Source organism: Euprymna scolopes, chromosome 19 (genome assembly GCF_053919585.1).
Source record: "Euprymna scolopes isolate OS-2025 chromosome 19, ASM5391958v1, whole genome shotgun sequence".
In the NCBI taxonomy this organism is placed as follows: domain Eukaryota; kingdom Metazoa; phylum Mollusca; class Cephalopoda; order Sepiida; family Sepiolidae; genus Euprymna; species Euprymna scolopes.
This window is the reverse complement of record NC_136500.1, coordinates 119948929-120093107: the sequence shown is the minus strand read 5'-3', so window position 1 is coordinate 120093107 and position 144179 is coordinate 119948929. Positions and strand designations below refer to the sequence as shown.

The window sequence follows — 144179 nt, the reverse complement described above, 5'->3', positions numbered from 1 at the left end:
TCAATTTTTCAGTTTTACTTTCGAAACCATAGTAGCTTTGATGACATTGTCAGTGTTCTGTATTTTTGCATCTGTAAAAAGTGTCCATTTAGCCTACCTTTCAGCATATTTCTTAAAAAGTTAGAGTCATTGTTAATTTTTACTGATGTTTTGTGTTCAAGTTTTCCTTGCGGGGAGAGTTGGCCACAGTCCAGCCAACTCTCCCCATTGTTCATACTGGTTTTATATCTTCATATGACTGGGTTATGAATGAATTTGCGATTGTTTTTTTATGCATTCCTTTGTATTAGGGTGTCTATAGAGAATTAAGTATTAACTCAAACACCTTTTAGCTAAAACACATCTTAGCTCAAACACCTAAATAACCTTGTTGCTCAAATTTCTCAAAGCTGTCTGTTCATTTTACTGCACAGGCTGTTCAAACCTCATCTGCCTAGTTCTTTATTAATAAAATCTTTCTTTCCACAGAATACAGAATACATAGATGACGGAGGAAAAATTTAAAAAATTATTTTACTTTGTTCTGTTCGCAGATCATCTTTGGAGAATCTAGATTCAACAATGTCTCGCCAATACAGTCGGAAAACAGACAATGCGCTGATTCCAGAGGATGTCTTACGGGTCGCATTGGTCAGAGTTCTGAATTGAGTATCTGCAAAAGTTGTATCGAAGGACACAGGAGTTCCCAGAACAACTCTCCGTCGAAATGAGAGAGAAAAACAATGTCAGCATCGCAACAGACTTCTAAAGCACAGATCTTTTCCAGTGCAGAGGAGAAAGATTTGGCAGCATATCTACAAAAATGTTCCAAAATGTTCTATGGCCTGACAACGCGTGCAGCAAAACAACTGGCATATGAAATGGCTGTAGTGAATAGCAAAAAGGTTCCTGCTTCATGGGAGGCATGCAAACAGGCTGGAAAAGAATGGCTTATTGGATTTCTCAGAGGACACCCACAACTTTCAATTCGGCAACCTGAGGCCACTTCTCTTGCCCGTGAAACAGCCTTCAACAAACTCAACATCAATATGATGTTTGACTTGTTAGAGGAGAAATACAAAAGTCTGAATGTCGAATGGCGACAAATTTTCAATCTGGATGAGACGGGCTTCACGACTGTGCAGAAGATGCTCAAAGTTATTGCTTCAAAAGAGGTAAAACAGGTTGGTCAAATGACCAGCAGAGAAAGGGGGAGCTTGTTACTGTTTGCGGGATAGTGTCAGCAATAGGTGTTGCCTTACCACCAGTGTTCATATTCCCCAGAAAGAAATTTCAGCAGCGTATGATGAACAACACTCCCGAGTGAAGCTTAGGTCTTGGCACAGACAATGGGTGGATGACATCAGAAGTTTTTGTCGGTGATTGAGCATTTTGTAAAACATGTGCATCCTTCTGAGAAAAACCCTGTCGTCCTGGTGCTGGATAATCACGAATGTCACCTGCCATTGCAAGCACTGACATACGCAAAAGAAAACCAAGTGCACATCATCACCCTCGTACCTCATACCAGCAACAAAACGCAGCCTCTGGATCGCACTGTCTATGGGCCAGTGAAATCTTTTTTCAATGACATGGCCACTTCATGGATGCTGAGCAACCCTGAAAAGACCATCACTATCTACAACATCTCTGAGCTGGTCAACTTTGCTTGGACTAGAGGGGCAACCCCAACGAACATCACCAGCTTCAAAGCATCTGGCATTTGGACCCTGAAGAGGCACATCTTTCTTGACTATTTCTTTGCCCCATCCGCTGTCACCAACCGTCTTGTTCCTGTAGTAATTCTCCCTTCCTCCTCCCAGCAAGGTGTCTCAACCGCCCCCAACCACCCCTCACCCACAACAGATCAAGCACCTCATTCTCCACAACCTTCCACATCTGGACTCAGCATCACCTCGTCAGGAGCAGCATCAACATCTAACCCAACTACACCAGATGGAAAAACCTGTGACCCTGTCAAAGAAACAACGCCACCCAGTTTTGTTTCCCCATCTCAGTTCAGAGGATTTCCTAAAGCTCCACCAAGAACAGACAGCAAGAGAGGTCGGAAGAGAGGCAAGTGCGTGATTGCCACTTCATCAGAATATATTGAGGAACTGACTGAAAAGTTTTGGTCAAAAGTGGAGAAAAGCCGAAACAAAAAAAAAGGAAAGTGATGACCAAGGCAGCTAGTCGAACTGTCCCCAGCGATGAGGATGACAGCGATGATATGGACATTGACACTTTGGTTCATGACGAGTCCTATGACTACAAAAGTGACAGTAACGAAGATGAAGACCGAGAACTGATTTTGGGCAGTGCAGACAGTGTGAGCTCTGGGGATTTCGTGATGTGTCAGTATGAAGGCAAAAAGTCAGCAGTTTTGTATGTTGGCGAAGACACAGAGGGTAGAATAGAGATTGATTTCATGAGAAGGAGCGGAAAAGTCCTGGGAAATTTCATCAAGCCTCAGGTTGAAGACATTGACAGAATGCCACTTAGCATCATCAAAGCCAAGCTGACTCGAACCAAACTCTCTGAAACAACAGAACGCACCAAGAACACTTTCTTCTTTCAAGAGTCGTTGGAGAAGTTGAAAATTTGCTAATTAGAACATATATGTTCCTCAGATTTGTAACTTGTGTGTGTGTGTGTGCGTGCGTGCGTGTGTGTGTTCGTGCGTGCGTGTGTTTTGTTAAAGAGAGCTAAAAAAAGTGACTTCTTTTAATGTGGCCAACTCCCCTCATGTGTGGCCAAGTCTCCCCACTGAAGAGGCCAACTCTCCCCAGACCCTGGTCCACTTTCTCCATACATGACATGTCTGGAATTTTGTTTTTTAACCTTTTTTTACATACTTACATGAATAAAACTGTTTCCATATCATGAAAACTGTGTGTTGTTTTTTTGTGCAAATTTTCAGTTTGATATGACCAATCACCTCAACATTAGGGAAATAAATATAAACAATGTAGATGTTGTGGCCAACTCTCCCCGCCCTCCCCTACTAACAAAAATAAACTTTTAAAGTTGTTTAAAAAATAATAGAAATATTAATTTAAAAAAAACAAAAACAGTGTTTACAAAGTGCCTGAGCGCGTTCATGCAGCCATGTTTTTTACGTAATGAAATCAATTGAATTTTATGAGATAATTTTTTTTTAATTTTCAAACTTTAAAAATCTATCAAAATTTTTCTATTCGTTCAATTTTTACGATATTTTCAGACTGAATGTGAAATTTTATGCTCTTTCAAATAAACTGAATATAATATTCTAGACAAGCGGTTTTTTTCATTCATCCCCCCATTTTGAAATGTCTATTCAAATGAAAATAATTAATTTTCTCGCCTCAAATTTATATATCACAAATAAACGATGCGGAGGCTCCCACCCGAGTGGAAAATATCCGTCATGGGGTCCCATATGTTCAGCTTGTGGGCGAAAAAAAATCATTGGGCCAAAGTCTGCATGATCAAAACTGAAAACGCAGCAAGGGATATGCCGACACGCACAACATGAAAATTAAAAGCTTAAAAACCAGGACGCATAGAAGTACAAAAAAAAAAAAAAAAAAAAAAAAAAAACAGAACAATCGCCAGAACCACAGCAACCGGATGCACTCGGTAAATGCCTCTCAGAAGGACAATGAAAGGATGTTTAACAAGTCTGAACAAATGTCTTTTGACTCTATCCAAGAACAAAGCGACGATCGAACACAAACCTTGTAATTAAGCTTCCTAACATCCCAGGCACCCATTTTCTGAAAGCTAAGGTTGATACTGGAGCCATAGGCAACATACTTCCATTGCGTACTTTCCAGAAGATGTTTCCACACCGGATAAGTGCAGCTGGATCGCTACTTCCCGGTGCAACCAACTGTTTTAACAGCATATAATGGTTTTCACATTACACAGCAAGGATCCATTAAAATAGCTTGTTCACATAAAGGAAAATGGAAGACCCTCAAGTTCTTTGTTGTGACAACAGTAGGGTTTACTATCATAGGGCTACCTTCGACCAGAGACCTTAAACTGGTAACTCTATACTATGCGATCCAGGAAACTTTAGTTTCACTAAGATCAACACAAGATCTGGTAAAAATGTACCCAGACCGTTTTGATAATATCGGCAATTTTGAGGGTGTTATACATGAAGAGAGAAAATGTCCCATACATATGAGGGAAGAAATCCAGACCCTGTTGGAAACTATGGTGAAACAAGTTGATCGAATTGAAGTCTTCACTGAACTAAAAATAAGGCTTCTAAATAGACTAGGCACCCATCTATTAAAGGCAAAATACCCTTCCCCTGCCAACCTTTCGTAACATGTTCCCAGAAAATATAGATAACCTAGGACAGCCACTCCCAGGCTCGACAAAGAGGAGCACACAATACTAACTGCAAACAACAGCTCAAGTATAATTCAGCATGGGTCAATTTGCATAGAATGTGCATACATGATAAGTAGAACATATGTAAATTCTTTGTAGTTACAACAGAAAATTCTTACAATAATAGGACTTCCTTCACTTAGAAACTTGGAGCTTATAAGCCTCCACTACACAATCAGTGAAAACCAGAAGTCAATGACAAAATTCATACCCAAATCAGCTTGACCGCACAGACACTTTAAAAGTAATTATCGCATAGTAATTATCACATAGCCAGATCATCATCAGTGATTCATGCACTCAGAAAATTCCGATCCATCTTAGAGATTAAATGGAAGAGGAATTAAAGTCTATGGAATCACAAGGCATTATCAAAAAAGTTAGTGAACCAACCGATTCTGTTAACAGTATAGTATACATTCGACAGAAGAATGGAAACCTTCGCCTATGTCTTGACGCAAAGAATCTTGACAAAGCGATCATTAGATACGATTATAAGACTTCTACAATGGAGGAGCTATCGCACAAGCTATCAGGGGTTCAACACTTTTTCGCTAAGAATGGATACTGGTCCATACCTCTTGACGAAGAATCGCAATTATTAACGACTTTCCACTCACCGTTTTGGTGCTTCTGTGTTCAAAGAATGTCCTTTGGTTTGATGATTTCTCAGGACGTATTTATGATGAGAATGGACATGATACTGGAATAATGCCCCATTAAAATTGGACTAATTGATGACGTCATTGTTTATGGGAAGTCGAAGAATGAGGCATGATCGCAACCTGCACAAGTCAATGAAAATAGCACAAACTGAGGGGTTTATGCTTTACCAGTGAAAAATGTGCAATTGATCAAAAGCAGATCAATTTTTGGGTGCTATTTATGACAATAATGATATAAAACCAGTTCCAAACAAAGAAGACGCAATAAAGCAAGTACCCAATCGTAACAACATCACGGTTGCAACAAAAAGTATTAGGAATTATCACCTACTTAGCACCCTTTATTCCGCATCTCTCTGAGTTGACTGCACCCATGAAAGATCTACTAAAGAAAGAATCTGATTACTAATGGACTGCCACGCACCACGAAGCACTGCAAAATATCAAAGACTTGGTTTGCCAGGAAATGCCCCTCACATACTTTGTCCCATCCAAAGAAACAATCCTACAATTGGATGCATCAAACAAAGATTTAGACGCAATACTCATGCAAGAAGGAAAACCAATTGCATTTGCCTCGAAAGCACTAACACGGACGGAGCAAAGATATGCAAACATAGAGCGATTGGTTCTAACTGTTGTTTTTGGCTGTGAGTTACTTACTTATATGGATGTGAATTCCAAGTGGAAAGCAATCATAGGCCATTAGAAATGATCAGCTTAAAGAATTTAATACCAGCTCCACCTCGTCTGCAACGCATACTGCTACGCATACAAGGGTATGACTTGAAAATCATCTCTAGCCCAGGCAAGGAGCTGACCCTGGCAGACGAATTTTCTCAGTGCCCCCCCCCCAAAAAAAAAACAAAAAACAAAGAAGAGATCGACCTCAATATAAATTTCGTTCAATTTTCCACAGAGAAATTATCACAGATAAGATAGCAACAATAGCTGACCCCATACTCTGTGCGCTTAAGCAAACTACCCTGCACGGCTGGCCCAACATATCCAAGGAAATAAGCAAAACATTGCGGCCATATTGGTCATATTGGGACGAGCTGGCCATCGAAAATAGTATTTTAATGAAGAGTGGTCAGATAATTATACCCAAAGTGATGTAGCCGGAAATGTTACAACATTAATAAAGACATAAAAACCGTCTTACAACAATGTGACATATGTCAACAACACTAAAAAGCACAGAGTACATTACCCATGATACCACATGAGATTCCTGTGAGGCTATAGCAAGTAGTCGCCACTGACCTTTTCCATATTGAAGGTCACAATTACATACTAATGGTGGACTTCTGTTCCAGGTTCCGTTTTGTGAGGAAATTAAAGGATTTCTCCAGTCAGGAAGTAATCAAACTGACTAAACAAATATTTGAAGAACAAAGAATTTCAGAGAAAGTCATCAGCGACAATGATCTTTACTATAGCTCTAGCCTGTTCAAACAACTTACAAGAGAATGATGATTTGAACACTACATCATCTCCTTTTGAACACTATACATCATCTCCTAGATACCCTCAGTCAGATGGTCTGACAGAGCGCTGCATGCAAGCCATAAAATCTGCCATTAGAAAGGGTACTTCAAGTGGTCGCGACTGACTATGGCGAATTAATATTGAACTGGAAGACTGTTGGAAACTTGCCGGTTTAGTATTTCAACAATTCGATCTAAAAAGAAAAGACAGCAACTTACCTGTATCAAAGCCAATCATACCAAAAGTCTCACAGGCGAGACTTACCGGAAATACGAGAAGGACTATACATTCGTATATATGACCCGGATTCCAGTAAATGGTCACACAATAATGTGCAGACTTCATTTGTAATGTCGCTTTGCCGAAACCGCAAGTATCTGAAGAAAATATATATCCGCAACAAGGCCGAACCCAGGAGCATCTACATCCTCAGTCGTGATATCCTATGAATGACATGGAGACTCAGCAGCCGGCATAGCAACAGGGAACAAACATTAATCGCAGACCTGTTCCAGATACACTGCACAAAATACGCAACACTCATCGCGGATGTCAAAGATATCCAGATCTGATGGTATAATAAAAAGTTTACTTATGACAACCAAGCTACGTCCTAATGTGCCGTAGTTTCGTTTGTGTTTTGACTGTGTTGTTGTTTAACGGAAAAGAGGGATGCCATAGTCTTAGTTATTGCCCTTAATAGCCCCTTCTCTAATAAAACTATAAATATATAGGCACTTCCGTCCCCCACCGCTTCTGTGAATAAAAACGGCTACACATGGCTGAAACCTATCCCGACTAATGTCTCTACCATTAATATATATCGCTTATCATCCAAAGATAATCAAATACCATTGCAATGCGCGCCTTTTGATGTTGATCGTTTCACGTTTTCTGCATGGGTGAATTACATGACACATCTCTACTTCTGATGCACGTCCATGACAGGAATCGATTTCTTAGAGTCTTACAACCAATATCTGCAACAGAGAGGCGAAACCTTAAGACTATGAATGCGTAAGCAATGTCATCATTTGGTACGCCCCTCAAACTTACTAATATCATTAAAGAACTTTTTGGTATTAAAATTACTTATATCATTAAAGAGCTTTTTGGTATTAAACTTACTAATATCATTAAAGATTGTTAAACTTTGTGTTATCATTGGTGTTAAACTTACTAATATTATTAAAGACCTTTTTGGTATTAAACTTACTAATATCATTAAAGACCTTTTTGGTATTAAAATTACTTATATCATTAAAGAGCTTTTTGGTATTAAACTTACTAATATCATTAAAGACCTTTGGCGTATTAAACCCAGAACCATTAAATGCCTAGAGATGATACATATCCTAGACAAACAATTTTCGCAGTAATAATTGTTCTTTATTATAAAATCAATAACGATTGAATGAATATTATAAGCAAAGTACTTTATTAAAAATAGACTATTGAGATTTAAAGCAAATGTACTTTATTTAAAACTATCAAATTTCTGGTTATGTTAAATATATGTACATTCTAACTAGGAGAATACAAAGTCTTTCATCAATATTTAAATGAGTCACTAATAAAATAATTGTAAGAAATTTGATAATTCCTACTAACGAATAATTTGAGGTATCGGTGAATAGAACTATAAAAAAGAATGAATCCACTAATGAAAATTGTAACATTTACGAGTGTAATGTAATTGCATAAATTTACTTTATGAACAACATTTTTAAAGAGTGTAATTTCTAATTATAAAGAAAAACATTCGTAAACAGACGTCAACAATAGTTTGATTATAAAAAGACACGCATGATAGTATATAAAAAGATTATAACTGTTTACAAGAATATACATTTAATTAAACCAATTTATTCAATTCGTGTCATCCATACGTTAGTTTGGAAAATATACATTTTTTCATTCGGTATTTTAAGATTAAAAATTACAAATTATCACTAAAATAGTTGCAAAAAGGTGAATGATATTTTCCGACATTTTAAATTTGATTTAACTTTGTTTTGTTTTTTGTATTTTTCTTAACAATAAAAATTTAAATGTAAACTAGAAAATGAATATGATAAATATCTTTTAAGAAACATAAACGCGTTTTATATCAGTCTGTACCCAAATCAAGCTGTACGTTTGTGAATACAAAATCTTCAAAGTTTTCTAAGTATTTCAAATATTATTTCTGCTTTTCAGCATGTAATAGTATTAAGGTTAATATGTATATGTTTTCCTAGTCAGAGATTAGTAAAACCGTATTATTAATTTGTTTCTTAGCGTAATTTTTCACACGTATTTAAATGTCATTTTCTTATATAGCAGTGTGGTCACATTTGGGCGGGTGCATCTGATACTAGTCTCTCGCTCCTGGACTGGGTTCAAAAGAGAGTCGCTCACCTGATAGGTCCTGAACTAGGTGTGTCAGAAATTTCGTGAAAATAGTGAATAATTCCACCCCATCTTTCCAAGCTTATAACTCCTCGAAAAATATAATTAAAGCCCTAATTTTGTTTTTCAATTAAAGGAGCAAGGACCAAGGTTTCATTAAAAAAAAACTTGCTTTTTAAAAAAAAAAAACTTGATTATATTCGGTTTATTGGAAAGAACATAAAATTTCACATTGACCCTGAAAATATCATAAAAATAGAATCAATAAAAAAATTTTGATAGATTTTTAAAGTTTAAAAATTGAAAAATATTGAGTTCGGAAAATTCATTACTGTTTTAAAAAAATCTATTACTTTTAAAACAACTTTAATAGTTTATTTTGGAAGTATAATCCATAAAGAAAACAAACAACCCACTTTTAACAAGGAAATTACGAGATTTTTATATTTTATTTGCAGTTTTGTGTTAGGGGTGTCAAAAATTCCTACAAAAATTCTGATACGCCTACTCCTGAACTGACACCTAAGCATAATTCTCTGTCCCATCGACGAACTCTTGTATCCCTCTGCCTGGTCTACAAATATTTTAATGGTGGATGTTCCGACGAAATACAAGCCTTGTGCCCTCCGACGTAAATACCCCCGACAAATCCAACAAGCAGCTAAATCCCACCCCTTTACAGTAGAGATCCCTAAATGTAAGAAAGCCTTTTACTCTAATAATTTATTCTCCAGAACTGCCAGACTTTGAAATTACCTTACGGGTTTCTACTTCCCTGACTGTACTGACATGCAGAAGCTCAAGTGTAATGTGAACAGACATCAACCTGCTCAACTTCCTACATAGTCTCTCCTGCAACTTATGTCCCAGATAGAAGCCCCCTACACCAAAGTGGCACTGGGTTTTGTGTGGGGTGAAATCCTAATAAAATATATCTATAAAAAACAATATTATATATAATAAAATATATATTATAAACTATAAGGTAACTCCACTGTTAAATAGTTGAAAAATCTAATTGAAAACGAAAAATATAAAAATCTAATTGAAGTCGAAAAATATAAACATCCAATTGAAAACGAAAAATATAAAAATCTAATTGAAAACGAAAAATATAAAAATCCAGTTGAAAACGAAAAATATAAAAATCTAATTGAAAACTAAAAATATAAAAATCTAATTGAAAACGAAAAATATAAAAATCTAATTGAAAACGAAAAATATAAAAATCTAATTGAAAACGAAAAATATAAAAATCCAATTGAAAACGAAAAATATAAAAATCCAATTGAAAACGAAAAATATAAAAATCCAATTGAAAACGAAAAATATAAAAATCTAATTGAAAACGAAAAATATGAAAATTTAATTGAAAACGAAAAATATAAAAATCTAATTGAAAACGAAAAATATAAAAATTTAATTGAAAACGAAAAATATAAAAATCCAATTGAAAACGAAAAATATAAAAATCTAATTGAAAACGAAAAATATAAAAATCTAATTGAAAACGAAAAATATAAAAATCTAATTGAAAACGAAAAATATAAAAATCTAATTTAAAACGAAAAATATAAAAATCTAATTGAAAACGAGAAATATAAAAATCTAATTGAAAACGAAAAATATAAAAATCCAATTGAAAACGAAAAATATAAAAATCTAATTGAAAACGAAAAATATAAAAATCTAATTGAAAACGAAAAATATAAAAATCTAATTGAAAACGAAAAATATAAAAATCTAATTGAAAACGAAAAATATAAAAATCTAATTGAAGACGAAAAATATAAAAATCTAATTGAAAACGAAAAATATAAAAATCTTATTGAAAACGAAAAATATAAAAATCTAATTGAAAACGAAAAATATAAAAATCTAATTGAAAACTAAAAATATAAAAATCCAATTGAAAACGAAAAATATAAAAATCTAATTGAAAACGAAAAATATAAAAATCTAATTGAAAACGAAAAATATAAAAATCTAATTGAAAACGAGAAATATAAAAATCTAATTGAAAACGAGAAATATAAAAATCTAATTGAAAACGAAAAATATAAAAATCTAATTGAAAACGAAAAATATAAAAATCTAATTGAAAACGAGAAATATAAAAATCTAATTGAAAACGAAAAATATAAAAATCTAATTGAAAACGAAAAATATAAAAATCTAATTGAAAACTAAAAATATAAAAATCTAATTGAAAACGAGAAATATAAAAATCTAATTGAAAACGAGAAATATAAAAATCTAATTGAAAACGAAAAATATAAAAATCTAATTGAAAACGAGAAATATAAAAATCTAATTGAAAACGAAAAATATAAAAATCTAATTGAAAACGACAAATATAAAAATCTAATTAAAAATGAAAAATATAAAAATCTAATTGAAAACGAAAAATATAAAAATCTAATTGAAAACGAAAAATATAAAAATCTAAGTGAAAACGAAAAATATAAAAATCTAATTGAAAACGAAAAATATAAAAATCTAATTGAAAACTAAAAATATAAAAATCTAATTGAAAACGAGAAATATAAAAATCTAATTGAAAACGAGAAATATAAAAATCTAATTGAAAACGAAAAATATAAAAATCTAATTGAAAACGAGAAATATAAAAATCTAATTGAAAACGAAAAATATAAAAATCTAATTGAAAACGAAAAATATAAAAATCTAATTGAAAACTAAAAATATAAAAATCTAATTGAAAACGAGAACTATAAAAATCTAATTGAAAACGAGAAATATAAAAATCTAATTGAAAACGAAAAATATAAAAATCTAATTGAAAACGAGAAATATAAAAATCTAATTGAAAACGAGAAATATAAAAATCTAATTGAAAACGAAAAATATAAAAATCTAATTGAAAACGAAAAATATAAAAAATCTAATTGAAAACGAAAAATATAAAAATCTAATTGAAAACGAAAAATATAAAAATCTAATTGAAAACGAAAAATATACAAATCTAATTGAAAACGAAAAATATAAAAATCTAATTGAAAACTAAAAATATAAAAATCTAATTAAAAACGAAAAATATGAAAATCTTATTGAAAACGAAAAATATGAAAATCTAATTGAAAACGAAAAATATGAAAATTTAATTGAAAACAAAAAATATAAAAATCTAATTGAAAACGAAAAATATGAAAATCTAATTGAAAACGAAAAATATAAAAATCTAATTGAAAACGAAAAATATAAAAATCTAATTGAAAACGAAAAATATAAAAATCTAATTGAAAACGGAAAATATAAAAATCTAATTAAAAACGAAAAATATGAAAATCTTATTGAAAACGAAAAATATGAAAATCTAATTGAAAACGAAAAATATGAAAATTTAATTGAAAACGAAAAATATAAAAATCTAATTGAAAACGAAAAATATGAAAATCTAATTGAAAACGAAAAATATAAAAATCTAATTGAAAACGAAAAATATAAAAATCTAATTGAAAACGAAAAATATAAAAATCTAATTGAAACGGAAAATATAAAAATCTAATTGAAAACGAAAAATATAAAAATCTAATTAAAAACGAAAAATATAAAAATCTAATTGAAAACGAAAAATATAAAAATCTAATTAAAAACGAAAAATATAAAAATCTAATTGAAAACGAAAAATCTAAAAATTTTATTGAAAACGAAAAATATAAAAATTTTATAAAAACGAAAAATATAAAGATCTAATTGAAAACGAAAAATATAAAAGTCTAATTGATAGCGAAAAATATAAAAATCTTATTGAAAACGAAAAATCGAAAAATCTAATTGAAAACGAGAAATATAAAAATCTAATTGAAAACGAAAAATATAAAAATATGATTAAAAACGAAGAATATAAAAATCTAATTGAAAACGAAAAATATAAAAATCTAATTGAAAACGAAAAATATGAAAATCTAATTGAAAATGGAAAATATAAAAATCTAATTGAAAACGAAAAATATAAAAATCTAATTGAAAACGAAAAATATAAAAATCTAATTGAAAACGAAAAATATAAAAATCTAATTGAAGACGAAAAATATAAAAATCTAATTGAAAACGAAAAATATAAAAATCTAATTGAAAACGAAAAATATAAAAATCTAATTGAAAACTAAAAATATAAAAATCCAATTGAAAACGAAAAATATAAAAATCTAATTGAAAACGAAAAATATAAAAATCTAATTGAAAACGAAAAATATAAAAATCTAATTGAAAACGAAAAATATAAAAATCTAATTGAAAACGAAAAATATAAAAATCTAATTGAAAACGAGAAATATAAAAATCTAATTGAAAACGAGAAATATAAAAATCTAATTGAAAACGAAAAATATAAAAATCTAATTGAAAACGAAAAATATAAAAATCTAATTGAAAACGAGAACTATAAAAATCTAATTGAAAACGAAAAATATAAAAATCTAAGTGAAAACGAAAAATATAAAAATCTAATTGAAAACGAAAAATATAAAAATCTAATTGAAAACTAAAAATATAAAAATCTAATTGAAAACGAGAAATATAAAAATCTAATTGAAAACGAGAAATATAAAAATCTAATTGAAAACGAAAAATATAAAAATCTAATTGAAAACGAGAAATATAAAAATCTAATTGAAAACGAAAAATATAAAAATCTAATTGAAAACGAGAAATATAAAAATCTAATTGAAAACGAAAAATATAAAAATCTAATTGAAAACGAAAAATATAAAAATCTAATTAAAAATGAAAAATATAAAAATCTAATTGAAAACGAAAAATATAAAAATCTAATTGAAAACGAAAAATATAAAAATCTAAGTGAAAACGAAAAATATAAAAATCTAATTGAAAACGAAAAATATAAAAATCTAATTGAAAACGAAAAATATAAAAATCTAATTGAAAACGAGAAATATAAAAATCTAATTGAAAACGAGAAATATAAAAATCTAATTGAAAACGAAAAATATAAAAATCTAATTGAAAACGAGAAATATAAAAATCTAATTGAAAACGAAAAATATAAAAATCTAATTGAAAACGAAAAATATAAAAATCTAATTGAAAACGAGAAATATAAAAATCTAATTGAAAACGAAAAATATAAAAATCTAATTGAAAACGAAAAATATAAAAAATCTAATTGAAAACGAAAAATATAAAAATCTAATTGAAAACGAAAAATATAAAAATCTAATTGAAAACGAAAAATATACAAATCTAATTGAAAACGAAAAATATAAAAATCTAATTGAAAACTAAAAATATAAAGATCTAATTAAAAACGAAAAATATGAAAATCTTATTGAAAACGAAAAATATGAAAATCTAATTGAAAACGAAAAATATGAAAATTTAATTGAAAACGAAAAATATAAAAATCTAATTGAAAACTAAAAATATAAAAATCCAATTGAAAACGAAAAATATAAAAATCTAATTGAAAACGAAAAATATAAAAATCTAATTGAAAACGAAAAATATAAAAATCTAATTGAAAACGAAAAATATAAAAATCTAATTGAAAACGAAAAATATAAAAATCTAATTGAAAACGAGAAATATAAAAATCTAATTGAAAACGAGAAATATAAAAATCTAATTGAAAACGAAAAATATAAAAATCTAATTGAAAACGAAAAATATAAAAATCTAATTGAAAACGAGAACTATAAAAATCTAATTGAAAACGAAAAATATAAAAATCTAAGTGAAAACGAAAAATATAAAAATCTAATTGAAAACGAAAAATATAAAAATCTAATTGAAAACTAAAAATATAAAAATCTAATTGAAAACGAGAAATATAAAAATCTAATTGAAAACGAGAAATATAAAAATCTAATTGAAAACGAAAAATATAAAAATCTAATTGAAAACGAGAAATATAAAAATCTAATTGAAAACGAAAAATATAAAAATCTAATTGAAAACGAGAAATATAAAAATCTAATTGAAAACGAAAAATATAAAAATCTAATTGAAAACGAAAAATATAAAAATCTAATTAAAAATGAAAAATATAAAAATCTAATTGAAAACGAAAAATATAAAAATCTAATTGAAAACGAAAAATATAAAAATCTAAGTGAAAACGAAAAATATAAAAATCTAATTGAAAACGAAAAATATAAAAATCTAATTGAAAACTAAAAATATAAAAATCTAATTGAAAACGAGAAATATAAAAATCTAATTGAAAACGAGAAATATAAAAATCTAATTGAAAACGAAAAATATAAAAATCTAATTGAAAACGAGAAATATAAAAATCTAATTGAAAACGAAAAATATAAAAATCTAATTGAAAACGAAAAATATAAAAATCTAATTGAAAACAATCAATATAAAAATCTAATTGAAAACGAAAAATATAAAAATCTAATTGAAAACGAAAAATATAAAAAATCTAATTGAAAACGAAAAATATAAAAATCTAATTGAAAACGAAAAATATAAAAATCTAATTGAAAACGAAAAATATACAAATCTAATTGAAAACGAAAAATATAAAAATCTAATTGAAAACTAAAAATATAAAGATCTAATTAAAAACGAAAAATATGAAAATCTTATTGAAAACGAAAAATATGAAAATCTAATTGAAAACGAAAAATATGAAAATTTAATTGAAAACGAAAAATATAAAAATCTAATTGAAAACGAAAAATATGAAAATCTAATTGAAAACGAAAAATATAAAAATCTAATTAAAAACGAAAAATATAAAAATCTAATTGAAAACGAAAAATATAAAAATCTAATTGAAAACGAAAAATATAAAAATCTAATTGAAAACGGAAAATATAAAAATCTAATTGAAAACGAAAAATATAAAAATCTAATTAAAAACGAAAAATATGAAAATCTTATTGAAAACGAAAAATATGAAAATCTAATTGAAAACGAAAAATATGAAAATTTAATTGAAAACGAAAAATATAAAAATCTAATTGAAAACGAAAAATATGAAAATCTAATTGAAAACGAAAAATATAAAAATCTAATTGAAAACGAAAAATATAAAAATCTAATTGAAAACGAAAAATATAAAAATCTAATTGAAAACGGAAAATATAAAAATCTAATTGAAAACGAAAAATATAAAAATCTAATTAAAAACGAAAAATATAAAAATCTAATTGAAAACGAAAAATATAAAAATCTAATTAAAAACGAAAAATATAAAAATCTAATTGAAAACGAAAAATCTAAAAATTTTATTGAAAACGAAAAATATAAAAATTTTATTAAAAACGAAAAATATAAAGATCTAATTGAAAACGAAAAATATAAAAGTCTAATTGATAGCGAAACATATAAAAATCTTATTGAAAACGAAAAATCGAAAAATCTAATTGAAAACGAGAAATATAAAAATCTAATTGAAAACGAAAAATATAAAAATCTAATTGAAAACGAAAAATATAAAAATCTAATTGAAAACGAGAAATATAAAAATCTAATTGAAAACGAGAAATATAAAAATCTAATTGAAAACGAAAAATATAAAAATCTAATTGAAAACGAAAAATATAAAAATCTAATTGAAAACGAAAAATATAAAAATCTAATTAAAAATGAAAAATATAAAAATCTAATTGAAAACGAAAAATATAAAAATCTAATTAAAAACGAAAAATATAAAAATCTAATTGAAAACGAAAAATATAAAAATCTAATTAAAAACGAAAAATATAAAAATCTAATTGAAAACGAAAAATCTAAAAATTTTATTGAAAACGAAAAATATAAAAATTTTATTAAAAACGAAAAATATAAAGATCTAATTGAAAACGAAAAATATAAAAGTCTAATTGATAGCGAAACATATAAAAATCTTATTGAAAACGAAAAATCGAAAAATCTAATTGAAAACGAGAAATATAAAAATCTAATTGAAAACGAAAAATATAAAAATCTAATTGAAAACGAAAAATATAAAAATCTAATTGAAAACGAGAAATATAAAAATCTAATTGAAAACGAGAAATATAAAAATCTAATTGAAAACGAAAAATATAAAAATCTAATTGAAAACGAAAAATATAAAAATCTAATTGAAAACGAGAAATATAAAAATCTAATTGAAAACGAAAAATATAAAAATCTAAGTGAAAACGAAAAATATAAAAATCTAAGTGAAAACGAAAAATATAAAAATCTAATTGAAAACTAAAAATATAAAAATCTAATTGAAAACGAAAAATATAAAAATCTAATTGAAAACGAGAAATATAAAAATCTAATTGAAAACGAAAAATATAAAAATCTAATTGAAAACGAGAAATATAAAAATCTAATTGAAGTCGAAAAATATAAAAATCTAATTGAAAACGAAAAATATAAAAATCTAATTAAAAATGAAAAATATAAAAATCTAATTGAAAACGAAAAATATAAAAATCTAATTGAAAACGAAAAATATAAAAATCTAAGTGAAAACGAAAAATATAAAAATCTAATTGAAAACGAAAAATATAAAAATCTAATTGAAAACTAAAAATATAAAAATCTAATTGAAAACGAGAAATATAAAAATCTAATTGAAAACTAAAAATATAAAAATCTAATTGAAAACGAAAAATATAAAAATATAATTGAAAACGAGAAATATAAAAATCTAATTGAAAACGAAAAATATAAAAATCTAATTGAAAACGAAAAATATAAAAATCTAATTGAAAACGAGAAATATAAAAATCTAATTGAAAACGAAAAATATAAAAATCTAATTGAAAACGAAAAATATAAAAAATCTAATTGAAAACGAAAAATATAAAAATCTAATTGAAAACGAAAAATATAAAAATCTAAGTGAAAACGAAAAATATAAAAATCTAATTGAAAACGAAAAATATAAAAATCTAATTGAAAACTAAAAATATAAAAATCTAATTGAAAACGAGAAATATAAAAATCTAATTGAAAACGAGAAATATAAAAATCTAATTGAAAACGAAAAATATAAAAATCTAATTGAAAACGAGAAATATAAAAATCTAATTGAAAACGAAAAATATAAAAATCTAATTGAAAACGAAAAATATAAAAATCTAATTGAAAACGAGAAATATAAAAATCTAATTGAAAACGAAAAATATAAAAATCTAATTGAAAACGAAAAATATAAAAAATCTAATTGAAAACGAAAAATATAAAAATCTAATTGAAAACGAAAAATATAAAAATCTAATTGAAAACGAAAAATATACAAATCTTATTGAAAACGAAAAATATAAAAATCTAATTGAAAACGAAAAATATAAAAATCTAATTAAAAACGAAAAATATGAAAATCTTATTGAAAACGAAAAATATGAAAATCTAATTAAAACGAAAAATATAAAAATTTAATTGAAAACGAAAAATATAAAAATCTAATTGAAAACGAAAAATATGAAAATCTAATTGAAAACGAAAAATATAAAAATCTAATTGAAAACGAGAAATATAAAAATCTAATTGAAAACGAAAAATATAAAAATCTAATTGAAAACGAAAAATATAAAAATCTAATTAAAAATGAAAAATATAAAAATCTAATTGAAAACGAAAAATATAAAAATCTAATTGAAAACGAAAAATATAAAAATCTAAGTGAAAACGAAAAATATAAAAATCTAATTGAAAACGAAAAATATAAAAATCTAATTGAAAACGGAAAATATAAAAATCTAATTGAAAACGAAAAATATAAAAATCTAATTAAAAACGAAAAATATGAAAATCTTATTGAAAACGAAAAATATGAAAATCTAATTGAAAACGAAAAATATGAAAATTTAATTGAAAACGAAAAATATAAAAATCTAATTGAAAACGAAAAATATGAAAATCTAATTGAAAACGAAAAATATAAAAATCTAATTGAAAACGAAAAATATAAAAATCTAATTGAAAACGAAAAATATAAAAATCTAATTGAAAACGGAAAATATAAAAATCTAATTGAAAACGAAAAATATAAAAATCTAATTAAAAACGAAAAATATAAAAATCTAATTGAAAACGAGAAATATAAAAATCTAATTAAAAACGAAAAATATAAAAATCTAATTGAAAACGAAAAATCTAAAAATTTTATTGAAAACGAAAAATATAAAAATTTTATTAAAAACGAAAAATATAAAGATCTAATTGAAAACGAAAAATATAAAAGTCTAATTGATAGCGAAACATATAAAAATCTTATTGAAAACGAAAAATCGAAAAATCTAATTGAAAACGAGAAATATAAAAATCTAATTGAAAACGAAAAATATAAAAATCTAATTGAAAACGAAAAATATAAAAATCTAATTGAAAACGAGAAATATAAAAATCTAATTGAAAACGAGAAATATAAAAATCTAATTGAAAACGAAAAATATAAAAATCTAATTGAAAACGAAAAATATAAAAATCTAATTGAAAACGAAAAATATAAAAATCTAATTAAAAATGAAAAATATAAAAATCTAATTGAAAACGAAAAATATAAAAATCTAATTAAAAACGAAAAATATAAAAATCTAATTGAAAACGAAAAATATAAAAATCTAATTGAAAACGAAAAATATAAAAATCTAATTGAAAACGAAAAATATAAAAATCTAATTGAAAACGAGAAATATAAAAATCTAATTGAAAACGAGAAATATAAAAATCTAATTGAAAACGAAAAATATAAAAATCTAATTGAAAACGAAAAATATAAAAATCTAATTGAAAACGAGAACTATAAAAATCTAATTGAAAACGAAAAATATAAAAATCTAAGTGAAAACGAAAAATATAAAAATCTAATTGAAAACGAAAAATATAAAAATCTAATTGAAAACTAAAAATATAAAAATCTAATTGAAAACGAGAAATATAAAAATCTAATTGAAAACGAGAAATATAAAAATCTAATTGAAAACGAAAAATATAAAAATCTAATTGAAAACGAGAAATATAAAAATCTAATTGAAAACGAAAAATATAAAAATCTAATTGAAAACGAGAAATATAAAAATCTAATTGAAAACGAAAAATATAAAAATCTAATTGAAAACGAAAAATATAAAAATCTAATTAAAAATGAAAAATATAAAAATCTAATTGAAAACGAAAAATATAAAAATCTAATTGAAAACGAAAAATATAAAAATCTAAGTGAAAACGAAAAATATACAAATCTTATTGAAAACGAAAAATATAAAAATCTAATTGAAAACGAAAAATATAAAAATCTAATTGAAAACGAGAAATATAAAAATCTAATTGAAAACGAGAAATATAAAAATCTAATTGAAAACGAAAAATATAAAAATCTAATTGAAAACGAGAAATATAAAAATCTAATTGAAAACGAAAAATATAAAAATCTAATTGAAAACGAAAAATATAAAAATCTAATTGAAAACGAGAAATATAAAAATCTAATTGAAAACGAAAAATATAAAAATCTAATTGAAAACGAAAAATATAAAAAATCTAATTGAAAACGAAAAATATAAAAATCTAATTGAAAACGAAAAATATAAAAATCTAATTGAAAACGAAAAATATACAAATCTAATTGAAAACGAAAAATATAAAAATCTAATTGAAAACTAAAAATATAAAGATCTAATTAAAAACGAAAAATATGAAAATCTTATTGAAAACGAAAAATATGAAAATCTAATTGAAAACGAAAAATATGAAAATTTAATTGAAAACGAAAAATATAAAAATCTAATTGAAAACTAAAAATATAAAAATCCAATTGAAAACGAAAAATATAAAAATCTAATTGAAAACGAAAAATATAAAAATCTAATTGAAAACGAAAAATATAAAAATCTAATTGAAAACGAAAAATATAAAAATCTAATTGAAAACGAAAAATATAAAAATCTAATTGAAAACGAGAAATATAAAAATCTAATTGAAAACGAGAAATATAAAAATCTAATTGAAAACGAAAAATATAAAAATCTAATTGAAAACGAAAAATATAAAAATCTAATTGAAAACGAGAACTATAAAAATCTAATTGAAAACGAAAAATATAAAAATCTAAGTGAAAACGAAAAATATAAAAATCTAATTGAAAACGAAAAATATAAAAATCTAATTGAAAACTAAAAATATAAAAATCTAATTGAAAACGAGAAATATAAAAATCTAATTGAAAACGAGAAATATAAAAATCTAATTGAAAACGAAAAATATAAAAATCTAATTGAAAACGAGAAATATAAAAATCTAATTGAAAACGAAAAATATAAAAATCTAATTGAAAACGAGAAATATAAAAATCTAATTGAAAACGAAAAATATAAAAATCTAATTGAAAACGAAAAATATAAAAATCTAATTAAAAATGAAAAATATAAAAATCTAATTGAAAACGAAAAATATAAAAATCTAATTGAAAACGAAAAATATAAAAATCTAAGTGAAAACGAAAAATATAAAAATCTAATTGAAAACGAAAAATATAAAAATCTAATTGAAAACTAAAAATATAAAAATCTAATTGAAAACGAGAAATATAAAAATCTAATTGAAAACGAGAAATATAAAAATCTAATTGAAAACGAAAAATATAAAAATCTAATTGAAAACGAGAAATATAAAAATCTAATTGAAAACGAAAAATATAAAAATCTAATTGAAAACGAAAAATATAAAAATCTAATTGAAAACAATCAATATAAAAATCTAATTGAAAACGAAAAATATAAAAATCTAATTGAAAACGAAAAATATAAAAAATCTAATTGAAAACGAAAAATATAAAAATCTAATTGAAAACGAAAAATATAAAAATCTAATTGAAAACGAAAAATATACAAATCTAATTGAAAACGAAAAATATAAAAATCTAATTGAAAACTAAAAATATAAAGATCTAATTAAAAACGAAAAATATGAAAATCTTATTGAAAACGAAAAATATGAAAATCTAATTGAAAACGAAAAATATGAAAATTTAATTGAAAACGAAAAATATAAAAATCTAATTGAAAACGAAAAATATGAAAATCTAATTGAAAACGAAAAATATAAAAATCTAATTAAAAACGAAAAATATAAAAATCTAATTGAAAACGAAAAATATAAAAATCTAATTGAAAACGAAAAATATAAAAATCTAATTGAAAACGGAAAATATAAAAATCTAATTGAAAACGAAAAATATAAAAATCTAATTAAAAACGAAAAATATGAAAATCTTATTGAAAACGAAAAATATGAAAATCTAATTGAAAACGAAAAATATGAAAATTTAATTGAAAACGAAAAATATAAAAATCTAATTGAAAACGAAAAATATGAAAATCTAATTGAAAACGAAAAATATAAAAATCTAATTGAAAACGAAAAATATAAAAATCTAATTGAAAACGAAAAATATAAAAATCTAATTGAAAACGGAAAATATAAAAATCTAATTGAAAACGAAAAATATAAAAATCTAATTAAAAACGAAAAATATAAAAATCTAATTGAAAACGAAAAATATAAAAATCTAATTAAAAACGAAAAATATAAAAATCTAATTGAAAACGAAAAATCTAAAAATTTTATTGAAAACGAAAAATATAAAAATTTTATTAAAAACGAAAAATATAAAGATCTAATTTAAAACGAAAAATATAAAAGTCTAATTGATAGCGAAACATATAAAAATCTTATTGAAAACGAAAAATCGAAAAATCTAATTGAAAACGAGAAATATAAAAATCTAATTGAAAACGAAAAATATAAAAATCTAATTGAAAACGAAAAATATAAAAATCTAATTGAAAACGAGAAATATAAAAATCTAATTGAAAACGAGAAATATAAAAATCTAATTGAAAACGAAAAATATAAAAATCTAATTGAAAACGAAAAATATAAAAATCTTATTGAAAACGAAAAATATAAAAATCTAATTAAAAATGAAAAATATAAAAATCTAATTGAAAACGAAAAATATAAAAATCTAATTAAAAACGAAAAATATAAAAATCTAATTGAAAACGAAAAATATAAAAATCTAATTAAAAACGAAAAATATAAAAATCTAATTGAAAACGAAAAATCTAAAAATTTTATTGAAAACGAAAAATATAAAAATTTTATTAAAAACGAAAAATATAAAGATCTAATTGAAAACGAAAAATATAAAAGTCTAATTGATAGCGAAACATATAAAAATCTTATTGAAAACGAAAAATCGAAAAATCTAATTGAAAACGAGAAATATAAAAATCTAATTGAAAACGAAAAATATAAAAATCTAATTGAAAACGAAAAATATAAAAATCTAATTGAAAACGAGAAATATAAAAATCTAATTGAAAACGAGAAATATAAAAATCTAATTGAAAACGAAAAATATAAAAATCTAATTGAAAACGAAAAATATAAAAATCTAATTGAAAACGAGAAATATAAAAATCTAATTGAAAACGAAAAATATAAAAATCTAAGTGAAAACGAAAAATATAAAAATCTAAGTGAAAACGAACAATATAAAAATCTAATTGAAAACTAAAAATATAAAAATCTAATTGAAAACGAGAAATATAAAAATCTAATTGAAAACGAGAAATATAAAAATCTAATTGAAAACGAAAAATATAAAAATCTAATTGAAAACGAGAAATATAAAAATCTAATTGAAGTCGAAAAATATAAAAATCTAATTGAAAACGAAAAATATAAAAATCTAATTAAAAATGAAAAATATAAAAATCTAATTGAAAACGAAAAATATAAAAATCTAATTGAAAACGAAAAATATAAAAATCTAAGTGAAAACGAAAAATATAAAAATCTAATTGAAAACGAAAAATATAAAAATCTAATTGAAAACTAAAAATATAAAAATCTAATTGAAAACGAGAAATATAAAAATCTAATTGAAAACTAAAAATATAAAAATCTAATTGAAAACGAAAAATATAAAAATATAATTGAAAACGAGAAATATAAAAATCTAATTGAAAACGAAAAATATAAAAATCTAATTGAAAACGAAAAATATAAAAATCTAATTGAAAACGAGAAATATAAAAATCTAATTGAAAACGAAAAATATAAAAATCTAATTGAAAACGAAAAATATAAAAAATCTAATTGAAAACGAAAAATATAAAAATCTAATTGAAAACGAAAAATATAAAAATCTAAGTGAAAACGAAAAATATAAAAATCTAATTGAAAACGAAAAATATAAAAATCTAATTGAAAACTAAAAATATAAAAATCTAATTGAAAACGAGAAATATAAAAATCTAATTGAAAACGAGAAATATAAAAATCTAATTGAAAACGAAAAATATAAAAATCTAATTGAAAACGAGAAATATAAAAATCTAATTGAAAACGAAAAATATAAAAATCTAATTGAAAACGAAAAATATAAAAATCTAATTGAAAACGAGAAATATAAAAATCTAATTGAAAACGAAAAATATAAAAATCTAATTGAAAACGAAAAATATAAAAAATCTAATTGAAAACGAAAAATATAAAAATCTAATTGAAAACGAAAAATATAAAAATCTAATTGAAAACGAAAAATATACAAATCTTATTGAAAACGAAAAATATAAAAATCTAATTGAAAACGAAAAATATAAAAATCTAATTAAAAACGAAAAATATGAAAATCTTATTGAAAACGAAAAATATGAAAATCTAATTAAAACGAAAAATATAAAAATTTAATTGAAAACGAAAAATATAAAAATCTAATTGAAAACGAAAAATATGAAAATCTAATTGAAAACGAAAAATATAAAAATCTAATTGAAAACGAGAAATATAAAAATCTAATTGAAAACGAAAAATATAAAAATCTAATTGAAAACGAAAAATATAAAAATCTAATTAAAAATGAAAAATATAAAAATCTAATTGAAAACGAAAAATATAAAAATCTAATTGAAAACGAAAAATATAAAAATCTAAGTGAAAACGAAAAATATAAAAATCTAATTGAAAACGAAAAATATAAAAATCTAATTGAAAACGGAAAATATAAAAATCTAATTGAAAACGAAAAATATAAAAATCTAATTAAAAACGAAAAATATGAAAATCTTATTGAAAACGAAAAATATGAAAATCTAATTGAAAACGAAAAATATGAAAATTTAATTGAAAACGAAAAATATAAAAATCTAATTGAAAACGAAAAATATGAAAATCTAATTGAAAACGAAAAATATAAAAATCTAATTGAAAACGAAAAATATAAAAATCTAATTGAAAACGAAAAATATAAAAATCTAATTGAAAACGGAAAATATAAAAATCTAATTGAAAACGAAAAATATAAAAATCTAATTAAAAACGAAAAATATAAAAATCTAATTGAAAACGAGAAATATAAAAATCTAATTAAAAACGAAAAATATAAAAATCTAATTGAAAACGAAAAATCTAAAAATTTTATTGAAAACGAAAAATATAAAAATTTTATTAAAAACGAAAAATATAAAGATCTAATTGAAAACGAAAAATATAAAAGTCTAATTGATAGCGAAACATATAAAAATCTTATTGAAAACGAAAAATCGAAAAATCTAATTGAAAACGAGAAATATAAAAATCTAATTGAAAACGAAAAATATAAAAATCTAATTGAAAACGAAAAATATAAAAATCTAATTGAAAACGAGAAATATAAAAATCTAATTGAAAACGAGAAATATAAAAATCTAATTGAAAACGAAAAATATAAAAATCTAATTGAAAACGAAAAATATAAAAATCTAATTGAAAACGAAAAATATAAAAATCTAATTAAAAATGAAAAATATAAAAATCTAATTGAAAACGAAAAATATAAAAATCTAATTAAAAACGAAAAATATAAAAATCTAATTGAAAACGAAAAATATAAAAATCTAATTAAAAACGAAAAATATAAAAATCTAATTGAAAACGAAAAATCTAAAAATTTTATTGAAAACGAAAAATATAAAAATTTTATTAAAAACGAAAAATATAAAGATCTAATTGAAAACGAAAAATATAAAAGTCTAATTGATAGCGAAACATATAAAAATCTTATTGAAAACGAAAAATCGAAAAATCTAATTGAAAACGAGAAATATAAAAATCTAATTGAAAACGAAAAATATAAAAATCTAATTGAAAACGAAAAATATAAAAATCTAATTGAAAACGAGAAATATAAAAATCTAATTGAAAACGAGAAATATAAAAATCTAATTGAAAACGAAAAATATAAAAATCTAATTGAAAACGAAAAATATAAAAATCTAATTGAAAACGAGAAATATAAAAATCTAATTGAAAACGAAAAATATAAAAATCTAAGTGAAAACGAAAAATATAAAAATCTAAGTGAAAACGAAAAATATAAAAATCTAATTGAAAACTAAAAATATAAAAATCTAATTGAAAACGAGAAATATAAAAATCTAATTGAAAACGAGAAATATAAAAATCTAATTGAAAACGAAAAATATAAAAATCTAATTGAAAACGAGAAATATAAAAATCTAATTGAAGTCGAAAAATATAAAAATCTAATTGAAAACGAAAAATATAAAAATCTAATTAAAAATGAAAAATATAAAAATCTAATTGAAAACGAAAAATATAAAAATCTAATTGAAAACGAAAAATATAAAAATCTAAGTGAAAACGAAAAATATAAAAATCTAATTGAAAACGAAAAATATAAAAATCTAATTGAAAACTAAAAATATAAAAATCTAATTGAAAACGAGAAATATAAAAATCTAATTGAAAACTAAAAATATAAAAATCTAATTGAAAACGAAAAATATAAAAATATAATTGAAAACGAGAAATATAAAAATCTAATTGAAAACGAAAAATATAAAAATCTAATTGAAAACGAAAAATATAAAAATCTAATTGAAAACGAGAAATATAAAAATCTAATTGAAAACGAAAAATATAAAAATCTAATTGAAAACGAAAAATATAAAAAATCTAATTGAAAACGAAAAATATAAAAATCTAATTGAAAACGAAAAATATAAAAATCTAAGTGAAAACGAAAAATATAAAAATCTAATTGAAAACGAAAAATATAAAAATCTAATTGAAAACTAAAAATATAAAAATCTAATTGAAAACGAGAAATATAAAAATCTAATTGAAAACGAGAAATATAAAAATCTAATTGAAAACGAAAAATATAAAAATCTAATTGAAAACGAGAAATATAAAAATCTAATTGAAAACGAAAAATATAAAAATCTAATTGAAAACGAAAAATATAAAAATCTAATTGAAAACGAGAAATATAAAAATCTAATTGAAAACGAAAAATATAAAAATCTAATTGAAAACGAAAAATATAAAAAATCTAATTGAAAACGAAAAATATAAAAATCTAATTGAAAACGAAAAATATAAAAATCTAATTGAAAACGAAAAATATACAAATCTTATTGAAAACGAAAAATATAAAAATCTAATTGAAAACGAAAAATATAAAAATCTAATTAAAAACGAAAAATATGAAAATCTTATTGAAAACGAAAAATATGAAAATCTAATTAAAACGAAAAATATAAAAATTTAATTGAAAACGAAAAATATAAAAATCTAATTGAAAACGAAAAATATGAAAATCTAATTGAAAACGAAAAATATAAAAATCTAATTGAAAACGAGAAATATAAAAATCTAATTGAAAACGAAAAATATAAAAATCTAATTGAAAACGAAAAATATAAAAATCTAATTAAAAATGAAAAATATAAAAATCTAATTGAAAACGAAAAATATAAAAATCTAATTGAAAACGAAAAATATAAAAATCTAAGTGAAAACGAAAAATATAAAAATCTAATTGAAAACGAAAAATATAAAAATCTAATTGAAAACGAAAAATATAAAAATCTTATTGAAAACGAAAAATATAAAAATCTAATTGAAAACGAAAAATATAAAAATCTAATTGAAAACTAAAAATATAAAAATCCAATTGAAAACGAAAAATATAAAAATCTAATTGAAAACGAAAAATATAAAAATCTAATTGAAAACGAAAAATATAAAAATCTAATTGAAAACGAAAAATATAAAAATCTAATTGAAAACGAAAAAAATAAAAATCTAATTGAAAACGAGAAATATAAAAATCTAATTGAAAACGAGAAATATAAAAATCTAATTGAAAACGAAAAATATAAAAATCTAATTGAAAACGAAAAATATAAAAATCTAATTGAAAACGAGAAATATAAAAATCTAATTGAAAACGAAAAATATAAAAATCTAATTGAAAACTAAAAATATAAAAATCTAATTGAAAACGAGAAATATAAAAATCTAATTGAAAACGAGAAATATAAAAATCTAATTGAAAACGAAAAATATAAAAATCTAATTGAAAACGAGAAATATAAAAATCTAATTGAAAACGAAAAATATAAAAATCTAATTGAAAACGAAAAATATAAAAATCTAATTAAAAATGAAAAATATAAAAATCTAATTGAAAACGAAAAATATAAAAATCTAATTGAAAACGAAAAATATAAAAATCTAAGTGAAAACGAAAAATATAAAAATCTAATTGAAAACGAGAAATATAAAAATCTAATTGAAAACGAAAAATATAAAAATCTAATTGAAAACGAGAAATATAAAAATCTAATTGAAAACGAGAAATATAAAAATCTAATTGAAAACGAAAAATATAAAAATCTAATTGAAAACGAGAAATATAAAAATCTAATTGAAAACGAAAAATATAAAAATCTAATTGAAAACGAAAAATATAAAAATCTAATTGAAAACGAGAAATATAAAAATCTAATTGAAAACGAAAAATATAAAAATCTAATTGAAAACGAAAAATATAAAAAATCTAATTGAAAACGAAAAATATAAAAATCTAATTGAAAACGAAAAATATAAAAATCTAATTGAAAACGAAAAATATACAAATCTAATTGAAAACGAAAAATATAAAAATCTAATTGAAAACTAAAAATATAAAAATCTAATTAAAAACGAAAAATATGAAAATCTTATTGAAAACGAAAAATATGAAAATCTAATTGAAAACGAAAAATATGAAAATTTAATTGAAAACGAAAAATATAAAAATCTAATTGAAAACGAAAAATATGAAAATCTAATTGAAAACGAAAAATATAAAAATCTAATTGAAAACGAAAAATATAAAAATCTAATTGAAAACGAAAAATATAAAAATCTAATTGAAAACGGAAAATATAAAAATCTAATTGAAAACGAAAAATATAAAAATCTAATTAAAAACGAAAAATATGAAAATCTTATTGAAAACGAAAAATATGAAAATCCAATTGAAAACGAAAAATATGAAAATTTAATTGAAAACGAAAAATATAAAAATCTAATTGAAAACGAAAAATATGAAAATCTAATTGAAAACGAAAAATATAAAAATCTAATTGAAAACGAGAAATATAAAAATCTAATTGAAAACGAAAAATATAAAAATCTAATTGAAAACGGAAAATATAAAAATCTAATTGAAAACGAAAAATATAAAAATCTAATTAAAAACGAAAAATATAAAAATCTAATTGAAAACGAAAAATTTAAAAATCTAATTAAAAACGAAAAATATAAAAATCTAACTGAAAACGAAAAATCTAAAAATTTTATTGAAAACGAAAAATATAAAAATTTTATTAAAAACGAAAAATATAAAGATCTAATTGAAAACGAAAAATATAAAAGTCTAATTGATAGCGAAAAATATAAAAATCTTATTGAAAACGAAAAATCGAAAAATCTAATTGAAAACGAGAAATATAAAAATCTAATTGAAAACGAAAAATATAAAAATCTAATTGAAAACGAAAAATATAAAAATCTAATTGAAAACGAGAAATATAAAAATCTAATTGAAAACGAGAAATATAAAAATCTAATTGAAAACGAAAAATATAAAAATCTAATTGAAAACGAAAAATATAAAAATCTAATTGAAAACGAGAAATATAAAAATCTAATTGAAAACGAAAAATATAAAAATCTAAGTGAAAACGAAAAATATAAAAATCTAATTGAAAACGAAAAATATAAAAATCTAATTGAAAACTAAAAATATAAAAATCTAATTGAAAACGAGAAATATAAAAATCTAATTGAAAACGAGAAATATAAAAATCTAATTGAAAACTAAAAATATAAAAATCTAATTGAAAACGAGAAATATAAAAATCTAATTGAAAACGAAAAATATAAAAATCTAATTGAAAACGAAAAATATAAAAATCTAATTAAAAATGAAAAATATAAAAATCTAATTGAAAACGAAAAATATAAAAATCTAATTGAAAACGAAAAATATAAAAATCTAAGTGAAAACGAAAAATATAAAAATCTAATTGAAAACGAAAAATATAAAAATCTAATTGAAAACTAAAAATATAAAAATCTAATTGAAAACGAAAAATATAAAAATCTAATTGAAAACGAAAAATATAAAAATCTAATTGAAAACGAAAAATATAAAAATCTAATTGAAAACGGAAAATATAAAAATCTAATTGAAAACGAAAAATATAAAAATCTAATTAAAAACGAAAAATATAAAAATCTAATTGAAAACGAAAAATATAAAAATCTAATTAAAAACGAAAAATATAAAAATCTCATTGAAAACGAAAAATCTAAAAATTTTATTGAAAACGAAAAATATAAAAATTTTATTAAAAACGAAAAATATAAAGATCTAATTGAAAACGAAAAATATAAAAGTCTAATTGATAGCGAAAAATATAAAAATCTTATTGAAAACGAAAAATCGAAAAATCTAATTGAAAACGAGAAATATAAAAATCTAATTGAAAACGAAAAATATAAAAATCTAATTGAAAACGAAAAATATAAAAATCTAATTGAAAACGAAAAATATAAAAATCTAATTGAAAACGAGAAATATAAAAATCTAATTGAAAACGAAAAATGTAAAAATCTAAGTGAAAACGAAAAATATAAAAATCTAATTGAAAACGAAAAATATAAAAATCTAATTGAAAACGAAAAATATAAAAATCTAATTAAAAATGAAAAATATAAAAATCTAATTGAAAACGAAAAATATAAAAATCTAATTGAAAACGAAAAATATAAAAATCTAAGTGAAAACGAAAAATATAAAAATCTAATTGAAAACGAAAAATATAAAAATCTAATTGAAAACTAAAAATATAAAAATCTAATTGAAAACGAAAAATATAAAAATCTAATTGAAAACGAAAAATATAAAAATCTAATTGAAAACGAAAAATATAAAAATCTAATTGAAAACGGAAAATATAAAAATCTAATTGAAAACGAAAAATATAAAAATCTAATTAAAAACGAAAAATATAAAAATCTAATTGAAAACGAAAAATATAAAAATCTAATTAAAAACGAAAAATATAAAAATCTCATTGAAAACGAAAAATCTAAAAATTTTATTGAAAACGAAAAATATAAAAATTTTATTAAAAACGAAAAATATAAAGATCTAATTGAAAACGAAAAATATAAAAGTCTAATTGATAGCGAAAAATATAAAAATCTTATTGAAAACGAAAAATCGAAAAATCTAATTGAAAACGAGAAATATAAAAATCTAATTGAAAACGAAAAATATAAAAATCTAATTGAAAACGAAAAATATAAAAATCTAATTGAAAACGAAAAATATAAAAATCTAATTGAAAACGAGAAATATAAAAATCTAATTGAAAACGAAAAATGTAAAAATCTAAGTGAAAACGAAAAATATAAAAATCTAATTGAAAACGAAAAATATAAAAATCTAATTGAAAACTAAAAATATAAAAATCTAATTGAAAACGAGAAATATAAAAATCTAATTGAAAACGAGAAATATAAAAATCTAATTGAAAACGAAAAATATAAAAATCTAATTGAAAACGAGAAATATAAAAATCTAATTGAAAACGAAAAATATAAAAATCTAATTGAAAACGAAAAATATAAAAATCTAATTAAAAATGAAAAATATAAAAATCTAATTGAAAACGAAAAATATAAAAATCTAATTGAAAACGAAAAATATAAAAATCTAATTGAAAACGAAAAATATAAAAATCTAATTGAAAACGAGAAATATAAAAATCTAATTGAAAACGAAAAATATAAAAATCTAATTGAAAACGAAAAATATAAAAAATCTAATTGAAAACGAAAAATATAAAAATCTAATTGAAAACGAAAAATATAAAAATCTAATTGAAAACGAAAAATATACAAATCTAATTGAAAACGAAAAATATAAAAATCTAATTGAAAACTAAAAATATAAAAATCTAATTAAAAACGAAAAATATGAAAATCTTATTGAAAACGAAAAATATGAAAATCTAATTGAAAACGAAAAATATGAAAATTTAATTGAAAACGAAAAATATAAAAATCTAATTGAAAACGAAAAATATGAAAATCTAATTGAAAACGAAAAATATAAAAATCTAATTGAAAACGAAAAATATAAAAATCTAATTGAAAACGAAAAATATAAAAATCTAATTGAAAACGGAAAATATAAAAATCTAATTGAAAACGAAAAATATAAAAATCTAATTAAAAACGAAAAATATGAAAATCTTATTGAAAACGAAAAATATGAAAATCCAATTGAAAACGAAAAATATGAAAATTTAATTGAAAACAAAAAATATAAAAATCTAATTGAAAACGAAAAATATGAAAATCTAATTGAAAACGAAAAATATAAAAATCTAATTGAAAACGAGAAATATAAAAATCTAATTGAAAACGAAAAATATAAAAATCTAATTGAAAACGGAAAATATAAAAATCTAATTGAAAACGAAAAATATAAAAATCTAATCAAAAACGAAAAATATAAAAATCTAATTGAAAACGAAAAATATAAAAATCTAATTAAAAACGAAAAATATAAAAATCTAATTGAAAACGAAAAATCTAAAAATTTTATTGAAAACGAAAAATATAAAAATTTTATTAAAAACGAAAAATATAAAGATCTAATTGAAAACGAAAAATATAAAAGTCTAATTGATAGCGAAAAATATAAAAATCTTATTGAAAACGAAAAATCGAAAAATCTAATTGAAAACGAGAAATATAAAAATCTAATTGAAAACGAAAAATATAAAAATCTAATTGAAAACGAAAAATATAAAAATCTAATTGAAAACGAGAAATATAAAAATCTAATTGAAAACGAGAAATATAAAAATCTAATTGAAAACGAAAAATATAAAAATCTAATTGAAAACGAAAAATATAAAAATCTAATTGAAAACGAGAAATATAAAAATCTAATTGAAAACGAAAAATATAAAAATCTAAGTGAAAACGAAAAATATAAAAATCTAATTGAAAACGAAAAATATAAAAATCTAATTGAAAACTAAAAATATAAAAATCTAATTGAAAACGAGAAATATAAAAATCTAATTGAAAACGAGAAATATAAAAATCTAATTGAAAACTAAAAATATAAAAATCTAATTGAAAACGAGAAATATAAAAATCTAATTGAAAACGAAAAATATAAAAATCTAATTGAAAACGAAAAATATAAAAATCTAATTAAAAATGAAAAATATAAAAATCTAATTGAAAACGAAAAATATAAAAATCTAATTGAAAACGAAAAATATAAAAATCTAAGTGAAAACGAAAAATATAAAAATCTAATTGAAAACGAAAAATATAAAAATCTAATTGAAAACTAAAAATATAAAAATCTAATTGAAAACGAAAAATATAAAAATCTAATTGAAAACGAAAAATATAAAAATCTAATTGAAAACGAAAAATATAAAAATCTAATTGAAAACGGAAAATATAAAAATCTAATTGAAAACGAAAAATATAAAAATCTAATTAAAAACGAAAAATATAAAAATCTAATTGAAAACGAAAAATATAAAAATCTAATTAAAAACGAAAAATATAAAAATCTCATTGAAAACGAAAAATCTAAAAATTTTATTGAAAACGAAAAATATAAAAATTTTATTAAAAACGAAAAATATAAAGATCTAATTGAAAACGAAAAATATAAAAGTCTAATTGATAGCGAAAAATATAAAAATCTTATTGAAAACGAAAAATCGAAAAATCTAATTGAAAACGAGAAATATAAAAATCTAATTGAAAACGAAAAATATAAAAATCTAATTGAAAACGAAAAATATAAAAATCTAATTGAAAACGAAAAATATAAAAATCTAATTGAAAACGAGAAATATAAAAATCTAATTGAAAACGAAAAATGTAAAAATCTAAGTGAAAACGAAAAATATAAAAATCTAATTGAAAACGAAAAATATAAAAATCTAATTGAAAACTAAAAATATAAAAATCTAATTGAAAACGAGAAATATAAAAATCTAATTGAAAACGAGAAATATAAAAATCTAATTGAAAACGAAAAATATAAAAATCTAATTGAAAACGAGAAATATAAAAATCTAATTGAAAACGAAAAATATAAAAATCTAATTGAAAACGAAAAATATAAAAATCTAATTAAAAATGAAAAATATAAAAATCTAATTGAAAACGAAAAATATAAAAATCTAATTGAAAACGAAAAATATAAAAATCTAAGTGAAAACGAAAAATATAAAAATCTAATTGAAAACGAAAAATATAAAAATCTAATTGAAAACTAAAAATATAAAAATCTAATTGAAAACGAGAAATATAAAAATCTAATTGAAAACGAGAAATATAAAAATCTAATTGAAAACGAAAAATATAAAAATCTAATTGAAAACGAGAAATATAAAAATCTAATTGAAAACGAAAAATATAAAAATCTAATTGAAAACGAAAAATATAAAAATCTAATTGAAAACGAGAAATATAAAAATCTAATTGAAAACGAAAAATATAAAAATCTAATTGAAAACGAAAAATATAAAAAATCTAATTGAAAACGAAAAATATAAAAATCTAATTGAAAACGAAAAATATAAAAATCTAATTGAAAACGAAAAATATAAAAATCTAATTGAAAACGAAAAATATAAAAATCTAATTGAAAACGAAAAATATAAAAATCTAATTGAAAACGGAAAATATAAAAATCTAATTGAAAACGAAAAATATAAAAATCTAATTAAAAACGAAAAATATGAACATCTTATTGAAAACGAAAAATATGAAAATCTAATTGAAAACGAAAAATATGAAAATTTAATTGAAAACGAAAAATATAAAAATCTAATTGAAAACGAAAAATATGAAAATCTAATTGAAAACGAAAAATAGAAAAATCTAATTGAAAACGAAAAATATAAAAATCTAATTGAAAACGAAAAATATAAAAATCTAATTGAAAACGGAAAATATAAAAATCTAATTGAAAACGAAAAATATAAAAATCTAATTAAAAACGAAAAATATAAAAATCTAATTGAAAACGAAAAATATAAAAATCTAATTAAAAACGAAAAATATAAAAATCTAATTGAAAACGAAAAATCTAAAAATTTTATTGAAAACGAAAAATATAAAAATTTTATTAAAAACGAAAAATATAAAGATCTAATTGAAAACGAAAAATATAAAAGTCTAATTGATAGCGAAAAATATAAAAATCTTATTGAAAACGAAAAATCGAAAAATCTAATTGAAAACGAGAAATATAAAAATCTAATTTAAAACGAAAAATATATAAATATGATTAAAAACGAAGAATATAAAAATCTAATTGAAAACGAAAAATATAAAAATCTAATTGAAAACGAAAAATATGAAAATCTAATTGAAAATGGAAAATATAAAAATCTAATTGAAAACGAAAAATATAAAAATCTAATTGAAAACGAAAAATATAAAAATCCAATTGAAAACGAAAAATATAAAAATCTAATTGAAAACGAAAAATATAAAAATCTAATTGAAAACGAAAAATATAAAAATCTAATTGAAAACGAAAAATATAAAAATCTAATTGAAAACGAAAAATATAGAAATCTAATTGAAAACGAGAAATATAAAAATCTAATTGAAAACGAGAAATATAAAAATCTAATTGAAAACGAAAAATATAAAAATCTAATTGAAAACGAAAAATATAAAAATCTAATTGAAAACGAGAAATATAAAAATCTAATTGAAAACGAAAAATATAAAAATCTAAGTGAAAACGAAAAATATAAAAATCTAATTGAAAACGAAAAATATAAAAATCTAATTGAAAACTAAACATATAAAAATCTAATTGAAAACGAGAAATATAAAAATCTAATTGAAAACGAGAAATATAAAAATCTAATTGAAAACGAAAAATATAAAAATCTAATTGAAAACGAGAAATATAAAAATCTAATTGAAAACGAAAAATATAAAAATCTAATTGAAAACGAAAAATATAAAAATCTAATTATACATGAAAAATATAAAAATCTAATTGAAAACGAAAAATATAAAAATCTAATTGAAAACGAAAAATATAAAAATCTAAGTGAAAACGAAAAATATAAAAATCTAATTGAAAACGAAAAATATAAAAATCTAATTGAAAACTAAAAATATAAAAATCTAATTGAAAACGAGAAATATAAAAATCTAATTGAAAACGAGAAATATAAAAATCTAATTGAAAATTAAAAATATAAAAATCTAATTGAAAACGAAAAATATAAAAATCTAATTGAAAACGGAAAATATAAAAATCTAATTGAAAACGAAAAATATAAAAATATAATTAAAAACGAAAAATATAAAAATCTAATTGAAAACGAAAAATATAAAAATCTAAGTGAAAACGAAAAATATAAAAATCTAATTGAAAACGAAAAATATAAAAATCTAATTGAAAACTAAACATATAAAAATCTAATTGAAAACGAGAAATATAAAAATCTAATTGAAAACGAGAAATATAAAAATCTAATTGAAAACGAAAAATATAAAAATCTAATTGAAAACGAGAAATATAAAAATCTAATTGAAAACGAAAAATATAAAAATCTAATTGAAAACGAAAAATATAAAAATCTAATTATACATGAAAAATATAAAAATCTAATTGAAAACGAAAAATATAAAAATCTAATTGAAAACGAAAAATATAAAAATCTAAGTGAAAACGAAAAATATAAAAATCTAATTGAAAACGAAAAATATAAAAATCTAATTGAAAACTAAAAATATAAAAATCTAATTGAAAACGAGAAATATAAAAATCTAATTGAAAACGAGAAATATAAAAATCTAATTGAAAATTAAAAATATAAAAATCTAATTGAAAACGAGAAATATAAAAATCTAATTGAAAACGAAAAATATAAAAATCTAATTGAAAACGAAAAATATAAAAATCTAATTAAAAATGAAAAATATAAAAATCTAATTGAAAACGAAAAATATAAAAATCTAATTGAAAACGAAAAATATAAAAATCTAATTGAAAACGAAAAATATAAAAATCTAATTGAAAACGAGAAATATAAAAATCTAATTGAAAACGAAAAATATAAAAATCTAATTGAAAACGAAAAATATAAAAAATCTAATTGAAAACGAAAAATATAAAAATCTAATTGAAAACGAAAAATATAAAAATCTAATTGAAAACGAAAAATATACAAATCTAATTGAAAACGAAAAATATAAAAATCTAATTGAAAACTAAAAATATAAAAATCTAATTAAAAACGAAAAATATGAAAATCTTATTGAAAACGAAAAATATGAAAATCTAATTGAAAACGAAAAATATGAAAATTTAATTGAAAACGAAAAATATAAAAATCTAATTGAAAACGAAAAATATGAAAATCTAATTGAAAACGAAAAATATAAAAATCTAATTGAAAACGAAAAATATAAAAATCTAATTGAAAACGAAAAATATAAAAATCTAATTGAAAACGGAAAATATAAAAATCTAATTGAAAACGAAAAATATAAAAATATAATTAAAAACGAAAAATATAAAAATCTAATTGAAAACGAAAAATATAAAAATCTAATTAAAAACGAAAAATATAAAAATCTAATTGAAAACGAAAAATCTAAAAATTTTATTGAAAACGAAAAATATAAAAATTTTATTAAAAACGAAAAATATAAAGATCTAATTGAAAACGAAAAATATAAAAGTCTAATTGATAGCGAAAAATATAAAAATCTTATTGAAAACGAAAAATCGAAAAATCTAATTGAAAACGAGAAATATAAAAATCTAATTTAAAACGAAAAATATAAAAATATGATTAAAAACGAAGAATATAAAAATCTAATTGAAAACGAAAAATATAAAAATCTAATTGAAAACGAAAAATATGAAAATCTAATTGAAAATGGAAAATATAAAAATCTAATTGAAAACGAAAAATATAAAAATCTAATTGAAAACGAAAAATATAAAAATCTAATTGAAAACGAAAAATATAAAAATATGATTGAAAACGAAGAATATAAAAATCTAATTGAAAACGAAAAATATAAAAATCTAATTGAAAACGAAAAATATAAAAATCTAATTAAAAACGAAAAATATAAAAATCTAATTGAAAACGAAAAATCTAAAAATTTTATTGAAAACGAAAAATATAAAAATTTTATTAAAAACGAAAAATATAAAGATCTAATTGAAAACGAAAAATATAAAAGTCTAATTGATAGCGAAAAATATAAAAATCTAATTTAAAACGAAAAATATAAAAATATGATTAAAAACGAAGAATATAAAAATCTAATTGAAAACGAAAAATATAAAAATCTAATTGAAAACGAAAAATATAAAAAATCTAATTGAAAACGAAAAATATAAAAATCTAATTGAAAACGAAAAATATGAAAATTGAAAAAAACAATTGAAACATGAAAATGAAATTGATAAACATTACAATAATTATAAAAAATAAAGTTTTGTGGGGATATTCATGATATCCACCACAAACTTCAGTATATGTGTGGTATGTAAACCACATTGCATTACGATTATTGTAGATAAGTATTGTTAAAAATCGATATTCGCCGGAAACTTTAATATATGTGGTGTCTATTGAAAAAAATCCAAATCACATACCATTCGTGGCTTCCTTCAGTCTTGACAGACTATGGATACCCACTGTAAGCGTGCCTGCGCGGTAAATTCGTGTGGCAAGAGTTGCACAGTCTCCAACCACGTCTCTCCTGAGTCTGCATTGTTGCATACCCATGGCAAGTAGTGGTACATGACGACTGAAAACAATGCCGAGATAAGCAGAGAGCACATACCGTGCCTAGAATTCCCACATGGTCACCCATCTGCTTCTAGCCAGGTTCAATGTTGCTTAACTTTGGTGATCAGGCAAGAAACGGTGTTTCAACATGATTATGCCGTATACCATTTCAATAATAGGAAACTATTATTGTAAAAAAACGATGATAACCATAAAAATCTTCTTATAATCACCAATCACCATTGGTGAAATAACCATTAAAGTTGCGATAACGTGATACTAAATTCTTCAATCAAAAATGTGTCAGATTTTGTTATCTTGGAATACAGCCATTACTTTACAATCAACCGAATTGCTATAAAGTGATACTAATTATAAAGTTATGCTACCTTCTTCATCCAGAAACTTGCTGGATACTATATGCACGGATTTATACATTCCAAATAAGATATCATTTTTAGAAGATTCTCACTGTTCTTTTAAACACAATTATTAATACATATTGAAATTGATTGATCGAATATATTGACCAGTTCTTTTTGCGATTCATTTCTTTTGTTTTTCTATTTTACTTAAAAAGATCATCACTTGATTTCATTAAAGTTTGAATTTATATTCGACGTTTTTTTTTGTTTTTTTTTAGAATATTGTTCACTTTATAGCGGCTATTTATATTTTGATATAAATTCTCACATGTCTAGAATCCTGTAGAATGCCCCATCTCCAACTGGAACAAAACAAGATTTTTTATTAATCAAATATAAACAAGAGAACTTACATAATCAAGTTTCGTTATACATAATGAAACTTGATTACATAAGCTCTCTTGTTTATATTTGATTAATAAAAAATCTTATTTTGTTCCAGTTGGAGATGGGACATTCTACAGGATTCTAGACATTCATCCACTATCTTATACATTCCAATCTGAAGATCTTTTTTAGATTCTAATCGTCTCTCTGTGCGATTTTAAAAATATCTTTGCACTTGGTTCACGGAATATATTTGACAGGTAGTTTTTGAAATTATGTTTTCAATGTTTATCATGTGTATGCCTAAACTTGATTTCTTAGCAAAAACTATACAAATGTGTTGCAAGAATATAACTTGTCATTATTTTTTCACAAACACTTTATTTACTGAACAGGAATATTTACATAGTATACAAGAATATGGTTTTCTTTTTATTTACATCAGTTAGAAGAAAACAAATGATTCCCTCTTGGTATTACATATATAAATGAGTTTGTGATTATCACTTTTTCTCGGCCATATCTACGAAAAGTTATTTTCATTTTCACTGAATACAAGTGACGCATTTGACGATTTCAAATATGGCTTGTTTATTTTTCATTCATCAAAATACAAGCGACAATCACACATCAGAAAGCGACGGGTTAAGATGGAGGTGGCGTCTATTGCAGAACTCTCTCTCTCTCTCTCTCTCTCTCTCTCTCTCTCTCTGTTTGTTCATCTTTGTGTCTCCGACTCTCTCTCTCTCTCTCTCTCTCTCTCTCTCTCCTTTGACTATGTTGCTTGTCCTTTTATATTGTCAATATGACCTCATAACCTTTTTGCCTTTTGTTTATTGTTTTCGGCTGGTTTTGTTCTGACCAACTTTTCCATTCATTAAAGTACAAGTGACATATGGGTCGGAGTTCCCCTGGCAATTGACGTCATCATGACGCATTTCTCTGGTGATCCCGTCACCATGAATACTTCAGTCAGCTTTCTCCTATGGATTATGACATCATTGTGTCTTTGTGATTCCCAGGCTCACGTTGCTCTCTCTCTCTCTCTCTGGCACTCTGTAATCACATCAAAAAAATTTGTATATATATATATATATATATATATATATATATATATATATATATATATATATACATATATATATATATAACTTTACAATGATTCTAGAATTCATACATGTTTTTTAATGCAAAAGAAGTCTTTTCAATTCAACAATATAAGTAATTTTATCCTTTTGTCCACTAAAGTTAATGCATTTAATTTTTATAATTTATTTTCTAGTTTTTCTTTTCTTTTTCGTGGACATAATTGAACATTTTTAACAAAATTTAATTATTAAAAATACACGTTTTTTTTTCGTGAACATTTTTTATTACACATCAGTCAGAAGAAATCAAGTGATTTCTTCTTGGAGCTAATATTTGACTTCATTCTTATCTTAGTATATACAAGAAGGATCTTTTAACAATATCTGTCACTTTAAGCTGTTATCGTTTTTTTTTTTTTTGCAGCACAAAATAGTGTGTATTTCTTAAGGTTTTCATTAGGCTTTGTCCCTATAAAACAATATAATTTCTATATCTTACATAGTTTATGTCGTTTTTATATAATCCTATAGTTCCTTATATTAATCATTAATCTTAATTCATGAGAACAGGGATATTAACATACTGTGCAAAAATATGGCCTTTTCCAGATGTGAGTTCAAATATCGGTCAGTAAATATTTTTTTAAAAACAAGAATATCATCAATGTCACAAGAATATGTTTTTTTCTTTTTTAAATAATTTATTTAATTTAGATCAATGACTTTCTAATATTTGGATATATATCAAAGGATATTTTAAGGATAGACGTTATTCTCTTAATGTTTGCTGTATTTCGTCAGTGTTTTCCATAATTTTTATTCTGTCAGTTTTTCCAATCACAGACAGTATGTTTATTTCTATCAGTCGTTAGTGTGAGTTCTCATATATCTCAATAAACTAGATTATCCAGAAAATATACATACACAAAACAAGAATGCAAATTGTTGGTTTTTTTTTTTTATTTCAGTTAGTTATAAGAGAGGGAGGGGTTGTATTACTTGATTTCATTACGATTTTAATTTGTATTCAAGGGCTACCTTAAGGAAAGACGTTTTTCCCTTTACGACTGGCAACTGTATTTCTGTATCAGTTGTTCTCTAATATTCTTAGGATTGTTTAAAGTATTTTTAAGATGTTGTTTTATTAAGCCACTTGCTTTTATCACAAAATCAGTATAATGTTTACTTTATTCAAAGTCAATGTCGTCGTTAAATCTTTTTTATAATCCTGATATACGTTTCTCGTTCAAATCTATTTAGACAATAGACATTTTAAACACTGACATCAATAATAATCGCAGTTCTTTTGGATTTGTTTCATATTACAATGTCTGGCTTAATGGCCTTGAGTGTAAGTTATCATGTTTTTTTTTTAATTTGATTGATGAGAACAAGAATATCCACACACTTAACAACTATGTGACGTTTCTCCAGTGTGTATTTTCATATGTCTCACTAACTTTGATTTTTCAGAACAAGAATATCCACACACTTCACAAGAATGTGGCTTTTCCCCGGTGTGTGTTCTTATATGTCTAACTAAATCTGATTTTACAGAAAAAGAAAATCCACACACTTCACAAGAATGTGGCTTTTCGCCAGTGTGACGTCTCATATGTCTCACTAAAGATGATTTTCTACAACAAACATATACACAAAATTCACAAGAATATGGTTTTTCCCCAGTGTGAATTCTCATGTGTCTCACTAACTTTGATTTTTCAGAACAAGAATATCCACACACTTCACAAGAATGTGGCTTTTCGCCAGTGTGTGTTCTCATATGTCTCACTAAACTTGACTTTTCAAAAAAAGAATATCCACACACTTCACAGGAATGTGGCTTTTCCCCAGCGTGAGTTCTTAAATGTTTGACTAAAGATGATTTTCCAGAACAAGAATATGCACACACTTCACAAGAATATGGCTTTTCCCCAGTGTGAGTTCTCATATGTCTCACTAAGTTTGCCTTTTCAAAACAGGAATATCCACAAACTTCACAGGAATGTGGCTTTTCCCCAGTGTGCGTTATCATATGTTTTATTAAATTTGATTTTTGAGAACAAGAATATCCACACACTTTACAAGAATATGGCTTTTCCCAAGTGTGAGTTCTCATGTGTATCACTAGCATTGATTTTTCAGAAAAGGAATGTCCACACACTTCACAAGAATGTGGCTTTTCTCCAGTGTGTGTTCTTATATGTCTAACTAAAGATGATTTTAGAGAACAAGTAAATCCACACACTTCACAAGTATGTGGTTTTTCTCCAGTGTGACGTCTCATATGTATCACTAACTTTGATTTTTGTGAAATAGCATATCCACAAACTTCACAAGCATATGGCTTTTCCCCAGTATGAATTCTCATATGCATAACTAAAGATGATTTTACAGAACAAGTATATTCACACACTTTACAAGAATATGGTTTTTCCCCAGTGTGAGTTCTCATATGTATAACTAAAGCTGATTTTACGGAACAAGAATATCCACATACTTTACAGGAATGTTGTTTTTCTCCACTGTGTACATTCATATTTTATCAAATCTATCCTGGAATAAAGTTACTTCTGTACTTTTAAATAATCTGGTATTCTGACAATTTTTGTCTTAATTCAAAGATGTTTAAGCAACATTTAAAAACCCTACCTACTATATATATATATATATATATATATATATATATATATATATATATATGAGAACTATTTTTAGTGCTATAGTTTCTTGTACCGTATACTGTTTTTTCAAAAACCAAATACTTTTCTGCAACTCGTGATATGATCTCTTCATATGTTTTGATGTATTTGTACATTGTACACATATTTCACAAATATTATCTTCAACATGCAGGATTTTCTCCGCTATTTCAGTTACAATGTTGCATCATGAGATGTATTTTCTGTCTACTAATTGTATATAGAATTACGTTTGAAGAAATTGATGTTCAATAAAAGTGTTCAAGCTGGAACATCTGTAAATAAAAAATAATAATAATTCAATATCTTTAGTATCGAAATTTATTTGTTTATTGTTTAGAATATTATCGGAATAAACTCGCAATCGTTTGATGTATTTAAAATTCCTTACTTTGCTTTGCAATTAAACTCGCAGCCTTAAATTTAAGTCTAAATGACAGTAAGCAGAGTTCTGGGACTGAACTGAACGGGTCGGAATTAAGAATGTTGTAAGTATTACGAAATTGAAAAATTATCCATCTTTTAACGTTCACCATTTATCTTGGAATTGAGCATTTGTGTTGATTTTTGTTTTGTTGAACTAGATGTTTTCTCTAGTTTCTGAAACACTAACAGCTGTTGATTCCTGAGAAGAGCCCACTTCTGGTAATTTCTCTGTTTCAGCCAACTGTCGCCCAGGAACCAAAATAATGCAGGGATCGAACAAGAGCTGCCAGAAATATCCTTCATCTGCCTCTGTTGCACACATCTTATCAGTAATTGACAAAGTAAATCTAGTTTATCACAGAACAAGCACAATGATTTGCTTAAAGTGATGAAAGCCTGTGTAGACAATCTACATTTTTTGTCCGATTTTCTAAGAGAATCAGTGCAAAAATGAAGGCAGCAATCGTCAAGTTTTTTTCCTGACACCAGTAATAGATGAGTTACCGTATACAGCGCAGAAAAGATTATCCAATATAGAATTTCTGAAGTGTCTGATTATATATATATATATATATATATATATATATATATATATATATATATAATCATAAAACATAGCAACAAGTTTTAGTCTCCCCTCAATCAAATGTAAATGTAAATTTCAACTTACAATTTTAATTTCTTTACTCATAATTTCTTTACTCATATATATATATATATATATATATATATATATATGAGTAAAGAAATTAAAATTCTAAGTTGAAATTTACATTTACACTAAAACTTGTTGCTATTTTTTCAAATGATCTGAAAAAACAGCAAGGGAATACTTCATTCAAAATATTTCTCATACATTACATGCCTCTTTTTGGTTTTCATACATAAATTAAATTTCACGGAATATAAGGCTTATTTGATACTGATCTATTCATAATCACACACTATTTCCAAACATATGAGAAATATTTGGAATCAAGTATTCCCTTGCTGTTATTTCAGATAATTTGAAACCATATCAGCAAGTTTTAGTCTCACCTCCATCAAGGCCAGAGGTTTGGTAGAAATATCAGATATTTTGTAAGAAAACTAGGAAACAAATGACTATGACTGAAATATTGGTAAACATGCAGTATTTTTAACCCGCAAAAAATCTTATTTTTTAAATTACCAGTATTATAGGTTTTCGAGTGTGCTGAAAACAGTTAAAATCCCAGGAAACGAGCAGTTTCCAAGATAGGATAAAATTATAGATTTAAAATTTGAGGGATCATTTTTTTCTATATTAATTAAACGTAAAATGGACGCCCACTTCATAGCCACCTTTTTTTGGAGGGTGAAGGGGCGCCTATTATATTTTTAGTAATGTTTAGAAGTGTTTATTTGGTAATTTAGCAGTGTTTAGTAGTGTTTATTTGGTACTTATGGCCTGGTAGACCAACACAAACCTACCTTAAAAAAACTTGTTATCTATATGTTTACGGGTGTGCTGAAAAGGAATGATGCATTTCAATTTTCTGCAAATAAGTATTTTCCAGGTATTAAGAAATGCAATTCTTTATGTGGTAAGGGGTGGCCTTTACTGTACCTGCAAGCGCACATGTATTTTGCTGCTTAATTTGCGGAAAATTAAAATGAGATATTCGTTTTCAGCACACCCGAAAATCTATGAAAAACAAGCATTTTAAGGAAGGTTTTATGGTTGACTATGCCACAACAAACACCACCGCTAAAAATAACAGAACCAATAGAAAAGGTAGCCATTTTAAGTTAATACAGAAAAATGATCCCCCATTTTTTGAAACAATAATGTTCGACCTTAATGGCAATGTTACAGAGCAGGTAATTAGCTTTACAATGAGCATTCATTTGTTAAATTTTTCTCAATAGTCGCCCAGATTTCGAACTAATAAAATTGCAAAAAGAGGTGGTATATATATATATATATATATATATATATATATATATATATATATATATATGTTTTGTTTACAGAAAGTTTACATGAGATAAGTTATCGGTACCGTCGGTTTCAAACCCAATAATTAGGGATCAATTTAGATACCCATATGAAGCTCTCTTCAGCCAATACTCATCTCTTTTGTTATATCATAATACTTAATTATAATATAATATTTATATATATATATATATATATATATATATATACATATATATATATTAATGAAAACAAACGGATGTAGTGTTTACCTAATATATGCAATGTTTAACTTCAAACTAATATAAATAACAGCATTTATATATAGAAAATGCAATCCCAACCAAATTAAAAAAGCTCAATACGCAATATAGAGTAGAGCTTATTATAAGAGAAAGAAAATAAAAATTGTGAGTTGAACTTTACAATCAAAATTTATTGTTCGACTGAATACTCAAAAAAAACATTTACAAAATCCTTATTCCGCAGAGTTTCAAAGAATGCTATTCTTGTTAGTCTTCCCATCAGAGGACATAAAGAAATCAGGAAATTATATTTGTAGCAATGCTAGAGTTTGCTAGTTAAGACATTAAGTGAAACTGCAATTTATTGTAGTAATAAATTATCAAATTAAAAAGTGAAAGAATGTTGGACATGTAAAAATATATATAAAAACAAACCGCGCTTAATATTTCAGATTAATCTGAAATGCAACATAGTTCTTTAGATAGAATGGATTCCAAAATAAGTCCAGTGTGACGATGCATATAATCTGACTTGAAAGTCTTCAAAACAACTGAAATAATAAAATTGTTTTTTTTGGGGGGGGGGCAGTGCAGTAACCCAAAGAAAAGTCTGTCCCCAGTCAAATAGGACCTGATAGTAAAAAGAGAGAATACTACTATGAGATCTTCATCATTGGCTTAAAGTTCAACTTACACTTTTAATTTTCTTTCTCTTATATATCCATAATATAAAGCTGAATGTGTGTGTGTGTGTGTGTGTGTGTGTGTGTGTGTGTGTGTGTGTGTGTGTGTGTGTGTGTGTGTGGTCACGAACAAGCTCCTATATGGTTGACTCTTTTAAAAAAAACTGATTACGTATAATGATAGATGCATCGAGACACAGGAATGGGTATGTTTGATCTGGCAGAACGGTGGTTCATAAAAATTGTGGGGTCTGCATTCGCACCTGGTCCACAAAGTATGGAAATAAAAAATTAAAAAATTATAAAAAAACGTTTACAAGTATTTTTGATATAGATGTACATATGAATACTTTGATAAGTATGTTTTAACTTAAATAGGGATGGTATAATAAAATTGTGGGGTCTGAGTTCACGCCTGGCCTCCATAGAATGGAAATAGGCACAAACTTTAATAAAGACTTTTCATATCTATCTGCATAAGTATACTTTGATAATTATGTTTCAGTTTGAAGAAATATGGTATAATAAAATTATGGGGTGTTCGATCGCACCTGACCTCCATAGAATGGAAATATGTCACAAAGTTTAACAAGGTTTTTTAATATAGATCCACAGGATATTGTGATAAGTGTTTCAACAGGTATGGTATAATAAATTATGGGGCTTATCTATTTTATTTTTACTTTCATCATATTTTGCTTTGGTTTTGATACCCCCAAATTCAACCCAAATTTACAACCCTTCCTTTTCATAACCTATCATAATTTCATGAATCAGAGTCCATTTTCTGTAGGCTGTTTTTGAACCCAGTCAACAACGGGTACTTTTGCTAGTATATATATATATATGTGTGTGTATATATATATATATATATATATATATTTACTATAATAATTATTAAATACCGACAGATACTAGTCTTTCATCCTTTTGAGAATCATCAGTGCAGGGTTCATGATTAACAGTGGTCGAGAGATTGGAACACGGGAACGAAGCCATCTCTGACTCTATTAGCAAAGACCCAATCCATTCGGGCACTGTTAACCGTGAGAAATATCGTTGAAATTTAAACATTTATTTTTAACTGTGTTTAACGTCTGTCAGAGTGATCTAATCTTTATATGATGATCTGCGTGTATATATATATATATATATATATATATATATATATATATATATATATATATTTCTTGGTGCTCATGCAGAGAGTGATCCATGCTGAAATAATAACGTTATTATTTAAAAAGCCATTCTTAACATGGGGAGGGGAGGGTGTTTTGTACCTATTCTGTACTTTAACTTTACAATTGAATAAAAAACATATCATAAAACTTTAATTAAACGTGGAAATATGATTTAAAAAATAGTGCGGATTTCTCTCTGCATTAGCACCAATTTCTTCTTTTCTGATATTTGTCAAGGATTTTGAAACGTAATAGCAAAAAAGTAGATATTTATTTAAGGTGGGGAGTAAATAACGCTGGGTTCAATTGTAAAGATTTAGGAATATTTTTTCTACATAAAGTTTCTTCTAATTTGCGAGGGTCAATAAATGGGTGCTCATTTTATGTAATTTTTATAAAATAATCTGATCCCCATTCTAAAATCTTAAATATTGAAGTTTTGATATCTTAAAACAGTCTTTATGTTCAGTTGTCAAACAATTCGACCAACTTCAAATCAAATTATTGTTACGTTAAACTTATATAGGAAAGTAATCTCCCAGTCTAAAATAGTAAATGTATTTTTTGAGTTCCTTCATTGCGGCAATTGAAACTTCAGAATTATTTTCCTGCTGCCTGCTTCCCTGGCTGTACTGATATGCAGAAGTTTAAATGTAATATAAACAAATATCTTGTTAATATTTCCAAGACATGGCCCCAAATAGTAGCCACGTCAAAGTGGCGATATGCTTTGTAAGGGGTGAACATGAGTAAAAAAAAAAAAAAAAAAAATCGAAAATTTAAAAAAAAAAAATCAGTATATTTTGATTTTTAGAAGGTAATATTTTTTCTACATGAAGTTTCTTCTAATTGATGATGGCTAATAAATGGGTGCTCATTTTATGTAAACTTTATAAACGAAATTGATCCCCATTCAAATAGTAAACAGAATTCTCTAGCGACATAGATAAATAATAAATAGATAAAAAAAATTAAATTAATTAAAAGAAAATATCTATTTATATAGATAAAAAAATATTTTTGGTCGACCTAGACGAGAGTACCCAAAATGGCCGACCAGGACTGAGATATGACACGTGACCGGATGTAATGGAAGAAATATCTCATGTATTTAATTTAAGCCGTCGTTTCGTATCTTACAACATCGTATCTTACAACATATACAACAAATACTTTATTGTAACTTTTTCTTTAATAATCTATATTTAATAAATATTTATATAAAATTATCAGAATTGAAAAACATTAAATATAGATTATTAAAGAAAAAGTTACAATAAAGTATTTGTTGTATATGTTGTAAGATACGATGTTGTAAGATACGAAACGACGGCTTAAATTAAATACATGAGATATTTCTTCCCTTACATCCGGTCACGTGTCATATCTCAGTCCTGGTCGGCCATTTTGGGTACTCTCGTCTAGGTCGACCACGTTTTTTTTTAAGTTAAATATGAAAAGGCAGTTTTTGCGTTCACAATTGGACAACTTCGAAATAAATCATTGTCATTATTGTTGTATTCTGAGACATGTTATACTTAAATAAACACATTTTTGTCAAAAATATAAATGTCAGATTGAATCATATACTTTAGGAGATTTTTTAATTGAAGATTCATTTTTTATTATTATTCACGTCTGTTTTAAAGCATGGCGAAATCAATAGTGTATATTGGATTGCAATAACATTTTTTTAAAAATGTAATGTTTACCATTATTTTAAAACATATTTAATGGGCTTTTTAGTGTAAAAAAAACCCGGGTTTGTTTTACTGTACACATAGATTCGAAAACGTTGTGACAAAAGCAAATATATAACAAATAAATGTTATCAAAGGCAAGAGAAGTTACTTTTCTACCCAACTTGATAATTATTTAGTGTTTTTATTTCATGTAACATGTTTATTCAGCTCGACAAACATACAGTGTTTACCGATATGTTGGAAAATCAAAATGGCGCCGAACTCTCTGCTGAACACTGTAAGTTTGGGAAAATGAGTTAAAAATAAAAAATATACAAATACTGTTAGAAACTAGCTGATTATATGTTACCGTGACATACGTCGACATATATTCGGTGGGTTTTTAACAGTATGTGATATAGTTTTTTTTTATTTTTAACTCATTTTCCCAAACTTACCGTGTTCAGCAGGGAGTTCGGCGCCATTTTTAATTTTCCAATACGTCGGTAAATAGTGGATGTTTTTCGAGCCGAATAAACATTTTACATTAAATAAAAACACAAGAAAATTATCCAGTTAGGTTGAAAATTAACTTATCTTGCCTTTGATAACATTTATTTGTTATATATTTATTTTTTGACAACTTTTTTCGAATCTATGTGTACAATAATACAAACCCCCCCAAAAAAACACACAAAAAAAAATTACTTACCTTTCGTTTCCAAATTTTAATACGGAAAAAAATGTGATAAATTGTTTTTTCTTTTTAGTTTATTTTTCTTTGGTGTTCAAAACAAAAATTGTTTGGTTTGTTAAAATTTCTTTAGTAAATTGATACAACTTTTGTGAGTCCAATTTATTAAGAAATAAAATATATGAAAATATAAAATAATCAAAATTAAAAGATGAAAAACGCGATTTAAACGTGAAATTATTAACAAGAAAATCAACTGCTAAAGAACAATGAAGGTCACGATAACACGGTGTAATCATTATTTTGTTCCTTTTGTAAAAATGTCCGTTCGTTAGTTAAGTGTACCGAATTGTTTTCCTATCAAGTTTACATTATATATGTCAATGCGTCAGGCTTGTTATGATTTTTTTGTTAGTAAATTTCTCTTTTGTGTGACCTATTCATTAGAAATAAAATATATGAAGATGTAAAAATCAGGTTTATTTTTTAAGACCGAATATTTCATTATTATTTTGATTAGTCGAAATAATGTTAACATCTAAGATAAGAACGAAAATGTGAATAATCGAAATAATCCTCATAAAAATAACGCGAAACTGAATATTTCACATAAACATTTTAAATAAGAGGAAAAAATTGCTCAAATGCTAAGCCAAGCAAACACCAAACACAGATTTGGACAAAAAAGTAAACTATAAACACAGGATTACAGTTTAAAGCTTACAATTTATTGTTATCAAATCCGTCTAGTTAAACTACCGACGACTCTCTTTTATGATAACAGATTTAAATCTACTAATTATCTGTGTGAAAGACATATAATGAGCAAATAGCGAACAATAATTAATGTGTACTACCTGTTCCTGGTTTGTATACTCATTTCAGCCATGTTTTGTGAGAAATCCTGCAGAAATAAGCAGGCTCCTCATTGGTCGGTTTGTCCGTCCATGATTTTGTTTGAACCATTCAGATTGCTTGTTATTATTAATTACCGGGTACTCTTGGCACGAAATTTATCCTTTCAGATGGCCAGATTCGACAAACGCATGAGTTGAAATGGATGTTCGAATTCTCACTCACCGCTTGTAACCTCAAATCACTTTGTCACATTGAGACGTTTTAATGCCCTAATGTGGGGCGAGATGTTATTATCATTTGCAAACACCAATGCGATTATGTTGGGCGAATTATTATATATATATTTTTTTTTAAATCAATTTTCACCCCAAACAAGGTACAACGCCACTTTGAAGTAGGGATTACTATTGGGGACATAATTTGCAGGGGCATTATGAAGGGAGTTGAGTAGCAAGATGTTTGTTCATATTACACTTGAATTTCTGCATATCAGTACAGTTGGGGAAGCAGAATCCTGGAAGGGAGTTCCAAAGACTTGCAGTTCTGCGGAAGAAACTATTGGAGTAAAAGACTTTCTTACACCTAGGGATTTCTACTGTAAAGGGGTGGGACTTAGTTGCTTGTCAGGTTTGTCTGGGTTAGTCACGTCGAGGAGGTACAAGTGCTTGCAGTTCGTCAGAGCATTCACCATTAAAGTATTTGTAGAGCAGGCAGAGGGATGCAACATTTTGTCGATAGGACAGAGACTGAAGCCTAGATGACAGTTTAGGACCTATCGGGTTGGCGGCTCTCTTTTGAACCCTGTCCAGGAGTGAGAGACAAGCAGCAGATGCACCAACCCAAATGTGACAACAGTACTCCATACATAGGCGAATGGTGGCCTTATAGAGGTACAGGATACTTTCAGGCGTAAGTAATTTTCTAGCACGGTAGGGAGAGCCCACATTCTTTGCAGCAGCCTTGGCAATGCTCTCAATGTATCTATTCCAGTTCATGTTCCCTGTAAACGTTAGGCTGAGGAGTTTAAAAGAAGTACTTTCAGGTAATGTGTTCTTGGCCATTGCTATTGGTGGTAGTGGAGGTTTCTTGTGGTTATTGAAGGAAACAAGCTTAGTCTTGGCAGCATTGAATGTGACCATCCATTTTTGTCCCCATTCCACTACAGATTGGAGGTCATCCTCTAGTGTTTCTGCCATTTCCTTAGATATGTGTTCATTTGTTTCTCCCTCATGCCTGTTATAGAGAGTGGTGTCATCGGCAAATATACCCATTTCCGAAACAATTTCATCAAGGAGGTCATTTATGAATATCAGGAATAAAAAAGGTCCAAGGATAGACCCCTGAGACACTCCCGCATTTATATCATATTGTTCAGATGTACGACCGTCGAGGACAACTTGGACTTTTCTCTTACATAAGAAGGATTTAATTACATTATGTATTCTTCCAGTGATACCATGTGATCTCATTTTCCTTAGAAGACCATCGTGCCATAACCTGTCAAAAGCCTCAGATATATTAAGGGCTACCGCTCTACCTCCCCCTGTTTTGTCTAGTAAACGGTATATACGTTCAGAGACTACAGTTAAGATATCTGCTGTTGAACGGGCTTGCCTAAATCCATATTGTTTGTCGGTCAGAAGTTTAGTAGCTGTTAGGTGTTGGACTAGGGCTTGATTTACTAAAGACTCAAATATTTTGGCGAAAAGCTGGAGGAGGCTAATGGGGCGATAATTTAGTGGGTCAGCTCTTTCACCGGTATTCTTTAAGACTGGTACCACAGAAGCAGTTTTCCAACAGTCGGGAAAGCAAGATTCCTTAAGGCAGTTATTGTAAAGTTTGGAGAGAACTGGAGCAACCTCAGCAGAGCATTTTTTTAATAGCACAGCCGGAATGAGATCCGGTCCATATGCTTTTTTTGAGGTGTCTAGGTTTTTTATAATACCATGTACCTGAGAGGGGGTGATTTTCAAATCGTCTAGTGTGAAAAGTCGGGGAGGGACTGGTGTTCCGGGTCCAGTGTGGAGTTTGAGGCAAACCGACTTGCAAGCAGATTAGCGTTGTCTGTTACCGTGCAAGCAACCTCATGATTGTTTGATAGTGGGGGAATCGTTGACTGGCCATTATTTACTACACTGTTGTAGATTTTCCAGAAATCACGGGTTCCTTATTTCTCTTCTTCGGTTAGTTTTCTGGTGATTTCAGTGTAATTTGTCTTAGCTGTCGCTATTACTCTCTTGCAATTACTTCTAGCTTCTATATACTTCTGTCTGTTTGAACTGGACTTATGTCGGTTGAATCTGTGGAACGCATACTGCCTTTGAGCAATGGCAGCTGCATAAACCATTGGGGAAAGTGGGAATTGCTATAGAATTATCACACGCTTTTGTGTTCTCTGAATAAATTGACTTTCATCATTACAATATAATGTCTCGCAGAGACGAAATTAAGGTTTACAGTCCGCAATTTGGATACAGTTTACTTCTCGAGGCTATCGGACTTGAAGTATCCAGCTTGGATGATATCATTCAACTCTTCAACTTATTGCAGTGTTCTTTGTCAGGAGAGGTGTGTACCAAGTTTTCTCGAAGATGAACTATTACCCATTTGAGGTGTTACCAACCCATTACGGCAGATGCATATTTTGCAACTTGGATCTTTTTGCTTTAATAAAATTTACGTTGAAGTTTAACAGGTTAACCTGTTGTAATTTCTTATTGATTTTTTTTTCATTCTGCCAGGGCAAAACCTTGTGAGGGAAATTCTCCCAGTTTCGTGTTATAATCATTTGGCGAGTTAAAGGCAGGCTTTATTTATCATGAGTTTCGGGCATTAATATTTTATTATATTTGGAAGCTGCCATAGTAACTTATTAGAATTAACAAAAAAAATCAATTGAAACCATGGTTTTTATCTGCAAATTCCATTTACCGACTACAAAATTTCGTCCTGATAGTGAAGAAGCGCCTTACTATCTCTTTTGATACGAGATGAGCTAATTGGCAATATCTGATGCACCGCCACTCGATACTGCCACTGTGCACTTCTCGGCCATTTTTTTTTCAGGTCACAGGTTAACGTGTGCCCTTTTTCGGCTAAGTTAGTTGTTTCCACATTAAATGATCTTTTGCTAAATCTTGGCAGAATAGTAAAATCGTGACTGAGATTGTACAAGCCAGAAAGAAAGTATATTTAAAATCTCGAGTTGCGAGAATTAGCTCCTGCTTGCGTTTGTTCAATTTTAGTCTGCTACAATATCACACAGTATAAGTCTCTCTTCAAGAGCTTCGTTTCTACAGCAATGGTTCTTGACGTATCAAAGGCTTTTGATAGAGTATGGCATAAAAGTCTATTGCACAAGATCGCCAGCTACTGAATAGAATGAAATGTTCTCTTTATTATTTAATCATTTCTATCTAACTTGATGGGCAGAAATCAGAAACTCTTTTTCTGATCCCTGTTTCCCTCTATTCTTTTGTATACGGATTGGATTGCTAGACTCAAACATTGTCATGATGTTGAGGCCTTTTTAACTCTTTTCCTGTCTCATGTTATATGAGCTTCCTTTCCTGTTTTCTCCACACTTTTCTATTTAGTGTGGGAAAGGGGCTTACGTTTTAATGGATTGGTGCTTAGTCCTTCAGTTGGCGTGGTGTGTAGGTTCAATAGCCCTAAAGATGGATTTTTTTCCGATGCTTTGCCTTTACGAAAAAGGTGTTTTGGCAGCACTATTTGTTTGGCTATTTTCTAGTGATAATATTTCATGTTTGAACAGCCATTTCTTTGCAAATTTTCTCAATGTGTATGATGAGAGTTGAGGACAATTGTTGAAGGTCAGTGCCTTTGTAATTCCATGTCATGTGAAATGCGCTTTAATTCAGTTATAGCTTTTGATGTGGCTGTATCAGTTTTGTCAATTTCAAAGAAAGAAATTGTTAGTCTATCCATTGTGATTAGATAGCTGTTTCCTCTCCATGGTAGAAAATTCGCTGCTACTCCTTGCCTGCTGATATGATTTGTGCTTCTGCTGGTTGGCGATTTGCATAGGTTGTGCAGGTGCCACGGCCTTCACTATATTGTTTAATCTCTTTAGACATTTCTGCCCAAAATATGAGGACTCTCGCCCTTCGCAGGTACTTATGCCTAGCTGGCCTGTATGTGCTTTTTCTTCTATATAATGCAACAACAGTTTGTTGTTGGAATTTTAAAATGTCTTTTTAGTGAATTTCTCATTATTCACTTCTTCCAACTTTGCTATGATGTTGGAGTTCTCGTCTTTTGCCGAATCTCTGCAAACCTATGGTCTTCTATCGATTGAATTGACAGATTATTTATTTATTCAAACTTGGTTGTTGGTGCTCTTGACAGCGTATCTGCCAATGCGATATCTTTCCCTGTCTTATATTGCAGTGTGTAGTTGTATTGCTGGGCTCGCAGCAGGAGTTTTGTAGCAGTTTTGGTGCATTTGATAGGGTTTTTTTTTTTGCTGATAAGCGGAAGGATTGTGGTAAGTAAAAACCACCACTTCCTTTCGCGGGTATAGTGGTGAGATTTTACTAGGTCATCTACAACTGCTAGTATCCCCTTCTCAATTTTTGCATATCTTTGTTAAACATCTGATAGAGATCTACTTGCCAATGCAACTGGTTTGCCAACCTGTGTTAGCACTGCTCCTAACCCATTCTCCCATGCATTATTTTCGAAGGTAAGTTCTTTGGGGGGTCGTAGTAGTAAAAATGTGCGAGCTTGTGATTGCTTCTTTTAGTGTTGAAAGTTGCTTGTTGTGAATCTGACGATGTTTACGGAACACCTTTCATAGTTAGGTTCTGGATGGGGTTATATCATTGTTTCAAGATTCTGATTACATTTCCCAATATCATTTGACTTTCCTAAGAATCTGCGGATCTGGTTCTAGCATATCAGTTATAGCTCTCATTTTTTCTGGGTCGGCTCCAATGCTATATTTGGTGACGCGATGGTCCATGAATATTATTGCACTTAGTCCGGTCTGTAGATTTTTCTGGGTTAAGTTTTAATTCCATTGCTTGGTATTTCGGGAGTAGTTTGTGTAACGCATCTAGCTTTCTTGTGTATATCTCTGCTGAGGAGTTCAGGACAAATGGTAACTGACGCCAACAATATCGGCCAAAACATTTCAAATAGGTGGTCGGACACTGAACTTATGAGGATCCAGGCATATTCTCATTGTCCTATTTCTTTCTTGTAATAACAAGTTGGCTAACCAATAGAGTGGGTTTTCTACTGGTCTAATTTGTTCAGTCGATTTAATTCCTTTTCAGTTCAGACCATATTGCTCTAGTTATTCTCTGATTTGACATAATAATTAGTATTGCATCTGGTTTGAGCTGGAGAGTAGCAATACCCGGCAGTCTGGCGAGGTCATCATCAAACACCTCTTATAGTCTTTCTCTATGTTGATTGTTGCGACACGGTGGCAATTCTTCTGTTTTTCTCCATTTTATTGGCTTTATACCCTCATCACCTGAACTGTATCTAGTTCCACTCTTTGACTATGGGTTGAGACCATTTCAACCGCTCTATAAAAGTCGTTACTTGTAGAGCGAGGTTTTGTATTTTTCATGCTTAGTTAACTGGTCACGGACGCCTTCTACAATCTGCTCACGCAGAAGTGAGTCACAGTATCGAACACAGAAATTGCAAGTCATTGTAGAACTTACCAAAAGCCTCTCCCTCATCCTTCTGACGGAATGCAAATCGTTAAGAATTTCGACAGAATTGTCCTACAGTCCGTGTAGTATGTCATCCACAGTGCGCTCAATAACTTGGACCATCGTTTATGAACAATTTTCCAGAAGTCTGCCTTATTCTCACTAAATATTAGTCGTTCTGGTGTTTAACACGAACATATCGCCAGTCAGAGAGACAGTATCATTTGCTGTAGCCATATTCTTTTCGGCGAACATTGCCGTGAGACCGGCGTGTTCCATTTCGGAAATTACTAAACACAGAGACAAAAATGTGCAGGTAAAACACTTGCGACAGCAACCAAATAACAATAATAATAATGCAAATAACAGACTCTATAGATCATCAAAATCCATGCAGTGAGGGCATTATTATATCCTCGTGAGGGGGGACCGAATAGAAGAATAGGAAAAAACATTATATCAGTTAAAAACGAAAGCAATACGGCTTACGCGTTATTTGCCGATCTGTCATTCTGTCAACATACTGCCACCATGTTGCATTAATGGGTTAGTGTAGGAAGGAAGACAACACATAGCAACAAAGTAAAAAAGCAACTTTATTAAGCGGCCAGATTACAGAACCATCAATGATTTTTTTATAATGTCTTTCTTTAGTGCATGAAGTTATTGACATTACTTTCTCAGGCTAAATCCCTTTCCAATCTTATCAAAAAAGATATTTTCTGTTTAAAACAAAATAGAAAATTTAGTTGATTATTTGTTTTTTTTGTTTTTTTACATTAAAGTTAAGAATGCTTCCATTATTTATTTACTTTTTTTTACTGATTATACTTACAATAATTCTGTGTATAAATGATGTATTTATTTTTGTAGTTATTTCACTTTTACATATAATTGATCCATAGATTATTTACACAAGTTATGAACCCAGTAACTCAACTGGTCATGGTTTCATTAGAAATCGACTTTATTTCATGCCTCTACCATTGGCAAAACTGAATAAAAAATTTGAGTATTAGTACAGATCTAAACATAAATAAACGTGGCCAATAATAAATAAAGTTGAATTATAATTTTTTAAACCGGAAATCATACTATTTTTTTTTAAATATTGATAAAATAACGATGATAGCCATTTCTAATCGCAGTATGTCTGAACCCCTATTTAAAATAGTTTATACTGCCAGGTCTGCATGAACAGATACACACATATTCACAGAAAATTGATCGATAATCTATTTTAATATTAGTTATATAGGTGACATTGATCAGTTAGTGCTGTTCTGTTCTGTAACATTTATGTTTTGTAACATTTTTCTTTTGTAATATTTACGTTTTGTGATATTTTTCTTTTGTAATATTTACGTTTTGTAACATTTGCTTTTTGTAATATTTACGTTTTGTGACATTTTGCTTTTGTAATATTTACGTTTTGTAACATTTTGCTTTTGTAATATTTACGTTTTGTGACATTTTGCTTTTGTAATATTTACGTTTTGTGACATTTTGCTTTCGTAATATTTACGTTTTGTGACATTTTGCTTTTGTAATATTTACGTTTTGTAAAATTTCGCTTTTGTAATATTTACGTTTTGTGACATTTTGCTTTTGTAATATTCACGTTTTGTGATATTTTGCTTTTGTAATATTTACGTTTTGTGACATTTTGCTTTTGTAATATTTATGTTTTGTAACATTTTGCTTTTGTAATATTTACGTTTCGTGACATTTTGCTTTTGTAATGTTTACGTTTTGTAACATTTTGCTTTTGTAACATTCACGTTTTGTAACATTTTGCTTTTGTAATATTTACGTTTTGTGACATTTTGCTTTTGCAATATTTATGTTTTGTAACATTTTGCTTTTGTAATATTTACGTTTTGTAACATTTTGCTTTTGTAATATTTACGTTTTGTGACATTTTGCTTTTGTAATATTTACGTTTTGTGACATTTTGCTTTTGTAATATTTACGTTTTGTAACATTTTGCTTTTGTAATATTTACGTTTTGTAACATTTTGTTTTTTACATTTACGTTTTGTAAGATTTTGCTTTTGTTACATTCACGTTTTGTAACATTTTGCTTTTGTTACATTTACGTTTTGTAACATTTTGCTTTTGTTACATTCACGTTTTGTAACATTTTGCTTTTGTTACATTTACGTTTTGTAACATTTTGCTTTTGTAACATTCACGTTTTGTAACATTTTGCTTTTGTAATATTTACGTTTTGTAACATTTTGCTTTTTACATTTACGTTTTGTAAGATTTTGCTTTTGTTACATTCACGTTTTGTAACATTTTGCTTTTGTTACATTTACGTTTTGTAACATTTTGCTTTTGTAACATTCACGTTTTGTAACGTTTTGCTTTTGTTACATTTACGTTTTGTAACATTTTGCTTTTGTTACATTCACGTTTTGTAACATTTTACTTTTGTAACATTTACGTTTTGTAAGATTTTGCTTTTTACATTTACGTTTTGTAAGATTTTGCTTTTTACATTTACGTTTTGTAGCATTTTGCTTTTGTTACATTTACGTTTTGTAACATTTTGCTTTTGTAACATTCACGTTTTGTAACATTTTGCTTTTGTAATATTTACGTTTTTAAGATTTTGCTTTTTACATTTACGCTTTGTAAGATTTTGCTTTTGTTACATTCACGTTTTGTAACATTTTGCTTTTGTAATATTTACGTTTTGTGACATTTTGCTTTTGCAATATTTATGTTTTGTAACATTTTGCTTTTGTAATATTTACGTTTTGTAACATTTTGCTTTTGTAATATTTACGTTTTGTGACATTTTGCTTTTGTAATATTTACGTTTTGTGACATTTTGCTTTTGTAATATTTACGTTTTGTAACATTTTGCTTTTGTAATATTTACGTTTTGTAAGATTTTGTTTTTTACATTTACGTTTTGTAAGATTTTGCTTTTGTTACATTCACGTTTTGTAACATTTTGCTTTTGTTACATTTACGTTTTGTAACATTTTGCTTTTGTTACATTCACGTTTTGTAACATTTTGCTTTTGTTACATTTACGTTTTGTAACATTTTGCTTTTGTAACATTCACGTTTTGTAACATTTTGCTTTTGTAATATTTACGTTTTGTAACATTTTGCTTTTTACATTTACGTTTTGTAAGATTTTGCTTTTGTTACATTCACGTTTTGTAACATTTTGCTTTTGTTACATTTACGTTTTGTAACATTTTGCTTTTGTAACATTCACGTTTTGTAACGTTTTGCTTTTGTTACATTTACGTTTTGTAACATTTTGCTTTTGTTACATTCACGTTTTGTAACATTTTACTTTTGTAACATTTACGTTTTGTAAGATTTTGCTTTTTACATTTACGTTTTGTAAGATTTTGCTTTTTACATTTACGTTTTGTAGCATTTTGCTTTTGTTACATTTACGTTTTGTAACATTTTGCTTTTGTAACATTCACGTTTTGTAACATTTTGCTTTTGTAATATTTACGTTTTTAAGATTTTGCTTTTTACATTTACGCTTTGTAAGATTTTGCTTTTGTTACATTCACGTTTTGCAACATTTTGCTTTTGTTACATTCACGTTTTGTGACATTTTGCCTTTGTTACATTTACGTTTTGTGACATTTTACTTTTGTTACATTTACGTTTTGTGACATTTTGCCTTTGTTACATTTACGTTTTGTAACATTTTACTTTTGTTACATTTACATTCTGTAACATTTTGCCTTTGTAACCTTTACGTTTTTTAACATTTTGCTTTTGTAACATTTACATTTTGTAACATTATAGCCAGCGATGCACAACGCTATCTTGATCGTGCAATCAAAACGGACATTACTACTGCCGATGAAACCAATGCATTAATGGCGAACCACCCTAGACATTCCGAGAAGCCATACAGTCTCAAAAGTGACGAAATATTAGCCGACGTAAAGCTACAGCTACTAGAGTTAAACAAGCATCAATGGACCAGAGGTCATCACGTCAGCGTCAGACAAGGCCAAACTATTTGCAAAGAACTTTGCAGCTAATTCTACCCTATGCGACGAAGGCCATCAACTCCCCATATTTCCTCCTATAACACAGAACAAGCTAGGTAACATACAAATATCCGTGCATGAGGTCGCCAAGCTAATCAAGAACCTAGATTCCAGTAAAGCAACTGGCCCTGATGGCATCCCAATTATAGTGTTAAAAAAGCTTCAACCAGAACTTGCTCCCATACTTACGGAACTATTTAAGCGCTGCCTTAAGGAGAAATGCTTTCTGACTTCCTGGAAGACCTCATCAGTTTGCCCTGTATTTAAGAATTCAGGTGATAAGTCATCTCCCTCTCAGTACAGACCAATAAGTCTCTTGTGTGTTATGAGTAAGTTGCTAGAATCTATATTAAATAGAGTAATAGTCAACCACCTCAGCAGGAACAACCTTCTTAGTGACACAGAAGATGGTTTTCGCTCTGCAAGATCTACCGTAGATGTGCTGACGGTTATATCCCGCAGGATTAGTGAATCTCTTGACAAAGGCTTCCTTTCTAGGGCAATTGTCTTGACATATCAAAGGCCTTCGACAAGGTATGGCATAAGGGTCTACTTCACAAGATTTCCAGCTACGGTATAACTGGAAATGTTTTCTCAATCATTAAATCATTTCTCTCCGATAGGCTCATAAGAGTAGTGGTAGAGGTCTGCAATATAAATGCTGGAGTCCCTCAGGGGTCAATCCTGGGCCCAACTCTCTTCCTGATCTACATCAATGACCTCACTAAACACATACTTAAATCATTCGTTGACATCTATGCTGATGACACGACCATTTACGGCAACACATCAAAGGCTGTAAATGATAAAGTTCTCTCTGATTCTCTCTCCTCTGATCTCGGGCGCATGGTTCAGTGGGGGAAGACGTGGCTGGTTACCTTTAATGCATCCAAAACCAAACTCCTATCCTTACATCATCAACGCTCTGATCCCTATCTGGCATCAATTGTGATGGATGGATCTCGTCTGGGTGAGGCCCCGTGTTTTGACAAGCTTCTGGGTTTGACCTTTACTCCTGATCTGAAATGGAACACGTACATCAAGTCTGTTGCTAAGGTCGCTGGAAAGATGGTGGAATCCTTCTACCGCTCCAGAAGATATCTCACTACTGATGCAATTCTCTATCTATATAAAAGCCAAGTACATCCAAGGATGGAGTACTGCTGCCATATTTGGGCAGGAGCTGCTAAAAACAGCCTATCCTGCCTTGACAGAGTACAAAATAGACTTCGTGGCTTAGTGGGGGTGCCCTTTTCTCTACCCTGCAACCTCTCTCCCACAGAAGAGACGTTGCGAGCCTATCCTTGTTTTATCGTTATTTCCATGGCAGGTGCTCGTCTGAACTCCAATCTCTGGTCCCTCCTCACCAATCTTTCACGAAAAACACCCGTCTAGCTGAATCCACTGTGAAAAATTTCCCCCACTCTATATCTGTGCCTAAATCAAAACGTGGATTCCATTAACAAAGCTTCTTTCTTAGAAGTGCACGCCTGTGGAACTCTGTTCCGTCTGCCTGCTTCCCACCGGACTACAACTTGGATATCTTCAAGTTCAATGTTAAAACATTCCTAATGAACCGCCCCCTGAAGTAAACACTTCATCAAATCTCCACACTAACGTAATGTACTTGCAATAACCCTTATCCCTGAGTGGCTTCCGGGCCTTGATAAGTGGTGATCACTGTGTAAAAAAAAAAGCATCTGCGCCGAACGCATGGAAACAACCCATCCATTGGAAATAGGAACGATCGGACCGGCCCCTCCTCAAACATGAAGCACAGCCAGGCAAGAAAAGGCACTGGCCAACCCTGCCAACAGGCAGTGTGCAGAAACTTTTTACAAGGCCGTGCACGCTTCATGGGCGACAGGTGTTCGTATTTTCACCCTACCCGTGCTCAAGCACACATAGCGACTACTGACACTGGTTTACCTGGGACCGATAGTGATCAGAATAGCTGTAAACATGCAACGCTCTTCAACGAGATGTGATGACTCGTCCCCAGGTCCTTGACTCCACTAAACATCATCACACATTTAACCTCCAAATCCAACCTAATCTCCGATCACCACTTGTCCAGATCAACTTCCACAACAATGGCATCATGTTCTCCGACATGGGTATGCTGGATTCCGGATGCACAACTTATATCATCCCCATCTCCCACTTATCTGAAGATGCGAAAAAGCACATGTCCAGATTCGACATACGAATCAGGGGATTGGAGGGAACATCTCTATTTTGGGCAAACTGACCTGCGACATTACCTTGGGCGACGATACTTCCCCCGCTTTCCGCGACATCGACACACTGATCACGACAGCAGACATTCCCATCCTGATTGGTCAGAACATACTCAGCCACCACACACTGTCATCCTACACTATCAATAACCAGAAGGCTACTGTCCAACTTGCACGCACACTCCCGTCTGGCAAGCTATCACATACCGTTCCGCTCTCTACAGCTGTCAATCCAAAGAAACAGAATCACATCCTCGCACACAGCGACCAAGCTAATTCCAATGAGGAACCATGGGTCACTGCAAGATGTGGGTTGACTCTCAACGAAAAACTCCACTGGCTGAAACAAACTGTGAGCCTATCACTTCCAGACCATCATAACCATAATGAATTAGAAGCCACCGCCGATTTACTCATTAAATATGCGGACATCCTTAGCACCGATGATAATAAAAGGGGCACTTTCACCAGACCCATAAGCATTCCAACCAACGGCCAGTCCAGGAGCCAAAAACAACATCCCATAGCCCAAGCACTGGAGGATGAGGTGGATGCGGAAATCACCCGCATGGCAACTGAGGGCGTTATTGAACCTTGCGATAATCCTAAGGGATTTAACAGTCCCGTTTTCGCCGTCCGTAAGAAAAACGGAAAAATCCGAGTAGTTGCAAACTTTCAGAGAACCCTCAACAAGTTATTGGTCGATCTTGACCCATATCCGATGCCTACCATTTACTCCACATTCAACAAGATTGGCGAAGGTAACAGGTACTTTTCAATGCTCGACCTCCTCAATGGCTATTGGCAAATTGTTATCGACGAACTTGACCGCCATAAAATGGTATTTACTTGGAAAGGACGTTGTTTCCAATACACCCGTCTAGCCTTCGGTTTAACATCCGCTGGTCAAATCTTTTCCCGATGCATAGCCGATGCTCTAGACACAGTGGCTTCATGCGCAAATATATCATCATATATTGACGATAATCTTGTACATGCCAAAACCTTTGGGAAATATATAACTGCGCTGGAACAATTATTTATCGCTCTTCGCAAGCTTGGATTAAAACTAAACCCGGAGAAATGCATTTTCCTTGCATCCGAAGCAAAATTCCTTGGCCGCATTGTGAATAGCGACGGGTTCAAGGCTGACCCCAAATACGTACGTGCCATCATCGACATGAACCCCCCGACAACGAGAAAGGAGTTACAAAGTCTCATTGGACGCCTCGTATGGATTTGACAATTCATTGATACATGCTTATATAAGAGCATCCGAAAGGATATGTTCTCCAATCTGATGGCCCCCATAAACGAACTAAACAAGCCTGGACGGACATTTGTCTGGACCGAAAGTGCCAACAAAGCCTTCGAGAAAATTAAGAAGCGCCTTGCTTCACCTCCAATCATCTACTTCCCCGACTTCTCCGGACTCTTTACCCTCACCACTGACGCCAGTGATATCGCATGCGGTGCTATACTCATGCAAGAGGATGAGCACGGCCGGAAGAAAATCATAGCAGTGGCCTCACACACATTTAACACGACAGAACGCGACTGGTCAACAACTGAACACGAGGCTTATGCTATAAAATGGGCCATCACCAAATTCGATTATTTTCTGCGTAGTCGTCCATTCGTTGTCCTCACAGATCACCGGTCCCTTACATACTTGGATCAACGTGTATTTAACAATGCGAAGATACGTCGATGGCAGGAGGAAATCTCGTGCTACAAGTTTGTCTTGGAGTACGTGGAGGGTGAGTCGAATGTCTGGGCCGACATGCTCAGTCGGAGATATGGCCACAATAAGGACAAATTACTGGCAGACCCAACACCTGCAGGGAAGGTTTTCAAACTCCAAGGCTCCAGTCTAAACATCTACGTCCCATCCTGGTGCCTTGGCGAAATCAAGAGCCCACAACTACTCCCTAAGACACATACACCTCGGAACATCAAGCATCATAAGCAGGTCGTCGATGCATTCCTCGCTTTTCATACCACATCAACCATCCCGGTTGTAGAGATAGCTGAACACATGGGTATTGCAGCAAAATAAATCTCTGATGACACACTTTCAAAAATCATCAAGGCTCTTAAGTCAGCAACCTCAACACTGGACGCTACTCTACTCGACCCCAAAGACCATCGCACTGTGCTGTACAACAAACACATGCACCAATTCTACTTAGAACCTGGTACCTCTGTACTGATGATCAGGGATGCTATAAACACACCAAAATTGGTAGAACCCTACAAGCTCCGTGCAAAAAATCTCCACCAGGCCCATGACTGTATCAACCAGTCTGGGATTACCCGCATGCAGGAACACCTAGCCAGCTACTGGTGGGAATTTAAAGATCGCGAAATCAAGGCATATGTCCAGTCATGTCAAACTTGTGCTAAACGTAAGGGAAACTATGGCATGCACCAGAACTGGCCCACGGGCCATTGCAGGAGAGGAGGAAAGTCATTCGAAGTTGTGTACATAGACTTTGTCTCCATGCCCCTCTCAAAGGGCAAACGGTACATAGTAAGACAGCTTCAGCCGTCACCTCATGGCAATACCATGTGTGAGAGGCTGCGTAATCGATGCAGCTCGCGGGCTCTATCAGTTCTTTCTTCGTCACCGCGAGATTTCCCGCATCGTCTCTTCTGACCGCGGAACCCATTTCATTGGCGAGGTCTGCAAGGATTTCTGTGAACTAACCTCAATCACCCGGGGACTTCACTAGATAAAAATTGTGAATGGACGGACGTCCTCGAATCCGTAGTATCCTCGATGAATGCCACAGCCAACACTGCCACTGGCGCATCCCCGCACTACATTATCACCGACTGCCAACCACACATCGGTCTACCGTAGATTCCCCACCAAGACATTGTCAATAACAATCCAGATGCTTATGGTATGCAGATAAACGCTTTGCTTCGATAGGTACACCAATGGGTTGCCCTGGCGAACAATGCAGCTGACCAAAAAATGGAAGCCAAACTAAACCAAGGCACCTTTAAAGACCCTATACGGGTTGGCGACAGAGTACTACTCCACCGACCGAAATCAGCAATAGAACACATGTCACACCTGCTTTGGATAGGTGATTTTGTAGTCACCAAAACGAATGGTTTGGTGATCCAAGTAAAAAATGAAAACGGTGAAACAGATTGGGTTCACCGCGGACACATCCGCCGGCTCATACTGCGACCAAATAACCTGCAACACAGGGATCTACCACTTCCACCTCCGCCTTCATCCACACCAAGCCAAATTCCCAATCACCCATCGACTCAACTCCCTACACTTTCGTCAGGGGGGCATCACAGCACAAATGACTGCAGTTCCAGAGGTGGTGCGGAAAGTCAAAATCTAACGAAGCGAGCAACACACGGACGACTCCCAGCATGCTTCCAAGACTTCGTTAAGACAAAGTAAAAAACATGCACATGCAGGCGAGCGATGACCACATGGCAACAGTCTCGAATCATGATAAGATCTAAGGGGGCTGTTACAAGACGAGATCTTGCCCTGATGCAAGAAACGGAAGTTTTTGTCATATAGAGTGCGGAGAAAAGGGGATTTTGAACATCTGCGGGGTAGTCCGGGCAGCACTTCCAGGAAAAAGAAAAAAAGAAAGGAACTAGTGAAAAAAAGGCAACACGTGGCCGGACAGAAAAAATATCACAGCCGCTGCGGGATTTTCCATTCACAAGTGAAAGGTATTTTATTGTGTGTGTTTTGTGTTCATTCGATAGTTGCCGTATTACGCGTCATCTACACAACGTCACAATCAGACAAGCCGCGCCTATACCCCACGTCACGGAACAACCACGTCATAACAGACTAGCGTGTCTCTAAACCCTCAGCTCGCCTCTACACGACCCTTACAATTAACAAGACTTTATTGTGGCTATTATAGATGCCAGGAAGGATTCAACAATATCTCATCTGATTTGTGGTGAATAAATATATTTCAATCTACTCAGTTATCATATTCTCGTTTTTGCAACTATCGTATACTTGTTTTGCAACCATACGCATTTTCCGCCCACAATACATAGAATATAACACCGTAATATAGGTTGACATATCGATAAGCACTATGATTTCTGTGAGATGGGCATATATGCTGATGACACCACGCTCTATAACAGACACGGCAGGAAAAAAATGAACACATATCTAAAGAAATGGCAGAAACACTAGAGGATGGCCTCCAATCTGTAGTGGAATGGGCACAAAAATAGATGATCACCTTCAATGTTGCCAAGACTAAGCTTGTTTCATTCAATAACTACAAGAAACCTTCCAAACCAATAGCAATGGCCAAAGACTCTTTATCTGAAAGTACATTTTTTAAACTCCTCGGCCTAACGTTCACAGGAAACATGAGTTGGAACAATTGCATTGAGAGCATTGCCAGGACTGCTGCACAAAAGGTAGGTTCCCTCTACCGTACTAGAAAGCTACTAACGTCCGAAAGTATCCTGTACCTCTATAAGGGTACCATTCGCCCATGTATGGAGTATTGTTGTCATATTTGGGCTGGTGCATCTGCTACTAGTCTCTCACTCCTAGACAAGGTTCAAAAGAGAGTCGCCAACCTGATAGGTCCTGAACTGTCATGTAAGCTTCAACCTCTGTCCCATCAACGGAATGTAGCATCCCTCTGCCTGTTCTACAAGTACTTTAACGGTGAATGTTCAGACGAACTGCAAGCATTTGTACCCCCTATACGTAAAAACCCCCGACAAACCCGACAATCAGCAAAATCCCACCCCTTCACAGTTGAGATCCTTAGATGTAAGAGAGCCTTCTTCTTCAGTAGTTTTCTCCCTAGAACCAATAGACTTTGGAATTCCCTTCCGAGTTCCTGCTTCCCCAAGTGTAGTGTAATGTGAACCGACATCTTGCTGCCCGACTCCCCACATAGTACCCCTGTAGCTTATGTCCCTAATAGTAGCCTCCTACATCAAAGTGGCAATGTGCCTTGTTTGGGGGGGAAAATGTAATAAAAAAAAAATTTTTCGAACAACAAAAACATTTTACATAAAAACACTAAAAACTTATTCAGTTCGGTAGAAAAATAACTTAGCTCGGCTTTGATAACATTTATTTGTTATATATTTATTTTTGTTTTTTTTGACAACTTTTTCGAATCTGTGTATAGTAAAACAAGCCCCCCCCAAAAAAAAAATACCATAAAAATTTAACTTGGAAATACTATTTAAAATGCACGTGCGTACACTGCACAAGCACCTTTATCATCATCATCATAATAATAAAAATAATAATAATAATAATAATAATAATAATAATAATAATAATAATAATGATAATAATAAACTGCTGTAGATGTCATCAATTGGCGCCACATCAACTAGTTGTGAAGGGTAAGGGAGGATGGAAAGACCGAGGTGGGAGAGTACTAACCAGGTCTCCACTGGAAGTGTGCAGTTCAAATCTGGCACCTTGGGGAGGCATTTTGTCACCCAACCCCCAGGAAACGCCAATGGGCAATGCCAACAAGAAATCAAAGACAACGACTGCGATAACGTGCAATCATCTGCACAAGTGACCAAGAGGTGGAGAACACTGGAAATCTGTGAGACTTGTTGTCACTTGGTCTCCAGGAAACACCACAGGTCACAGTGGGTGATCACTGATGATGGCCTGTGAGATAACTCCTAATGAGTTAAATGATGATGATGATGATGATGATGATGATGATGATGTCGTCTCTTCCCAAATTCACCATTACCCTGACGTAATATCGTAGATGTTTAGTATATTTTCTTAGTTTTTAACCAATCTTCACATTATGGTATGATTGTCTCTTAGTAATTATGTGAACTTCATTTTCGTATTCATGTATTCTGCACTGATATAAAATGAAGACTATTGTAGAGTATATGATTCCTAACCATGTAACTGCTACTATTCGCTTTCTTTGAATGTCGATTGGATGAAAAGTCAACACGCTGTCACGTGGTACTGCTATGAACTACGTACTACGTTTACATAATTACTAAGATATGCTACATATTTTGATGAAAAACATTGGGGGGGGGGGAAATGAACATAGAATAACAGAAAATAAAGACTTTAAATAAAATTTCTGTATTTAAAGTAATAGTCATTTAAATATTTCAACATATTGTGGAGAAAATCCAGCTTCCCAATAAGGGGCACTCTGGATAAGAATAAAAATAATCTCAGTCATGAAAGATTTCTCCTCCACCGACCGAGGACAGAAAAGGTAAAATGTAGCATCAGGACAGACAGATACTACACTGTGATCTTGTTCGGAAGGCCAAGAATTGTTTGTGTTTAATATGTTTCTTTAATTGTTTGTTCCCTAAATTCATAATTCAGTTTTATCATTATTAGATTGTATATTGCTTTAAAATTACGTAATTTTGAATAATATTTTATTTTATATTGAATAAAGTTCAGTTTCATTATAAATCGAATTGGGTTCCTTTTATTTTCTTTTTTTTTATCATGTTTTAAATCTCATTTTAAAAATGCCCTCATATAGTATCGACAGTGATAGTTTGACAAATCTTACCTACATTGCCTGTAGGTATTTTTCAGTTTACAGCCCTTCTATATCTCGGTGGCCGTAGTCGAACTGGCCAAGTAATATTTTTAGTATTATTGTGATAGCAATGCATAAGCTACTGTTTGTCTGGCATTTCTGAGAGCTGCTAAAACGGTTTTTGTCCGTAGTCCGTGACGCTTTCATCCACCTTGTTTTGGGGAAATGTCAGTTGAGTGTATAGAGTTAACTCTTTGCTTTCCTTTCCCTGCGTAGTAAAAGGAGGAGTTAATATACTGGGATGATGCAATTCATTAGATTGTGATGAAGTATACTTAATTCCTAAACGACCTGCCTCCAACTCGCCAAAACGATGAGTACACAAAACATAGCTAGTATGATGGTACTTGTACAGTTTAGTCAAGATATTAAAAATGAAAATATTGAAAAAAGTTTAAATTGTACGTATCTATTATGGAATGAAGTTCTCTGAAAAAAAAATCACTTAATTTCATCAATTAGTTTTATTTTACAGCGAAAAAACAATTTGTTATGATACCGAGCAAAAGGTTCGATTTTTAGGAAGAAAAGCTAGTGTTAAAGATGGGAAGGGAGTGTCGGCGCTTTATATTGAGTTATCACACGTGTCGTTTCTAAAATTCACACCAAAATTTTAAACAAATCAAAGATGTCTGCCTTCAACGCGTTCCCATAAAAACGTGTTTTTCTGCTGTAAAAAAAAAAAAAAAAAAAAAAAAAAACTACTCGATCAAATTGAGTGAAATTTTCTTGCGGAGATCTTCATGGCAAAACGGATACGTACAGTATAACTTTTTTTTTTTCGATATTTTCATTTTTTTAATGTCTTGATTAAACTGTACAAGTTCCGGCATGAGAAAACACAAACAGATACTACACTTAAATCGCTGTTCAATAGATAGTGATTGTATGTTTAATACAAAAGATAATTATTAGGTATAGAATCATAAAGAAAGTTTAGCTGAATCGAGTTTGACAAAAATAAGTTGCAACTTTCATAATGTAATCATGTGATTATAATTTACTTTCTTTGTCCAAATCAAGTTATGTCATTTGACTTTGTTAGTTGTGCAATTCCTTCCTTTTATTTGCGTTGTTTATTGGAAATGTTGTGTTTTGCATTGTCTCCATATGAGGATTATATGAATTATTTGAATTCTGTTCTCATCTTGGCCAAATAATAATGAAATGTTTAGTCTTTAAAAATAAACTTAAGGTGTGTGTGTGTGTGTGTGTGTGTGTGTGTGTGTGTGTGTGTGTGTGTGTGTGTGTGTGTGTGTGTGTGTGTGTGTGTGTGTGTGTGTGTGTGTGTGTGTGTGTGTGTGTGTGTGTGTGTGTGTGTGTGTGTGTGTGTGTGTGTGTGTGTGTGTGTGTGTGTGTGTGTGTGTGTGTGTGTGTGTGTGTGTGTGTGTGTGTGTGTGTGTGTGTGTGTGTGTGTGTGTGTGTGTGTGTGTGTGTGTGTGTGTGTGTGTGTGTGTGTGTGTGTGTGTGTGTGTGTGTGTGTGTGTGTGTGTGTGTGTGTGTGTGTGTGTGTGTGTGTGTGTGTGTGTGTGTGTGTGTGTGTGTGTGTGTGTGTGTGTGTGTGTGTGTGTGTGTGTGTGTGTGTGTGTGTGTGTGTGTGTGTGTGTGTGTGTGTGTGTGTGTGTGTGTGTGTGTGTGTGTGTGTGTGTGTGTGTGTGTGTGTGTGTGTGTGTGTGTGTGTGTGTGTGTGTGTGTGTGTGTGTGAGTGATTAATTGGACACACAAAAGATAACTTTGGTAAAGAGATCCCAACAAGCCTTTAAACATCGACAAATATAATCTAAATTTGATAGGAAAACAATTCAGCACACTTAACTAAAGGACATGTAGCGACCCATCCCAGTGACTGGACAAGGAGCAGTCCGTTGTGCGCACATTCACATCTGTTATCTACACCCACGCAAATTATGCGGGTATAAATACTAAAACTTGGCAATTGCCACGGACGTAGTTCATAGCACTACTACGTGACAGCGTGTTAACTTTTCATCCAATCGGCATTCAAAGAAAGTGAATTTCAAAAATATTTTCTAACAGCTTCCGCTGGAGCCGGTCTGGCACCTATAAAAACGACACTATGTGCGAAACCCAACCAGTGAAGTCTCGCACCATTAAAACCGTTAATATGATTTTGTGCACCGCACTATGCACCTGAAAGTTATACAACTTCCTGGATTAATTACCAAAAGAAAATATGCAACTTTGTATTGCATTAGATATATTCATGGAACCGATTAAAATAACAAACTTGTTTTCCTTTTCGTAAAAGAAAAGAAAGATTTATGTTGCAAAAATGACATTCTGCCTCAATCAGAGAAATATTCCTTCTGTAAGGTTTTGAAGGGTTTAATATAAGAACAGAACAAAAAGAGAAATATGAAATACGACAGGATTTATTGACTCACTCTTAAAGCCCGCGTGGGGCTCGATTAAATTACATTTTACGTTCCAAAAGAGTTCAATAAGAGGAAAGAGGGTTAACAGTCCAACGGAGGTAATTACGATTATTCCACATTCTCTAGTTACAACTAACAATATCTTAATTCTTAATATAGGCAATTAAATAATTCTTAATATAAAAAGAGTGGGCTGATGGATATTAAGTCAGTCCCGGAAATGGAAGAAACAATTTACAAGGTAACATTACTATATTTATGTCTGATTTTAAGAATTGGGTTGGAAATATTAAGTCAGTTCCGGAAAAGGCAGAAACCGTTTACAAGTTAACATTACTATATTTCATGTATATTTTTAAGAGTGGGGTGGGGGATATTAAGTCAGTCCGGAAATGGCAGAAACGCTTTATGAGTTAACATTACTATATTTCATGTATATTTTTAAGAGTGGGGTAGCGGATATTAAATCACTCCTGGAAATGGCAGAAACCGTTTACGAGTTAACATTACTATGGTTCATGTACATTATTAAGAGTTGGGTGGAGGATGTTAAGTCAGACTCGGAAATGGCAGAAACTGTTTACGAGTTAACATTAGTATATTTCAAGTTTATTTGAAAGAGTAGGATAAGGGATATTAAGTAAGTCCCGGAAATGGCAGAAACTGTTTATGATTCATGTATAGTTTTAAAAGTTGAGTGAGGGATATGAAGTCAGTCCAGGAGATTGCACAAACAGTTTACAAGTAAACATTACTATATTCCATGTTTATTTTTAAGAGTGGGGTGAAGGTTATGAAATGTGTTCCGGAAATTGCAGAAACCATTTACAAGTTTACATTACTATATTTCATGTATATGTTTAAGAGTGGGGTGGGAGGTATAAAGTCACTCCCGGAAATGGCAGAAACCATTTACGAGTTAACTTTACTATATTTCATGCATATGTTTAAAGGGTGGGGGATATTAAGTCAGTCACGAAAATGGCAAAAACCATTTACGAGTTAATATTACTATTTTTCATGCATATTTTTAAGAGTGGGGTGGGGGATATTAAGTCACTCTCGGAAATGGCAGAAACAGTATACTAGTAAACATTACTATATTTCATGTATATATTTAAAACTGAGGTGGGGGATATTAAGTCAGTCCTGGAAATGGCAGAAACAGTTTACGAGTTAACATTATTATATTTGATATATATTTTTTAAGAGTGGGGTGGGGGATATTACGTCAAGCCCAGTATTGGCAGCAACAATTTACGAGTTAACATTACTATATTTTTAAGAGTGGGGTAGAGAATATTTAGTTAGGTGAGGGATATTAAGTCAGTTCCGGAAATGGCAGAAACTGTTTATGATTCATGTATAGTTTAAAGAGTTGGGTGAGGAATATGAAGACAGTCCCAGAGATTGCACAAACCGTTTACAAGTAAACATCACTATGCTCCATTTATATTTTGAAGAGTGGGGTAACGGTTATGAAGTCGGTTCCGGAAATTGCAGAAACTGTTTACGAGTTAACATTACTATATTTCATGTATATTTTTAGGAGTGGAGTGGTGGATATTAAATCAGTCCCGGAAATGGCAGAAACCACTTATGAGTTAACATTACTATATTTCATGTATATTTTTAAGAGTGGTGTGAGGGATATTAAGTCAGTCCCGAGTTAACATTACTATATTTCATGTAAATTTTTAACAGTGCGGTGGGGAATATACAGAAATTACCTGAAATGACAGAAAGTGATTACGAGTAAAACTTATTATCTTTCATGTATATTTTAATAGTGCGGTGGGGAATATAAGGTAAGTCCCAGAAATGGCAGAAATGGTTTACGAGTGAACATTATTATAAAATATTAGTTTTTTCTTGGTGTGTTTTTAATTTCAGTAATTTTATTTTTGTGTTTGTAATAAAATAAACAGCCCAGACAATGTATCAAAGTTATTATTTTAGTAAAAGGGGGGGTATTATGTGGGTTAAATCACGAAAAATTATTTCCGAAATTAGTAACATATCCAAGAATTATGAAAAATGGTGAATTGTGAGTTATATCTATACTGTATTTGTAATGAAGTAAAGAGCCTCGACAATGTCTTTAAGTTATTATTTTAGTAAGAGGGGGGTATAATGTGGGTTTTCTCATAAAAAAGATTATCGACATGAGTAACATCCAAGAATTATTAAAAATGATGCGATGTAAGTTACTTGATTGGTGTGTTTGTAATGGAAAACAAAAACAGCTAAGTCAAAGCATCAAAGTTATTATTTTAGTAAGAGGGTGCGATTATGTTGGCTAAGTCATGGAATATGATCGTCGAAATTAGTAACATATCCAAGAATTATGAAAACTGATGAAATGTGAGTTATTTGATGCGTGTGTTTGTAATGAAATAAACAGCCCAGCCCAGAACAAAAAGAGAAATATGAAATACGACAGGATTTATTGACTCACTCTTACAGCCCGCGTGGGGCTCGATTACATTACATTTTTGTCTCTCATTCCAAAAGAGTTCAATAAGAGGAAAGAGGGTTAACAGTCCAAGGGAGGTAATTCCGATTATTCCACACCTTCCTCTTGCATTTATTGCACATCATAGTTTAAATCCTGTCAAACTGTTTTAAAAATGTATATAAGTCCTAGCGACTATACATACAGTTACAAACTGTGCTTTTATCAGAAATTTCTTTCCAGAACACTTTACATATTAAAAATATCGGGCGATTTATTAATTTGGTACTAGTGCAGATGCAGACTAACGTTATTATTTAAAAAGCCATTCTTAACATGGGGAGGGGAGGGTGTTTTGTGCCTATTCTATACTTCAACCTTACAATTGAATAAAAAACATATCATAAAACTTTGATTAAACTTGGAAATACGATTTAAAAAAATAGCGCGGATCACTCTCTGCACTAACACCATTAATTTATTACTTTCTTGACTCGTGTACTGTTGCATCGGCCCAGTCCACACATAAAAAATACGTCAGCAATAAAAGCATTCATTACTCTTTGCTATGTTAAATAAAAACCATATTATTAGTTTTTATATTCGACTTCGTCTTGATGCTGACTTGGACACCTTTTTAATATTTTGTTTACGTCGAGGAATTATCTTAACACCGGCGAAAACTGCCGTTTTAAATGTTAACCTTTGTAGCAGTGAACGTTGATCTGGTCCCACGTCGTAAGAAACGGACATTTTTACAGGAGGAATGAAATAATGATTACACCGTCTTATGATGACCTAAAGCAGTAATTTTTTTTTAATGATTTCACGTTTAGATCGTATTTTTCGTAATTTAATTTTAATTCTTTAATATTTTCATAGATTTTTATTTCTTAATGAATTGAACACACAAAACAAAAATTGTATCAATTTACTAAAGAAATCTTAACAAACAAAACAGATTTTTGTGTTTTTAACACAAAAGAAACACGAATTCATCCCGTTTCTTTGTTTTTGTTTTGAATTCCTGAAAAGAAAGGTAAGTCTGTATCTTTTTATTCTTTTTTACACTAAAATTTTGTTCAAAATACTTTTAAAATAATCGTAAACATAAAAATAAATTCATTCTTATTGCAATAAAATATAATTATTACACCATTCTTCATAACGCACGTGAATAAAAAAAAAAGAATACTTCTGCAGTCTGCACGTATTGATCCCTGCTGAAATAATAACGTTATTATTTAGAAATCCATTCTTAACATGGAAGGGGGAGGGTCTTTTGTACATATTCTGTATCTTAATCTTACAATTTTATACAAACAGATATCTTAAATTTTTTATTAAATGCTATATATATATATATATATATATATATATATATATATATATATATATATATATATATATATATAAATCAATAAGAGCACCACTGCACAGAAGTATGAATCTCCAATTAAAAAAAAAAAAAAAATAGGTCAATGTCAAGTTTCTTTCTACTCCCCCCAAAAACTTTAAAATGACGACGTGTTAAAGGTTTTCGATGGTGATGAAAACGAATATCACATTTAAATTTGGGGCGGATGAGTAGTTTTCATGATATGAAGAAATTACTGTTTTTCCAAAAGTGGGGGATCACTTTTCTATATAAACTTAACCTAAAATGAGCACCCAATTTCTGACCAGCTAGTAATTTCTCATACCATAAACAAATTTAACTGATATTCGTTTTCAGCACCCCCGAAAATCAGCGCTTTGTTTTAATAAGAGATTTTTTCATTTTTTCATCTCATAATAATTTAGGACGCTAATTATGCTGTTAGTAAGTTTATAAAAGTATAGTTTTGTTTTTCATGCTATTTTTCATTATAGAATTTGTAGGTGCTTCTGTAGTTTAATATTTCACAAAAATTCTGTTTACATTAGGGAGCGATAGAGAGGGCGGGTGGTGTTGTGGCGGTTTACATTAGGAGGCGATTGAGGGGCACGTGCTGTTGTGGCAACACTACCTACTCCTCCATCGCCCCCTAATGTAAACAGAATTTTTGTGAAATATTAAATGATTATTCTGCTCGGTAAATGTTGGCACGTTACTTACCGAAAAATGGTTAATTAAACTACAGAAGCACCTGTTAAAAACTATACAAGTTCTATAATTGAATACCAAAAAAAAACAAAAAACGAAAAACAAAAGTATATTTTTGTAAACCGCTCATGTAAACTTACTGACAGCATAATTAGTGTCCTAAATTATGAAAAAATTAACGAATCTCTCAGTAAAAAACAGCGCCGGTTTTCGGGGGTTCTGAAAACGAATATCACAGTCAAATTTATTTTATGATATGAATAAATTACTAGGTGGTTAGAAAGTAGGTGCTCATTTTATGTTAAATTTATATAGGAAAGTGATCCCCCACTCTTGAAAAAGTAATGTCTTCATATCATGAAAAATACTCATCTGCCCCAAGTTTAAATGTGATATTCGTTTTCAGTACCACGGAAAACCTTTAAAAGTGGTCATTTTAAAGTTTTTGAGGAGTTGGAAAGAAACTTGGCATTGACCAAAAAAAAATGTTTTTTTTCAAACGCTACTTATGCATTTATGTTACCGTGCTAAAATAATAACATGAATCTCTGATTTAAAAAAATACCCTAAAAACATCTATATATATAAATCCCAAATGTCTGTGAGTTTGTATGTTTGTATGTAACGCTAAAACTTTTGAAACACACAACCAGACTTGATAAATTTGGTATCATATCGAAGCCCCGTGTCCCGGATGACAAATATCGAAATTTCACGTCAAACGGACGAGGAGAAAGGGGTAAACGTATCAGTTATCTCCAAGGGGGTCCCAAAAAAAACTGTCATTGTAATGCTTTTTATTACGTAATTCTTGAATGATCCAATGTAATTCATACGTAAAAAAAAAAAAGCTTAGTCATGTCACGTGACGTGACGTCAACGTCCACTAATGGCGAACAATTGTTAATAAAAAAATCTTTCTCCGATACTTTTGCATTTTTCTCTTCGGCTCAGTTATATCTTTCTTTTTACTTTATGCCAATGTTTCCATCGTTATTACCTGGTTAAAAATATTATTTATACAAGAGTTTTAACGAAAAATGTCAGGAAAAAATGTACGGTAATAAAAAAATTCACCTTTCAAAATATTAGACGATTATAAAAATATCGTAATATTTATGTAATGTAAAATAATTAGCCATTTTGTATATTACCACGTGACCTCATACCTCTTAAGCTGGAAGGGGGGGGGAGTAAAACCAACACCGTCTCTCTCTCTCACACTTACTCTCTCTCTCTCTCTCTCTCTCACTTTCTCTATCACCCTCTTTCTATTTTTCTATTCGTTTAAAAACACTTAGTCATGTCACGTGACGTGACGTCAACGTCCACTAGTGGCGAATCTAATTCATAACTTCAGTGTGCACCGGTTTGGTTACTATGGAAACACTTAATTTTTGTGCTGCTTCGAAAAGGAACAAAATTCATTATACACCGCTTTCTCTTCCCTCCCTCTCTCTCTCTCTCTCTCTCTCTCTCTCTCTCTACACCCACTTTCTCTTTATAACCAGTCGGTGTGTTTTTGATGTTACGTACGTATTTTTTATATTTTTATCTCAGTAATTTTTATTATATTTAATAGCATTTTCTTTTTTTTTTTTTCATGGGAAATTATTTTTCTATTCGTTTTAAGAAAATGCTATTAAAAAATAAAAATGCGATAAATTCTGGCAACAGTTATTTATTTATGCTATTCGCAGCCGGCCGGAAGAAACGCGCTTAGACATTTTGTAAACATTGTTTTTAAAAAATAAAAAATAATACTTCTATTATGTTTTAAACGACTGTAATAGTTTATTTTGGAAGTATATTTCATAAGGAAAATAAACAACCCACTTTAAAAACAGAAATTACGAGTTTTATATATTTTATTCGCAGTTTTTTTATGGGGGTAGTCCATTATGTCTAACAGTTTGTTGAAAAAGTGTAGAATTCAATTAAAAAAACAACACCGTCTTTTTTTTTTTTTTTAAATAAAACTAAAAACTTTATTTTTAAAATTTCGATGTTTGACAAACAGTCCATTATGTCTGTAACAGTTTGTTGAAAAAGTGTAGAATTCAATTAAAAAAACAACACCGTCTTTTTTTTTTTTTTTAAATAAAACTAATTTTAAAATTTCGATGTTCGAAAAAGAGTCCATAAAGAATAAAACAGTTAATAAATACAAAAAAAAGTCCATTAATTTGAACTTAAAGCCTGTTTGAATAAAACTTATATAAAAAAAAACCGTCACTTCCGGCAAATGGCTATGTAAACAACTGGTGGCATTTTTCGAATACATCGGTAAACACTGTATGTTTTTCGAGCTGAATAAATATGTTACATTGAATAAAAACACAAAAAATATATCCAGTTGGATAGAAAAGTAACTTATCTTGCCTTTCCTAACATTTATTTGTTATATATTTGTCTTTTGACCGTCCACTAATGGCGAGTTTTTTTTTTTTTTTAAATAAAACTAATTTTAAAATTTCGATGTTAGAAAAACAGTCCATCACATGTCAATATAAAAATTCTCTTTTTGTTTGATAAAAAGAATAAACAGTTATTAGATACAACAAAAAAGTCCATTAAGTTCAACAAACTAAACTCTTTTATTTATAATAAAACTCTTCGACAGTTTAAATGCTTTCAAAATCCTATGTAAGTATATCGTTTTTACTGTACACAGATTCGAAAAAGTTGTCATCAAACAAATATATGACAGAGTTGAATAAATATGTTACATTGATTAAAAACACTTCTTATTAGCATTTTCTTTTTATATGACAACGTTAATGTTCATGATCCTCTCTTTTAATCATTTTTATCGACTATCAGCCAAATAACCGGGGTCTAAAATTTGGGAAATTATTTTTCTATTCATTTAAAGAATATGCTATTAAAAAAGAAAAAGTCGATAAAAGTTAGACATAAACAGTAAAAAAATAGAAGATATTATTATTAAATAACAATAATTATTAAAAATAAATATTAACATTTACAATAATAAAATGAGTTAGTATTAAAAATAATTATTAAAATAAAAATGAGTTTATTATTAAAAATACATATTAATATTCAAATAAAATTGTTTTTATTATTAAAAATAAATATTAATATTTAAAGTAGAATAAAATGTGTTTATTATTATAAATAAATATTAATATTTAAAATAATATGTGTTTATTATTAAAAATAAATATTAATATTTAAAATAATATAATGTGTTAATTAAAATAAAATGTGTTTATTATTAAAAATAAATATTAAGACAGGTCAACAGGTGGAGGAAAAATAGTCAATGCAGGTCATACCACCTGACCAGCTAAAATCGCCTTTTTATATAAGGCAGACAGTCAGACTATTTGCCTTGAGGGCGGGCTAAGCCCTCCTACCCCCCCCCCCCCCCAAAGCTGAGAGCTGGGGAAACTTCTCTCAGAAGGGGTATGGGAAGACAGGGAGACCTTCCCTCTTTCAACTAAGAGATAGATATCCTTTTGTATGGTTGATTGACCCCCCCCCCCTGTCGGTTCCGCTTACTCCATTCAGAAAGAGATCAACCTTACATAAAAAAAAAAAAAAATATGGGGACAGGGAAGCCTTCCCGGGCCCCCTTTCTGGGAGGAGAAGTTCCCCGGCTCCTACCTTTTTGGGAGTGCTCAGCCCGCCCTCCAGTCAACAACAATATTTGAAGAATAAAGATATTTTTGTTTTTGTGTTTTAGGTGGTGAAGGTGATCTGGGGAGTGTTTTTTTTTTCACAAAAAAGGTACTTTTTACGAATGGGTATCCAAGAAAATTACAGTATTTTGTCAGAAATTAAGGTTTTCATTGACCACTCTCAATACTATCAGAAATGAACAAAGTTAATTAAACAGTCTACACAATATAAACTAACTGTTTTGTTGGCTTTTTATTCTAACTCCAAACTAACCCATAACTACATTTTTCTTTTATTTTGCAAATTTTATTTCCTTTAGTTTATATTGTGTAGCTGAATCAGAAATTGATTTATCTTTTGTCACCAAAATAAAATTAATTGGTAATCACCCAATTTCTGCCACAAAATTTTAATTGGCAAAACTCATAAGCATAAAATATATATTTTCTAATTTCATCTTTTTTTTTTTACATAATCTGGTTTGATGTTTTCCAAAATATTCAAATCACTATATTTTGCTGCTTAATATTAAATACAGCAAATGAGTTATTTTTATGCATCAAACAATTACATTTTCTCATTCATCCAAACTAATCACTGAACATCAATTTCATATTTTCTTCACTAAAATATTACTATGCTTGATGTCATCAAGTAGAGCGGATCATTTTTTTTTACATTTGTTTACACATTTTTTACAAATGTTTTTGAGAGTCCATACAAAGTTATAAGTGTTCAACATTTTTTTTCATTTGAATATATTTTGTCTAAGATTCTTAGCCTATGTCATTGCATACCAATTTGTTTCTTGGAAGTTAAGTTCACTGTAAAAACATCTGATACACCAAAATCCCTGATACCTGTTTCTTATAAGCGCCAAATAACTATCACTATTTCGATTTGTGTTTCATGAGAACAATTCAATATTGATACATTATAAGAAACATTTCCAGTGCTTTTCTCTTTTTAGCAATAGTTGGTTGATAATTAGAGGACACAACTAACCCTATACTATGCTTTACTTTGTTTTGTATATATATTTTGTATTGTGTGAAATTAACAAAGATTCATATGCAGGAATCTGTTGATACATTCCAAGAATCCCAATGCGACCAACAAACTTGAAAGACTACAATTTCTTTTTACTATGACCAATAAGAAAGCTCAAGGACTAAGTTGTTGGACTCATCCTGATCACCATTTTAAATTATTGTTAACAGTAAGTTTAACATTTTAAGTACAGAATAATATTCCTTTTGATATTTATAAATTACTATTTTCTGTGACAGATGTTACTTTTTCAATATTGATTGTACCCTCTTTTGTGTTTTTAAATTTTGCATACAATAATATTAAGCACACCATACCAAGACCACTATTTGAGCATCTAATAAACTGCCTACCAAGACCAATGTTTTCAAGTGACAATGGAGAGTATTCATGTTATGTTTCACATTTTTATGTTTTGAAATATTTTGCTGCTTAATATCAAATTCATCAGATGTTTACTTTGTTTTGTGTATATACTTTATATTAGGTAGAATAAACAAAACTTAATTTCGCTACCATCATTATTTGTAGTGACATGCACTGTTAACATAAATAAAATCAATGGTGACAATCCCTGATACCTGTTTCGTATAAGCACCAAATAACTATGATAATGTGTTATTGTTGATACATTATAATAAACATTTCCATTGACTGGTCGTTTGCTTAGCTTAGGTTTACATCATTTTTTCACAATGTTTCTCTACTTGCTTTCAGCATGAGAGCAGATCATATTCTGCACATGTTTCATGCATATCACAAAAACTTATAATATTTGATCAACATTTGACTAACAATTTTACAAAAAAGACCTACCACCTTAAGGGGGGTAAAGGTAAGGCTCCCCACATAACCATAAAAGAAAGCCGCCCCCCCATACAGTGGGAAAGAGCTCCCTTCCCATTCTGGGGCAGAGAAGGGGCAAGGAAAACTCTTAAACATAAATGGTCAACGGAGGGTATACACCCTGGGAAACTAAAAGTCTATATGGAATCTGCATAAATTAAAATATCCTGTTTAAGCGTATTGTATGACAGGGAGGGAAGGTCAACAGGTGGAAGAAAAATGGTCTAGGCAGAGCATACCGCCTGACAAGCTAAAATCGCCTTTTTATATACGGCAGACAATCAGACTCTGATTGCCTGGACGGCGGGCTGAGCAATGAATGTGGAAGCCGGGGAACTTCTCTCAGAAGGAGGATGGGAGGCCCAGGGAGCCTTCGGTCTCCTCCTAAGAGAGGGATATCCTCTTACTCCCTTTGGAAAGAGATCAACCTTACACAAAACAAAAAATATGGGAAGAGAAGCCTTCCCGGGCCCCCCCTCCCCCTTCTGGGAGGAGAAGTTCCCTGGCTCCAACCTTTTTTTTTGGGGGGGGGGGCCTAAGCCTGTCCTCCAGGCAACCAAATGAAAAAGAAATTTACCCATCCCACCTTTGTAGGAAGTGTGCTCAGCCCACCTTCTGAGCCACTGTGAAAGTTTCCTTCCACCAAAAGGGAAGGGAACGAGGAAGGAAAAGTCTCTGAGAATCTTCATGCAATTTCTTTGACAAAGAAACTGTTTTCACTTGATTCCACACAAAATTTTTATTGCTTTTTCATCGATTGTCTTATATTAGGATTTCTTTAAGCATGTTATTTTATTTAAGAGTACTAAATAGCTTTTCAGTTTCTTGAGACTCTTTCAACTGTCTGGATTCTGCAGCAACGTTGTGGAGTGATATGTAAAACATAAATTGGTACTATATAACAATAGGTATGTAGAATTCTAACTCGCCAGTGTTGATCGTTTCAATTATTTACAAATTCACCAGGTCCTAGATATGACCATAAACTGTATCCAAACATGGGGCTTTGTGAAGTGTGAAGCCACCATTTAATTGCTATTAATTATTATTACTGTTAAAAACTCAAGAAATATCCGAAAATATGTCAACCTTACAAAAAAGAACTACCACCTTAAGTGGAGTAGAGGTAAGGCTCCCCCACATAACCATAAAAGAAAGCCGGCCCCCCCCCCTACAGGGGGAAAGAGCTCCCCTCCCATTCCAGGGTAGGGAAGGAGTAAGGAAAACTCTTAAACATAAATGGTCAACGAAGGGTATACACCCTGGGAAGCTAAAAGAGCCTTTTTATACAGCTCATCTGATGGCAAAACTTAAAAAGATAAAGAGATCAATAGCTATAGCCAGCCGGTCTCATGAACACAGGTTTACACTCCATCCAAGTTCAGTTGAGGCCTCTATTTCCTCCGTGCGAATAAGGTCCTGACCCCTCCCCAAGTGCGGGGAGTTTGCCCGACTCCACTCCGGGCACACTTAACAAGAAAACTACCCCCTCCCTAATGCAGGAGAGAGAATGCTCACTGCTTGATCTCCTTCTTTGGTTGGATGACTGCCACCTCCCCATAGCGAGGGGTAAAAAAAAAAAGCAAATCACCCCTTCAGCCCTTCCCTGCATAGCACGGCTCCCTCCTTCAGGGAGGGAAGGTCAATAGGTGGAGGAAAAATAGTCAACGCAGGGCATACCGCCTGAGAAGCTAAAATCGCCTTTTTATATACGGCAGACAGTCAGACTCTATTTGCCTTGAGGGCGGGCTAAGCCCCTCCCCCAAATTTGAGAGCCGGAGAAACTTCTCCTCTCAGAAGCTGGAGGGGAGGCCAGGGAGCCTTCCCTCTTTCAACTAAGAGACGGATATATATGTATCTTTCTTTTCTTTGCTTATTTCTTGGTACTAAGGATTTCTGTATGCATGTTATTTTATTTAAGAGTACTAAATAGCTTTTCAGTTTCTTGAGACTCTTTCACCTGTCTGGATTCTGCAGCAACGTTGTGGAGTGATATGTAAAACATAAATTGGTACTTTATAACAATAGGTATGTAGAATTCTAACTCGCCAGTGTTGATCGCTTCGATTATTTACAAATTCACCAGGTCCTGGATATGACCATAAACTGTATCCAAACGTGGGGCTTTGTGAAGTGTGAAGCCACCATTTAATTGCTATTGCTACCAGGTCCACTCTGATCTAGAGTGGTAGTACCTGTTAGGGTCCCAATTATGAGTTAAATAGAAACCAACATTAAATAAACAAATATATTCAAGGAAAAAAATGTCACTGGATTTGGCATGAAATAACCTGATATAGTGTTGATATGTCATAAAACAAAATGAACCAACAAATTCACCAATCGACACATTATCAACAAATGTATCTTTCTTTTCCTTTTTCTATGCTTATTTCTTGGTTCTAAGCTTATCATTAACAAACCCTGACATTTCTTTTACTTTGTTTTGTGTATATATTTTATTTTGTGTAGAATTAAAAAAAAAAAAAAAAAAAATTACATTTCGCTACCACATTTGCAGCGAAATGTTAGCATAAATAAAATCACTGGTGACAACCCATGATGTTTTTTCTAATGAACACCAATTAACCAACACGCTTTCCATTGGTTTTTCATAACAATTTAATATTGATAAATTATAATAAACATTTCCATTACTTTTCTCTTTTTATCAATAAATATACTTGGTTGATAATTAGAGGACACAATGTTTATTGTAATAAAACTTGTGATCTATAACATCCAATTCTAACAATTAAACTTTCCTTTCTCAATTGAAACAAACAACATACCCCACACTATGTTCCTAAAAATGAGGATTTTACTATTGCGTTTACATAATTTTTTAGCTATGTTTCTCTTACTTTCAGCATGAGAAAATATAATTTTCTACATGTGTTTCATGCATAACACACAAACGTATATGTGACCAACATTTTACCTCTGATATTTTTCCAAAAACACCAAATAACATTCACGCTTTCCATTGGTTTTTCATAATAACAATTTAATATTTATAATTTATAATAAACATGTCCATTCATTTTCTCTTTTTATCAATAAATATGCTTGGTTGATAATTAGAGGACTAAAATCAGATTTGTAAAAATTTCATTTTTTTTTTTTTCACTCTGAGAATTTTCTTTTTATTTCTTTGACAAACTATTTTTTTCAATTGACTTCAGCACATGATTGTTATTGCTTCTTCCCCTTTTGTCTTATATTTTTTTTCTTCATGCCAAAGATTTTATATATCAAATTTTTTCTCATTTCTTACATTTTATTTCTTTAATTCATAGTCCGCCAATATAGTATTAGTTTCAATTCCATTGAACACAATGTTTTATATAGTAAACATCAGCATATTTCACTTTTCAAGTATTTTTTTATTTTATTTCAAATACTATGTTTTATTTCATTTTGTTGACACTCATTTACCTCTCTGGGGTGCTACAAGGAACATGTAGAGTGATATATCAAACATGAATTGGTACTTTATAACAATAGGTATCTAGCATTTTCAGATAGCAATGTGGATAGTTTTAAACATGTATACACTTAAAATCTCATAATATAAAGAAATGTATCTTTTTTTTTCCTTTTCCTTTGCTTATTTCTCTAACCTAAACATATCATTAACTAACCATAAACTTTGTTTTAGTTTTATATATCTATTTTATATTGAAGAATACACAAAAATCAATTTCACTACCACATTTACAATGTTAGCATACACAAAAATCACTGGTTACAATCATTGATAGCTGTTTCTTATAAGCACCAAATATCTATCACAATTTCGAATTGTTTTTCATGATAACAATTCAATATTGATACATTATAAGAAACATTTCCGTTGCTTTTCTCTTTTTATAAATACAAATAATATTAAGCACACCATACCAAGCCCACTGTTTCAGCATCTAATAAACTGCCTACCAAGATCAATGTTTTCAAGTGACAATGGAGAGTATTCATGTTATGTTTCACATTTTTATGTTTTGATATATTTTGCTGCTTAATATCAAATTCAGCAGATGAGTTCTTTCTTATGCATCAAACAATTACATTTTCTGATATTCATTCAAGCTAATTACTGAAAATCAATTACATATTTTCTTTACTAAAATAATACTGTGCTTGATTTCATCAAGTGGTGCAGATCTGTTTTTACACTAACAATGTGCACATTTTTTGAAGAATAAAGTTATTTTTTGTTTTTATTTTTAAGGTGGTGAAGGTGATCCGGGGAGTGTTTTTTTTTTTTTTTTTTTTTTTTTTTTTCAAAAAAGGTACTTTTTACGAATGGGTATCCAAGAAACGTTCAGTATTTTGTCATAAATTAAGATTTTCTTTGACCACTATCAATACTATCAGAAATGAACAATCTACACAATACAAACTAACGGTTTTGTTGCCTTTTTATTATAACTCCAAACTAACCCATAACTACATTTTTCTTTTATTTTGCCAATTTGATTTCCTTTAGTTTATATTGTGTAGCTGAATCAGAAATTGATTGAACTTTTGTCATTTGTAGTTAACATGCTTTCAGCGCAATTACTACAGTGTAATCACACATGATCTACCAAAATAAAAACACTTCAGATAAAGTCTTAAATAGAATTCAGTTCCTTACATGACATCTGATGAAGTCAGTAGAAACATTACAAACTAATACTTGAAAAACAATTTGACATTTACTGTACTACAATAACACATTTGTAAAGAAGTAGAAATCTGGATACCTATTCTGATACCTAATAAAAGAAAGGACACTCTTTGGGGCGGATTTTGATGATAACAAGTCACTAATTAGACATTATAATAAACATTCAAATAATTTAAGAATTTTACCAAAATAAAATTACGTGGTAATCACCCAATTTCTGCCACAAAATTCTGATTGGCAAAACTCATAAACATAAAATATATATTTTCTAATTTCATCTTTTTTACTTTTTACATAATCTGATTTGATGTTTTCCTAAAGATTCAAATCACTGTATTTTGCTGCTTAATATCAAATGCAGCAGATGAGTTCTTTTTTATGCATTAAACAATTACATTTTCTCATATTCATCCAAACTGAAAATCATTATTTTCATATTTTCTTCATTAAAATATCACTGTGCTTGATGTCATCAAGTGGAGCGGATCATTTTCTTTCTTTTTTTTTTTTTCTTTTTTTTTTTTCATTTGTTTACACATTTTTTACAAATGTTTTTGAGAGTCCATACAATGTTATAAGTGTTCAACATTTTTTTTTTCATTTGAATATATTTTGCCTAAGATTCTTAGCCTATATCATTGCATACCAATTTGTTTCTTGAAAGTTAAGTTCACTGTAAAAACATCTGATACACCAAAATCCCTGATACCTGTTTCTTATAAGCGCCAAATAACTATCACTATTTCGATTTGTGTTTCATGAGAACAATTCAATATTGATACATTATAAGAAACATTTCCAGTGCTTTTCTCTTTTTAGCAATACATATAGTTGGTTGCTAATCAGAGGACTTAACTAACCCTATAATTTGCTTTACTTTGTTTTGTATATATATTTTGTATTGTGTGGAATTAACAAAAATTCATATGCAGAAATCTGTTGATTCATTCCAAGAATCCCAATGCGACCAACAAACTTGAAAGATTACAATTTCTTTTTACTATGACCAATAAGAAAGCTCAAGAACTAAGTTGTTGGACTCATCCTGATCACCATTTTACAGTATTGTTAACAGTAAGTTTAACATTTTAAGTACAGAACAATATTATGTTTTGATTTTTACAAATTACTATTTTCTGTGACAGATGTTACTTTTTCAATATTGATTGTACGCTCTTTTGTGTTTTTACATTTTGCATAAAATAATATTAAGCACACAATACCAAGCCCACTATTTCAGCATCTAATAAACTTCCTACCAAGACCAATGTTTTCAAGTGACAATGGAGAGTATTCATGTTGTTTCACATTTTTATGTTTTTAAATATTTTGCTGCTTAATATCAAATTCAGACCCCTATTTCCTCCGTGCGATTAAGGTCCTATTTGCCTTGAGGGCGGGCTAAGCCCTCTTTCCCCCCCCCCCCAAAGTTGAGAGCCAGGGAAACTTCTCCTCTCAGAAGCGGGAGGGGAGGCCAGGGAGCCTTCCCTCTTTCAACTAAGAGACGGATATCCTTTTGTATGGTTGATCTCCTCCCCCCCGTCTCTGTCGGTTCCGCTTACTCCCTTCGGAAAGAGATCAAGCTTACACAAAAAAAAAAAAAATATGTGGAGAGGAAAGCCTTTCTGGGAGGAGAAGTTCATCATGATCACGGATCGACATTCTTTATTGATGCCCCAGGTGGAACTGGCAAAACTTTCCTGTTAAATCTGCTCCTTGCAAAAGTTCGTCTCACAAACAATATTGCCCTTGCAGTGGCATCCAGTGGAATTGCAGCAACACTTTTGGATGGTGGTAGAACTGCTCACTCTATGTTTTCTCTCCCATTGGACCTTACTAGACAGGAAAAACCATTGTGTAATATTAAAAAAGATTCAGCAAAGGCTAAACTACTGCAAAACTGTAAATTAATAATCTGGGATGAAGCAACAATGAGTCACAAAAAAGCTATGGAAGCAGTAGATTCTACACTACAGGACCTAAAAGATAACACACAAATAATGGGTGGAGTGACTTTGGTTTTTGCTGGTGATTTCAGACAAACCCTTCCAATTGTTCCTCGAGGAACCAGAGCTGATCAAATGAATGCATGTCTCAAAAACTCCTATTTATGGCATCATATTAAAACAATGAGTTTAACACTAAACATGCGAGTACATTTACATGCTGATGATGCTGTTGGTGACTTTGCCATTAAACTTTTGCAAGTGGGTAATGGACTTCTGGACAAGGACTCCTATAACCAGATTCAGTTGCCTTTTACAACAATTCAAACAGAAGAGGAATTTATAATGAGAGTTTTTCCAGATCTTCATAATTTGCATACGGATATCAATTGGCTAAGTAGCCGTGCAATTTTAGCAGCAAAGAATGAATCTGTAAATGAAATAAATAGCAGGTTGTTGAATAGATTACCTGGAGAAATCATATTATACAATTCAGTTGATACAATCTGTTCACAGGACGAAGTAACAAATTATCCGACTGAGTTTCTTAATAGTCTTGAACCACCAGGAACGCCTCCACATAGTCTGTTTCTAAAACTTGGAGCACCAATAATGTTACTTCGCAATCTTGATCCACCAAAACTCTGCAATGGCACAAGGCTCACCATAAAGAATATGATGCCTCATGTACTGGAAGCAACAATTATGTCAGGTAAGTATGCAGGAGTACACTGCTTCATTCCCAGAATCCCAATGAGACCACAAGAATTGCCATTTGAGTTTGAAAGGCTGCAATTTCCTGTCAAGCTAAGTTTTGCAATGACAATAAACAAATCACAAGGACAGTCACTAAAAGTTGTTGGGCTCAACCTGTCAAAACCAGTATTTTCTCATGGACAGCTATATGTTGGCCTATCAAGAGTTGGACACCCTGATGGACTCTTCATTCTGGCACCAGATAAAAAAACCAAAAATATTGTATATTCTGAAGCATTAAGATGAAGCATAAATATATAAACATGATTACGAAACTTTTCCCTGAAGCAAAAAATATATAAACAACATGATTACGAAACTTTTCCCTGAAGGAAAAATATATAAAGATGATTACGAAACTTTGCCCAGAAGGAAAAGAATGCGAAAATGTGCCATGGAAAAACCCTTTGCGTTACATACATGTGCGAGGGAGTCTTAAAGCTAACTGTACAAAGCAAGGTATACCACCATCCTCCTTCAGATTGGATTGGACAAAAATGAATCGAACCCACAAACTAAAGTTTAAAAATCTGGTACAGTATCCATCATGCCATGGCAATGAATACATTGGACAAGATTAATTTAATGTTAAAAACTCAAGAAATATCTGAAAGTATGTCAAACTTACAAAAAAGAACTACCACCTAAAGTGGAGTAGAGGTTAAGGCTCCCCCACATAACCAAAAAAGAAAGCCCCCCCCCCGCCCTACAGGAGACAGGAGCTCCCCTACCATTCTGGGGCAGGGAAGGAGCAAGGAAAACTCTTAAACATAAATTGTCAACGAAGGGTATACACCCTTGGGAGCTAGAAGAGTCTTTTTATACGCATCAACACACAGCGAAACTTAAAAAGATAAAGAGATCAATAGCTATAGCCAGCTGGTCTCATAAACACAGGTGTACACTACACCGAAATTCACTTCAGGTCTGCATTTCCTCCATGCGAATAAGGTCCTGATTCCCCCCCAAGTGCAGGAAAGTTGCCCAACTCCCCTCTGGGTACACTTAAAAAGAAAACTACCCCCTCCCTAAGGCAGGAGAGAGAAGGCTCCCTGCCCCATCTCCTTCGTTGGTCGGATGACTGTCACCTCCCTAGAGCGAGGGATAAAAAAAAAAAGCAAATCACCCCTTCAGTCCTTCCCTAATCTGAGTAGCACGGCTCCCTCCTTCAGGGAGGGAAGGTCAACAGGTGGAGGAAAAATAGTCAACGCAGGGCATACCGCCTGACAAGCTAAAATCGTATTTTTATATACGGCAGACAGTAAGACTATTTGCCTTGGGGGCGGGCTAAGCACTCCCTCACCCCCAAAGTGGGAGCCGGGGAAACTTCTCCTCTCAGAAGCGGGAGAGGAGGCCAGGGAACCTTCTTTTTCCCCTAAAAGAGGGATATCCTTTTGTATGGTTGGTCTCCCCCCCCCCCTGTTGGTACCGCTTACTCCCTCCGGAAAGAGATCAACCTTACACAAAAACAAAAAAAAAAAATATGGGTAGAGGGAAGCCTTCCAGAGCCCCCTTCTGGGAGAAGTTCCCCGGCTCCCACCTTTTGGGGAGTGCGCAGCCTGCACTCCAGTCAACCAAATAAATAAAAAATTTACCCATCCCACCTTTGTGGGGAGAGTGCTCAGCCCACCTTCTGAGCCACCATAAAACAAAAGGTTCCTTCCACCAGAAGGGAAGGGAAGTAGAAAGAAAAAATATTTAAAAATACATGGTCAACACATGGTATAGCCCCTGGGGATCTAAAATCACCTTCTTATATACACCGACACACACAGACAGTCTGATTGATTCTTTGTTCCACAGATTATAAGAATAAACTTTTCCCAGAAGGAAAAGTATATAAACAACAGGATTACAAAACGTTTCCCAGAAGGAAAACAATGCGAAATGCGCCACGGAAAAACCCTTTGTGTTACATACATGTGCGAGGGAGTCTTAAAATTAACTTTACAACGCAGGGTATACCACTCACCTCCTTCAGATTGCATTTCACTTCAGGCCTGCATTTCCTCCGTGCGAATAAGGTCCTGACTCCCCCCCCCCCAGTTGGTTGCCCATCTCCCCTCCGGGCAAACTTAAAAAAAAAAAATACTCCCTCCCTAAGGCAGGAGAGGGTAGACTTCCTGCCCCATCCCCTTAGTTGGTTGGATGATCAGTCACCTCCCTATACCGAGGGGTAAAAAATAAAAGCAAATCACCCCTTCAGCCCTTCCCTAATCTGCGTAGCAGGGAGGGAAGGTCAACAGGTGGAAGAAAAATAGTCAACGCAGAGCATACCGCCTGACAAGCTAAAATCGCCTTTTTATATACGACAGACAATCAGACTTTGATTGCCTGGACGGCGGGCTGAGCAATGAATGTGGAAGCCGGGGAACTTCTCTCAGAAGGAGGATGGGAGGCCCAGGGAGCCTTTGCTCTCCTCCTAAGAGAGGGATATCCTCTTACTCCCTTGGGAAAGAGATCAACCTTACACAAAACAAAAAATATGGGAAGAGAAGCCTTCCCGGGCCCCCTCCCCCTTCGGGGAGGAGAAGTTCCCCGGCTCCAACCTTTTCTTTGGGGGGGGGGGCTAAGCCTGTCCTCCAGGCAACCAAATGAAAAAGAAATTTACCCATCCCACCTTTGTAGGAAGTGTGCTCAGCCCACCTTCTGAGCCACTGTGAAAGTTTCCTTCCACCAAAAGGGAAGGGAACGAGGAAGGAAAAGTCTCTGAGAATCTTCATGCAATTTCTTTGACAAAGAAACTGTTTTCACTTGATTCCACACAAAATTTTTATTGCTTTTTCATCTATTGTCTTATATTAGGATTTCTTTATGCATGTTATTTTATTTAAGAGTACTAAATAGCTTTTCAGTTTCTTGAGACTCTTTCACCTGTCTGGATTCTGCAGCAACGTTGTGGAGTGATATGTAAAACATAAATTGGTACTATATAACAATAGGTATGTAGAATTCTAACTCGCCAGTGTTGATCGTTTCAATTATTTACAAATTCACCAGGTCCTGGATATGACCATAAACTGTATCCAAACGTGGGGCTTTGTGAAGTGTGAAGCCACCATTTAATTGCTATTGCTACCAGGTCCACTCTGATCTGGAGTAGTAGTACCTGTTAGGGTCCCAATTATGAGTTAAATAGAAACCAACATTAAATAAACAAATATATTCTAGGAAAAAAAAATGTCACTAGATTGGGCATGAAATAACCTGATATAGTGTTGATATGTCATAAAACAAAATGAACCAACAGATTCACCAATCGACACAATATCAACAAATGTATCTTTCTTTTCCTTATTCTGTGCTTATTTCTTGGTACTAAGCTTATCATTAACTAACCCTGACATTTCTTTTACTTTGTTTTGTGTATATATTTTATTTTGTGTAGAATAACCAAAAAGACATTTAGCTACCACATTTGCAGCGAAATGTTAGCATACATAAAATCACTGGTGACAACCCATGATGTTTTTTCTTATGAACACGAAATAACCAACACGCTTTCCATTGGTTTTTCATGATAACAATTTAATATTGATAAATTATAATAAACATGTCCATTACTTTTCTTTTTTTATCAATAAATATACTTGGTTGATAATTAGAGAACACAATGTTTATTGTAATAAAACTTGTGATCTATAACATCCAATTCTAAAAATTAAACTTTCCTTTCTCAATTGAAACAAACAACATACCCCACACTATGTTCCTAAAAATGAGGATTTTACTATTGCGTTTACATAATTTTTTAGCTATGTTTCTCTTACTTTCAGCATGAGATCATTTTCTACACGTGTTTCATGCATACCACACAAACATTTTACCTCTGACATTTTTAATTTTTTTCCAATTTCCTTTCACCATGAACATTATCATTAGTACAGTTTTCATTTAAAATGAAGCTGTACATGGTTACTATTACTTGGAAAGCAGATCTAAAAAAAAAAAAAAATAACTGTTTTCACTTTGAAAATTTACGATTTATAGATCTCGGATTTGGCCCTTTTTCACCTTTTATCTTACATTTGTAAATATTGTATATATAAACTTTTTTCTTATTTCTCCAATGTTATTTCATTCATGCAATTTCATAATCCACCAACATTGTATAAGATTCAATTCCATTTGACACTTGAAAACAACTTTTTATATAGTAAACAGCATTTATTTCTTTTCAGACATATTCTTATTTTATTTTATTTCCAGTACTATGTTTTATTTCATTTTGTGGACACTCATTTAACTCTCTGGGATGCTGCAGGGAACATGTAGAGTGATATATCAAACAAGAAGTGGTACTTTATGACAATAGGTATCTAGGATTTACACATACCAGTGTTGATAGTTTGAAATATTTACAGACTAACATTTTACACAATATAAACACATGTACCTTTTTTTTCTTTTCCTTTGCTTATTTCTCGAACCTAAACTTATCATTAACTAACCCGTAACTTTGTTTACTTTGTTTTGCGTATATATTTTATATTGGGTAGAATTAACAAAACTTAATTTCGCTACCATCATTATTTTTAGTGACATGCACTGTTAACATCAATAAAATCACTGGTGACAATACTTGATACCTGTTTCGTATAAGCACCAAATAACTATCACTATTTCGATTTGCTTTCTCATGATAATATGTTCATCTTGATACATTATAATAAACATTTCCATTCACTGGTCGTTTGCTTAGCTTAGCTTTACATCATTTTTTCACAATGTTTCTCTACTTGCTTTCAGCATGAGAGCAGATCATATTCTAAACGTTTCATGCATATCACACAAACTTATAATATTTGATCAACATTTGACTAACAATTTTTTGCCAATTTCCTTCAACATTCTCATTACCATTACTACAGTTTACATTTTGTCGTTAAAATGAAGCTGTACATGTTTCCTATTACTTGGAAACCAGATTTGTAAAAATCCCATTTTTTTTTTACTCTGAGAATTTTCATTATATTTCTTTGACAAACGATTTATTTTCAATGAACTTCAGCACATGATTGTTACTGCTTTTTCCCCTTTTGTCTTATATTTGTTTTTCTTCATGCCAAACTAATACTTGAAAAACAATTTGACAATTACATTTTCTCATTCATCCAAACTAATCACTGAACATCAATTTCATATTCTCTTCACTAAAATATTACTGTGCTTGATGTCATCAAGTAGAGCGGATCATTTTTTTTTCATTTGTTCACACATTTTTCCAATATTTTGTCTAAGATTCCTAGCCTATGTCATTGCATACCATTCTGTTTATTAAAAGTTAAGGTTCACTGTAAACACATACGTTACACCAAAATAAAAACGCTTTCGATAATGTCTTGATATTCAATTAAGTTTCTCACATGACATCTTATGAAGTTAGTAGAAATGTTACAGACTTTTGAATCTCAAACACTTTCAATACTGTGCACTGATATTTTCTTTTTTGGAATATAAGCACATTCATGATTTTTTTTACAAACGCCAACAAATGTCACATTTTGTAGCAATGTACTGAAACAATTATAAAAATAGGTATCTAGGAAAAGGCCACTACATATGTTATAAATTCCAAATTTCCACAACCTGGCAAATACTGGTACACGCTGGCAAATTTAGATTTGCAATTACAGAATATGATTCTAATTTTTTCCTTTGCTCTTTATTCTAACACTACACTAAGTTTACTGTTTTATTTCGCTACAGTTGATATTGTGTAGAACAATAAGAAAATCATAGTGAACAATGCATTCAACAAAATTTCACACAAATTTCTAGATACCTATATCTAATAAGTTCAAAAGAAAGGACACACTTAGGGAGGTATTTTGGTGGTCAAGTCACTAAATAGAGATTAGCTGGTTTCCCGGCATAGCCCAGGATGTAATAAAGATTGACTGAAATACATGTTCTAGCTGGTTTCTAGGCGTTGCCAGGGATGTAATATAGACACATTATGTTGTATATTACCTGTTCTCTTCTCCCTAAGGTAAAACAATTTCATATACATGCTGTAAATTACCTACGCTAGGGATAAAACATGAACAATACCAGTCCTAGGGTAGATAAAACAAATAATACATAGAGATGAAAGATTCCTCTCCCCTAAGAATAAAACATATATTCAATATCTGCTTTTGTTTTTTCATTGTTTATACGGTCCCGAGCAACGCCGGGTAGCCCTGCTAGTCTTCTATATATATAAAAGGCAAACGTCTGTGAGTTTGTATGTTTGTTTGTAACGCTAAAACTTTTGAAAGACACAACCAGACTTGATAAATTTGGTATCATATCGAAGCCCCCTATCCCGGATGACAAATATCGAAATTTCACGTCAAACGGACGAGGAGAAAGGGGTAAACGTATCAGTTATCTCCAAGGGGGGCCCAAAAAAAACTGTCATTGTAATGCTTTTTATTACGTAATTCTTGAATGATCCAATGTTATTCAATACGTGTCACATGACGTGACGTCAGCTCAAACTTTTGACAGACACAACCAAAGTTGACAAATTATGTATCATATTGCACCTTGATCACCCGCATGACAAATATCAAAATTTCACGTCAAACGGACAATTACAAGGGGGTGAACTTATCATTTTTCTCCCAGGGGGGGCCCCAAAAATCCTGTCATTATAACGTTATTCATTAAGTGTCACGTGACGTGACGTCAGCTCAGTAAAATGTCGGCTGCAGCTGAGGTACGTTAAAACTGCCTTCGGAGGAGAAATTGATACTATAACACAGTTAAATATTAGTTTTCGACTCGAACCGTTATTACCAACGTAATTATCGCACTCCAAAAATAAAAAAAAAACCAAAATTACACGAAAATTGACGTAGGGAAAATGTTTTTATTTTTGCTCGAATTTTTTTGCCGGCGAAGATGACTTTGCTCTTTGTAATTTACATGTAAACAAAGATTAGCCATTTTGTTTATACATTCTAACTCTGTTAACTTGAAGGGGGAGGGGGGTATCAGTATCAGGCCGCTTATGTAAACGAAAATTAGGTCGCTTGCACATTTTCCACTTTCTCTCTCTCTCTCTCTCGCCGTCTTTCTATCTCTCTCTCTCTCTCTTTCGCCGTCTTTCTCTCTCTCTCTCTCTCTCTCTCTCTCGCCGTCTTTCTCTCTCTCTCTCGCCGTCTTTCTCTCTCTCTCTCACTCTTTTCTATCTCTACACCTTTCCTAACTCTCTATCACCATATTTCTCTCTCTCTCTCACTCTCTTCTCTCTCTCTCTCTCTAGACCTCTTTCTCTTCTCTTTCTCACTCTCACCCTCTTTATCTACTCTCTCTCTCACCCTCTTTCCCTTCTCTTATCTTCTCTCTCTCTCTCGCCCTGTTTCTCTTCTCTCTAAAGACGGCGAGAGAGAGAGAGAGAGAGAGAGAAGGGAAAGAGGGTGAGAGAGAGAGTAGATAAAGAGGGTGAGAGAGAGAAAGAGAAGAGAAAAAGGTCTAGAGAGAGAGAGAGAGAGAAGAGAGTGAGAGAGAGAGAGGATCAACTCGACTCACCATATTTCTCTCTCTCTCTCTCACTCTCTTCTCTCTCTCTCTCTAGACCTTTTTCTCTTCTCTTTCTCTCTCTCACCCTCTTTATCTACTCTCTCTCTCACCCTCTTTCCCTTCTCTCTCTCTCTCTCTCTCTCTCGCCGTCTTTCTCTCTCTCTCTCGCCGTCTTTCTCTCTCTCTCGCCGTCTTTCTCTCTCTCTCTCACTCTCTTCTATCTCTACACCTTTCCTAACTCTCTCTATCACCATATTTCTCTCTCTCTGGAAGGGGGGGTGGCTATCAGTATGAGGCCGCTTAAATACACGAAAATTACTTTTATACGAGTTTGTTTTCTTATGAATGGAACCGCTTTTGTAGGGGGGAGGGGGGAGGAGGCAATGTGCACAGTCTCCCAAGCATTACCTACTATAAAAAAAGATGCACATTTACCCTCTTCTCTCACCCTCTTTCTCTCTCTCTCTCTCTTTCTCTTCTCTCTCTCACTCTCTTTCTCTATCACCCTCTTCTCTCTCTCTCTTTCTCTTCTCTCTCTCATCCTCTTTCTCTCTCTCTCACCCTCTTCTCTCTCTCTACCTTTTTCTCTTCTCTCTCGCACCCTCTTCTCTCTCTCTCACCCGCTTCTCTCTCTCTACCTCTTTCTCTTCTCTCTCGCACCCTCTTCTCTCTCTCTCACCCGCTTCTCTCTCTCTACCTCTTTCTCTTATCTCTCTCTCTCTCTCAACCTCTTCTCTCTCTCTCTCTTACCCTCTTCTCTCTCTCACTCTCTGTGTACACCTTTTTCTCTTCTCTCTCTCTCTGACCCTCTTTCTCTCTCTCTCACCCTCTTTTTCTGCTCTCTCTCACCCTTCTCTCTCTCTCTCTCTCTACCTCTTTCTCTTCTCTATCACCCTCTTTCCCTGCTCTCTCTCACCTTCATCTCTCTCTCTCTACCTATTTCTCTTCTCTCTCTCTCTCCCTCTGCTCTCTCTCACCCTCTTCTTTCTCCCTCACCCTCTTTACTCTCTCTCTCTCTACCTCTTTCTCTTATCTCTCTCTCTCACTACCCCTCTCTCTCTCTCTGTCTTACCCTCTTCTCTCTCTCTCTACCTCTTTCTCTTATCTCTCTCTCACTACCTCTCTCTCTCTCACCCTCTTCTCTCTCTCACCCTCTTTCTCTCTTACCCTCTTCTCTCTCTACCTCTTTCACTTCTCTCACCCTCTTTCTCTCTCACCCTCTTTCTCTGCTCTCTCTCACCCTCTTCTCTGCTCTCTCTCACCCTCTTCTCTCTCTACCTCTTTCTCTTCTCTCTCTCACCCTCTTCTCTCTCTCTTACCCTCTTTCTCTTCTCTTCTCTTTTCTCTCTCTCTCGCCGTCTTTCTTTTCTCTCTCTCTCACCCTCTTTCTCTTCTCTCTCTCTCTTTCACCCTCATTCTCAACTCACTCTTACCCTCTTCTCTCTCCCTGTCTACCTCTTTCTCTTCTCTCTCTCTCACCCCCTTTCTCTTCTCTCTCTCACACCGTCTTTCTCTTCTCTCTCTCTCTCCCCTCATTCTCTTCTGTCTCTCTCTCGCCCTCTTTATCTTCTCTCTCTCTCACCCCGTTTCTCTTCTCTCTATATTAACACTTATCAAGGCCAATAGGCAACTCGAGGATGACAGTTCAAAAGGTCACAGTAGTCAAATTTGGGAAAGAGGATGGAACAACTTTAACGGGAGCATGAGTTATTCAGCGACACCAACCTATTTTGTAATATATATATATATATATATATATATTGTACAAACTATATATTACCACTTATCAAGGCCTATAGGCCACTCGAGGATGAGAGTTTAAAAGTGCACAGTAGTCAAATTCGGCAAAGATGATGGAACCGCTTTAAGAGGAGGATGAATTATTCAGTGACTCCAACCTATTTTGTTACATATATGTATGTATATATTTTGTAAAAAATATATATTACTACTTATCAAGGCCCATAGGACACTCGAGGATTAGAGTTGAAAAGTGCACAGCAGTCAAACTGGGAAAGATGATGGAACCGCTTTAAGAGGAGGATGAATTATTCAGTGACTCCAACCTATTTTGTTACATATATGTATGTATATATTTTGTAAAAAATATATATTACTACTTATCAAGGCCCATAGGACACTCGAGGATTAGAGTTGAAAAGTGCACAGTAGTCAAATCTGGGAAAGAGGATGGAACCGCTTTAACGGGAGGATGAGATATTCAGCGACTCCAACCTATTTTGGTATATATATATTTATATCTATATTTATTTTTGAATATATATTACCACTTATCAAGGCCCATAGGCCACACGAGGATGAGAGTTTAAAAGTGCACAGTAGTCAAATTCGGCAAAGATGATGGAACCGCTTTAAGAGGAGGATGAATTATTCAGTGACTCCAACCTATTTTGTTATATATATGTATGTATATATTTTGTAAAAAATATATATTACTACTTATCAAGGCCCATAGGACACTCGAGGATTAGAGTTGAAAAGTGCACAGTAGTCAAATTCGGGAAAGAGGATGGAACCGCTTTCACGGGAGGATGAGTTATTCAGCGACTCCAACCTATTTTTTTATATATATATTTATATCTATATTTATTAAAAAATATATATTACCACTTATCAAGGACAATAGGCCACTCGAGGATGAGAGTTGAATAGTGCACTGTATAAAAAATACGGTAAAGAGGATGGAACCGCTTTAACGAGAGGATGAGTTATTCAGCGACTCCAACCTATTTTGTTATATATATATATATATATACTTTTATTAAAAAATATATATTACCACTTATCAAGGACAATAGGCCACTCGAGGATGAGAGTTGAAAAGTGCATAGTAGTCAAATTCGGGAAAGAGGATGGAACCGCTTTAACGGGAGGATGAGTTATTCAGCGACTCCAACCTATTTTTTATATATATATATATATATCTATATTTATAACAAAAATATATTACCACTTATCAAGGCCCATAGGCTACTCGAGGATAAGAGTTGAAAAGTGCACAGTAATCAAATTCGGGAAAGAGGATGGAACAGTTTTAACGGGAGGATGAGTTATTCAGCGACTCCAACCTATTTTGTTATATATATATTTATATCTATATTTACTAAAAAATATATATTACCACTTATCAAGGCCCATAGGACACTCGAGGATGAGAGTTGAAAAGTGGACAGTAGTCAAATTCGGGAAAGAGGATGGAACCTCTTTAACGGGAGGATGAGTTATTCAGCCACTCCAACCTATTTTGTTATATATATATATATATATATATATATATTTTTTTTTTTGTACAAACTATATATTATCACTTATCAAGGCCCAGAGGCCACACGAGGATGAGAGTTTAAAAGTGCACAGTAGTCAACTTTGGGAAAGAGGATTTAATCGCTTTAATAGGAGGATGAATTATTCAGCGACTCACACCTGTTTTGGTATATATATATAGATATATTTTTCATAAAATATGTATTACCACTTATCAAGGCCCATAGGCCACTCGAGGATGAGAGTTAAAAAGTCCACAGTAGTCAAATTTGGGAAAGAGGATGGAACCGCTTTAACAGGAGGATGAGTTATTCAGCAACTCCAACCTATTTTGTTATATATATATATATATATATATATATATATATATATATATATATATAGATATATTTTTCATAAAATATGTATTACCACTTATCAAGGCCCATAGTCCACTCGAGGACGAGAGTTGAAAAGTGCACAGTAGTCAAATTGGGGAAAGAGGATGGAACCGCTTTAACGGGAGGATGAGTTATTCAGCGACTCCAACCTATTTTGTTATTTTGTAAAAAATATATATGACCACTTATCAAGGCCCAGAGGCCACTCGAGGATAAGAGTTGAAAAGTGCACAGTAGTCAAATTCGGGAAATTTGTTATATATCTATTTTTTTGTTACTTAGGCATTTCCACTTATCAAGGCCCAGATACATCTCGAGGATAAGAGTTAAATGTGCACAGTAGTCAATTGGACAATAAGGCCCAGAGGCCACCCGAGGATAAGGGTTGAAAATGGCAGTAGTTAATTGGACAACATAGTAATACTTAGTAATGGAAAGTCGGGAAATTTGTTATATATATATTTATATTTTGTTTATATAGGCATTACCACTTATCAAGGCCCAGAGGCCACTAGAGGATAAGTGTTGAAAAGTGCAGTAGTCAATTGGACAAAATATAGTAATTGTTAGTAATGGAAATTCAGTAAATTTGTTATATATATATTAATATTTTGTTAAATACGCATTACCACTTATCAAAGCCCACAGGCCACTCGAGGATAAGGATTGAAAAGTGCACCGTAGTAGTCGGTTGTAATGGAAATGCGGGATATTTGTAATATACCTATTTTTTGTTACTTAGGCACAACCACTTATTAAGGCCCAGAGGCCACTCGATGGTATTACCACTTATCAAGGCCCAGAGGCCACTCGAGGATAAGCGTTTAAAAGTGCAGTAGTCAATTGGACAATATAGTAATCGTTAGTAATGGAAATTCAGTAAATTTGTTATATATATGTATATTTTGTTACATACGCATTACCATTTATCAAGGCCCAGAGGCCACTCGAGGATAAGGATTGAAAAGTGCACAGTAGTCAATTGGACAATATAGTAATCGTTAGTAATGGAAATTCAGTAAATTTGTTATATATATGTATATTTTGTTACATACGCATTACCATTTATCAAGGCCCAGAGGCCACTCGAGGATAAGGATTGAAAAGTGCACAGTAGTCAATTGGACAATACAGTAATCGTTAGTAATGGAAATTCAGTAAATTTGTTATATACCTATTTTTTGTTACTTAGTCATTTCCACTTATCAAGGCCCAGAGGCCACTCGAGCATAAGAGTTAAAAAGTCCACAGTAGTCAATTGGACAATAAGGCCCAGAGGCCACCCGAGGATAAGGGTTAAAAAGTGCAGTAGTCAATTGGTCAATATAGTAATCGTTAGTAATTACTACTTCTCAAGGCCCAGAGGCCACTCGAGGATAAGGGTTGAAAAGCGCAGTAGTCAATTGGACAATACAGTAATCGTTAGTAATGGAAATTCAGTAAATTTGTTATATATATATATATTTATATTTTGCTAAATACGCATTACTACTTATCAAGGCCCAGACGCCACTCGAGGATAAGGGTTGAAAATATTCAACAAATTTTTTATCTACAGATTAGAAAATTTGTATATAGGGTATCCAGACATATGGAATATATCTAGCATAATCTATCTATTATATCTATAAAAGTCAGAATGTTTGTGTGTGTGGGTGTGTGTGAGGTAGAGAGAGAGAGAGAGAGAACAATTCTTAACCTATATATTCAACAAATTTTTTATCTACAGATTTTAAATTTGTTATAAAGGGTATTCATACATATGGAAATATATCTAGCATAATCTATCTATTATATCTACAAAAGTGAAAATGTGTGTGTCTGTGAGAGAGAGAGCAATTCTCAACCTATATACTCAACAAATTTTTTATCTACAGATTATATAATTTGTATATAGGGTATTCAGACATATGGAAATATATCTACCATAATCTATCTATTATATCTATAAAAGTGAGAATGTTTGCGTGTGTGTGTGTGTGAGGTAGCAAGAGAGAGAGAGACAGAGCGAGAGAACAATTCTCAACCTATATATTCAACAAATTTTTTATCTACAGATTTGAAAATTGGTATATAAGGTATTCAGACATATGGAAATATATCTAGCATAATCTATCTATTATGTCTATAAAAGTGAGAATATGTCTGTGTGTGAGAGAGAGAGAGAGAGTAAGAACAATTCTCACCCTTTATATTCAACAAATTTTTATCTACAGATTAGAAAATTTTTATATAGTGTATTCAGACAGATGGAAATATATCTAGCATAATCTATCTATTATATCTATAAAAGTGAGCATGTGTGAGAGGAGAGAGAGAGAGAGAGAACAATTCTCAACCTATATACTCAACAAATTTTTTATCTACAGATTTGAAAATTTGTATATAGATTATTCAGACATATGGAAATATATCTAGCATAATTTATCTATTATATCTATAAAAGTGAGAATGTGTGGGTGTGTGAGAGAGAGAATGAGAGAGAACAATTCTCAGCTTATATATGCAACAAATTGTTTATCTACAGATCCGAAATATCACATTTGTATAGAAGTAGAAATCTGGATACCTATTCTGATACCTAATAAAAGAAAGGACACTCTTTGGGGCGGATTTTGATGATAACAAGTCACTACTAAGAAATTATAATAAACATTGAAATAATTTAAGAATTTTATCAAAATAAAATTGCATGGTAATCACCCAATTTCTGCCACAAAATTTTGATTGGCAAAACTCATAAACAGAAAATATATATTTTCTAATTACATCTTTTTTTTTTACATAATCTGATTTGATGTTTTCCTTAATATTCAAATCACTATATTTTGCTGCTTAATATCAAATACAGCAAATGAGTTATTTTTTATGCATCAAACAATTACATTTTCTCATTCATCCAAACTAATCACTGAACATCAATTTCATATTTTCTTCACTAAAATATTACTGTGCTTGATGTCATCAAGTGGAGCGGATCATTTTTTTTTTTTCATTTGTTCACACATTTTTCCAATTTATATATATTTTGTCTAAGATTCTTAGCCTATGTCATTGCATACCAAGCTGTTTATTAAAAGTTACGGTTCACTGTAAACACATACGTTATACCAAAATAAAAACGCTTCAGATAATGTCTTGATATTCAATTCAGTTTCTCACATGACATCTTATGAAGTTAGTAGAAATGTTACAGACTTTTGAATCTCGAACACTTTCAATACTGTGCACTGATATTTTCTTTTTTGGAATATAAGCACATTCATGATTTTTTTTTACAAACGTCAACAAATTTCACAATGTGTAGCAATGTACTGAAACAATTATAAAAATATTTGTTTTTATTTTGGATGATGCAGGGCATCCGAAGAGAGATTTTTCTAACAAAATGAAAGTATAATTTTTAGCAATAGGTATCTAGGAAAAGGCCACTACATACGTTATAAATTCCAAATTTCCACAACCTGGCAAATACTGGTACACGCTAGCAAATTTAGATTTGCAATTACAGAATATGATTCTAATTTTTTCCTTTGCTCTTTATTCTAACACTACACTAAGTTTACTGTTTTATTTCGCTGCAGTTGATATTGTGTAGAACAATAAGAAAATCATAGTGAACAATGCATTCAACAAAATTTCACACACATTTCTAGATACCTATATCTAATAAGTTCAAAAGAAAGGACACACTTAGGGAGGTATTTTGGTGGTCAAGTCACTAAATAGAGATTAGCTGGTTTCCCGGCATAGCCCAGGATGTAATAAACATTGACTGAAATACATGTTCTAGCTGGTTTCTAGGCGTTGCCAGGGATGTAATATAGACACATTATGTTGTATATTACCTGTTCTCTTCTCCCTAAGGTAAAACAATTTCATATACATGCTGTAAATTACCTATGCTAGGGATAAAACATGAACAATACCAGTCCGGGGGTAGATAAAACAAATAATACATAGAGATGAAAGATTCCTCTCCCCTAAGAATAAAACATATGTAACGCTAAAACTTTTGAAAGACGGAACCAAACTTGACAAATTTGGTATCATATCGAAGCCCCATCACCCGGATGACAAATATCGAAATTTCACGTCAAACGGACCACTAGAAGTTGGTCAACTGATCAGTTATCTTCGAGGGGGCCCCCAAAAAACCTGTCATTATCTATATATATAAAAGACAAATGTTTGTTTGTAACGCTAAAGCTTGAGATGAAAGATTCCTCTCCCCTAAGAATAAAACATATGTTCAATATCTGCTTTTGTTTTTTCATTGTTTATACGGTCCCGAGCAACGCCGGGTAGCCCTGCTAGTCTATATATATAAAAGGCAAAAATCGGTGTGTATGTATGTATGTATGTATGTTTGTTTGTAACGCTAAAACGTTTGACAGACACAACCAAAGTTGACAAATTAGGTAGCATATTGCACCTTGATCACCCGGATGACAAATATCGAAATTTCACGTCAAACGGACAACTAGAAGGGGGTTAACTGATCATTTTTCTCCCAGGGGGGCCCCCCAAAAAACCTGTCATTTTAACATTATTCATTAGCTGTCACGTGACGTGACGTCAGCTCAGTAAAATGTCGGCTACGCTGAGCCTCTGACGTACATTAAAGCTGCCTGCGAGGAGTATCATTGATACTATAACACAGTTAAATATTAGTTTAAGAGTCGAACCGTTATTACCAACGGATTTATCGCACTTCAAAAAGAAGAATCCCAAAATTACATAAAAATTGACGTAGGGAAAATGTTTTTATTTTTGCTTGAAGTTTTTTACCGGCGAAGAAAGATGACTATGCTCTTTGCTATAGTTTACCATGTAAACAAGGCTTTAGCCATTTTGTTTTTACCTCCTAACTCTGTTAAACTGGAAGGGGGAGGGGTGGCTATCAGTATAAGGCCGCTTAAATACACGAAAATTACTTTTATACGAGTTTGTTTTCTTATGAATGGAACCGCGTTTATAGGGGGGAGGGGGGAGGAGGCAATGTGCACAGTCTCCCAAGCATTACCTACTATAAAAAAAGATGCACATTTACCCTCTTCTCTCACCCTCTTTCTCTCTCTCTCTCTCTCTTTCTCTTCTCTCTCTCACTCTCTTTCTCTATCACCCTCTTCTCTCTCTCTCTTTCTCTTCTCTCTCTCATCCTCTTTCTCTCTCTCTCACCCTCTTCTCTCTCTCTACCTTTTTCTCTTCTCTCTCGCACCCTCTTCTCTCTCTCTCACCCGCTTCTCTCTCTCTACCTCTTTCTCTTCTCTCTCGCACCCTCTTCTCTCTCTCACCCGCTTCTCTCTCTCTACCTCTTTCTCTTATCTCTCTCTCTCTCAACCTCTTCTCTCTCTCTCTCTCTCTTACCCTCTTCTCTCTCTCACTCTCTGTGTACACCTTTTTCTCTTCTCTTCTCTCTCTCTCTGACCCTCTTTCTCTCTCTCTCACCCTCTTTTTCTGCTCTCTCTCACCCTTCTCTCTCTCTCTCTCTACCTCTTTCTCTTCTCTATCACCCTCTTTCCCTGCTCTCTCTCACCTTCATCTCTCTCTCTCTACCTATTTCTCTTCTCTCTCTCTCCCTCTGCTCTCTCTCACCCTCTTCTTTCTCCCTCACCCTCTTCTCTCTCTCTCTCACCCTCTTCTTTCTCCCTCACCCTCTTCTCTCTCTCTCTCTACCTCTTTCTCTTATCTCTCTCTCACTACCCCTCTCTCTCTCTGTCTTACCCTCTTCTCTCTCTCTCTACCTCTTTCTCTTATCTCTCTCTCTCACTACCTCTCTCTCTCTCACCCTCTTCTCTCTCTCACCCTCTTTCTCTCTTACCCTCTTCTCTCTCTACCTCTTTCACTTCTCTCACCCTCTTTCTCTCTCACCCTCTTTCTCTGCTCTCTCTCACCCTCTTCTCTGCTCTCTCTCACCCTCTTCTCTCTCTACCTCTTTCTCTTCTCTCTCTCTCACCCTCTTCTCTCTCTCTTACCTATTTTGTAATATATATATATAGATATATATATTGTACAAACTATTGTACAAACTATTACCACTTATCAAGGCCTATAGGCCACTCGAGGATGAAAGTTTAAAAGTGCACAGTAGTCAAATTCGGCAAAGATGACGGAACCGCTTTAAGAGGAGGATGAATTATTCAGTGACTCCAACCTATTTTGTTACATATATGTATGTATATATTTTTGTAAAAAATATATATTACTACTTATCAAGGCCCATAGGACACTCGAGGATTAGAGTTGAAAAGTGCACAGCAGTCAAATCTGGGAAAGAGGATGGAACCGCTTTAACGGGAGGATGAGTTATTCAGCGACTCCAACCTATTTTGGTATATATATATTTATATCTATATTTATTTTTAAATATATATTACCACTTATCAAGGCCCATAGGCCACACGAGGATGAGAGTTTAAAAGTGCACAGTAGTCAAATTCGGCAAAGATGATGGAACCGCTTTAAGAGGAGGATGAATTATTCAGTGACTCCAACCTATTTTGTTATATATATGTATGTATATATTTTTGTAAAAAATATATATTACTACTTATCAAGGCCCATAGGACACTCGAGGATTAGAGTTGAAAAGTGCACAGTAGTCAAATTCGGGAAAGAGGATGGAACCGCTTTCACGGGAGGATGAGTTATTCAGCGACTCCAACCTGTTTTTTTATATATATATTTATATCTATATTTATTAAAAAATATATATTACCACTTATCAAGGACAATAGGCCACTCGAGGATGAGAGTTGAATAGTGCACTGTATAAAAAATACGGTAAAGAGGATGGAACCGCTTTAACGGGAGGATGAGTTATTCAGCAACTCCAACCTATTTTTTTATATATATATATATATATACTTTTATTAAAAAATATATATTACCACTTATCAAGGACAATAGGCCACTCGAGGATGAGAGTTGAAAAGTGCATAGTAGTAAAATTCGGGAAAGAGGATGGAACCGCTTTAACGGGAGGATGAGTTATTCAGCGACTCCAACCTATTTTTTATATATATATATATATATATATATATATATTTATAACAAAAATATATTACCACTTATCAAGGCCCATAGGCTACTCGAGGATAAGAGTTGAAAAGTGCACATTAGTCAAATTCGGGAAAGAGGATGGAACCGCTTTAACGGGAGGATGAGTGATTCAGCGACTCCAACCTATTTTGTTATATATATATATATATATATATATATATATATTTTGTACAAACTATATATTACCACTTATCAAGGCCCATAGGCCACACGAGGATGAGAGTTTAAAAGTGCACAGTAGTCAAATTTGGGAAAGAGGATTTAATCGCTTTAATAGAAGGATGAATTATTCAGCGACTCACACCTGTTTTGGTATATATATATATATATTTATAAAAAAATATGTATTACCACTTATCAAGGCCCATAGGCCACTCGAGGATGAGAGTTAAAAAGTCCACAGTAGTCAAATTTGGGAAAGAGGATGGAACCGCTTTAACAGGAGGATGAGTTATTCAGCAACTCCAACCTATTTTGTTATATATATATATATATATATATATATATATATATTTTTCATAAAATATGTATTACCACTTATCAAGGCCCATAGTCCACTCGAGGACGAGAGTTGAAAAGTGCACAGTAGTCAAATTGGGGAAAGAGGATGGAACCGCTTTAACGGGAGGATGAGTTATTCAGCGACTCCAACCTTTTTTTTTATTTTGTAAAAAATATATATGACCACTTATCAAGGCCCAGAGGCCACTCGAGGATAAGAGTTGAAAAGTGCACAGTAGTCAAATTTGGGAAATTTGTTATATATCTATTTTTTTGTTACTTAGGCATTTCCACTTATCAAGGCCCAGATACATCTCGAGGATAAGAGTTAAATGTGCACAGTAGTCAATTGGACAATAAGGCCCAGAGGCCACCCGAGGATAAGGGTTGAAAATGGCAGTAGTTAATTGGACAACATAGTAATCGTTAGTAATGGAAAGTCGGGAAATTTGTTATATATATATTTATATTTTGTTTAGATAGGCATTACCACTTATCAAGGCCCAGAGGCCACTAGAGGATAAGTGTTGAAAAGTGCAGTAGTCAATTGGACAAAATATAGTAATTGTTAGTAATGGAAATTCAGTAAATTTGTTATATATATATTAATATTTTGTTAAATACGCATTACCACTTATCAAAGCCCACAGGCCACTCGAGGATAAGGATTGAAAAGTGCACCGTAGTAGTCGGTTGTAATGGAAATGCGGGATATTTGTAATATACCTATTTTTTGTTACTTAGGCACAACCACTTATTAAGGCCCAGAGGCCACTCGATGGTATTACCACTTATCAAGGCCCAGAGGCCACTCGAGGATAAGCGTTTAAAAGTGCAGTAGTCAATTGGACAATATAGTAATCGTTAGTAATGGAAATTCAGTAAATTTGTTATATATATGTATATTTTGTTACATACGCATTACCATTTATCAAGGCCCAGAGGCCACTCGAGGATAAGGATTGAAAAGTGCACAGTAGTCAATTGGACAATATAGTAATCGTTAGTAATGGAAATTCAGTAAATTTGTTATATACCTATTTTTTGTTACTTGGTCATTTCCACTTATCAAGGCCCAGAGGCCACTCGAGCATAAGAGTTAAAAAGTCCACAGTAGTCAATTGGACAATAAGGCCCAGAGGCCACCCGAGGATAAGGGTTAAAAAGTGCAGTAGTCCATTGGTCAATATAGTAATCGTTAGTAATTACTACTTCTCAAGGCCCAGAGGCCACTCGAGGATAAGGGTTGAAAAGCGCAGTAGTCAATTGGACAATACAGTAATCGTTAGTAATGGAAATTCAGTAAATTTGTTATATATATATATATTTATATTTTGCTAAATACGCATTACTACTTATCAAGGCCCAGACGCCACTCGAGGATAAGGGTTGAAAATATTCAACAAATTTTTTATCTACAGATTAGAAAATTTGTATATAGGGTATTCAGACATATGGAATATATCTAGCATAATCTATCTATTATATCTATAAAAGTCAGAATGTTTGTGTGTGTGGGTGTGTGTGAGGTAGAGAGAGAGAGAGAGAACAATTCTTAACCTATATATTCAACAAATTTTTTATCTACAGATTTTAAATTTGTTATAAAGGGTATTCATACATATGGAAATATATCTAGCATAATCTATCTATTATATCTACAAAAGTGAAAATGTGTGTGTCTGTGAGAGAGAGAGCAATTCTCAACCTATATAATCAACAAATTTTTTATCTACAGATTAGATAATTTGTATATAGGGTATTCAGACATATGGAAATATATCTAGCATAATCTATCTATTATGTCTATAAAAGTGAGAATATGTCTGTGTGTGAGAGAGAGAGAGTAAGAACAATTCTCACCCTTTATATTCAACAAATTTTTATCTACAGATTAGAAAATTTTTATATAGTGTATTCAGACATATGGAAATATATCTAGCATAATCTATCTATTATATCTATAAAAGTGAGCATGCGTGAGAGGAGAGAGAGAGAGAGAGAACAATTCTCAACCTATATACTCAACAAATTTTTTATCTACAGATTTGAAAATTTGTATATAGATTATTCAGACACATGGAAATATATCTAGCATAATTTATCTATTATATCTATAAAAGTGAGAATGTGTGGGTGTGTGAGAGAGAGAATGAGAGAGAACAATTCTCAGCTTATATATGCAACAAATTGTTTATCTACAGATCCGAAATATCACATTTGTATAGAAGTAGAAATCTGGATACCTATTCTGATACCTAATAAAAGAAAGGACACTCTTTGGGGCGGATTTTGATGATAACAAGTCACTAATAAGAAATTATAATAAACATTGAAATAATTTAAGAATTTTATCAAAATAAAATTGCATGGTAATCACCCAATTTCTGCCACAAAATTTTGATTGGCAAAACTCATAAACAGAAAATATATATTTTCTAATTTCATCTTTTTTTTTATATAATCTGATTTGATGTTTTCCTTAATATTCAAATCACTATATTTTGCTGCTTAATATCAAATACAGCAAATGAGTTATTTTTTATGCATCAAACAATTACATTTTCTCATTCATCCAAACTAATCACTGAACATCAATTTCATATTTTCTTCACTAAAATATTACTGTGCTTGATGTCATCAAGTGGAGCGGATCATTTTTTTTTCATTTGTTCACACATTTTTCCAATTTATATATTTTGTCTAAGATTCTTAGCCTATGTCATTGCATACCAAGCTGTTTATTAAAAGTTACGGTTCACTGTAAACACATACGTTACACCAAAATAAAAACGCTTCAGATAATGTCTTGATATTCAATTAAGTTTCTTACATGACATCTTATGAAGTTAGTAGAAATGTTACAGACTTTTGAATCTCAAACACTTTCAATACTGTGCACTGATATTTTCTTTTTTGGAATATAAGCACATTCATGATTTTTTTTTACAAACGTCAACAAATTTCACAATGTGTAGCAATGTACTGAAACAATTATAAAAATATTTGTTTTTATTTTGGATGATGCAGGGCATCCGAAGAGAGATTTTTCTAACAAAATGAAAGTATAATTTTTAGCAATAGGTATCTAGGAAAAGGCCACTACATACGTTATAAATTCCAAATTTCCACAACCTGGCAAATACTGGTACACGCTAGCAAATTTAGATTTGCAATTACAGAATATGATTCTAATTTTTTCCTTTGCTCTTTATTCTAACACTACACTAAGTTTACTGTTTTATTTCGCTACAGTTGATATTGTGTAGAACAATAAGAAAATCATAGTGAACAATGCATTCAACAAAATTTCACACACATTTCTAGATACCTATATCTAATAAGTTCAAAAGAAAGGACACACTTAGGGAGGTATTTTGGTGGTCAAGTCACTAAATAGAGATTAGCTGGTTTCCCGGCATAGCCCAGGATGTAATAAAGATTGACTGAAATACATGTTCTAGCTGGTTTCTAGGCGTTGCCAGGGATGTAATATAGACACATTATGTTGTATATTACCTGTTCTCTTCTCCCTAAGGTAAAACAATTTCATATACATGCTGTAAATTACCTATGCTAGGGATAAAACATGAACAATACCAGTCCGGGGGTAGATAAAACAAATAATACATAGAGATGAAAGATTCGTCTCCCCTAAGAATAAAACATATGTTCAATATCTGCTTTTGTTTTTTCATTGTTTATACGGTCCCGAGCAACGCCGGGTAGCCCTGCTAGTCTATATATATAAAAACGAAAATGTATGTATGTATGTTTGTTTGTGTGTATGCTAAAAACTTTTGACCGACAGAACAAAAATTCACAAACTTGGTATCATATTAAAGCCCCACCCTCCGGACGACAAATATCGAAAAATTAGCCCAAAACGACCATCAGTAGTGCGTCAACTCATCGATTTTCTGCAGGGGGCGGGCCCAAAAAAGTGACATTTTAATGTTAAACATTACATATTTTTAAATCGATTTATAACTGCCCCAAAAAATACGGGCGCCAACTCTTCTACATAAAGTATACACGGGGCCGTTTATTTTGGGTCAACTTGTATTTAAAACCCGCTGAGTCATGTCACGTGATCTTGACGTCAGCAAACTCTAATGGCAGTTTGAATTTAAAATTTAAAAATGTTGTTATCGGTAAAAAAAAATTTAACCCTCACACAAGCTAAACTATGAACTTCTACGCTATGACAACGTTACCAAAGCCATTAGCACATTAAAAATACTTAGATACGATAATTAAACGAAAAATAACAAGCCAAAAATGTGAAGTAAAAAAAAAATATGCTTACAAAAAATATTAACGATCGAAGTTTTTACAAAAAAAAACAGCCAGACGCCATTTTCTTTTTAGTAACAGTCTTTAGAGTAAGGAAGACGAAGTCAGACAGACAGACAGACAGACAGATAGCGAGAGATGTCTAGACAGGAAACGAAATATGTAATTTAATAAACGCTAATGTGAAGTAAAACAAAAAAAATAAAATACTGCTACGTCATCTCGTAACGCTCCCGCGATGACCTCATTTAGTGGCTATCTGTCAATCAAACCTCTTTCACTCGCTTTATAAGCCTTATTTTAACACTATAATCAATTCCTCTTACTCTTGGCCTACACGGTAAAGTGGTTGGAGTTTGTTTCACCTCCACGTCAAGGCTCCCGGGTTCAATCCAGCCTCACGACCAAAACTATTTTTTTCTTTTACATCTTTAGACACGCAGGCAACGTTTCTTTATTTTTTTTACTTCGCTTATTCTTTAGTTTACCCCCCCCCCTATACACACAGCGTTTTTTTTTTTTCTTTTTGGTTTTTCCGATTTTTTTAACATCGTTTCAGGGTTATTACTTATCCCCCCTCATGCACACACCTACAAACACCCGGGCAACGCCGGGTACCCCCCCCGGCTAGTATATTTTTAAATCTGATATTTAGATTGTGTCAAAGAATATGGTTATTTTTTAAATCTTTGATTTAACTTGAAAATATTAGTTCACCACATTTAAATAAATTGCAATCCAATATAAAAATATTGTTTCTATCTTTTTATTTTTTAAACTAAAAAAATTAATTCAATAACTTTTAAAACAATTTAAATTCTATTAAATAACTTTTACAATAATCTTAAACATTTAAATAAATTTATTTTTATTGTCATCCAATAAAAAAATTATAGTTTCTATCTTTTCTTTCTTTAAAACAAATATATCAATAACTTTTAAAATAAAATGTTAAAAATAAAAATAAAGTTCTTTTTAATTGCATTAGAATAAAAAAAATTATTGATTCTGTAATTCTATAAAGAATATATAAAACAAACGTGAATAAAAAATTACAAATCTCTGATTAAAAAAAGAATTATAGTATTCAATTTGACATTTAGATTATAAGAAATGGTTATTTTGTAATTTTATAAAATTTGATTTCAGAGAAAATAAAGATGTTACGCATAGATACAATAATTTAATTTGAAGTTGATCGAATTATTAACGAAAACTACTTTTTTGTATTTAATTGTTGTAAGATTAAAAATATTTTCTGTCTGCACTTACCTGTTATATCGCTGGAGAATTACGTTTGATTTTTTTGTGTTTTATCCAATAAATGCCTACTTTCTCCCTACCAAGGTTTGTTTCTTAGAAGAATCAGCTGAAGAGAATTACTATATTTACATTTCAACAACCTTAACAATATCTGCTGTTTAATATTTTAGAGTGATGATCACTTTCCTATATATTTTCTAATTTTACAATATGGATCAATTTCTTTTGTAAAGTTTACATAAATGAGCACATATTTATTGGCCATCAAAAATGAGCAGTAACTTAATCTAGAAAAAATATTCGTAAATCTTTACAATGTAACCGCACTTTACGTAAAACAAATTATTAACAAAGGTTTTTAACTTGCATATTCGGCATGAATAACCTCCTTTCAGATAAAAAATATTTACCACAATTAACCTTGCCAAAAGCAGTCAACGGCCGCCATCTTTAAAATACAACTTAATATTAAAATTTTGAGACATAAAATTCCTAGCATTTCCTGATACTTATATCCATTATTCCTGACAATAACTGACAAAAAGAAACGTTTTTCTTGGCAAAAAAATCTTTATTAAATTAGAAATAAAAAAACAAATTTTGCAGGAAAACTCACACAAGGCAGCTTGTAATGATAGATAACTTATATGCTTAATAATAAGCTAACACCAGAAAATAACTAGACCCTGCCATTGTTTTCATGCATTTTCTTTTTTTCTTATACAAATATTAATATAAGCGATACAAAAACAGACTAAGTAGTCTTTTTCAAGGCGAAAATTTTTTTAATAAGATCGAATATGGTGAGTCGCTCTTCATTATTTTGCTGCAAATAATTAGCAACTTCCAGAAATGCCTGCTTTCTCCCTACCAAGGTTTGTTTCTTAGAAGAATCAGCTGAAGAGAATTACTATATTTACATTTCAACAACCTTAACAATATCTGCTGTTTAATATTTTAGAGTGATGATCACTTTCCTATATATTTTCTAATTCTTGTGACACTTTACTGTATATATAACTATAAATGTATCTCTTCTCACTCATAAAAAACTGCAAGATATAATCTAATATTAAGCACATGTATTGACTAGATCTGTGTCAAGTTACAAAATATTTGGTTATTTTTAAATGTGTGTTATATGACGTTTTTAGATTAAATTTAGAGCTTGTGTTCAATCCAATAATATAAACAAAATATAAAAAAATAGACTAATAGTATGTGAATGAAAATACTAAAACTATTGAATTTCATTATTTTACAGATGGAGTATTGTTGCCTTTAAACACTATCCTGCAAAAACTTTACTTTATTTGGTGGACTACAGCGACATCTGTCGAAAAATTTATTATAATTAACACTGCTATTTAACGAATTCTTGAAATATTGGTGAAAACATAACATGACTTGAAGGTAATATACATTTTTTGGTATTTAATATTCAAATAAAGCAAAAGGTACTAAAAGATCGAATTATAAATTACATCTTCTTAAAAAGAATATTTTCTACAGAACCGGAAATTGTCTTGTAGAAAAAGTAACATTTATAAATTCTTTAAAAAAATAGTAGGTAAATGTTCTTCTATCGTCAGCATAAACAAAGGAAATTGAAAATTTAAATAAGCAGGGAAAAAACATGGCTGGTCTGAAAAATCGTCATGTAAGATATGAGAACTCACACAATGGAAAAATCAAGTAATATTCTTGTTTTTTAATGTTAGTACTTATACATCAGACTTTAGTAAATATATCAGAATTTACATTGGATGAAAGCGACATTTTTGTCAAGTGTAGAGATATTCTGGTTTTTAATAATCAACGTTACTAACACATAACACATTACACTGAAGAAATGACACATTCTCGTGAAGTGTGTGAATATTCTTGTTTTGAAAAATCATCGTTAGGAAGACATAGGAGAACTCACACTGGAGAAAAGCCATATTCTTGTGAAGTATGTGAATATTCTTGTTTTGAAAAATCATCCTTAGTGAGACATATAAGAACTCACACTGGCGAAAAGCCATATTCCTGTGAAGTGTGTGAATATTCCTGTTCTGTGAAATCAAGGTTAGTGAGGCATATGAGAACTCACACTGGAGAAAAGCCATATTGTTGTGGAGTATGTGGATATTCTTGTTCTGAAAAATCATACTTAGTGATACATATGAGAACTCACACCGGAGAAAAACCACATTCTTGTAAAATCTGTGGATATTCTTGTTCAAGAAAACACTCTTTATTTAAACATATGAGAACTCACACTGGAGAAAAGCCATATGCTTGTAAAGTGTGTGGATATTCGAGTTCTGAAAACTCGTCAGTAGTAAGACATATGAAAACTCATACTGGGGAAAAGCCACATTCTTGTGAAGTTTGTGGATATTCTTGTTCTGAAAAATCAGACTTAGTTAGACATATTAGAATTCACACTGGAGAAAAGCCACATGTATGTGAAGTCTGTGGATATTCTTGTTCTCAAAGATCAACGTTAGTTTCACATATGAGCACTCATATTGGAGAAAAGCTACATTCTTAAGTGTGTGGATATCTTTTTTTATCAAAAATTAAAGTTAGTGAGACATTTGAAAACTCACTGAATAACCTGGCCTGAGGATACTTTTTCTAGGAGTAAACCCTGAGAAAATATTCAAAATCGCATAGTATTCACTGCCCAAATAAAATCTCCTTTCTATTGGTAACCCACATTAGCTTTTACAAAGAATGTTGCACCTTCTTAAAGTGATACTACTTCAAGTAGCAGCATGAAGTTGGCTAATCCACCAGACTAGATGAATTCTTGTTCTGGAATCCAGAAAGACAAAAGGACCAAAATTAAAGATATACTACAACATATGAAAATGGTTAATTGGAGAGAGAGAAATTATGTTCTCAGTTTCTTTACTAAGTGTTTGAGAAATAAAGAAGTTTAATGGAACATTCGAATACCTATGTATCTCATATAGACTTTAACTGTTAACTCATGGTAGTGGGCCCCTTGATTTCTGAGAACTTTGACTCAAGTCAAATAAAACCCAAGTAAAAAGCCACATTCTTGTGAAGTCTCTGGATATTATTGTTCTCAAAAGTCAATGTTAGTTTCCCATATGAGCACTCATAATAGGAAAAATCCACATTCTTGTTAAGTGTGTGGATATTCGTCTTATCAAAAATAAAAATTAGTGAGACATTTGAAAATTCACACTAGTTAAAAGCCACATCCTTGTGAAAGATGTGGATATTCTTGTTCTGAAAAATCAATGTTAATTAAACATACAAGAAATCAACATTCATATTGCTGTGCTATACATAAACATTATTGTTTTTATATCTGCATATTCTTGTTATTAATCAATTTTAGTGATAGATATGAAAAACACAATTTATAAAATATACTTATTGTTTTATTCTGTCAATTTACATTTATTCATATTAAAACGTCAATCTTTGACGAGTATATGTTTAAATCGTATTAAAATCAAATATTAGACCCAGCCAGTTATCAACTAAATTTCATGCAATTCATATTAAATAAAAACTCAAAAATTTTCATAAATAAGTTAAGAAATGTAAATAGTGCAATGAAAGTCTACACATACAAATCTAAATAACATTTGTGAAAATGTTGCGGGAGTAATCCTGTAGAGTTATATGACAGCAAGTGAAAAAGGAAAGAACTAAACAAAAATCGATATGCACATAAGAATACAATGAGGCCGTTTGACAGTTTACCGGAAGAGCTTAATTCTGATGAGGAAAACTATTTGTAGTCAATGAAAATGCAGGTCTTACAAATGCATTTTTAAAAATGGCTAGCTTACAAGTAAATGGCCAGGACAGGTTTCGCCACACAGTGATTAAGGACCCGAGCCCTTATGTGTGGATGCTCAATCCTATTGTCAGATAGTGTTTACATTGTCTGTCACAACACAGTGTCTATTTACCTCTATTGGACGATCTGTCAAGAGATGCAATTTTACAGCCGGCTAGCATAAAAGTAACATCGTTTATCATTAAAATTTATCTGTGCCAAAACCAAAATGTAGATTCCATGAACAAAGCTTCTTTCTTAAAAGTGCACGCCTGTGGAACTCTGTTCTGTTTGCCTGTTTCCCACCTGACTACAACCTGGATGTCTTCAAGTCCAACATAAACAAATTTCTGATGAACCGCCCCCTTAAGTAAGACACTTTATCAAATCTCAACACTAACATACTGTACATGCAATAACCCTTATCCCCGAGTGGCTTCCGAGCCTTGATACCATACTGGCAAGCATAAAAGTAACATCGTCTCTAATTAAACCTTATCAAAAGAAAAAATCAAAAACAATCTGGCAAATTTATCCGTTGAATTATGTTCCAGATACATTCAAACAATTTTGCTTAAAGGGAATGTTTGAATCTTTAAAATGTCTCGGTTGGAATGAATAAGATAATAGCATAATGCTTGACATCCTGTAGGTTGCCCCATCTAGACAAAAATGATAAGATTTAAAAAGAAAGTTAACATGAGACCAAAGAGATGTCGTATATAACCACAATATAATAAAATACAAATCTAAATGCCAGCGTCAGGAGTACCATATCGAATGTTAATGATATTCTTTGATTTATTTGCAGTATTAAAAACCCTGTATAGAATATGTACCAAATTTCTTCGTAAAGAAAATAGCATCATTTCATAGGAATTTAATCATTTATAGAAGATAGCATCATTTCATAGCAATTTTATCACTTTATAGAAGATAGCATCATTTCATAGCAATTTTATCACTTAATATAAGATAGCATCATTTCATAGCAATTTATCACTTTATAAAAGATAGCATCATTTCATAGCAATTTATCACTTTATAGAAGATAGCAATATTTCATAGCAATTTTATCACTTAATATAAGATAGCATCATTTCATAGCAATTTATCACTTTATAGAAAATAGCATCATTTCATAGCAATTTATCACTTTATAGAAGATAGCATCATTTCATAGCAATTTTATCACTTAATATAAGATAGCATCATTTCATAGCAATTTATCACTTTATAGAAGATAGCATCAATCATAGCAATTTTATCACTTTCTAGAAGATAGCAACATTTCATAGCAATTTTATCACTTTATAGAAGATAGCATCATTTCATAGTAATTTTATCACTTTATAGAAGATAGCATCATTTAATAGTAATTTATCACTTTATAGAAGATAGCATCATTTCATAGCAATTTTATCACTTAATATAAGATAGCATCATTTCATAGCAATTTATCACTTTATAGAAGATAGCATCATTTCATAGTAATTTATCACTTTATAGAAGATAGCATCATTTCGTAGCAATTTTATCACTTAATATAAGATAGCATCATTTCATAGCAATTTATCACTTTATAGAAGATAGCAATATTTCATAGCAATTTTATCACTTAATATAAGATAGCAACATTTCATAGCAATTTATCACTTTATAGAAGATAGCATCATTTCATAGCAATTTATCACTTTATAGAAGATAGCAATATTTCATAGCAATTTTATCACTTAATATAAGATAGCATCATTTCATAGCAATTTATCACTTTATAGAAGATAGCAACATTTCATAGCAATTTATCACTTTATAGAAGATAGCATCATTTCATAGCAATTTATCACTTTATAGAAGATAGCATCATTTCATAGCAATTTTATCACTTAATATAAGATAGCAACATTTCATAGCAATTTATCACTTTATAGAAGATAGCATCATTTCATAGCAATTTATCACTTTATATAAGATAGCAACATTTCATAGCAATTTATCACTTTATATAAGATAGCATCATTTCATAGCAATTTATCACTTTATAGAAGATAGCATCATTTCATAGCAATTTTATCACTTTATAGAAGATAGCATTATTTCATAGCAATTGATCACTTTATAGAAGATAGCATCAATCATAGCAATTTTATCACTTTCTAGAAGATAGCAACATTTCATAGCAATTTTATCACTTTATAGAAGATAGCATCATTTCATAGTAATTTTATCACTTTATAGAAGATAGCATCATTTCATAGTAATTTTATCACTTTATAGAAGATAGCATCATTTAATAGCAATTTTATCACTTTTAGAAGATAGCATCATTTCATAGCAATTTATCACTTTATAGAAGATAGCATCATTTCATAGCAATTTTATCACTTTCTAGAAGATAGCATCATTTCATAGTAATTTTATCACTTTCTAGAAGATAGCATCATTTCATAGTAATTTTATCACTTTATAGAAGATAGCATCATTTAATAGCAATTTTATCACTTTTAGAAGGTAGCATCATTTCATAGCAATTTATAACTTTATAGAAGATAGCATCATTTCGTAGCAATTTTATCGCTTTTTTCATCAAGATGAATCTTCTGTATTACTACAATATAAAAGCTCTTCATTCCACTCGTTTAATACAACATCTATGAAATATTATTGTAGATTGAGAAAGAACAAGCAGGATAGAAGTACATGGCTATTAAAATGTGATTCAGACTTCATAGCCAAAACGAGTGACACATCACGCTATTAAAAATACAGATGGATCTACTGTCTTACTTCCAAACATTGTTGCACGTTACGACTTCAGGGCAGAATAAAGTGAGAGAACACTCTGACTTTCAAATGTTATTCAATAAGACATATTTCGATAGAGAAGAATGTTACAAAATAAAATATAACAGTTGAAATTTAGTTCAGAAAGACAAAGAAAAGACATTGGAATGCAAGTTAATCAAAATATAATTCTTACAAATAGTTTTTAAAGTTAGGAAGAACAATACAGTTTACAATAAAAAAATGCAATGCACTGAGCGGCGACAAAAGAAACGAATTATAAAGTAAACTATATATATAGTCAGAGACTACGTCAGTTGAAGCTGACATAATTAGAGTCTGGATTAGCCAATAGATGTGGATATAGATTTTATCTCTGTAATCCTTGTAAGTATATGGACCAAATAGAAACAATGAGTTAATATATGTATCCACTTGCATATAGAAAACCACATACGTTGTATACTAATCAAACCAGAAAATATAACAGTTTACATACATCAACAGACTCATTTACATACAACTGGGCACGTACATATGCACATTATATATATATATATATATATATATATATATATATATATATATACACGTCAGTATACTACAATGCTATCTTGGCCTTCGGGACAAGATCAAAGTGTAGTATCTGTTCCGGCAGATACTGCAAAGACCAGATGTGGGGGCAACCCCACATGCCTGACCATTAACCAGCTCCCATTTCCCACCTCTCGGGAGCTGGTCCCCTTTTTCCCTTCCCCCTCCCTTCACTCCTCACATTAAAAATCGGCCTTGTGCCTAATTTGCTCGGTGGGGGAGCAAATAAATACCATCTTGGCCTTTTGGTCAAGATCAAAGTGTAGTATCTGTTCCGGCAGATACTGCAAGCTATGACTAGCTATGACTAGCTATGACTAGCAAAGACCAGATGTGGGGGCAACCCCACATGCCTGACCATTAACCAGCTCCCATTTCCCACCTCTCGGGAGCTGGTCCCCTTTTTCCCTTCCCCCTCCCTTCACTCCTCACATTAAAAATCGGCCTTGTGCCTAATTTGCTCGGTGGGGGAGCAAATAAATACCATCTGTTCTTCAGATGCTGCACTTCTATTTCTTGTTCTCTTTCGGTGGAGGAGAAATCCTTCACGACTGAGACAATTTTTATTTTTGTACCTTTTCTCCACGTTAAAAAACGACCCTGGTGTCTAACTCTGTCCCGTGGGGAGGCATAGTAAATAGGTACTACAATGCTATATCTTTCCTTCCCTGATTCTATACAGCATCTATGACCACAGTCAAAAGAAGAAATGTTGAAATAAGCAGGGAACATAGAATCACAGAAAATAGGAACTCACGATTTCTCTGTAGTGAATAAAGAACGGCGATTCTCCTTTAACTCCACCCTAGAGCCAACAAACAACTCTCTCCCAAATATCCCTGTGTGGACGGAAACCAAAATTGATGATCTTAAAATCACCCCTTAAAATCACATGTCAATGATGTCATAAAAAAACTTAGATATTTCCAACGTGTGTGGATCTCATTCCTGCTATACTAATTAAGAAATGATCAGCTGAGCTAGCCCCCATACTTGTCTAACTCTACAACAAATGTCTTGCTGAATCCTGCTCCACTAATAGCTAGAAGATGGACTTTGTACTAACAGTGTACCAGAATTATGGCAAAAGGACTGATCCTCTCAATTATCGCCCTATAAGTCTCCTCCTTCTCGTTGCTAAAATCTTTGTGACACTAATCAATCAAGCACTAGTCCACCACCTTGCAAAAGCTAATAATCTTTCTGAAAAACAGTAGGGATTTAGGAAATATTCTACTGCAGTTATTTTATCAGTCATACACCATGCACTGGATAAGGCAGTTGAATACACCATGCACTGGATAAGGCAGTTGAAGTCAGGAGTGTAGCCCATGATATACTCCAGGCCTTTGACTAAGTCTAGCATGAAGAGCTACTAATGAAAATCCAATCATATGGTATAACTGGACGCTTACTAAATATAATTAGGTTTTTCTTAAACAATAGGACCATCCAGGTTGTCATTAATGGACTTTCATCCAAGCAGCATAATCCTTGCACCACTATTATTCCTGATATTGATCAATGACCTCCATGATAATATTGATCCAAGGTAGGTATATTTGCTGACGATACAATGCTCTATAACATGCATAAGGGAAGAACAGATGTACACAAATCCAAGAAAATGGCTGAATCATTAGAAAATGACCTCCAGACCATAGTTGAATGGAGATGTAAATGGATGTTAAAATTTAATGGCAGTCATACTAAGCTGTTCTCCATTAACAATTACAAAAAAACTCTCCAACCACCGATATCCATAACAAATAACACTACCTGAGAATTCTTCCTTCAAACTCCTCGGCTAAATATTTACAGAAAATATTAACTGGAATAAATACATTGAGGACATAGTGAAATCTGCTTCAAAGAAGGTGGCTCCCCCTATCTTGCTAGAAACTGCTCACATGAAATATTGTTGCCACATTTGGGCTGGTGCTCTTGGATCTAAAAAAGGATCTACAATCTAATAAGATTTGTTTCATCAACTAGGCTCCAACCCCTGTCCCATCGCCACAATGTTGCATCTCTATGCCTGTTTTATAAGTATTTTGATGGAATGTACTCTGCTGAACTCATTGCACTTGTGCCCTCTCGATGTATACATCATCGACAAACCTGCTTATCAACAAAATTACACCCCATCACTATTGAGGTCCCTGAATGTCAGAAAGCTTTTACTCAAATAGTTTCTTCCTTAGAACAGCTAGACTTTAGAATTCTCTTCCAGTTGCCTGCTTCCCAAATGGTACTGACATGCAGAAGTTCAAATGCAACGTAAACCAACATCTTAATATTTCTTAGGTATGAACCCAATTAGTAACCCTTTACATCCAAGTGTCTTGTTTGGTGAGCGAAAAAAATTCTCATCTAGAGAGTACTAAAAACAAGCGGAATGCAGGAGGAGCCGTTTCGGGATCCTGTTAATTAACAAGATCATTATTGAGGTTTGTTGAAAGGTACAGAGAAATCTAAGCATTATTGGATAAATTACAAAAACACGTGTTTTTACATTGAACAATAGCAATCTCTGACAACATAATAATCTAGCATTTACAAAAGCAGAATCTTGATTCGAACAAATTGATCTAAAAAAAAGGGAAGCATTATTTGGATTGATTACAGAAACTCACTCAATATATTTGAATGACTTGAAAATAAAGCAAACTTGCAATAAGTAATATAATTATTGTTATAAAAGTAAATGTACTAATGAAAAATATACCAAAGTTTTGCAAGATCAAATTGGAAGATAAACTATATTATGTAGTGTATCTTTTACTTTACAGTAAAGACATGTTAGTTATCGACATGATAACACCTTGGACATTAACTCATCAAATCGGTTGTCATTTCATATTTTTAGTTATTGTTTGTTATGCTGGAAACTTTTCCATTTTTTTAATCTTCAAATTTTCATAAATTCTCAATCAATTTAGAAAAAGTGAACGTAAAATATTAAATCAATCAAATGAAGTAACTTCAATTTATATTGACATTAGTCAAATTAATTAAAATGTGTATATGAATGATAATGTTTATATCAACCTGAGATTTAGAATATTTTTATCAATGTAGGGAAAATTTGGGTGTGACTGCAGTCATAAAGGCGGACTGTTAAGGGTGGCATGTGCGAACTTGAAAACCGACCTACGGGACACAGAAGGGTGACAAATTAGCAGGTTCGATTGCGTCTTAATTTGCATGAATGAGACAATATAAGGTGGGCAGTGAAGAGATCGGGATCGAGTTGAGTTCTCAAAAACCAGACTGAACGTGTTAGAGTGGAGAATGTTGCCAAGAATCCAGTCCAGGTTTTTATTTCTGTTAGAAGCTATTTCTCTTTTAAATATAAGGCTGATGCGGCCGAGATGAAATGGGAAATTTTAAATGATTCGGGTCAAACCTGGAAAATTAAAAGTCGCATTAAAAATTGAAAAGCAGTGTCAAAGAGAGAATTGAATGAGTCGTGTCAAACTGCGAAGGTTGAAGATATGAAGTGAGTCGAACTTTTTTGTCTTTTTGTTTGTTTGTCATGCCCAGTGGTATACGTTGGGTTTCTTTAACTATCGTTGTGAAATGAACGTGTTGGAATGCGATTCGCTCTACTTGTATGTATTAAAGTTGTATTTCAATGCAGAATTTCAAATGAAATCCTGTTGTGCTGACAAGGAAAAAGGGTGTCGTTTTTAAACGATAGATTCATTTTAATGAAAGTACAATTCAAGTCAGATTTATTTTTTGAGGGAAAAGTCGTCACAATTAAAAGAACTAAAAATGCGATTCGGACGACTTGTATGCATTAAAGTCATCGTTTTTAAAAGGAAATCCTGCTGTGTGTAAAAGAAAAAAGTTATCGTTTTTAAACGAAAATTATTTTATAAAAGTACAATTTGAGTCGAATTTTATTGTTTGAAAAAAAAGTGGTCGCTGTTAAAAGAACTTAAAATGTGATTCAGACGACGTTTTTGTATTTAAAATTATTTTTCAATGCGGAATTTAAACTGAAATCCTGTTGTGCTGAAAAGAAAAAAAGCAGGTCTTTTTAAACGATAGATTCATTTTATGAGAGTACAATTCGAGTCAGATTTTATTTTGTTTATGAAAAAAAAGTCGCTGTTAAAAGAACTTAAAATGCGATTTGGACGACTTGTGTGCATTAAATTCGTTTTTCACCAAGGAATTTAAAATGAAATCCTGTTGTGTTGAAAAGAAAATAAAGGTGCCGTTTTTTAACGAAAATAATTCTAGTTGAGTTTTATTGTGTTTGAAAAAAGTTGTGGTTGTTAAAAGAACTTAAAATGTGAGTCGGATGACTTGTTAGTATTTAAAAGTTATTTTTCAATGCGGAATTTAAAATGAAATCGTGTTGTGCTGAAAAAAGGTGTCGCTTTTAAAGAAAAGAGTTATTTTGCTGAGAGTACAATTCGAATATTTTTGTTTTGTTTTTGAAAAAAAAATCATTGCTGTTAAAAGAACTTACAATGCGATTCAGTCGACTTGTATGTGAAGTCGTTTTTAGATGAGAAATTTAAAAAATTAATTTCTGTATATGGCCGTGGGCTAGCTGTGTCTGACCATAAGCTAGCTGTGTCTAGCCAAGTATCATAGGTTAGCTGTGTCTAGCCGAGTATTGTGGGCTAGCTATGTCTAGCCGAGTATCGTAGGTTAGCTATGCCTAGCCGAGTATCATGGGTTAGCTGTGTCTAGCCGAGTATTGTGGGCTAGCTGTGTCTAGCCGAGTATTATGAGCTAGCTGTGTCTAGCCGAGTATAGAGGGCTAGCTGTGTCTAGCCGAATATGGAGGGCTAGATGTGTCTAGCCTAGTATGGAGGGCTAGCTGTATCTGGCCGAGTATGGAGGGCTAGCTGTGTCTAGCCGAGTAGCCCCACTTTTGCTAAGGAGTATCCTACAAAGATAGATACTACTTCCCTACCCAGTTTGTGAGCATGAGAACAGGGGGGAGGAGTATAGGGAAAATTTTAGTGGGACTGCAGTCATATAGGACTGCTAAGGGGGGCATGTGCAAACTCAAAACCCGACCGACGGGACACAGAAAGGTGACAAATCAGCAGGTTCGATTGCGTCTTAATTTGCATGAATGAGTCAATATAAGGTGGGCAGTTATGAGGTCGGGATCGAGTTGAGTTCTCAAGAACCAGACTGAACGTGTTAGAGCGGAGAATGTTGCCAAAAATCCAGTCCAGGTTTTTTTTTCTCATAGAGTAAAACATATAAAACACATTTTATCACACATTTTTCTACATCGCTATTTCTTCTACAATATTTTTATGTCTACAGTGTCGAACTTATTAAACATTTAAAGTGTTTCATGAAATTTTATCTTCTTTATTTCTGAGTTCAGTTCTCAGCGATTGTCAATTGACTAACAGATGAATTATTTTATTCATGTATAAATTTATTCTATTATTCATCCAATCTTAAAAGTTATTGATAAATAATCGTTGTTTTTAAGTATGTTAGTCTATTAAGTGTGCATATAAACGAATAATAAAGTTTTTCAATCATTTTCATTGTATATGTAATCTTATTGTATAAAACATAATTATTTTGTAGTGAGATAAGATTAAACCACACTTTTTATTTGTATTAGATTAAGATTTGACCATTTTATGACTTTGAAAATTGTGGTATTACAAGAGATAGAAAGTTGATTATGGTAACCATGAACTTATTTCTTTGATATTATTACACGTTAACAGATAAGAAATAACATTATTTTATTCATGTATAATTTTTTTCTGTTATTCATCCAATGTTAATAGTTATTTATAAACAATCGTTTTTAGTGCATATAAACCAATAATAAGATTTTTTGCAGTTTTGTATTTTCTTTGTATAAAAATGTATTACTTTTGTATTATTATTGTTATTATAATAATTATTATAATTATTATTATTGTTATAATAATTATTGTTATAATTATGATTATTATTATTATTATTATTGTTATAATTACAATTATTGTTGTAATAATTATTGTTATCATTATTATTATTATTATTATTATTATCATTGTTATAAAAAATCATACGTGAATAAAATAATGATTTGAGGAGGTGCATGATGAATAGAGAACAAGTAAGGATGGCAAGGTTGAGGTATGCTGGGACAAAAGTGTCATAACGACCAAGCAATTGGAACATAATCATCCGGATTTGGTCGTCATTGACAAAGTCTCAAAAACTGGCAGATTGTAGACTTCTCAGTCCCCTGGGACAGGAATGTGAGAGAGAAGCAGAACGAGAAGTGGAGCAGTTATGCTCCATTGGCCTTGGAGATAAGGCGTATACACGGGGTTAAAACACAAATAATCCTGGTCGTAGTTGGTACATTAGAAGTAGTATCAAGTCGTCTGGAAGGATAATTGAAAAACTACAAATCCCCGATGTTTTATGCGGCCTTCATACCTCTGCAATTATAGGTACCACCAACATCCTTAGGAAAACCCTTGATCTTTGAAGCTCTTGGTTTGAAGCCGGAATTAAGGGAAATCCTCTGGAAATGAATCCCATCCCTTTCCAGAGAGATGTTGATAAACGAAATCAGAATTATTATTATTATTATTATTATTATTATTATTATTATTATTATAATATATTTTCATATATTTTACTCTAAATCAAATTTAAATTAAATTGTATTAAAATAATATTTATATTTGTGAAATATTTTTTAATGTTCAAATAACTAAAACTGCATACAGAGATAAAATTAAAAATTGCAGGAAAGTATATGGCTTTTCAAAAGTTAACATTTTCTGTCAGAAACAATAGCACTTACTTTTACAAAAGTAACGAGATAAATGTTCTATTCTTGTAAATTGGGGGACGTTTCTCTTAGCATGAAATAAAATTTGCTTAAGTCGCTTGTGATTTGCGACTAAAAATTCAAGGATAAAATGCCACATGAGTATCAGGTATACAGTTTTTTTTTTAATTACATTTTTACCCCAAACAAGGCATATTGCCACTTTGGTGTAGGGGGCTACTATCAGGGGCAACAACTACTGGGGTACTATGTTGGGATTTGGGCAGCAAGATGTCGGTTCACATTACACTTGAACTTCTGCATGTCAGTACAGTTGGGGAAGTAGGGACCTGGAATGGAATTCCAGAGTCTAGCGGTTCTGGGGAAGAAACTACTGGAGTAGAAAGGCCTTTTACATCTAGGGATCTGTACTGTGTGGGGTGGGATTTAGCTGCCTGTCGGGTTTGTCGAAGGTGTCTATGTTATGGGAGCACAAGTGTCTGCAGTTCGCCAGAGCATTCACCATAAAAATACTTGTAGAATAGGCAGAGGGGTGCAACATTTCGTCGTTGGAAAATATGGGGATAATCATGTCCTCAGAATGAAATTTAGTGAAAAATATGAGAACTTACACTGGGGACAAAAAGGCACAAATCCACTTCACTATCAAAATTCCTTATGTCAAAAAAAACCCCTCCCTATTCGGTCTCCCACTACCATTGAACAACTGCCATTATCAAAACATTCCAGGAGGTAGATGATGAACAATTTGCCCTGGAGGATGAAGAACCTTGTAACACTATTGAGGAATTAGAGTTTTTGTTTACATGTTCTGTCCTCATGAGATAAGAATTAATATTTGTAAACATTACATGTTGTTTAGATAATTATTGCGCAAAACTTCTAATTTTTTCTTTCTTTCTAGTTTTTCTGTAAGAACTTGTAAATTTTTAACAGGTGCTTCTGCAATTTAACTGTTTTTCTGTAAGTAACGCGCCGACATAAACCAAGCAGAATAACAGTTTAATATTTCACACAAATTCTGTTTACATTGGGAATGGGGTGCATGGATGTTGGCCGCAGCTTAAAATAACTACAAGTTCTTACGGAAAAACTAGAAAGAAAAGAAATTAGAAGTTGTGCTCAATAATTATCTAAATTAAATGTAATGTTTTTTGGGTTTTTTTTTACATGGAGGTCACCACTTATTAAGGCCCAGAAGCCACTCGGGGATAAGAGTTATTGTGTGTACAGTAATCAATGGGATGGTATCGTAGTAATCGTTAGTATTGGTGATTTGATAAAGTGTCTTACTTAAGGGGACGGTTTGTCAGGAATTTGTTTATGTTGGACTTGAAGACATCCAAGTTGTAGTCAGGTGGGAAACAGGCAAACGGAAGAGAGTTCCACAGTCGTGCAGTTCTAAGAAAGAAGCTCTGCTCATGGAATCTATGCTTGGATTTAGGCACAGATAAAGAGCGAGGAAAATTAATCACAGTGGTTTCAGCCAGACGGATGTTTTCCGTGAAAGATTGACGAGGGGGGGGACCAGAGATTGGAGCTCAGCCGAGCACTTGCCATGAAAATAACGATAAAAAAGACAGGCTCGCAACATCTCTTCTGTGGGAGAAACTGCAGTGAAGAGAAAAGGGCACCTCCCACTAAACCACAAAGTCTATTTTGTACTCTGTCAAGGCAGGAGAGGTTGTTTTTAGCAGCTCCTGCCCAGATGTGGCAGCAGTACTCCATCCTTGGACGGATTTGGCTTTTATAAAGATAGAGAATTGCATCACTAGTGAGATATCTTCTGGAGCGGTAGAAGGATCCCACCATCCTCCCAGCGACCTTGGCAACAGACCTGATGTACATGCTCCATTTCAGATCAGGAGTAAAGGTCAAGCCCAGAAGCTTGTCAAAACATGGAGCCTCCCCAAGACAAGAGCCATCCATTTCAATTGATGCCAGATGGGGATCAGAGCGTTGATGATGTAAAGATAGGAGCTTGGTTTTAGATGAATTAAAAGTAACCAGGCATCTCTTCCCCCACTGTACCACACGCTCAAGATCAGAGGAGAGAGAACTTTGTCATTTACAGCCTTTGATGTGTTGCCATAAATGGTCGTGTCACCAGCATAGATGTCAACGAATGATTTAAGTATGTTTTGGGAGATCATTAATGTAGATCAGGAAGAGAGTTGGGCTCAGGATGGATCCCTGAGGGACTCCAGCATTAATACTGTGGGCCTCTGATTTCTGCCCATCAACCACTACTCTTATGAGCCTATCAGATAGAAATGGTTTAATAATTGAGAAAGCATTTCCAGTTATACCGTAGCTGGAACTCTTGTGAAGTTGACCCTTATGCCATACCTTATCGAAGGCCTTTGATATGTCAAAAGCAATTGCCCTAGAAAGGAAGCTTTTGTCAAAAGATTCACTAATCCTATGAGATATAACCGTTAGCACATCTGCTGTAGATCTAGCAGAACGGAAACCATATTGGATGTCACTAAGAAGGCTATTTTTGCTGAGGTGATTGACTACTTCTCTATTTAATATGGATTCCAGCAGCTTACTCATGACACACAGGAGACTTATTGGTCTGTACTGAGAGGTAGATGACTTATCACCTGAATTCTTAAATACAGGGCATACGGATGAGGTTTTCCAGGGTGTTGGAAAGCACTTCTTCTTAAGGCAACGCTTAAACAGTTTTGTAAGTATGGGGGCAAGTTCTGGTTGGAGCTTTTTCCGCACTATAATTGGAATGCTGTCAGGGCCAGTTTCTTTACTGGAATCAAGGTTCTTGATGAGCTTGGCGATTTCATGCACAGATGTTTGTGTGTTGCATAGCGTGTTGTTTGTTATAGGAGGAAATACCTTCGTCGCATAGGGTAGAATTAGCTGCAAAGTTCTTGGCAAATAGTTTGGCCTTGTCTGATGCTGACGAGATGACCTCAGGTCCATTGATGATGGTTGGGATAGAACGCATGCTTCTGTTCAGGATCCTGTTTGCTAAAACTGGTGGGAACCAAGCTGCTGCTCAGCTACTTTGGATTTAACGAACTGAGCATATAGCTCTCTTGCATTTTTATTACTCTTTTACTAGTCCTGAAAGCAGCTTTAGTCTCAGTACATCAATTACGTTGGTAGCTATGGAAAAAGTGATATCTGTGCACGATGGCAGCAGCACATTCTGGGGAGAACCATGACTTGCTGTTAGGTTTTTATTGGAATATTTTGGATGGTATGAATCGCTCTATGCCTACAATTATCCATTCGGTCAAGTCTGATACTATAGAGGACACATCCTTTTTAAACATGGAATTCAGAGGTAGATCAGATATGAATGTACGGAAGTTATCCCAGTCAGCCATAGGGTACCAATATACGGTACGGTTTACAAATATTAATTTACATTAGAAAAGCCGAAACTGGGGCAGGCCTTTTCCACCAAAATGTGTGTAAATTAAAGTGTGAAATCGAGGCTGTCCTCAACGCATAAGAAGAGGGTTATTCAGTTTTCGCCAGTTTAGGATTCGTAAAACCTAATTATTTGAAATGAAATAAATAGCGTTTAAATAAACTTTAAAAAAAACAACAAATGCGTCAACTAGGTTGGAAAGTAACTTTTATAGCCACTGGTAACATTTATTGTTGTATATATTATTTTTGATCACTTTTTCGAATCTATGTGTATAGTTAGGTATGTCAGAATGTTTTGGGAATTTTTGACACCCGTAACACAAAACTGCGAATGAAATATACAAAACTCGTAATTTCTCTTTTTAAAGTGGTTTGTTTAATTTCTTTATGGAATATACTTCCAAAATAAGGTATTAACGTTTTTCTTTGAAAAATAATAAAAATATTATTTTTCAAAGAAAAACGTTAATAATACTATGAAAAAAGAAGTTTAAACCAATTTAATCGGCCGTAAAACACAAGATTGTATTGAGAAAAAAAAGTGTCCGAACTTAACATGAAAGAGATAAATAGACCAGTGGTGGGGATACGACCCTCACAACCCCTGTGTATGGAAAATAATCTGTCAGCGAACTGGAAGCTGTTTAATTTAAGATGGAATAACTATGCTATCATCACGTATCTAGTGAGACTTCCATACTAAGAGACCAGATAATTCTTGGGGTATATAACCCCCAAGACAGAGATGCATAGGCATCTGCAAACTATCGGAAAATTCAAGGCTACAGTCGAGAATTCTGAGACCCGAGGCAGTTAACAGAGTGGACTTGAAACCTAAGGGAAACCAACAACCACAGAAAGTAACAGGGGGTGTAGGGCGTGTGCATTGCGACATGAACCCGGAAAAGAGTTTTGTCCAGCTTTTGGGAAGACGTGTTTTAAATGCAATGGAAAGCATCACTTTGCAAAAAGATGCAAATAAAAAAAAAAGAATATTCGGTTTGTTGGAAAGCAAGATGATAGCAATAGCAGTAATGATGGTTCAGACTATGGACACGTGGACAGTGACCACAAAAGACGGAATCAATTCCATCAAACCTGAAGTGATAAAGGCAGAAATGATGGTCAAAGGAAAGCCGGTTGTTTTTCAGTTAGATAGTCGAGCTTCAGTGAACATCCTGAATGAGAAACATGTGGCGTAAAAACACTTGAGCAGTCCAATAAGACCCTTGTCATGTGGAACGAGTCACAAATGAAACCGTTAGGAGAACGTTGGATAAAAATGATAAACCCAAAAACCAGGCTCAAGTATGCAGTGACGTTTGTCATTGTAAAGGAAGACTTCCATCCACTACTTGGAGCGAATGCCAGCCAGCAAATGACACTCATTAGTGTGAACAATAACACATTTAAGAGGGTTGCAAACATATCTAAAAAAAAAACAGCAGCCAGCACCCGGAGAGCATCATATCTGAATTCCAGGATGTATTCCAGGAAGAATTGGGTACGTTACCTGGAGAGGTTCATCTGGAGGTGAACTCCAACGAAACACCACATGTTGCAGCGGCTTGAAAAATACTAGTGGCTATCAAGGTAAAAGTGAAAGCCGAATTAGAAAGACTGGTCAAAAAGAAGGTGATTGAACCAGTGAACGAGCCAACACCATGGGTAAGTGCCTTATCACTGGTAATCAAAAATAAATGGAAAGTTACGGATATGTATTTACCCCCAGACCATTAAATAAGTCTCTTAAACGGGATCATTTCCAGTTACCGGTACTGGACGATCTTTTCCCAGAACTTGTTGATAGCAAAGTTTTCTCAACTCTTGATCTAAGGGATGGATTTTGGCACCTGAAGTTAGATGAAGCCAGCAGTCGCTTGACCACTTTTGCCACTCTATATGGTCGGTTTCGATGGAAGGTTCTACGATTTGAAATTGCTCCAGCCCCGGAAATATTTCAAAGAGAACTATATAATAATGTGGCCGATTTGAAAGGAATCATCAACAGAGCAGACGACCTTCTGGTGGCCAGGATTGGTAGAACGATGGAAGAAGGAACAGAAGACCATGATAGAAAACTCAGAAAGCTGCTGCAAAGATGTCGTGATCGTGGGATGCGATTGAATGCTGAGAAAATGAATTTACGGAAAACATCTGTATCATTCCTAGGTCACAGGATAACCAGTGAGGGTTTACTTCCAGATCCTGAGAAAATAAAAGCCATAAAAGATATGACACAGCCAACAGACATTCAGGGAGTGCAACGATTGAGAGGATTCGTGAATTATTTGGAAAAGTTTCTGCCCATAGAAACCCGATATGCACAGATTGAGAAAGAACTATTGGCAGTGGTTTATGCCTGTGAACGGTTTCACCAATACACATTTGGTCAACAGTACTGACTGATCATAAACCATTAGAAGCAATAAAGAAAAAGGAATTGGGGAAATGCTCAAAGTGACTGCAAAATATGTTAATGCGGTTGCAAGTTTACAATGTGATTGTTCTATACAATCCCGGTAAGAAGATATTCCTAGCAGCACATTATCAAGGGCATACATTCATGGAGTGAGCAATGAATGTATCGATGATGATGATGATGATTTCCAGGAAACAGAATATATTCCAGTGACCGAGGGAAGGTTGCTCGAATTGTGCTCAGCCACAAAAGAAGACAAATGTATGTAGATGTTACAGCAAGTAATTGTGGAAGGATAGCCAGAAGACAAAGTACATCTTGACCCAGAGGTGAGACCATATTTCAGCATGCGGAATGAAATGATGGTACAAGATGGATTAATATTTAGAGGAAACCGAGTAGTAGTACCAATGGTGAGCAGTGTTAAAAGAAAAATTGCATTCCACACACTTAGGGGTCGAAGGATGCTGCAGAAGAGCAAGAGAATGCTTGTACTCGCCAAATATGAATAGTGACATCAGACATTTTGTCTAAAAATGCCGAACGTGCAGGAAATGTGAGGTAGCCAATCTTGCAAAGCCTTTAATGGTTCATGAAATTACGGAGAGACCCTGGAAAAAAGTAGGAGTAGATCTCTTTAGCTTTGCAGATAGGGACTGTCTCTGCACCATTGATTATATGAGTAATTTCTGGAAAATTGACCATCTCCCAACTACACAACCTAGACCGATGATCACTAAGCTTAAGCACCATTTTGCAGGACATGGGATACCAGATCAGGTGGTCACAAGAATTCTCCCCCTTTGCAAGAAAGTGGAGTTTTGCACATACACCTGTCAGTCCTTACAATAGCAAGGCAAATGGAAAAGTAGAATCTGCTGTAAAGATGGCAAAGAACCTTTTCCGGAAATCAATGGAAGATAAGGCTGATCCATACCTATGAGAGGTCATAGCAGAAGCTAATGTCAAGAAGAACAAAGACACTTCTTCCAACCAGAGAGGACCCACTCAGACCAGAACTACACAAAAATCTAAGCAAAACAGTTAAGTGGGACAGCAGAAAGCAAAAGCATTATTTCAACTGGAAAGTAAAACGACTTCAGCCAGTGCAACATGGAGATGTGGTACGTATTAAACCACACATAAAAGGTCAGCAAGAGTGGGAGAAGACAGTTGTGTGGCAGAGGCTGGATGATGGGGAGTTGCTCCGACGTAATAGGGGGGATTTAAAAAAAACATCAGAAGCACTCCCATCACCATCATTGATCCCTCAGTCATACCAAAGGCCTAGCAAGGAAGCACCAATAACTGAACTTCCAAGTACAGAAGGGGTTTGTAATTCGCAAACACCTCGGCTCGAAAGTAATAGAAGAGAAGGAATGAGGCCGGCGACACCATCCCCAGCAAACCAAAATACTGAAGGAATGAGGATGACACGTTCAGGGAGACTAGTAAGGAATCTGGCTAGATTCAAAGACTATACAAACTAATTGAGTCCAAGTGAAAAGAGAAGAATAATCCCTATTACGCCGGAGGGTAATCAGCCCAGTGAAGGCCTAGGTTACAACGACAAAGTATTGTTTTGTTTTTGTATTTTAGTTATTTTGTGTTTTTGTTAGGGAATCTTTTTTCTTTGTTGTTGTTCTTAAAAGGAGGAAAATGTTGCATGAGGAACTAATCTCAGGTTACACCACTAGAGTAACGTCCCTTTGGCGGTGACAGATTTGTATTGTGGATAATGGTGTGAGAATAAAATAAGATGCCAGTAAATCAAGTGTACGCGTTGTGTTGTTTTCATTAATGGGAATCTGCATGCAAAGATAATGAAACCAGGAGTTTAAAAATAAGGTGTTCACATATAAAACACCTTATTTTGTTGGTTCAATCAGTTCTATATTCATCATGTTTTTTGTTAGTTCCTGAAAATCCCTAAAAGTGACCTGAACGATTATTATTATTATTATTGTGGTCTTTTCGTAGTCTAACAGGAATTTTAGCTGAAATAAGTATTAGGGATATGAAGTGTGTAATTTTAAAATAAAACAAAAACATGGAGGATATTACCTGACAATAGTAATTATTTGCAATTCCTCATTAAACAAAAATATCTGACAAAGTTAGGCGATTATCTTTGAATGCTATTTAATCTATTGATGGCATATTTAGAATGGAAGATAGTTTCTTATATACACGTAGAGTTTAGAGAGAAAGAGATTTGTTGTAAAGACAGTCAAGTTGGATAGATGTGGAGTAGTCTGCAAAGGACCGGTTGTAATGGCTCCATCCAGGGAAGCTGTCGGGCTGAAGTATGTAGAATGTAGGATCTTAGGACAAGCGTGCAACTGCCAAGATATGGGGAAACATCTAGAATAAAAGTTGTATTCATTAACTGCTTAGTCCGTCAAAAACCTCAACGAATAAAAACGCTTACTTTTTTTATAGTATCCAGAATGTAGAATTCGTTCAGCTAATCCAAATAATTATAAAATGTTCAGTCGTAAAAATTGTAGAGTTGAATGTAATAAGCAAAGAAGAAAGTGCCCACGTATGTGTGCATTATGTGGCTATACGACTTACCGTCAGGTGGGATCTGAGAGAAATAGAGATTAAAGACGGCACCCCTGGTTTTATCAGGTGTAGTCTCGTGTAATCGCACGAAATCACACCGCCCGCGGAATACATATGCAAATAAAATGGAGTCAGATTTTTTTAATAAAATGCCTGTTGGCAAAGATGAGGCTAGACACGTGCTGGAAGTTGAGAGAGAAACTTGGGAGTGACGAAGTTGACAAATTCTATCTGAACTTTTTATTTATGTATTTTTAATTTATTTTATTTTATTTATTTATTATTTTTTTTATTTATTTATTTCAGCCCATTTAACTGCAAAATATACCTGATTTTTTTAAATTTAATTTTCATATATTTTATATTTAATGAAGTGGACACGTAAAAAAGAAACAAACATAAACTTGATAGGAAAACAATGTCTACAGGAGGAACGAAATAATGGTGGTGACCTAAATTCGTTGTTTTTTAACAGTTGATTTTCTGTTTAAATAATTTCACGTTTAAATTGTGTTTTAAATTTGATTCTTATATATATATATATATATATATATATATATATATATATATATATCCATCATCATCATCATCATTAAGAAGAATAGACAAAGATAATCTAAACTTTATATGAAAAGAATTCGGCATACTTATCTAATGAACGGACATTTTTTACACGAGGAACAAAATAATGACAACACCGTTTTACGATGACCTAAATTTCTTTAGCGGTTGATTTTCTTAAAAATTTCATGTTTAAATCGTATTTTTCATCTTTTTATTCTGATTCTTTTATATTTTAAAATATTTTATTTTTTAATTAATTTGACATACAAAACAAAATTGTTTCAATTTATGGTGCTTCTACAATTTATTGCCGAAATTGGAGACGCCATTTTATTTCACGCACCTGCTCTCCAAATCCAGAGGAGATTATGGCCGAACCGGTGCCCGGAAAACTCGTCCCGGGAAAACTCGTCTCCGGAAAACTCGTCCCCTTTCGCTAGGTAGGAAAACTGGTCCTTTATTGAATAAATGTCGATTGAAAACACATTTTATGATCGTTCTTGAAGGAGATATTGTTTTTAAAAATAGACTATAACCCCCATAATATTTAAAAAAAATATATTTTTACTTGTTTAATGTTTTTTTTTTTTTTCAAAATAAAATCGATTTTCTAAGTGTTCGTTTTCTACCTAACTGGCTAAGTTCTTAGTCGTTTCACTTATTTTAAAGCGTTTATTATGTTCATAAACGAGATCGCTTTTTTATATTAATATAAAAAGAATTTAGGGGTTTGTATTACTGTACACATAGATTCGAAAAAGTTGTCAAAAAACAAATATATAACAAATAAATGTTATCAAAGGCCAGATAAATTACTTTTCTACCAAGCTGGATATAATTTTCGTGTTTTTATTCAATTTAATATGTTTATTTAGCTCGAAAAGCATACAGTGTTTACCGATGTATTGGAAAATGTAAAATGGCGACCGACTCTCTCTTTAACAAAGTAAGTTCGGAAAAAGATGTAATAAATAATAAACTAGACAAAATACTGTTAGAAATTTGCTCAATATATGTTACCGTGACATAACTTGACATATATTCGGTGGTTTTTTAATAGTATTTTGTCTAGTTTATTATTTATAAAACCTTTTCCCGAACTTACCGTGTTAAAGAGAGAGTCGGCCGCCATTTTGAATTTTCCAATACATCGGTAAACACTGTATGCTTTTTGAGCTGAATAAATATGTTACATTGAATAAAAACACAAAAAATATATCCAGTTTGGTAGAAAAGTAATTTATCTTTCCTTTGATAACATTTATTTGTTATATATTTGTTTTTTGACAACTTTTTCGAATCTATGTGTACAGTTATACAAACCCAACGAGAAATAATGTCCGGTATATCACATCTTAGGGGGTCTTGATAATCGCTAAAAAATAGAAAATTAAAGAAATTACTGAGGGAGATTTGGTTTTAAAAAGAAAATAATAAATTTTAATATTTTTTAAAATATAATTTAGAGAGAGAGAGAGAGAGAGAGAGAGAGAGAGAGAGAGAGAGAGAGAGAGGGGGGGTTAAAACTATATCTCCCTCCGAAAAACAACCAACAAAAAATGAAATTAAAAAGATTCTTGATAAACGATAGCAGGGTTTTCAAGAAAATTGATTAATAAATTTATTTAGTGATTACTTTTTCTCTTAATGATTGATTTTAGAATTTTGACGTAAAAATTAAAAAAAATTAAAAATTAGTTAACGAGAGATTGTTAGCACATGGCATCTCTCGCGCCAAAAACATATTTCGTTTTTAATTTATTAGTTAATTTTTGCAAAATTTGACAGGACGACAATAAATGTTGATAATTGATAAAATTATAATTTTAAATAACGAATGAGTGCATTTGGTATGAGAGAAAACAAAAACATAACAACAAAAAAACTATCATAAAAAACCCAAAACAAAAAAGTAACGAAAAATCGAATCGCTCCCTGTTTTTTAATTTTTTGGTTTTGTTTTTAATTATTGTTTTTATGACTCCAAAAAACATCGTTGAAATAAGAACAAAAAAAAAAGTGTAATTAACTTTGTATGAACATAATAAACGCTTTAAAATAAGTGAAACCACTAAGAATTTAGCCAGTTAGGTAGAAAACGGACACTTAGAAAATCGATTTTATTTAAAAAAAAAAAAAAAAAAAAAAAAACATTAAACAAGTAAAAATATTTTTAAAAAATATTAGGGGGGGGCTATAGTCTATTTTAAAAAATAATATCTCCTTCAAGAATTATCATAAAATGTGTTTTCAATCGATATTTATTCAATAAGGGACCAGTTTTCCTACCTAGCGAAAGGGGACGAGTTTTCCGGAGACGAGTTTTCCCGAGACGAGTTTTCCCGAGACGAGTTTTCCGGGCACCGGAAAATTCAAAACGGCGCCCGACTCTCTCTCGGAGAGGGTAAGTTTGGGAAAACGTATTATAAATAATAAACTAGACAAAATACTGTTAGAAATTCGCTCAATATATGTTACCCTGACATAACTTGACATATATTCGGTGGTTTTTTAATAGTATTTGTCTAGTTTATTATTTATAATACCTTTTCCCAAACTTACCCTCTCTGAGAGAGAGTCGGGCGCCATTTTGAATTTTCCAATACATCGGTAAACACTGCATGTTTTTCGAGCTGAATTCCTACCTAGCGAAAGGGGATGAGTTTTCTGGGGTCGAGTTTTCCGGAGACGAGTTTTCCCGGCACCGAATCCAAATAATATAAAAAATAAATGTTGAATTTTATAGCTTTATTATATATGATTATTTGACATGTAAACAAGTTTCAAATTAAATCTGTGCCAATCGTATCGTCATAAAATGCTTAGTTTCATGATATTTAAAGGTAAAACATTCAATATTTTATTTTCTTGGTTTCATTCACTTCAAAAACAAAGCGCATTACCACATGGGTGTAAGAGGCTACTATTTGGGATAATAACTAACATGGATCTGTGGGCAGTTGAGTAGAGAGATTTCTCTTTACATTACATTTAAATTTCTGCAGTAAACAAAAAAGTGAATTCCAAGTTCTAATGGCTCATGCTGACAACTATTAAAGTAGAAGGCTATTCAACCGAACACTAGTTAGTCTGTTTTAAGGAAATGTAGATATTTTGATAATCTAAATATCTTTAAAAGTGAAATTTTCTGTCTGTGTGTCTGTATGTGGACATTTCCCTACGAAACTCCTCTGTCAATTTTTAGTCTACAGACACGAGATTTGGCATAAGGGTTATTGAGAAGTGGGAAAATCGTTTTAATCCATTTTCGGTCAGAAATTTGACTGTCAATGGGGTCAAAGTTACACAATTTGACATTTGCAAACTCTACAGAACTGCTCCGCCAATTTTGGGTCTTAAAAATTTAAATTTTAGATGTAGGTTACTTGGGCACGGATCAAACTTTTTAATTTGAATTGAGACCAAAACAAAAAAAGGTTAAGGGGTCAAAATTGGGGTAAAAGTTTTTTTAAAAATTGACTTCTGCAGTCTCTACCAAATTACTTAGCCAATTTTTGGTCTAAACATTTGAAATTTTACATAAACTGTATTCAGACATAAATCAAGTTTTTAGTATGTTTTTAGCCGAATATTTTGCTGCCAATAGTAAAAGGTCAAAAGATTTTACGCTAGAAAGCAAACTATCAGCCAATTTTAGGTCTAAACATTTAAAATTTTACATAAAGGCTAGTAAGACATGCAGCAAGGTTTTTAATTAGTTTTTTAGCAAATATTTAGCTACCAAGAAGTCATGGTTAAAAGAGTTGACTTTTGTAGACTCCACCAAACTCCTCCACAAATTTAGGGTTTAAAAACTTTAAATTTCAGATGGAGGTTTATGGCCTGGAGGTTTTTTTGGTTGGTTTATAGATGGAGAAGGGGTGAAGGAAATGAGGCCATAGAGGTCACAACAAAGAATACATTTAATTGACATTTAATTGAAGTATGTAGAATCTGACTCCATGCAATTAAGGACAGATGAATGTTGAAGGTTGAGAACCGGTTTTATTTATTAATGACAGTTTTAATTAGAAGAGGTAAAGTGTTCGTAGGATGTTTGTAGGTGTGTATGCATTGATAAGGAAAGAACTTTTGTAGGCTTGTATAATTTTACAAAGAATGAATGCTCGTAAGCGTACTTATCTTTTCGGACGATTGGGGTGGTAAGTGGGAGGTCGGTCGTGCTACTGTCGGTGATATGTGTCCTGGCTTTTAACTTGAGAGCGGCGACTTCTTTCCTCAACAGCTAGCAGCACGGCGTCTTCGCCTCCTATGTTTTTCTCCTTTTCTTTTCTTTTCTCCAAAAATGCCTCGTTTTATAGGGGCACATCGGCTCCCACTGACTGTGATATTTTAGGCCTTTATTTTAGGCGCGGAGCTCTGCCATTGGTTGATAATTCTTTTGTGGTTATCTTATTTTTCTTTTTATAAACGGAAACGATGCGTAGAGCCATGTGCAAAAGACGATTTTTCATTTTGTCTCTTATGCTGGATACGTTAGCATCCGGTTCGCTGCTAATTCTCATCATGTTCGCACAGGTTACCTGGACATAAGTCGAAGTTTGTAATACATATATACATATGTGCATAAATTATGAACAGTACAAAGGGTCCGAGCAAAGCCGGGCTGAACTGCTAGTATATATATTCTTAGGAATGCTGAACTATCTTTCCCAATATATACCAAACTTTGCTGAGAAAGCACACCCTCTGCGCAGTTTCCTAAGATCACAAACACCCTGGATATGGGATCCAGACCACCAAAAATTCTATGATGACCTAAAACAAATGATCACCGCCCTTTCATCCTACTACGACCAAACAAAACCAGTAACACTGGAAGTGGATGCATCGCAGAATGGTCTGGGGGTAGCACTGACATGCCAATCGCATTCGGTTCTAAAACGCTGATTGAATGCCAATCCAGATACAGCAACATCGGGCGCGAAATGCTCGCAATCATGCACGGTATCCAGTGTTATCATATGTACCTTTATGCAAGTATGTTCAGCGTAGTGACCGACCACAAATCATTAGTCACTATATGTTCAAAGCCGCTATACTCAGCACCAATGCGTCTACAACATATGCTTTTAAAGATACAAGGCTATTATTTCAGGGTAGGCAAAGACATGATCCTTGCAGACACACTTAGCCGACTGCCCAACTCAGAAAACAACAGTGTCGTCGAACTAGGTGAAAGAATTGATGGCATAGACACAGAAATCGATGATGGACACCTCACCATTGCAACCATCAATTTCTCAGCGGAGAAGAGAGCCTTGCTCTGTAGTGAGACGACAAGGGATAGAACTCTAAACCAAAGAGAACGTATTCCAGGGATGGCCAGAAACTATCCCAACTGACATCAGAACATACAGGTCATTCCGTGAAGAACTAGTCCTCGAGGGAGGAATACTCTTCAAAGGAAGGTAGGTTCTGATCCCAGAATCTATGAGGAGTGACATCCTGCGCCAACTCCACGAGGCTCATCAAGGCATAGAAAAAAACCCGTCGCCTGGCAAGAGAGAGCATATACTGGCCTAACATCAACAAGGACGTCAAAGAAATGTGCCAGTCGTGCACACTCTGCCAGGAACACCAGGATGCCAACAGACGGAACCACTCAAGCCACACAACATTCCATCACAACCGTGGCAATACATTGCATCAGACCTGTTCAAAATAAATGGACGGCAGTATCTTCTCACCGTCAACAGGTACTCAAAATACCCAGTGGTTGACGAAATGCCCACACCCATTACCAGCAAAGCAGTAGCTGACAAAATCAAGAGCTACGCATCCATATTCGGGCGACCTGACCAAATCATGACGGACAATGGCCCATAATTCACCGGGCAAGCCTTCCAGAACTTCATTACATCGTGGGGTATTAAACATATCACCAGCTCACCACGCTTCGCTAGAAGCAACGGATTTATTGAGAGATGCGCGACATGTCAAATCAGTAATGAAAAAATGCCTTAAAGGCAAGGGTGACATACAACTAGCACTACTGCAGATCAGAGCAACCCCAATAGATAGCAACCTACCATCACCCGCTGAACTACTATTTGGACGAGCTATACCCACGACACTCTCCAGCCGAGCAGAGCCAAGAAAGGAAGAGCACTGGCAGCAACTAGAAGAAAGGTCAGACGAAATAAACGACGGTAAGATGCAAACCAGAGACCTCCCACCACTATACCCAGGTCAACATGTGACCATAGCAAACCAAGACGACAAGCTATGGTACTCTGGGACAATTGTTTGGAAGGATGAAGACAACCCAAGGAGCTACATTGTACAGACTCCAAACGGGACCAGACTCCACCTTCGTGCTGTACCAATACGGACGACAATGAAGAGAGTCTGCTTTGATGACCCAGCACCAGCAACAATGCAGAACACGGGACAAACCCATGTACACAATGGACAAAAACAAACTAACACACACTGCAACACTACAAAAGACACACAGGAAGACCCAGTCCAAGAAAGTCCAACCCGTACTCGATCTGGACGAGTCATAAAAAACCCAACAAGGTTCAAGGACTAAAAACAAAAAACAAAAAAAAACAAACAACACATTAACACATAACTAAACAGGGGGGATGTTTTGATACGAAACTAACACCAACTACATGCCAACAAACTTAGTACGAAACTAATAATAGCTTTACTCTCTATGTAATTATCCTGAATAAAACACACGTGTTCCCTTCCCTCCTTACCCGTCTTCGTCTATGTTCTTCACCCTACGTATCACATCAGGGTCTTTGGCCATTTTTCTCCATTGACTGTAAAATGCTCAGAAAAACAATTAAATGTCCTCTGTTTTTTTGGGGAGGGGGGTCACTATATATATATATATATATATATATATATATATATATATATATATATATATATATAGAGAGAGAGAGAGAGATTATTTTCTGTCAGATCATATAGAGATATACAGAGATATATTTTATGTCAGGTCATGTCATATGCTACTGATACCATGTAACCCAGTACTACCTGCCTCATGGTCAGGTCATCAGCAACTAAACGGGTTCCCCCACTAGACTTGTTTGGTGAGGAGTATGGCTAGTCTCCCTGAAGAATTAAAAACATGACATTCCAAAGGGTGAATGAACCCTTTTTCGGGGTCAACGGCCAACTAGCA

The 144179-nt window shown here is 31.3% G+C and overlaps 1 long non-coding RNA gene and 1 pseudogene across 1 annotated transcript; both read left to right on the top strand.

Moving 5' to 3' along the window:
• Window positions 1–722: 722 nt before the first annotated feature.
• On the top strand, window positions 723–2169 carry LOC145240319 (uncharacterized; annotated as a pseudogene).
• Window positions 2170–75537: 73368 nt separating this feature from the next.
• Window positions 75538–115547, top strand: LOC145239922 (uncharacterized). The gene is made up of 2 exons (XR_013862411.1): window positions 75538–75800; window positions 115329–115547. It is a non-coding gene; the product is annotated as an uncharacterized LOC145239922 (long non-coding RNA).
• The last annotated feature ends 28632 nt before the right edge of the window (window positions 115548–144179 follow it).